At 35.1% G+C, this 144179-nt stretch overlaps 4 protein-coding genes and 1 pseudogene across 4 annotated transcripts; 2 read left to right on the top strand and 3 right to left on the bottom strand.

Annotated features, from left to right (window-relative positions):
• Positions 1-67066: 67066 nt before the first annotated feature.
• LOC122610218 (coniferyl alcohol acyltransferase-like) lies at positions 67067-87774 on the top strand. Its single transcript, XM_043783212.1, has 5 exons — positions 67067-67486; positions 78210-78764; positions 78977-79337; positions 86735-87308; positions 87600-87774. Exons 1-5 carry the CDS (start codon positions 67067-67069, stop codon positions 87772-87774), a joined length of 2085 nt encoding a protein of 694 aa, XP_043639147.1.
• Positions 87775-99216: 11442 nt separating this feature from the next.
• Positions 99217-106690, bottom strand: LOC122579777 (glutamate receptor 3.6-like). The gene is made up of 7 exons (XM_043752009.1): positions 106540-106690; positions 105836-106028; positions 103551-104881; positions 102990-103267; positions 102152-102183; positions 100666-101072; positions 99217-99727 (listed from the first exon to the last, which is right to left on the bottom strand). Exons 1-7 carry the CDS (start codon positions 106609-106611, stop codon positions 99278-99280), a joined length of 2763 nt encoding a protein of 920 aa, XP_043607944.1. The 5' UTR covers positions 106612-106690; the 3' UTR covers positions 99217-99277.
• Positions 106691-115221: 8531 nt separating this feature from the next.
• On the bottom strand, positions 115222-116166 carry LOC122610083 (uncharacterized mitochondrial protein AtMg00810-like; the record flags this gene model as incomplete). The annotated part of the gene is made up of 1 exon (XM_043783067.1): positions 115222-116166. A coding segment is annotated over one exon (945 nt), but the record flags the coding sequence as incomplete, so codon positions are not given.
• A 7077-nt stretch (positions 116167-123243) lies between these two features.
• LOC122610217 lies at positions 123244-127536 on the top strand (annotated as a pseudogene).
• A 1540-nt stretch (positions 127537-129076) lies between these two features.
• LOC122579002 (aarF domain-containing protein kinase 1) lies at positions 129077-140023 on the bottom strand. The gene is made up of 16 exons (XM_043751080.1): positions 139769-140023; positions 139577-139666; positions 137110-137250; positions 136966-137036; positions 136766-136859; positions 136084-136161; positions 135612-135678; positions 135145-135230; positions 135011-135061; positions 132624-132671; positions 132022-132142; positions 131753-131933; positions 130743-130880; positions 130537-130649; positions 129892-129951; positions 129077-129345 (listed from the first exon to the last, which is right to left on the bottom strand). The coding sequence occupies exons 1-16, from the start codon at positions 139922-139924 to the stop codon at positions 129221-129223; spliced, it is 1620 nt and encodes a 539-aa protein (XP_043607015.1). The 5' UTR covers positions 139925-140023; the 3' UTR covers positions 129077-129220.
• Between the last annotated feature and the right edge of the window lie 4156 nt (positions 140024-144179).

Raw genomic sequence — 144179 nt, 5'->3', positions numbered from 1 at the left:
TGAATTCGAAACCCTAAAAGCCAAAAACACACTTTCGACGGCTGCAAACACCAAGATATACCTCGAACAAGATTTTCGGTCGTAAACTCGTGAAAGAATCACGTCTAAACGACCCTAAATCAATGTTGTCTATCACCAACAAACTATAACCTTCCAGTATGAAACCAAGAGGCTCTGATACCACTTCTAAGTCCCCTTGACGCGGATAGTTAATAGTTTGATCCCGTTATCCAGAGGTGCGGAATCCCTCTCTATAATGTGGTGATTCACAACGAAAGCCCCTAGATCACCTGCTGCCTCGCAGGTCTTCTTCGGGCTAGCGGAACGACCAACCTATTAACCTTCACAAATATGCTTGATAATTCAACAAATGTTCAACCTTAATCCCTGTTAGGGTTTTGGTATATATAGGAAACTCGACATGGGCTTCAGCGAGTCGACCTCTCATTTCCTGCCCAGCTCGACATAATTACGAGGTCGTAATTGATGTCCTGCCTCGTATTTGACCCTGTAAATACGAGGTCGTATTTCCTATATGTCACCTCGTAATTCTCCCTGCAATTACGAGGTCGTAATCCCTCTCAATCAGATTAATTATACATTCAATACTTAAACTTAATCTAGTATTCTATGCATAATACAAAGTTCATTAATGACAATTACAATGACAAAGACATATTACATTTAAGCTCAAACAATCTAGACTGCTATTGACATAGACGTGCACTTACAAGACTCATTCGTCCTGTTTTAACCCTTCCAGTATCTACCACAACTACTGAATGCGCATTTTCAGCCATGAAGATTGTGAAGAATAGGTTGCGCAATAAAATGGATGATGACTATCTTCCTGATAGCTTAGTTCTTTACATTGAAAGTGATATTGTTAACACTGTTAGTTTAGGCACAATCTTAGATGATTTTAATGATTTGGGGGAGCATCGTGTGCAACTAAACTGAACTGCCAAGGACCTCACATTTTGGTATAATATTAAGTATTTTTGGCATTAGTTTGTGTTTGAAATTTTTTTGGCATACCCTTATTCGAAATACCTTATCATTTCGTCATGATGTGTGCTCATTTCGTACTTAATCGTGTCGACTATTAATAATATATGAGTTGTTTCATCTATGTGTATCTCAGATTCTATGTTCATATCTTTGTTATATATGTAATTGTTGGTTAAACCTCAAGACCGAATCAATGAGGATTCAGCATTCAACACTAATTAAGGGCGTGGAAATCTCGTATTTACAATCGTCCTTGAAACTTTCAAGCATCCAAAGCATCAGCAACCAACTCTGGCAAACCCTTAGGTTTATATGAAACAACTAAATCTTCAAGATATAAAAGTGGTTGGTTAAAGTATTACAAGTCACATCATATTGACTTTATTTATGTACTTTAACCAATGCTTTTAAGGAATAAATATTATATTCCTTAAATGCATGAAATCTTATTTGTATGGCAAAAAGAATTAAATACTAAATCTTTTTGCCTATAAATACCAAGTCATTTCACTCGTCCAAATCACTTTTGCAATTTGGTGTATTTGTAGCAATACGATTTTATCAATCGAATTCACATCAACAATGGTGTTTGGTTAGTGTGTGTGTTCTTGGTGTTTGTGTGTGTGTTGAGAGAGAATTGGGATCAAGAGTGTGTTATTCAGGTGTTAAGTGTGGAGTGTTGTTCAAAAGTTATGTGTTATTATGATTTCTAAGGAATTGAGGGCTATTTATAGTCTAAACAAACCAACTATGCTAATTATCACAATTAGCCCCTCAACCTTAGAAATCATCAACACATGACTTAATCAACAAGTAAGTCCATAACTTAAATTATAACGTATCACTACTTTTGGATTTCTAACATTCTCCCCCTTAGTGATATATTGTAAGGTCTGAAGTACGTGTTGTTTTGTCTTGTAGAGATGAATTTGATGAGCCCGGTGAAGAAGACAATTGGTGAGTTGAAACAAGCCTTCAAAGCTTTCTCATTTTCTTTGGAGAACTTGATTCAGTATTGGTCTTGGACTTCTTGATGTTAAATTATTTGTCGATTCTCAATGTTCTTTGTGAACAGGGAATGGTGAGTGTGTGTGTATTAATCTTCGAGGATTGTTGAATCACAGATCAAAGTTGTCTTTTGAAATGCAGAAGGTATGAATTTGTCTTGAATTCTTCAATCTTCGAATCTTGAAGTCTTTTCTTTGAAGTCTTGGAATGAATTTTCAGAGATATGTACTCTCCCCCTTGATGTGTGCAATGTAGCTTTTGGTAAAATGTTGATGTATGACTTTGAAGATCTTGTATAAATTGAATTGATGAAAACTCTTTTGAAGCTTTTCTTCTTTGTCACATCATCTTAAGCACTTTTGAGAGTAAACATTTGAATGAGAATTTGAAAAGTCTCTTATGAAGTAATCATGCTCCCCTTCAATTCATGAGTAATCACATTCTCTTCGATTTTTTGAAAAATCTCTTGTTAAATCTTGAATGTATATCCTTATCTTTCGAGATGAATAATCTTCAAGTTGAATTTGGAACCCTTGCAGTTTGGAATGAAATTGACAGACAACCTTTGAAGAAGAATGATGAGTTGATGTCACAAATGATAAAAGAACTCCAAATAAACTTGAAAACTTCCAATCAAGAAGCTGAATGATAGTATCTTGAAAAGCAATTGAAACAACCAAACACAAACTTTTCTCCTTGTCCTTATCAATCATTCTAATTTCTTCTCCTAATCAATAATCAATCATACTATTTTCTCCCCCTCATAAGGACAAAGTTGGGAACCAATGTCATTATGCAAACATTGATTGATTTGAATATTAAAAGAAATAATCATGACTAAAATCTAGACATTATGCACATGGAGAATTATCAACCATCAAAACATCAATCTAACCACATAAACCAACCCAATTGTTCCTATGGGTGACTAAAATGTAAGATTGAAGTTGTTGGGATAAACATTTTATTATGGTGTTGGTGTTTTCTGTGTTGGGGTTATGAGAAAAGAAACCGGATAAGAATGATCCGTTTGCATTCAAAAATCGAAAGGATTAATGAAATGACCGAAAGAAATGTATATCATTTATCGGATTTCCTATGTATCATTGAGAAATGCACAAAGCAAACCTCTAACATAGTTTGGTCTTTTGGCTTTTCAACCTCAAGATTGCTTTAAAGAATGTAAACCATGGTTAGTGTCACCTAAGCGTTCGATAACCATGTTCTACTATCCTTAAAGACTTTTTAGGAAAAAAATCCAAGGTCTCAATAGACTTCTTGTTAACTCAATAATTACAAAAATGCAATTATGAGACCTACATTCAAAGCTGGAAATGATGTTAGCAATGGTAGGATTTCCATTTGATCATCGTGAAATATCATTTAAGATATCACTACAAATGTTCCGGCTATATCACAAAGATAAGCATGTATATCACAAAGATATGACGCAAATGTTTCTTAAGGAATGAATAACGATCAAATTAATGATCAATTATGAGAGCTCTAGACACAAAGTGATCAAATGAAGTCGGGGACTGGAGCAGAGTGTCACCCTTTTTCAATATCAACGTCTTCCAAATGAAGAGTCAACATAAATGAGAAAATCTCTGTGAGAATTAAAACAAGCATTTGTTAAGAAACACTTGAGTGGTTAGGTAAAGATGTGCATCGCTTCATTGGGTCCATGAAGGCTTCTTCAATACCGAGATATCAACAAATGATATCCGATAGAAATGTGTTTTACCCGGCGATTTGAGAATTTTAGGAAAGGGTATTAATTCATTTAACCCTTTTCTCACAACATTATCACCATAACCTCTCACTTTTCGACTGTACTCCCTCCAACTTAGTTGCACAAAATCATCATCACTCAAAAATACCCTCACTATCTAATGAAAGAAGTGAATACTCCGGGGTTAGAACTCATCGGCGATGATGAAATTCATGGAGTATAATTTTGAGAAAAACCTAGTCGCTCATGTGCAAACTAAATACCGATCTTCCTTTGAAGTAAATGTTTTAAAAAATCATCAAATGTGAAAAAAATGTTTTAAAAACACATTTGAAGTTTTGAAAGAGTTTTTGAAATCACAAACTCCCCCTTAATCTATGCAAAGATAGAAAATAATTTTCATAGAAAAGGTGGAGCAAAAATGATTTGTGTGAAATCAAAACAGGTTTTATGAAAAGTGAACTCAATCAATTGTTCAAGATGAGATAACTCAGGAGTACACAAAGGCGTTCAATCCTTTGCTTCTCATATCAACAATTGAAAGTTTTTGAAACAGGTGTAACAAAATTGCAATCAACATCTTGTATTACACATATATATTCATATAAGACCACTTGGAAGTATACAAAGGCGTTCAATTCCACGTTATCCTATATCAATTTATATGTATAACAACATGATTTAATTTCAATTTTGAAACATAAATAATTTTTCTTTTTAAAACCGGGTTGCATACAGAGTATATGCAAGCTATTTATAAAATAAATAACACAAATAAGCACGGGTTATACACTGAGTGTGCATAAGCCACGAAGTAATAAATACATCATTTAAGCACGGGTTACATACAGAGTATATGTAAACATCTTTGAAGTAAAAAGAAAAAAAATTTAAGAAAATATTTTTGTTATTTTTCAAAATTTTATATTTTTGTATTTGATTTTTGGTTTTTCAATTTTTTATAATTTTTGAAAAATGAATCAAGAATTCCTTCCATGGTAAAGGTAATTAAGGATCAAGATTTAGCATACCAAGTTTAGAGATTAAGAAATTAAACCTCTTTTCGTCCAGTGGTTTTGTGAACAAATCAGCGAGTTGGTAGTCAGTTCCCACGAAGTAGAGTTCGATATCACCTTTCTCAACATGATCTTTGAGAAAATGATATCTCACATCAATGTGTTTTGAGCGTGAGTGGTTGACCGAGTTGACAGCAATTGCAATGGCACTTTGAGAATCACAATAGATAGGGACACGATCATATTTCAGACCATAGTCGGTAAGTTGAGTTTTCATCCATAACACTTGAGCACAACAACTAGCAGCAGCTACATATTCAGCCTGTGCTATTGACAGTGATACACAATTTTGCTTCTTGGATGACCAACTAACAATCTTATCCCCTAAGAATTGTAAAGTACCAGATGTGCTCTTGCGATCAAGCTTACAACCTGCATGATCTGCATCTGAATAGGCTGTTAAATTGAATCTAGTATCCCTTGGATACCAGGGACGAAGATTGGGTGTACCCTTCAGATAACGAAAAATTCGTTTCACAGCTTGGTAATGTAAATCAGTCGGAGCAGCTTGATACCTAGCACACATACATGTTGCAAACATTATATCTGGGCGAGATGCTGTAAGATACAACAACGAACCAATCATGCTTCTATACCTCTTTTGGTCAAATGGTTTCCCATTTTTATCAGCATTAATGTTTGTACGAGCAGCCATTGGGGTTGAAATTGAAGTACAAGTAGTCATTTCAAACTTTTTCAACATATCTTTTATGTACTTACCTTCTGATATAAAAATACTAGTTGGTAATTGTTTGATTTGTAGACCCAAAAAGTAATTCATTTCCCCAATCATGCTCATTTCAAAATGATTGACCATTAGAGATGAAAATTTTTGACAAAAAGATTGACTGGTTGACCCAAAAATAATGTCATCAACATAAATTTGGACAAGTAAAACATGTTTACCTTGCTTACTAATAAACAGGGTAGGGTCAATAGTACCTTTGGTAAAGCCTCCTTTGAGTAAGAAAGTAGATAAGGAATCATACCATGCTCGGGGTGCCTGCTTTAAACCATAGAGAGCTTTGTCTAACCTGTAGACATGGTTAGGTTTCTTAGGATCAACAAAACCTTCAGGTTGCTCCACGTAAACTTCTTCTTTGAGTTCTCCATTCAAGAATGCTGTCTTCACATCCATTTGAAACACTGTGAAGTTTCTGAATGCAGCATAAGCTAAGAATATACGAATGGCCTCCATTCTTGCAACAGGAGCGAAAGTTTCGTCGAAATCCACACCAGGTTGTTGGCAGTAACCCTTTGCAACCAATCTAGCTTTGTTCCTTACTACAATTCCATTTTCATCCTTCTTGTTCTTGAAAATCCACTTGGTGTGAATTGGTTCTTCTTTCCTTGGATTTGGAACCAATCTCCATACCTTCAGTCTCTCAAATTGAGCTAATTCATCTTGCATTGCTTTAACCCACTCTGGATCACAAAGAGCTTCAAAGACGGTTTTGGGTTCAATGTTACTCAGTGAAAGTGCAACAAGACACTTATTGACTGTAGTACGGGTAGAAACACCAGCTTGTGGATCTCCGATGATCTGTTCTGTAGGATGATCTTTGCGCATACGTGACCATTTGTTGTCATGAGGAAGAGGATCTTGTTGATGAATGTCAACATTATCATCATTAAATCCAGACTTCGGTTGAGCAATGGAATCATAGCTTGGAAGAACTCTTTCCTCAAAATTTGGATGATCAAAATCCAGTGGCACATACACATTTGGAGTATTTGATGGATTTGTTGTTTGGGTGATTTGAGAAGGTTGTTCTTGAACATTCTTTTGAGAATAAATATCTCTCGAAGGTGATTCTTCTTGCTCTGCAGAATTTGAAGATGATTCATGATTTTTGTCAGGAACTGATTCATTTGTTTGAATGGGGTCATTGTTCGGAATTGGTTCATTGATGACTTGAGGTTCCTTTTCTTGAATTGGTTTTGAGTTGTAGAATTCTTCGAAAAGAATATCTAGCTCTTCACTTGTTGGAGTTGGATATTTCTTGAATTTTGAGGTTAGGGTAGACGTCCTTGAGGAAGCACTTGAAGTACTTGGATCACTAATTGTTGGTAGCAAAATTTCTTGTTCAAATATCATGCCAGACATCTCGTCAAACCAAACATTCATGGTTTCTTGAATCGTGTTTGTTCGACGATTAAAGATGCGATATGCAATCGATGTCTTTGAGTAACCAACAAAGTAACCTTCGTCACCTTTCCTTTCAAACTTTCCAACATTTTCCCGATCATTCAAGGTATAACAGACACACCCAAAAATATGGAAGTAATTGATGTTGGGTTTGCGTTTGTTAATAACCTCATAAGGAGTCTTCTCATGACGTTGATTGATGATGGACCGATTTTGAGTATGACAGGCAGTGTCAACAGCTTCAGCCCACATGTTTGATGGTAACTTGGAATAAGCAAGCATTTTTCTTGCTGCTTCCACCAGCGTACGATTTCTCCTTTCAACAACACCATTTTGTTGCGGGGTTCGGACAGCAGAGAATTGGTGAGTAATGCCTTTTGATTTGCAAAATTCATTGAAGATGGAATTTTTGAACTCAGTACCGTTATCCGAACGGATGTAACGGACTGGAAGTTGAAGATTCACTTGAGTGGAAGTGATGAAATCGATCAAAATTTGAGTTGTTTCATCTTTTGAAGCAAGAAACTTGACCCAAGTGTATCTTGAGTAATCATCAATGATAACCAGAATATATCTCTTCCCGTTTCTGCTTTGTACTTTCATAGGCCCACAAAGATCCATGTGAAGCAAATGAAGAGGTGCCAAAGTATGTGGAATTTTCTTTGGTTTATGAGAAGTTCTTTTGATCTTCCCAACTGCACAAGAAGGACAGGCATGCTCACTCTCATACTTGTAGTCAGACAAGCCTTCAACAAGATGCTTGTTGACTAACGCATTGATGGTTTGATAATTCAAGTGAGAAAGCCTTCTATGCCATAACCAAGAATTTTTCGAAGTAGCTTTTGAAACAAGACAGATATTATCAGTTGGTTGGTTATCATCAAGATTAACTGTGAAAAGATTGTCTTCACGATCTCCGCATAGGATATCAATTCCATCTAGAGTTTGGACTTTGCACAGAGATTGTCGAAAAAGAGCTTGAAGATTGTTGTCACAGAACTGTCCAACACTCAACAAGTTATGACTCAGGCCTTCAACATAATGAACTTTCTTGATGACAATTCCGTTTCTTTCAATATCTCCATAACCTAGAATTGGAGCGAAATTGTTGTTTCCGAAACGAACAGTTCCCATGAATCTTTCAACAAAAATCTTGAGCAATGATTAATTGTGAGTCATGTGTTTTGAACACCCGGAATCGAGTATCCATACACAGATGGTTATTTCCTGCAATCAAAAATTTAACCGACTTTAGGTACCCACTTAAAGACGGGTCCTTTGTGGTTAGTTAATACAGGCAGGGGGTATAACTTAGGATATGCATACAAACATGGTTTCGAATCAACATACTTATTAACAAGCACATTCGGTTTAAGCAAATGAATATTAACACATGAATCAAAAGTAACATGTCTACCACCATTCAAACCATACAAATAAAAGCAAGAATTAACATTGTTTACACCATCACAAGGCATTGCCTTGGCATCATTAACATTTGTTTTCAAAGATGACTTAAAAGATAAATTGTTTGAAACATCAGAAACAAGCTTCTTCTTACTACCCGCTTTTCTCCTTTGCCTTTTCTTCTTTTTCTCAACTTTAGTGATCTAAGGTACTAATGACTTAGCTACCCATCTAGACTCACTAATCAAGCTCTTTCCACCTGTTGGATTGGCACTAAGAAGATTAGAACGAGAGTTTTGAAGCACTTTTATCTTTTTAGACTCTTTTGAAGGTGCAGAAACTTCTTGTTTCTTAGGTTTATCGTGAGAAAACCAGCCATATCTATCCCTATATCTAGTTGCACCATTTGTAGAATCCCTAGTTAGCAAAACAGAGCTAGACCTAGACACTTTAGAAATTGAACTAGAATGAGAGCTAGACGAAGAAACATTTGAATTGATTTCTAGAAGTTTCTCTTTGTTGTATTTGATTTTGGGAATGGTCTCAACTTGTTTGGTTTCAACATGCTTTTTCGGGGTAGGACACTTTGTTTTTGACTTATTGATTCTTGGTTTGGTGACAGTCTTTGGTTCAGTCTTGATGAGTTTGGAAGTAACCCGTTTCTTTGAATAATATGAAGTTGGAGCTTTGAAAAACGATTTTGGAGATTCCTCTTTTGATTCAACTTTGATTTTGTTAGATTCAATCTTTTTCTTAGTTTCAGAATCAAAAACATATTCTCCCTCCATGAATTTATCAAAATCAGATTTGGTGAATGATGAAACCGGAGAGAATTTTGAAAAATCAGGAGTTTTGTTTTCCAACTTCACACTATTGGTAGTCTCAAGAATAAAATCAACTTGAACTGACACGTCTTTGGTTTCACAAGAAAATTGAGTAGAAGTATTAACACCTATAGCACAAAGCTTAGGGTGAACAACTAACTTTTCAGGAAACTCACAAGTGAAAAACCTAAAGTAGTGCCATATCAAAACTAAACTATGCGCAAGTTCGTCATAGGATAAATCAGATTGCACATAATCATCAGCTATTACAGTAGCAGTATTTTGACATGAACACTTAAAAGAATCAATCAAGGTTTGGGTGGAGGAAACAGTAGATGAAACACAAGTAGTCTGAGTGGAATGGTCTACTAAAAGACTGAAATCAGTTTAGGTAGAAACATTCACACAAACCTTTTTGATATCAACAACAATTGATTCATTCTTTGAATTCGGACTTTGAGACTGTAGATTATTAATAAGTTTTTGTTGAGATTTCACCTTTTGTTGTAAACCTTCTAATTGTTCTTCCAAAAATGTGGATGGAACATACAATTTAGTTGGTTTAGGTGGTGAAACGACAGAATCTTGGTTTTGAAAATTAGATGCAATCTCTTCTAATTCAAAAATTGATGACTTTTTCATTTCGTAAAAAGTATTGATGGCATCATAATTAACCAAAAATTTATTGTTTTGAATTTTCTCAACTTCATCATTCTCAAATTCGTCATCCAATGGACGAATGAATTGTTGAACCATACCAAGTCTTAAAAACTTTTCATCATACAAGGGTTCGATCTTGTCTTTGGCTTTTTGCAATGGAGTGATATTCTCAAATCCCAACCCAAGAAGATTGACTTATTGAAATAGGCAGTGAAATCTAAAAGAGGGTTTTGTTTAACTTTGTACAACTTTTCTTGATAAAAAAGTATATTCTTTTTATGTTCCTCAATTTGTCTTTCAAGATTTTCAATCCCAATGCCTTTTAAAAAACAGTTATGATTTAAATTAGAAACTTTTCTTTCAAGTTCAATTGTTTTTGGTGTAGCTTCTTGAAGCTTCTTTTTCAGAATATCAACATCCATTTGTCTTGCATTTGCACGAAGCCATTCATTGGTCTTTTGAACTTCAAGATCTTGATTTGCTTTTTCAAGATCAAGAACGGTCTTTTCTAAATTATGACACTTTTCCAATAACTTAGAGTCAGGAGACACATTCATTTCACATTCCTTAACGAACATTTGTTCTTTATAGTTTTGAAATTCTTGTTTCATAGCATCATACTCAAAAAGTAGTTTAGAATTTTCTTCAAGAAGTTTTGTGTACTCCCTTTTTGAAAATGAAATGCTATTTTTCAATTTCTTGTTTTTGTTGGCTAAAGAAGTGTAATGATTCGTCAAGTTTGATAAGGCAATTCTACAAGACTCTTTATCCTTAATTGATGAAAAAGTAGAGTCGAGATTTACCTCATCATCGGGATATTCCTCTTCAGTGTTGTCAGCCTCCAACATTTTGTCTTTGCTCAACCTTGCCATGAAACATACATTGGTAGACAGATCTTCATCTTCATCATCAGTCAGTAAAAGCCACTTGTCATCTTCAGCAATCAAGGCTTGACCGGCTTCAACTTGCTTTGCCAGGAGCATCTTCTGCTTGTAGTATTCATAATTCTTCTTGCGAGGCAGCTTGCAATCCACAGCAAAATGACCAGGAATTCCACAGTTGTAACACTTTTTGTCAGATGTTTTTCCTTTCTCCACGATTTGTTTCTCAGTTTCTGCTTTCTTATCTCCTTTCTTGGAACCAGTTGTTTCACCTTGTTCAAAACTCTTGTGATGATATTGTTCCTTCTTTGGAAATGCACTTGTTGATGAAGTTCGAAGATTGTTGTTAGTTGGCCTCGCTTTGAAATACTTTTTCTTGAAATGCTTGGTAACAGCGGCAAGAGCTTGGTAGAATTCATCAGGAATACCATCTCTTGGAGCCAAGTAATCTTCTCCCTCCTCATCAGACGAAGAAACAACAGTCATTTGTCTTTTAAGAGCCTCAGAAACTTTTCTTTCAACGACCAATGCCAAAGGATCAGTAGATACAACTTCTGGCACTTTGTTGAATGAATTTTTGCTTAGAACTTTGCTCTCATTCAACTTGAAAGATTCATAAAGAGTATGAATGGTGAATTTGGTCAGATCTTGATGTTGCTTGATTTGAGTTCCATAATCTTCCCATTCGGGACCAAGTGCTTTGATAAATTTGATGTTCAGCTCAATCTCATCTTTCTTGACTTTGTTCTTTCTCAGTTCATTGATCACATTGCAGAATCTGTAGTAGACGGACTAAAGAGATTCATTTGGAGATTTCTGAAAATTGTCAAACTCAGTTAAGACATTTGTCAATCGAATTGTTGAGGTTACATCAGAACCTTCCATTTGTCTAGCAACTTCATCGCAAATCTCCTTTGCTGTGTCGTAAGAATCAACTGAGCCATAGATCTTATCAGGAAGTGCTTGGTATAAGCATGACCTAGCTCTGTTGTCAGCAGCAGTACGATCTCTTTGTTCGACATTCAAAAGATCAGGAGTCAAAATAGCACCAGTAGTAGGATGACGATGCTTAGTAAGTCCATTCATGATTGAATCCTTAAGCATGTGACCATTAGTCTGACGTTCCACATAATCCATGAACCTTTTCTTCTAAAGTCCATAATTACCACGATAAAGAACTGGTGGTCTTGTATCAGTACCCAGAGATAATGCTTCACGAGTAGTCATTTGAAATTGATTTGAATTGAGAATTGAATTGATTTTGAAGAAAGTATGAAACTATGAAACGATCTAATTTGGAATGAAATGAAACGATCTGAATTGAAATGAAAATGAAACGATGTAAAAGAAGTGTAAATGAAACGATCTAAATGTTCAGGAATGAAATGATCTCAATGTGCAGAAATGAAACGATCTAATTTGAAACGATCTAAATTGAATTAAGAATGAAACGATTTAATCTGAAACTATTTTCAGAAGAAGAAAGATTCTAAGAGTTCTGAAATGATTTGGGCAGAGTTTTGGTATCAAATGGAATGAAATGAATTGAGCAAAACCAATCACGAAGATCAGTTACCCAAGAGTAGTATGATTCCCAAACACAACTCTTCATGAATTATTCAAACCAGAGAATGTTCAAGTAAAACTTGAAACGATCTAAAAGTGATCGTTCTGGTTTTAAAGAAAACTAAAACAATCTAAAATAGATCGTTTTGGTTTCTTTTCAGAATTTCTCAACAACTTGTGTATTTTCAAGAAATTGAAATGACCAAAACCAATCCAAATGATCAGTTAGCCACAATCAATTCTTCACACTACAACCACACTTGTCAAAACGATCAAATTTGAATCGTTTTACAAGCCACAACACTGAAATGTATGTATCAAGGAAAGAAAATTGAAACGATCTAAATGTGATCGTTTTAGCTTTACACAGTCATCTTCAACCTCTGAACATGAACAACTCCATTGATGATTTTTAAAACTTCAATATCTTTTGATTTCTGAGAATTGGAACATGAAACCACTTGCAAACAGTTTGTTTTCACCTCAGCAACGATCCGATTAACACACTTTAGCTTATAACACAACAGAATCAAATCCCAAATTTTAGCGCCAAAAACTCAAAATCTGAGCTTTTGATCCAGATCGAATTAGAACACGAAACTTGAGAGGATTATGTTATTAACTATGAGGAATCGAACGGTGAACAAACATTTGTGATTTTATGTGATTTGAGAGGTTAATTTTTGGATTTTCAGTGAGAGAAAAAAAACAGAATTAAAGGTGATTGTTTGATGATTTGTGATTGAATTCAGTTATGGATCGAGATCAGAATGATGGTTTGCTCTGATACCACATGTAGCAACACGATTTTATCAATCGAATTCACATCAACAATGGTGTTTGGTTAGTGTGTGTGTTCTTGGTGCTTGTGTGTGTGTTGAGAGAGAATTGGGATCAAGAGTGTGTTATTCAGGTGTTAAGTGTGGAGTGTTGTTCAAAAGTTATGTGTTATTATGATTTCTAAGGAATTGAGGGCTATTTATAGTCTAAACAAACCAACTATGCTAATTATCACAATTAGCCCCTCAACCTTAGAAATCATCCACACATGACTTAATCAACAAGTAAGTCCATAACTTAAATTACAATGTATCACTACTTTTGGATTTCTAACAGTATTTGCCTAAATACTCTCGATCTTAACAGTTATACTTCACAACTTTAGGTATTTCGATCAAGGAGTTTATGTTGGAAATAATTATGATTGATATTGTAAAAATAATGAAATATGATAATAATAATGTGTACCTGACGATCCAGAGGACCTCGTAAGAGAAATAATGTTTGCCATTGATGTCGGGTTCCAAAAACAAGATGATGTTTAATGATGGGATTAAGAATATGGGAGAAAAAAATGCACACACAAGAATGAGATTAAGATTAGGGTTAAAAGTGTTGTACATGGCTCTCTATTTATATAGAGAGAATATTTACAACTTTAGCCCCTGGTGTTTAATATGTGCAATATAAGTCTCCGTAGTTCCAATCATCTAATGGGAAACACTATAATATGTCTTTAAGAGTAAATACGCCCATCGTATAGTTACTAGACATAGGGATTTCAGTTATCGTCAATTATCATATCACGAATGATAAACGATCAGTGACGGTCACATTTAACGTGGTTCCAACATTCTCCCACTTGACCAAACGATCATTTATCTATGAGTATTTTAGTTAGTCCGGCCGGGATAATACTCATTTTGTTCTAAACTAAAATCATAGTCAATAAGTACAGTCGTAGAGAAGAACATCAACTCAGGACCCCCACTAGTCAAACTATGACTCAAATTTAAAACTAATAAGCAATGATGAATTGACCAAGACAAATTTTGTTACATATTGTCGATACACTGTTATGAGCTCGAAGTGTAACTAATAGACAAACAAAACTTGAATAAGAAGGAAAATTTTTCATTAATAATAATGACCAATGAGTACAACATGCTATCATAATGAGTCTTTTAGTAAGCCTTATCTTCGACACGTGTCCTACGAAGATTTTAGGAGGATCCATTAGCATATTATGTGTACTTATGTACTCAATACAAAGAACATTTTCCTCAATCCGTTCATATATAACAGATACTTTGTATCGAGATATATCTAAGCGCCAGTTGAACTGTTACTGTTCAAGCAAGTTACGGTAGCTGAGTTAATCAAAGTGAAGCTTCAATAGTCTATAAATAAAGTTGATGATTTTCGAGTCCACTGACTAGGTTCGTTAACAACATCTTATGACATGAAATTATGAACGTTCAGACATCATGGTAGACGTTACAGTCAGTTTCTACTTATGACTCCGTCAAAAGATAGGTTTGTCAGCTAATCATAAATATATATATATATATATCAAGAAATAGATTTTTTTATTGGAATTAGAACATCCCACTACTTGAAAGATATATATATATATACCAAGAAATAGATTTCTTATTGGAATTAGAACACCCACTACTTCTAAGATGTCACCTCTTATTGTATAAGTAAATGTCTAGTCTTTGGTCCTTAGCAGATATCGTAGAACCTTTTAACTGTTATCCAATATGCTGATCCGGGATTATAAACTTAACTCCCAAGCATATCGGCAATATGAGAGATATCTGGATGAGTACATACCAGAGCGTATGTAATGCTCTTAACTACTTACGATTAAGGTATCATCCTCATTTGCTACTTATTAATCTCAATGTTCAGACTTCGGAAACAATCACATACTGTAAAATAGAAATTTGAGCTTGATTTGTGCAATAATGGAGTTAGTGTGTGAAAACGTGTTTGTGTGTGTATGGAGGTTGAGTGGAGATGGAGAGAGAATAATTAGAGTGAAATGGAATGATTAGGATAAATGTAGGAAAAAGGCTTACAATTTTGGGTATGGAGAGGAGTATTTATACACTTGACTAACTTTCACTAATACTCCTTCCATTATTAAAATAATTACATTTTAACACCATTTTAGATTTCTAACATTCTTCCCTTTGGTGTTGAAATGTAATTCATACACGACATCATCTATAAATATGAATTTGTTGATAAAGGTCTTCGAAGCTTTCTCATTGTCTTCAAGATCTTCCATCAAACTTGACTTTACGTCTTTAATCTTCACACTTACCTTAAAGATGTATCTTTAAGTCTTGAACTTCTCATAGTATAAGCATTGCGGAAACTTGATCTTGGCTCTTTAGATTTGAACATGAAAGCCTCTTCTTGACAGACTTAACTTTGTCACACTTCCCCTTAATTATTGAATCTCTCTCTTGAAGCATTTGGACAAACATCATTTTCATCACAAACTTCCCCTCAATCAAACAATCATATTTGCGTACCACCAACGCTTATGTATAGGGTGTACCCGCGGCGTACCCACCACGTTGGCGATAACTATCTTCAAAGAATAATTTGGGGATCACTTTAGTCAACAATTTATCTTTCTTCCCCTCAACTAATGTATTCTTTTTTTTCCCATCAAATTTCAAGAAACTTAAGGTATTTTCGACTTCATTGTTCTCTTTCTTCCCCTCATGATGAATGTGTTCTAACATGTTCATCATGTTTATTTGAAGTCGAAACTGGGGAATCAACCATTATGAAGATGTAGTCCAATAAACATCTTAAGCCCGAGTTATACACTGACATGTGTATAAACCAAATTCTCCAGATCACTTAACAACAACCTTTGGAACCCATTTTTGCTGAGGCCCAATGGTTTTTGTCTTCACATTCCAAATGTAAGTATCATCAATCCAGCGAATTGAGTCTGAAGTCCATGGAGGGTGAAAACTCAAAGTCGTTGAAAAGTTGAGTTTTCGTGGACGCAGTGGAGAGGATAAGACATTCACTTTTGGCATATGAATTGTTTTAGGTGCAAGATTGAAGAGTTGCCAAAATGAGTATTTGATTGTCTTTTTCTCAGTTGACTTTTGTTTGTAACCTGATTTCCATGTAAGCTTAGGCAACTGAGCTTTGGCTTGTAAGATGAAAGTTGTATTGTCTTCAAAAGATAGGAATGAGACTGAAGATACTAATCCATCAACTGTAGATGATGTTGAATACTTCTTACTCTTCTCCAATGAGTAATTGGTAAACTGAGACATCTTTCGGGCAGGGGTTGATGAAACATTGACATTGGAGCTCTTTAGGATGGACTCAGTGGAAACTTTCTTTGAAACATCAAGTTCAGTTAGAAGTATTGGACTTGCATCATGATAAACTGAGCCATCATCACTTTGAGTGTCACAAGATGTTGATTTTGTTTGCAATTCAATCTCAAGTTCAGAGATTATCTTTTGTAAAGATGTTTCATTTGATTGAGATTGCAAACATTTTTTTTCAAGAGTCTTGATTTTGTTGCAAACATCTTGTCTCTCCTTCTCAACTTTGTTCATCTCAGCAATAAACTTTCTCTCCATGCTTAAGAAAATGGAGGACTTATTTTGCAACTGAAGTTGAAGACTTGAAATCTTTTCTTGTAAAATAAGTTCTCTTGATTTGCTCTCCAAGATAGTATCATTCAGTTTCTTGTTGGAAGTTTCCAATTCCTTTGATAGACTTGAAATCTTGGACTGCAAAAGATCTTGTTCTTTTTTAACACTTTCCATGTTGGACAATTTTAGATCATTTGCATGTTTTAGCTCTTTGTTTTCTTCTTTGAGATGTTGAACTTCAAATTGGAAATTGTGGTGTTGTTCCAAAATATCAAGAAGATTTTTCAGGTTAGCTTCTTTTCTTTCATATTCAGCCACAATACAATTTGTAGAAACACATTGAGCACCACATGAGCAAGTTTTAGAAACATGATGATGAATCTCTTTCCAATTTGGTTCTAAGCCTGTTAAATCTTCTGACAAGGAATGAATAAAATCTTTTGTAATTTCGATTGACATTTTGTTGAGCAAAGGTGGGATGAAATGAAAGGTAATTGTGATTGAAATTGAAGTGAAAGAATTAAATTTGAAATTTGGAAATTTTGTACTTCAGGTTTCCCTCCAAATTTTTGCCGCCGAAATATGTTCACATGAAACTTGGAATTCCATGTAACCTTTGGATATCATGATCATAGGAAAAATTTGATAATTTCTAAAATTTTTCGCCAAAACCGCGTCGATAACGGATGAAAATTGGCCTAAAATTTTTTAATGCTATCAAATTTTAAATCTTCATGAATTATCCCTTTTTAAGACCCTTGGCAAAATTATTTTTTTTTATTTTTTATTTTTTATTTGGAATTGGAACGATCTTGTGAAGATCGTCATAGGAAATGTTTGAAAATGAAACGATCTTGGTGAGATCGTTTTGAAATATAAGCTCAGAGTGTCAGACGATCTTGGTGAGATCGTCCTAGAAAATGGTTGAAAATTTGGCTAAGTAAAATGTTTGAGAGTGAGACGATCTTGAGGAGACCGTATTGGAAGAAAAATGATACGATCTTGAGGAAGATCGTCTTGGAAATTTTTTGTGTGAAAAATTTTGAAGTATAGAAATTTTGGGCAGAGTTTCGTTTAGACTTGGAAGGAAAAATATTTTTGACCAAAACCAATCCGTTTGGATTAGTTAGCTAGAGTGTATGGTTCCCAACAAAAACACTAAACCACACAACCACAAACTCGATCACACAGATCCAAATAAAGTAAACAAGATCGTCCTGGGTGAGACGGTCTTGTCAAGATCGTCTTAGGGACAAGAAGTGAAACGATCTTACTAAGATCGTCCTAAGTGCAAAATGTAATACGACTATCTCAAGATCGTTCTAGGAGCTAAAACAAGATTGTCCTATCAAAATCTTCCTGAGATCTTCTTCTTCACCAGCCAAGCAGTTTTATACAAAAAACTTCATTAACGACTTCAAAAACTTCGATACTTTTGATGTACTAGGAGTTAGAACTTGAAATCACTTACAAAATGTTTGTTTTCACCTTAGTAACACACCGATTAACAAAATTCAACAAAAAACACAACAGATTCAAAACCCAAATTTTGAGCCAAAATCCAAAAATTCAAACTCGAGATTTAGATCGAATTGGAACTTGAAACTTGACAGGATTATGTTTTAAACTATCACGAATCTATTGGTGAACAAAAAACTATGATTTTATGTGATTTGATAGGTGAAAAATGAAGAAACAGGAGCGGTTATGGTTATGAACACGAATTCTCAAATTTGAACAAAATTAGCACAAATCTGTATGAAATTTGTTCTGGATCGTCAACAGATTGTTGTTTTGCTCTGATACCAAATGTAAATTAGAAATTTGAGCTTGATTTGTGCAATAATGGAGTTAGTGTGTGAAAAGGTGTTTATGTGTGTATGGAGGTTGAAGATGGAGATGGAGAGAGAATAATTGGAGTGAAATGGAATGATTAGGATAAATGTGGGAAAAAGGGTTACAATTTTGGGTATGGAGAGGAGTATTTATACAATTGACTAACTTTCACTAATACTCCTTCCATTATTAAAATAATTACATTTTAACACCATTTTAGATTTCTAACACATACGTCTCCTTTTACTAATAGATCTATAGTGTGTGTGTACTGCAAGTTATTGCGTTCTAAGATGTGTTCAATATAAGTGTTTTGAGAAAGAACTAGAACATCATTATGCCTATCCCGATGTATTTTGATGCCCGTGACATTAAAGGCATCACCGAGATCTTTTATGTCGACATTCTGTGAAAAGTAAACGCTTCGACTCATGCAACATAAATTCATTCACATGCAAAACTAGGAATGTAAATTTACTCCCACTGATCTTGAGATAGGTGCATTGATCCACATGAGTCTTTATGAAGTCTTGTCCTTTTATGACTTCATTAAATTTAAGGTACCAATTTAGTGATGCTTGCTTCAACCCGTATATGGACTTCTTCAACTTGCAGACCATGCGCTCTTTACCATTTGGAATGAATCCTTCAGGTTGCCACATGTATAAGTCTTATTGCAAGTTTCCATTCAGGAAAGTGATCTTGCCATGATGATCCTTAAGTAATCTTTATGAGACATGAAATAAGGTCTCTTGATAATCAATTCCTTCCTTTTTTTTGAGTAAAGCCCTTCGCAACTAGTCATTATGCTATATGGAATTAAGCTCTCAAATCATGGCTTCATTCCACTACTAAGTGGCCTGATCGCTATTAATGGCTTCTTAATAAGGAATAGGATCAATAAGCTTTCCAATGTCCTCAACTTCAGTTAAATAAGTTATGAAATCATCAAAAGTTATGGCCTTTATATGACCTAGATGATCTCCTGAGTTGATTACCAGGTTCAATAAGGAAGATGCTTTAGCATTAGTAATAAGATGCTTTATCATTAGTAATAAGATGCTTTATCATTAGTAGTATCTTGATTAGGAAGATTTTGATTAGGAGAAGGTGGATCAGTGATATTAGGAGCAGCGTTGAGTACAAGAGGAGTTATCAGAGGAGTAATAATAACCGATGAGTGGTTCCCCCCGCTTCAGTAAAACTAATAACCGTTAAAGAAACAAGTAATGGATGTAGGATCTAGTTTCTTTAAGTTAGGGTTATAGAGTTATGCTTTGGCAAAACAGCCTCATACGTTCATATATTTTAGACTCAGTTTCTTACCTGTCCAAGACTCTTAAGCACAGATTCTAATGGAACTCTTATTGAGTATATGAATGGCTATGTGTAAGGCCTCAGTCCAAAAGAAAGTAGGTAAGTTAGTGTTGATAAACATACTTTTCTCCATGTCCATTAAGGTTCTATTTCTCCTTTTAGCAAGCTTAACCAATATCAGTATGTCAACCATAATACTCACCTCATCTATCTGATCTCACAACGTTTATTTTATGATTAATTTGGTTTAAAACCAAAGATTTAAGATCAATAAAAGTCTCTAAAGGATCAGATCAGATATAGGTGCACATAACGTGAATAACCGTTAATGAACGTAATAAATGATGCATGTCTTAAGATGGATGCGGGATAGGGGCCATTGAATACATGTTTCAAAATCACTAAAGTCAAGATAATGTAATATTCCATCCTTATGAGTCGTATCATGCAAACTTGTGAGATATGGCCAAAATGTTTATGCCACATTATAGAGGAATTCTCTAATTATTTAGGTGATTTTGTCTTTGTTTTAGTTATGTCATCAATATTAGGAGACGACAAAGGTTGTGAGAAATTATGATCTAGTTCTAACTTATACAACAATCCATTCAAGAAATTACGACCAAGGAATTCATTTATGAGTAATGGCAATCTCGTCGTAACCATGAATTATTACATAACTTTCAAGGTCTTAGACTAGAGAAATAGATACAAGGTTCCGAGAAATTCTCGATACACATAAGGTATCCACTAGTCTAATATACTTTTAAGTATTTATATGTAAATCAGAAGTCTCCATGGTTTCGACATATAATAGATCAACCCTTCCGACTCTAAGTTTTCTTTGGTCATTTGATAGCTTCTGAATTGTATGGAATCCTTATGTTGAGTTAATCACATGAACTATAGAACTAGAATCACTCACACATGTATTAATAGATACATCAAGCAAAAAAGAATCAAATATTTCATAAAGTAATTTACCTTTCTTAGCTAGCAACACCTTGAATTTAGGGCAATCTGAGCACAATCAAAATTTGCAGTTAGGATTGCTCGTCAAGGACTTAAAGCTAGAGGCAATAGCACCATGATTAGCCCTTTTGAACTGTACTTAAAGTCTTATTATTGCTGTTATTATCTATCCTCTTAATGGAATTAGCAGTGGTAGTAAGGTGAACAATTTTAGGTTGGCCCAACTTAAGGCGACCATTTTCTTGAACACACATTGCTATTAGTTCACTTATCGACCATTTATCCTTCATTGCATTATATCTAAATTTGAAGGTGTCGGAATGAGCAAGCAATGAGGTCATCATAAAATGCATAAGAAAACTGTCAGAGACTTCCATTTTAGGACTCTTAAACTTATGAGTCATGTCAATCATTATGTGTTCACAAAAATACTGCTATTTCCCTTGTTCTTAAGCTACTTGTGCATGCTTTAGACTTTCCCTTGAAGTGATATCTCCTCGGATACTGAGATTTAAGGAGTTCTTAACCATTATAATTGACAAGCGATTCGCCCTATTCCACTTAAAAATTCGCTTTTTTAGCTCCACAAAAGTTAGCAGTAATAGCAGTGGGTTCATTATGGCGAATGACATAGTCAAGGTCTAGCATATCCAGAGTTAGAGGTAATTAATCTTTTCATGAAGCAAAGTTTGCACCGATAAATGACTCAATGCCTAAATTAGGTACTATAGTGGAGATAAGGAGGATATAAATTTATGATACAAGTGATAGAAGATTATTATAGTAATGCCTATAATAAGTAGGCTTAATAGTAATGTTCTTATAGTGACATGATTAGCTATCTAGGGCAGACTAAGTACTGTCTCTTAATAGTAATGGAACTAAAGTAATGCCTAAAATAAGTAGGCTTAATAGTAATGTTCCTTAGAATAATTTGACTATGACCATTATTACAGTAATAAAGCTAGTGATAGGTAAACTTATTGTAAACACCAAAACAATAAGCTAAAGTAAGGCTCTACTTAGATGTTACATCACCTTTGGGCAGAAATAACTAATATCTAAGTTTAACTGAGCATTAGGGTCATGCAACACAACGCTTATCTTTTGACCTTTTGGCACAAAATAAAGAATTGTGTATATTCTGCATGCAAATAGTCCTTTTATCACACAAAGCATATTAAATCACCTTTGGGCAGAATTAATATACTTAGTGTTCATTTGCAAAAGGAAACAGAGCGCAACATTAGAATCATATTTGACCTTTGGGCACAAATATTGATACCATGTACATTAGTGCGAAGCCCCTAAGTTATGGGGGTCTGGGGTACCGCCCTTGAAAGCGGGGTCCAAGAGGCAGTAGCCCGTAGCGACTAAATCAAATTTCATTGTTGAATTATTTATTTATTTATTTTAATTTCTCTTTATGTGTTATGGCAAAAAAGTCATAGAAAGAAGATATTTTTGAAATTTGAGTGACAAAATTTTGCCATAAAACTTTTAGGTGATATTGTATTCAACAATCAAGGAGAACTCAACAAGTAATGATCAATTTTGATAAGTTAAAGTCAAATTAGACAAGATTAGGTCTAACTTGACTTTGAAACATTAAGGTTGAACTCGATAAGATGTTAGGTCGAATTCGACATTAGTTTAGGTCGAACTCAGCTTCGAAAAAGAAATTAGGTTGAACTCGATAGATAAGTTGATCTCTAACATATTTAGGTCAAACTCAACCTTTAGATAAGAAGTATGGTTGAGATCGACATGTAATAAAGAAAAATGCCATGGTTTATTTGACATATATATATATAATATTCACATAAGTGGTCAAGTAATTTAGTTCAACATGTTTTACATAACGACATTAAATGTAATGAAGTAATGTCGAATTTAATAAAGACTAAATCAAATTCAACTTGAAATAATGTCAAATTCAATAAAGACTAAATCAAAAAACGACTTGAAATAAGGTCAAATTCAATAAAGACTAAATCAAAAAACGACTTGAAATAAAGTCGAATTCAATAAAGACTAAATCAAAAAACGACTTGAAATAAGGTCGAATTCAATAAAGACTAAATCAAAATCGACTTAAAATAACGTCGAATTCAATAAAGCCTAAATCAAAAACTAACTTATTTCATCGAATTCAATAAAGTCTAAATCAAAAAACTAACTTATTTCATCGAATTCAATAAAGTCTAAATCAAGATCAACTTAAAATAATGTTGAATTCAATAAAGACTAAATCAAAATTCAAACAATAAAATAATGTTGAATTCAATAAAGAGTAAATCAAAATCGACAACTAAAAATAAGATTAAGTTGTAAACCCGACGGATTAGAGGTCGACATAAAGAATTTGCATATGCCGACAAAGAGTTTTCATTGTTTTTGATTTAATAAGAAACTAATTTGTTCTTATTTTCAATTCACTTATGGTGGCAGCAAATGACAGCAAGCAACGAATTCATTCATTTGCTTTCAATTAAAATAAGGATTCAAAGTAAGAAAATAACTTTGTTTTATGCGGTCGACAAAACAATGTAGATGCAGATTCGTTGTGACAATCGCAACATAGATTTGATTATCGTTTATGTTTTAGGAACTATGTTTGTAATCATTTGAATAAGAACTTGTGTTGATATTTAATGATTACAGTTGAACTTCAATATTATATTTGTTTATGTTTTGTATTGTGTTTGTGTGTTATATATTGTTTTGCAGGTACAAGAACATAGAATCAAGGTTTATAAGTATCGTAGAACACTTAAACGATGAGTGGATGTTATGTACGAGCCAAACGAAGTAAAACAAATGACCAAAGGCACGTCCCTCGTGCGAACATCATCAGCACATGGGATTACCCTCGTGCTGACGTCAGCACGAGGTAGATTGGTTATTGTTATTTACGGGCCTAATTATCTAATTAAGGCCGAAGCCCACACGATCCAATACACAACTAGTATAAATACAAGAGCTAATCTACGGAATTAGGTTAATCTTAGTTAATCATTTGAATATATTCACGAATTTACGAATTCAAGTCACTTGTTCCTTCGTGTGATCTCCTACACGAACCACAAGTGTTATGCATCTCATTGGGTTGATTAATTACTCATTAATCAGCAAAAGGTAATAGCAATCTAGTTATCTCAAGAGGATTCCGCACTCTTGACATAACGAGTCACGTCTTATTACGATCCATGCAACAATAGGGTACTTTACAAGTGGTATCAGAGCCCTAACGTTGATTACCATAAGGTTTAAGATCGTTTGATTGGCTATTGATTGCAAATTCGTTCGAAATTCGTGTTAATTTGCATTTTCGTGCTCTTCTTCGTGTGACACTTCGTGCTTACGTCAGCACGAAGTAGGTTTTGCTTAGTGCTTACGTCATTGTCACTTCGTGGACTTCGTGTCACGTGTGACTTCGTTTTACTTCGTGCCACGTCAACACGAACTACCCTTCGTGACTTAGGTCATGACGCGTGTACTTTGTGCTTCACTTCGTGCGACGTGTACTTCGTGTAAGTCATACATCTTCGTGCCACGTGTACTTCATGTCACGTGTACTTCGTGTAAGTTATATAGCTTCATGCCACACGAACTAAGTGTTATTTCGTTTGATTTGATTTCAAAAGATTCGAAATGACTACTATTCCAGCTGCTGCAAATTCACCAAATGCCCTACTTATTAGCCAGATGATCATGCACGATCATGAGGTTGGTCGTGGAAACACACCTCCAAAGTTGTTCCGTATGGAAAACTATTGGATGTGGAAGAGACGTTTTGAAAACTACATTCGTCTCACTGACATGGACATGTGGCTTGTGATAACTCAAGGTTTTGATTGGCCTTCGTATGAGAAGAATGGAGTGATCGGTAGGTATACTTATGCTGATATGCCGATTGAAGAACGAAAAAGATACGCAATTGAGGGAAAGGCCTTGTCCACTCTTACTATGGCCTGACCTCAAGATAGTGTACACTTGTTCAAAAAATACACTACTTCAAATGACTTATGGGACGCTCTTGAAAGATATTGTGAGGGCGATGTAACCTTGAAGAAAAATCGTATCAAACTTCTGAAGCGCCAGTATGAAGCTTTCAATGGACTAAAAGGAGAATCTCTTGACGAGATTATTATTCGATTCAGTCATTTGACTACTGAGTTGTCATATTTTGAGGTTGTTTATCCTCAAATTGAGCTAGTCGATAAGTTTTTGGACTCGTTACCTAAGTCTTGGACTGATTATGTTCATCAACTTCAAGATGATCAAGAATACAGTACCTGGGACTTTGAAAAGGTAGTTTCCAAGCTGAAGAACAGAGACATGAAAAGTAGAATTAAAGATACTCACTCGGTTTTACTCATGATCCATCTTTGTATCATGCTAAGCTTGTTCATTTAGCAAGTTCTAGTTCGGGAAATAATGCATTTCTAAGTGGTTCTGAAGCGACACCAATAGTAGATGCTGAAGGTCTTGCTGGATATGTTGCTTATGACAATGCAAATATGAATGTCTAGAGCAATGTTCAATCTTTTCACTCTATGCCAATGAGTATGAGTTCCGCAGAAGGTAGAATGAATGTTTACTCAGCCTTTTGTAATGCTCATGAAGCATTTATCGGAGGAAAGATTACTGATCCTGCAGTGATTGATGAGGATTACAATCAGATAGATCCTGATGATTTGGAAGAAATGGATCTACAATGGCAGCTAACTATGCTCACTATTAAGGTCAGAAGATTCACTCAGAGAACCGGGAGACCTATAGGTAATGTTTCAATTGTGATGGATTTGGTCACTTTGCAAGAGAGTGTCAACGACCTAAGAGGATTGATAATACCGTTGCTGGTCGTCAAAATTACAATCAAGGCGGTATTACTCCAAGTAATCAGAAAACTCAAGCAATGATTACATATCCTGCTACTCCACAACAGCCAGTTTCGTCACCATTTTTGGAGTCAAAGGTCGTTGTTGTTCAGAATCCGGATGGTACTTATCAATGGGATACACAATCTGATGATACCTCGAATCATGCCTACATGGTAGAAGTCTATGATGAGGTAGCTGCTACAATAGATTATGATGTATACTCAAGTGAAGAAAGTGCATCTGAGGTAGTTAAGCAAAATGTACGAAATGTTGCTGAGATTGTGAGATCTGATTGTGAACTTATGACAACAGTGAAAGCATCTGAAGAAAAGGAAGAGTCATCGAGTCCTGCTGATGACATTTCTATGAAGAGCATTGAAGAACAAATGAAGAACTTCGTGATACCTGAAGGTATGACAACTGAAGATTTTGTTGCATACATGGCAGATTGCAAGGCTGCAGATCAAAAGGTATCTTGTTCTTTGTTTTCTATTGTTGATGTTTGTAAAATGGTGTCAGATTTGAAACTTGAGGTATTAAAATTGAAAGAAATATAACTAGTTTAACTACTGAAAATGTTATTGTTAAGAAGGAAAGTAACGTAACTAAAGATTCTGATTTACTTCTACAAAGAGATTTCCAACAAATAGAATTAGATTTTAATCCAGATGAAGTAGTATACTACACATTGAAAGACTGTGATACAGTTTTCTATGATAAAGAAGTATCTATAAATAGGATTGAACCTAAATCAAAAATTGATAAAGTTTGGTGTGTGGAAAATAAAGAAGAATGGTTAGCTGAACAAATTCCATATAAGGATAGACATTATGCTCCTTTTAAACCAGCAAGAACTATGGAAGAAGCAATACAGACGCTTGATACCATAAATGAAATGAAGGAGTATGGTATACCAATCCCTGAAATAGAATATGGTCAATCTAGAAAACAAGCAAATAAGTGTTATACTTGTCGTGAGAAAGGTCATATAGCTATTGAATGTCCAAATAGGAAGGTCAAGAATCCTAAGAATGACAGTCAAGTCAAGTCAAAGGATGTTGGTGATATTCCTAATACTAAAGGGAAGGGTAAATTAGTTGAACAAGTAGCTTCACCACAATTTATGAGTGCATATAAAAGAGATTATTATGAGGGTTATGCAAAAAGACATCCTGATAATAAAAATGCACAGAATTATGTTAAGTTACTAAAAGATGCATCACATGGTGAGTCAGTTGTAATAGATCAAGGGATTAATTTCAATAGATCTAAGACACCAAAACGACAGGGACCTTCATAGAATACTACTTCTAATAGTGTAAGTCCGAGTCGTTCACGTACACCTCAAAGGAGTTATTCACCTAGGAAGATGGCTCAGCAAAATCGGTCACCCCCTTCTAGAACTAATAGTTCGTCTAAATTCTGTGATCGATTAGGGAGTCAACCTAGATATGGTACACATTCACCAAGGAATTCTCCTTCTAAGACTCGTTTCACTTCACCTAAGAAACAGTCAATGACACAATCCTCATCCAAGGCTCCTTTATAGAGCGATGGATATTGGACCGAATTGATCATCAAAGATGAATTCGGAAAACCTAAACCTCAAAAGGTTTGGGTTCCCTTTAGAAACTAACCATCTTATTGTCTGATGTGCAAGGAGAACCAAGGAAGCCTATTAGTCTTTGGTATGTTGACAGTGGATGCTCTCGGCACATGACAGGGGACAAGAATGTGTTGTCCAATTATGAAGATGTAAATGGTTCGTATGTTAGTTTCACAGGTCCCAAGGGCGGAAACATCTCGGGCCAAGGTGATGTTGTCAATGGGAAGATTACGCTGGAGAAATTCAATTATGTGGAACAGTTAGCACATAATTTATTTAGTGTTTCTCAGATTTGTGACAAGGGATACAATGTCCATTTTACTAAGAAAGAAGCACTTATATTGAAACCGGGATATGTTATTCCTGATGACTGGATCTGCTAAAAGCTACTAGGAAGAGAGACATCTATAGCCTTGTGTTAGGTGTTGATGATCCTACAGAGTCTGTTTGCTTATTAACGAAAGCAAACGAATCTGAATCTTTGTTATGGCATAGAATAATGGGACATATTAATTTCCGAAAGATGAATGGCATTGTCAAACATGGTTTGGTTGAAGGCGTTCCCATGAAACGGTTTGGAATGGAAGACAAATGTGTACCTTGTCTGAAAGGTAAACAACAAAAGTCTACACATAAACCGAAACAAGAAAACTCTATTGCCAATCTTTTCGTGTTACTTCACATGGATTTATTTGGTCCAGTAAATTTAAGAAGTATTGGTGGGATGTACTATTGTTTGATGGTTAATGATGATTACTCGAGATTCTCATGGGTATTCTTTCTTAAATCGAAAGATGAAACTCCGTAGATTTTTATAAATCAGAATGGAGTTGCTGAAAGAAAGTATAGGACTTTAATAGAGACAACCAGAACTATGCTTGCAGATTCAGGGCTTCCTACTATGTTTTGGGGGGAGGCAGTGAATACAGCTTGTCTTATTTTAAATAGGGTTACTGTAGTTAAGCATCATAAAAAGACATGTTATGAGCTTCTACATAAAAAGAAACCGAATTTACAGAATGTTGAACCATTTGGTGTACCGTGTACTTTCTTGAAGTATCTACCTCAGTCAAAGTTTGATCCAAAGGTTGAAGAGAGATTTATCATGGGTTATAAACCGGGAACGGGTTTACAACAAATAGACCGGCAAAGTTGACTTAGGTACAAATGTCAAAATTGTCAGTCATAAGCCCGCTATTCATTCTGGAACTGGTAAAAACTTCGATTACGATAGTGTGTTTAGTTCACTACACGATCCTGATTCTTATTTAGATCCTGAGACAGTTGATGATGTGATTATTTTAAGAGATCAGATGGATAATACTCCTACATCTCCGCCTACTCGATATGTCGATACTACTCCAACCAAAGTTCAGTCTACTACTGTTGTTGATGAAAGTGGTGAGGACAAGAATAAGACACCAGATTCAGATAATAATGAACCCGAGAACACTATTCCACTTACTCCGTCAAAGGTTTCACTGCTTGATGATGATCTTATTTCTGAAGAATCAGAAGATGATTTTAGGTCTCTTGAGTTTAAGATTAAAACAAATTTAGGAGAAAGTCTGAATGTTGATTTGGTTCCTCAATATCGAGTTAATAAGGATCATCCAGTTGAAAATATTCTTGGTAATGCTACAGAACCTGTTCGAACTAGAAATCAGTTGAATAAGGATCTGACTAGTTTGTTTTGTGAAGTGAAAGACACTGGATTGATAACTGAGTGTTTATATTCTGGTTTCATTTCACAAGTAGAACCTAAGAATGTTAAGGCAGCACATCAAGATCCATGTTGGGTTGAAGCTATGCAAGAAGAATTAGCTCAATTTGAAAAACTCGGAGTTTGGGAGTTAGTAGATGTGCCTAGAGGTAAAGAACCGATTGGAACTCGTTGGGTATATAAATGCAAACGAGATGAAAAAGGGATCGTTACTACAAATAAAGCACATTTGGTTGTTCAGGGGTTTGCACAACGAGAAGGATATGACTATAACGAAACTTTTGCACCAGTTGCTAAGATTGAAGCTATAAGGTTATTTTTAGCCTATGCAAGTTTCAAAGGTATAAAGGTGTATCAGTTAGACGTTAAGAGTGCATTCTTATACGGTGAAGTTAAAGAAGAACTATATCTTCACCAACCACCGGGGTTTGAAGATCCGAACTATCCAAGAAGAGCATATCGACTGGATAAGGCTCTTTATGGATTGCATCAAGCACCCAGAGTGTGGTATGAAAAGTTGTCGACACATTTGTTGACAAATGGTTTTACAAGAGGATCGTTAGACAACACATTGTTTATCAAGTGGAAGAAGCCAGATTATCTAATTGTACAAGCTTACGTGGATGATATCATTTTTGGTTCATCTAATATAAAGATGTGCAAAGAGTTTGAAATGAGCATGAAAAATGAATTTGAAATGAGTGCTATGGGGAACTTCAATTTTTCCTTGGACTGCAAGTTGATCAAAGGAAAGATGGAATCTTTATTCTCTGGTCTAAGTATGTTGATGACATCTTGGAGAGGTTTCAAATGTTAGAGTCCAAGACATATGGTACTCCTATTCAGCAAAATCAAGGTTTAGGAGTTCTTGATGCGAAATATGAACTTGTGGATGCAACTTATTATTGTGCTATTATTGGCTCATTAATGTATCTGACTGCTTCGCATCCAGATATTATGTTTGCTGTTTGTCTTTGCGCTAGATTTCAAGCTAGTCCGAAAGAGTCACATTTGGTTGCAGCAAAACGTATTCTACGTTATCTTAAGGGAAACCAAGGACTTGGTTCTATGGTATCCTATAGGAGGAACGTTTGATTTTGTTGCATATACTGATTCGGATTTTGGCGGTTGTAACAATGACAGAAAGTCTACGACTGGAAGTTGTCAGTTGTTAGGAGGAAGATTAGTATCGTGGCAGTGCAAGAAGCAGACATGTGTTGCTCAGTCTTCATGTGAGGCAAAGTATATGGCTGCTGGTAGCTGTTGTTCCCAGGTATTGTGGATTCAGCAACAACTTCGTGACTACGGTATGGATTTTCTTGATACTCCTATTAGAATAGACAATAAGTTAGCTATAGACATTACAAATAATCCTGTCATGCATAAGGTCACCAAGCATATTGATATTAGACATCATTTCTTGCGTGATTGTGCCCAAAAGAAGTTAATTCATTTGGAAAAGGTTATAACTGATGATAATTTAGCCGATTTGTATACCAAAGCATTTGATAAGGCTCGATTTGAAAAGTTAATTCTTCTCAATGGGATGAAGAATGCCGATTCATATTAAATCTCTCAAAGAACTGATTTTGTAAGTTTGTGTCTGTAAATAGCTAGAGTCATAAAAATACAAAAAGAGTTCTTAGTGTCATAAAAATGTGAAAAATCAGAAAATGACAAAAACATGAAGAGATTTAAGTTAATGCTGTCAGATGATTAGAAGTGAGGATACTTAGCTTTTAAGTCTGCTTAATCGTAATATAACTGCTTAGTTCAGTGATTACAATTTGGGATATATTGGTAGACACAAAGTAGCAAGGTTTCCTTAATCTGAACTTAAATTATACAATGTTCTTGTGGGAAACATATTCAGATATATGGCTGAGAATGCTTGCTTTTCAGTAATGAATTGATCTAGTCCTTAAAATTTGTGAAAGATCTAGCATTACTATAGGATTTGTTCAATGTATAGGCAAAAACCTCTACAACTCATGAGCATTAAAGTTAAATGTGATATTGTTTATGCAAATGAAATGAATGTTAATTAAGGGGCTAATGTGGTATTTGAGATTCAGACAAGTATGTCCTAGGGGTGTCTTTGTATACCTAGCCTACCTAAGGCTTCCAACTTGAGATAGTTTGTCAGAAAGTTCGCTACATGGGTCTCATAGAAAATCATGGGTTCCTTATAAGTAATGAAATGCAAAAGCAAATAAGTTAAATCACAAAGTAATTAAATTTTGTTATCTAAAAAGTGTCTCATGATTTGTTGAAGGATGTTTTTGAATATATATTGAATATTTGTTATCTTGGTGCTTGTATCGATTATGGAAGTATATCTGAATGTGGGTCACATAAGTTCGCAAACTATTCAGTGGCATATTAGGCTACTCGGGTTACATGGTGACTGTCCTTGGCCAGGGTATGTCGAAAGTGTCATAACTCAAAGGAAACTGGAAGTACCGAGTGTTTAAGAGGACAAATATACCGGTAATCGTTATGTAAATGTTAATCTGATCTAATCTGCAGAAACTTAAGATTTCTTGTGAATAAATAAAGTAGTTTAGTTTTTATTTTTAATTTTATTCTTACTTTATTTTTATTTTTATTTTTGTACTAATAAGTGTCAGTTTGTGTGTCAAACTAGTTCTTATTGCACGAGAGATTTGATAAGCATCTAATGATTCTGTAGATAGTTATATGATTCTTAATGAATTATATGAGTCTTGTTGCTTATGGTAACTATGTTTAAAATATGGATTTTCTAATTAAGACATAAGTCGTTTACTTTAGAAAATGAAATGTATTTGAAAATCGAAAAGTCAAAATATTTTTTAATGTGTTTCAAGTAAATTTTTAAAATTTCAATTATTTTTGGTTGATAAGTATGCTTGACAAAGATTGGACTTGCCTTAAATCTTGTAATGATTGCTAGGTTAAGATTTTGGTTGTTTTGCATATTTATGATAGTTTATTGTTTTTGATGCATTGATGAAGTTTGTTAAGTGTGCAGGTTACAGATATCAAATTTCATTTGAATATCATGTTGAAACAAGTAGGATCGGTTATATCACGATTAATCTACATGCGGAATGCATCATTGCCTTTTTAGAATAGCCTAAGACTTAGTGTGATAGGTTATTTCTGTTTTATCAAGATCACAACCTAAGATGTAATGTGATAGGTTGTTGATATGATATTTTGATGTATTTGTAATGCATTATACATTAAATATGTTTTGATGTCAAGATTATAATGTAAGATTAATTTGATACATTATTTTGATGACAAGTTAGTACGAATGATTTACGAGTACATATTCGAGCAGATACAGGTTATTGGTAACCAGTATCTTCGGGTTTATGTTTATGGTAAAATTCAAGAAATTTGGCTATGTATGAAGCTCGTGTGACTTATTTTGAACTCGTCTGTGCTGACGTCAGCATGCCTCGCGCTGACGTCAACTTAAAGCCCACAAATGACTCCTTCGGCCCGGCACACGAGTTTCCTCATATAACTATGGGTTTTAATCTTGATTATTTACCTTAATCCGAAAGTTAAACCCTAAAATTAACCACACGAAGTAGCCACCTTGTGCGACTATTCATCCGTCCCCCTATTTCGATCGATTCATTCTCTTTTCGTGTTATTCTTCCAGATTATTGGTAAAATTACAATCTAGGATAGATTATTGATGTTTTAACTTCAAAAATCATCGGATTTAAGCTGTTATGATGCCCAATTTTCGATTTTCCTTCACGTGAACAGTAACTCGGACGAACCAAGAATTAGATCTTCAATTTTTGATAATTTGGACTAAAATTGGACTTAAAATTAGATTAATTGATGTTATTACACTTTAAATCTAACGAAAGTTCACATTAAAATTCTTAAAAATCAAGATTAGTTGAAGAATTTATGGCTCGGTCACTATTCACACGAAGCAGATGCAGGACACGAAGAACACTCACCTTCGTGTTCATCTTAATCGATTTTTAATTGTTTTTTGGGCATTTATTCGATGATATTCATGATTAACAAGTCCACGTTGATGATTAACATTGATTTTGATCAATTTGATTATCATATGGAGATGTTTTAGTTCGAAACTTCTGGGTTTCATATGGACTTCGTGCTAACGTCACACGAAGAGGTTCTACCTTGTGATGACGTCACCACGAAGCAGATGTGAAAAACCTAATTTTCTTATTTCTAACTTTTATTTTTCTTGTCGTTTTTTGTCTGTTTTTGTGCGGGTATGGCAGGACAAGGTAATAATGCTCGTGTGTTCGTCAAGGAGCACAATGCTGCACTCGATCTTAGTATTACTCAGACGGGGTGCACATCAGAGTTTCATGGTGTCCTACAGTTTCTTGCACGTTCTCGTGTTCGTTTTGCTATGACAGAGAACCCTCCGTTGGTGATAAGTCTCATTAGGGAGTTTTGGAACTCAACCCGTTCAGTGCAGATGGGTGATCATATATACATTCGCACTACTGTTGAAGGACGTTCATTCTCGTTCTCGGCTGGAGACTTACGGACGATATTACACTTAGGTGATGTCGAGATAGAGCAAGGTCCGACTGACTTTTCAGAGGAATTTTGTGACGGTGCTCTACGTCGTATGGGGTATACTGGTGCTATTACTCACCCATACTTCAGGAATCATCTTCGTGGCAAATGGAAGTTGCTAGCTTACTATTTGTTGAGGTCCATTAGTCACTGGAGTATAGGCTATGACCAGATGAATATCCAGAACACTTCTCAGATGGTTGCTTTGGTGCTGAACAAGCCGTACAACTTTTCTCAGTACATTTTTGATAACTTAGAGAAGCAGTTGAGGTCATTTGGTACAGACAAGAAATTCTTTCTGTTTCCAAGATTTGTAATGATAATCATTCGTCACTTTGCAGCTGAATTGCCATTTGACGGTCCTACGTTTAATTTAGGTCATCTTACTTATAAGGCATTTGTTGAAAGTATGAAGCACTTGTTGGGTAGAAATGTTCCGGTACATGTTGATAATCCACCTTTGTTCGGACATTTGATTAATCCTAACTATGTTGCACCTAGACAAGGTTGGGAAGATGAAGAACCCGTTGCTGCTGCTGCTGCTGGTGATGGTCAGGCTCAAGATAATCCTCAGAAAGAGCGAGCTGATCAGTTTGAGGGACTTAATGATGTTCCTTTATATGCTAGAGATCTGGAGCATGATCCAGATATGGATGCTCTTATGGAGGATATTGATGATCCTGCTAATCTTGTTCCACCAACTTCTCCACCAACTTCTGGAGTTTCTATTTCTACCTGTGCTCCAGTTGGTGATGATGTTGGTCCTTCTGAGCTACCAGCAACTGTTAATGCTGGTCATGACTCAGAAGATGATGAAGAAGAGGTTGAAAGATTGCCAAAGCGAAGAAGAAGACAAGGAAAAGGAGTTGATGCTATGGAGAGACTTCCAACTTCTCAGCGATCTCAAGCTGAAGTTGATAGAGATTTTGCTATGTATCAAGCTGCTATGGAGAGGTCTCATGCACCTAATGTTGGTGATACTCCATCAGTTGCTGCTTTAAGAGCTTCAGTTACTGATATTCCTATTTCTGTGTCTACTATTTCTGCTGATGTTGTTGTTGGAGAGAGAAGGTCGAGACCAAAGTTTATTATTCGAGAAATTGGTTCTCGTGCACATTTTGTCACTGAGGCTACAACTGTTACGATTCCTACTGCTCTGGAGTCTACAGTTCGTCAAGAGCCAGAGCTGACAGTTGCTGCTAGGCTTCGTCTACTCCTATTTAGGCTAAAGTTCCTGTTTTTACTGTCATGGGACGTCTGTTGGCTCCTTTGCAACGACCTCAGATGCCTCCCACAGGAACTTTTAGTGCTCATATGCCTTTATTTGAAGCTACGATACCACCCCATGCTTCTATATCTGATGTTGCTTCTACTTCACGTCCACCTGTACCTGTTCGAGTGCAGCTGAGTCATTTGTTTTCAGAGAAGAAGATATTAGAGATGAGGGTTACAGCTTTGGAGAATCAGCTTAAGCTCCAAGCTGCCAAGCATCAAGAAGAGATGGACTTAATGACAGCACTTGTTCATTCTCTTGGTTCTAGACTTGACCAATTCTTGGCTCAAGGGGGAGATAAGAATGGTTGTAAGGATGATGAGCTTGCTAAGAAGACAAGAGATGATGATCATGAAGATCAAGATCCAGCTCAAGGTCTAAACCAAGGACAACCAACAGATGGTGAACCAGAGAATAGAGGTCAAGATCAAGATGCTGCTGATGCTACTATGGATACAGAGACTGTAGATATTCAGGGGAGTCGCCAAGACAGACTGAGTCGGAGATTGATGGTACAGCTGGTGCTAATACTTCTAGGACTCAAGATAAAGGTAAAGCTGTGATGGCTGCTCTAGATGCAGATCTTGATGATCCAAATGATGATGATGAGGAAGATTCCAATTCAGGCAACTCCGATTCTAATTCTGATAGAATAGAAAGGGAGATTCGAGAAAAGCTAGTGAATGATCCTCATAATCATATAGAAAAAGAAAATCTTAGCAAAGGAAAATCTACTCAGGATAGTGAGTCAACTAAGACTGATTCTACTACCAATGCCTCTACAGAGTCAGATTTGCATCCTTTAATTGTGCATAGACTAGAAAAGAGATTGGGTTATGATCCACAGGCTCATATGAGAGCTAGAGCAGATATTATGGATTATGATGATTATTATGATCCAGAATCACTTAGGGATCAAATGAAAGAACGGTCAGGGTTAACTCATACATCTTCAGAGTCAGAGTCAGATTCGGATTCAGATTCGGATTATGAACCTTAGTGCTAATGATTTTTGTTTTTGTGATGATTATAAGATAAATATGAATGTAATTGTTACATTATATTTATGATATAATATTATTGTTGTAAGTTAAAATAGATAAAGATTATAAGATAAATATTAATGTAATTGTTGCATTATATTTATGATATATTATTATTTATTTTAATGTATTTATTGTATATGTAAATTGTTTGAATTGCAGATAAGCTTCAAAAGATAGGTGCATTGGACAATCTTGATGCTGAAGATGACTTAGAAAGTATCAATGGTGAAGTTATGGAAGAAGGAGAATTCATTACTTCAGAAGCTGATAAAAAAAGGTTGCTTGATATACCTTATGACTTTGATCGTGTCTTTAATGAAGATAAAGTCATTCAAGTTGAACCAATAGCTGAAGTAGAACATCTCAATCTTAATCCAATCAGAGACAGTCCAGATGAACCTAGGAATGCAGCAAATTTGAGGTTTACTGTATCTGCAATCATAATTGATGAAGGACATGACAATATTTTTGAGTTATACTGGAATATTGATGCTACACGAGAGATTCATCTTAGAATATTCAATATACCTCCGGTGCAGCAAGATCCTGAGTTCATTATTGATAGAAGGGTTCCAGTGATTGTAACTTGTAAGGTGCCCTATTGTTGCGTGGATCGTAATAAGACGTGATTCGTTATGTCAAGAGTGTGGAATCCTCTTGAGATAACTAGATTGCTATTGCCTTTCGTTGATTAATGAGCAATTAACCAACCCAAGGAGATGCACAAGGCTTGTGGTTCGTGTAGGAGATCACACGAAGGAACAATTAACCTTAGCTCGTAAATTCGTGAATAACTATCAAGGATTCGTAAATTATTAACCTAATTTCGTAGATTAGGTCTTGTATTTATACTAGTTACGTATTGGATCGTGTAGGCTTAGGCCTTAATTACGTATTAGGCCTGAAACAATTAACAACCGATCTGCCTCGTGCTGACGTCAGCACGTGCTGACGTCAGCACGAGGTTGTTCCTACATGCTGATGACGTCAGCACGAGGGACGACCCATTGTTTTTTGTTTGACTTCGTTTGACTCGTACATAACATCCAATCACCGTTTAAGTGTTCTTATAAACCTTGATTCTATGTTCTTGTACCTGCAAAACAATATATAACAAACAAACACAATACAAAACATAACCGGATATATTATTGAAGTTCAAACGTAATCATTAAATATCAACACAAGTTCTTATTTAAATGATTACAAATAAGTTCCTAAAAATGTAAACAATAATCAAATCTATGTTGCGATTGTCACAACGAATCTGCATCTACAGACTCCCCCTTGACGATTGCAGCTAGATCTCTTTAAAGTCTTTGAAAACTTGACCTTCAAATCTTATCCATTAAACAAAAGTCTTGTGCTATTCGCATGAATTCTCTCTTGTAGACAATGAGCGAGAATGTTGCAATAGCGTCTTTCCTCAACTCTCCAAAAATCCACAGCTGAGCAAGGTGTATCCAAAAGTCTTCTTTGATCACCTCTTGACAAATTGACAACCTGCATTGGATCATACATGCGTAACAGCATCTGTTTCTTTGAATCATCAATAAACATCTGTGCTTCGCCTGACTTGATATCTATCTGCCAAAATGTCATCTCTGTCAGCATGTCTTGATCCCATCTGATAGCGGGAACCTTCTTAACACATTTAATTCTTCTCTGGACAAACCGAAATGTGCCATCTGGATTCTTAATCTTCTTCAAAGGTGTTGGCTTTATCAACCTTTCTTCTGGCTTCAGACCTCTATCACTGAAATACTTAATTCTTTTATCTCTGAATCTATTCCAGTAGAAATCTGCAAGTCCATTGCTCTGAAGATTAACGAACCAGTGTCTTCCCAAATCTATCATGTCAGAATCACTGAGAGAGTGGAAATGTCTTCGACTTATTGACATATACTGGCAACCCTCCTTTCTCTTGATAATAAACAATTTGATTCTGTGATCATAGAACCAACTTTGAATCACTGAGAAGTATTTGGGTGCATCCTTGTCCGAGACATATTCCCAAAACATTGATGGTTTATACGTATCACGTATCATCAAACCAGTATGTCCTCTATAACCTGGAATTAGTCTATCTATAATAAACTCATGATCTTGCTGCACCTGAGGTATATTAAATCTTCCAAGGTCAACCTCTCGTGTAGCATCTATATTCCAGTATAGATCAAAAATATTATTATGTCCTTCATCGACTATGTTTGCATATACAGCAAATCTTAACCTTGCAGCATTCTTAGGTTCATCTGGACTCTCTCTGATTGGATTGAGATTGAGATGTTCTACTTCAGCTATTGGTTCAACTTGAATGACTTCATCTTCATTAAAGACACGATAAAAGTCATAAGGTGTCTCAAGCAACCTTTGTCTATCAGCTTCCAAAGTAATGAACTTTCCTTCTTCCAAATCTTCATCATCGATACTTTCTAAATCTTCTTCAGCATCAAGATCGTCCAATGCACCTATCCTTTGAAGCTTATCTACAATTCAAACGATTTACACATACAAAGATAAAGAACATAAATCACAAGTCAAGACATAATAAAATGGTATAAATACATTAAAAGAAATTAAAATAAATAATACTATATCATAAATATAATGTAATAACTACATTAATATTTATCTTATAATCTTTATCTATTTTAACTTATAGCAATAATATTATATCATAAATATAATGTAACACATACATTCATATTTATCTTATAATCATTATTTTTCATTACTCGAGTATTTTAAAATTACACTTTCAATATGTTAAGCCGAACAGAATAATTCTTTGATAACTATTCTCAGCTGAATAACACTTTGATTAACACTCTAAACTGTTATTATAACTCAAGTAATCTAATGTATACACATCAATTAAAAATACAAAATCAATAGCACTAAGGTTCATAATCCGAATCTGAATCCGAATCTGACTCTGAAGATGTATGAGTTAACCCTGACTGTCCTTTCATTTGATCCCTAAGTGATCCTGGATCATAATAATCATCATAATCCATAATCTCAGCTCTAGCTCTCATATGAGCTTGTGGATCATATCCCAATCTCTTTTCTAGTCTATGCACAATTAAAGGGTGCAAATCTGACTCTGTGGAGGCATTGGTAGTAGAATCAGTCTTAGTTGACTCACTATCCTGAGTAGATTTTCCTTTGCTATTTTCTTTTTCTTTATTACTATGAGGATCATTCACTGTCTCCCTTTCTATTCTATCAGAATTAGAATTGGAGTTACCTGAATTGGAATCTTCCCCATCATCATTATTTGGATCATCAGGATCTGCATCTGGAGTGGTCATCACAACTTTGCCTTTATCTTGAGTCCCAGAAGTACTAGCACCAGCTGTACCAGCAATCACTGACTCTCTTTGTCTTGATGACTCACCCTGAACATCAACAGTCTCTGTATCCATATTAGCATCATCAGCATCTTAACCTTGACCCTGATTCTCTGGCTCACCTGGTTGTGTTTGATCTTAACCTTGAGCTGGATCTTAATCTTCATGATCATCATCTCTAGTCTTCTTTGCAAACTCATCATCTCTACAACCATCTTTATCTCCCTCTTGAGCCAAGAATTGGTCAAGTCTAGATCCAAGAGAATGAACAAGAGCTGTCATAACGTCCATCTTTTCCTAATGCTTAGCAGCTTGGAGCTTTAGCTGACTCTCCAAAGCTGTAACCCTCATCTCCAACATCTTCTTTTCTGAAAATAAATGACTCAGCTGCACTTGAACAGGTACAGGTGGACGTGAAGTAGAAGCAACGTCAGATGTAGAGACCTGAGGGGGCATCGCAGCTTCAAACAAAGGCATACGAGCACTAGAAGTTCCTGTGGGTGGCATCTGTGGTCTTTGTAGAGGAGCCAACAGACGTCCCATAATTGTAGAAACAGAAACTGTCGCCTGAATGGGTGCAGACAAAGGCCTAGGAGCAACAAGTGTTGGAAATGTAGACTTCGAAACAACAGGAATCGTAACAGTTGTAGCTTCAGTGACAACTTGTGCGCGAGAACCAATTCCCAGTATAATAAACTTTGGTCTCGACCTTCTCTCCCCAATAGTAACACAAGCAGAAGGAGCAGACACAGAAGCAGGAATCTCAGAATCAGGAGCTCTTAAAGCAACCAATGGAGTATCACCAACAACAGGTGCATGAGACCTCTCCATGGCTTCAGAATAAGCAGCAAACTCTCTATCAACTTCAGCTTGAGATCGCGCATGTCTTCTTCTTCTCTTTGGCAATCTTTCTTCCTCTTCTTCATCTTCTGAGTCCTCAACAACATTAACCGGGACTTCAGAAGGACCAGCAGCAACATCAACTGGAGCAGAGGTAGAAGTAGAAACTCCAGTAGATGTAGAAACAAGATTTGCGGGATCATCAACATCCTGCATAAAAGCGTCCATATCTGGATCATCCTCCAGATCTCTAGCATAAAGAGGAACATCATTGAGCCCCTCAAATTGATCAGCTCGCTCTTCTTGAGGATCTTCCTGAGCCTGATCATCATCAGCAGCAGCAACAGGCGCTTCATCTTCCCAACCTTGTCGAGGAGCAAAATAGCCAGGATTTATGAGATGTCCAAACAATGGTGGATTGGCAACATTATCAGGAACACCATGACCTGCAAAGCGCTTCATACTCTCAACAAACACCTTATGAGTCAGACGACCCAAATTGAAAGTAGGACCATCAAACGGTAAATCTGCTATTCTGCGCTGAATGATAATCATAACAAATCTTGGAAATAAGAAAAATTTCTTATCATTCCCAAATGCTCTCAACTGCTTTACAAAATTGTCATATATGTACTGAGAAAAGATGTAGGGCTTGTTCAGCACAAGAGCAACCACCTGAGAAGTAGTAAAAATGTTCAACTGATCATGACCTGCACTCCGATGACTAAGAGACCTCAATAAGTAGTAGGCAAGCAATCTCCATTTGCCTAGAAGACGATTCTTGCGATAAGGATGAGTAATATCACCAACATATCCCATACGCCTGAGAGCACCATCACAAAAGCTTTCTTCAAACTCAATAGGACCTTGCTCCATATCATCAGTTCCTAAGTCCAAAATGGTTCTTAAGTCTCGAGCAGTAAACTGAATGTTACGTCCAACGGAGGATTCTCGGTCAAAGCAAAATGAATAAGAGAGCGTGCCAAGTACTGAAGGACACCATGAAACTCTGGTGTGCATCCTGACTGCGTAATGCTGAGGTCAATAGCAGCATTATGTTCCTTGATGAACACGCGAGCACTTTGTCCAGCCATACCTGCATAAAATTAAACAAAAACGACAAGAAAACGAAAAGTTAGAATAAACGAAAAAACAGAAATAGGGTTTTGGCTTCTGCTTCGTGATGACGTCATCACGAGGAAGATCTCCTTCATCGTGACATCAGCACGAACCTAGCATGAACCCAGAACACGAAGAACATAAACATCTCCATATGATGTTAAAATCGATCAAAACATCATCGTGGACTTGTTTATGGTTCGCATATGCCCAGAAAAAACTAAGAAATTGAAACAAATTCAATTTAGATGAACACGAAGTGGATGTTCTTCGTGTTCGTCATCTGCTTCGTGTGAATAGTAAACGAGCCATAGATTCTTCAATTAATCTTGATTTTAAACATGTTAATGTAAACTTTTAATAGATTTAATGTGTATAAACATTGGTTAATCTAATTTTATGTCCAATTTCAGTCCAAATCATAAAAAATCAAAGATTCAATCCTTAGTTCGTTCGTGGTACTGTTCACGCGAAGAACAAGTCAATCATTGGGCATTATAACGACTTGTAATCGTCAAATTTTAATAGTCAAAACATCAATAATCTATCCTAGATCATGAATTTTACCAACAAATCTGAATGATAAACACGAAAAGAGAGTGAAATCGATCGAAAAGTAGACGAATGAATAGTGGCGCGAGGTAGGCGAAGTTTGTGTGGTTATTTAGGGTTAATTTTCGATTAATGGTAATTAATGAATAGTAATAACCCATATATATATATATATTCGAATCCACATGGGCCGGGCCGAACACGGAGTTCGTGGGCTTCGTGATGACTTCAGCGCGAGGCATGCTGACGTCAGCACGAGGTGATTTCGAATTTTCAGATTTTAAACCACATAAGCTTCATTCCTTAGCCAAATTTGACGAATTTTCCAGAAATGTAAACAAGGAAAAATTGCAGAAACATAAACCTGTAGATATTCGTTACTAAAAACCTGTATCTACTCGAATACGCTATCGTAAACCATCCGTACTAACTTGTCATCACAATAATGTATCAAATAAATCTTACATTATTATCTTGACATAAAATCGATCATTTCTTCATTGATGTTTAACTCAAACAAATACAAACTTACATCAAAACACATTTAATGTATAATGTATGACAAAATATCATATCAACAACCTATCACATTACATCTTAGGTTGTGATCTTGATAATAAAACTATAACCTATCACACTAAGTCTTAGGTTATTAAAGCAGATCATCCTTGAATCACTTGTAATCTCTGTAGAAGCAATTTCTGAACACCTGTTGTTGTCCGTTGCAATACAATTCAAAGGGCTGACAAACAAGCGAAAACAATTCTGCCTTCAATAATAAAAATTTTGCTATCATATATTATGAGTTTATCATCTGTAACCTGCACACTTAACAAACTTCATTAATGCATCAAAATCAACAAAGTATCATCAATATGCAAAACAACCAAAAGCTTACCCTATAGATAAAATAAAATCTAAGGCACATCAAATCTTTGTCAAGCATATTTATCTACCAAAAACAATTGAAATTTCAAAAATTTAATTGAAACACATTCAAAAATATTTTGACTTTTCAATCTCCAAAACATTTCATTTTCTAACCTTAAACAACTGATGTCTATATTAGAAAATCCAACTTGTAAACATTTATACCGTAAGCAACAAGACTTATATATTCACTAAGAATTATAACTTTTAATGCTTATCAAATCTCTCGTGGAATAAGAACTAGTTTGACACACAAACTGACACTTAATACAAAAATATAAATAAAGACGAAACAAAAATAAAAATAAAAATACAAATACAAATAAAAATAAAATACTAAACTACTTTATTTATTTACAAGAAATCTTAAGTTTCTGCAGATTAGATCAAATTAGCATTTACATAAGTCTGCAAATGAGAAATAATTCTCTTATTATTAGTTATGAACAGTGATTCAACCACGATTACCGGTATATTTGTCCTCTTAAACACTCGGTACTTTGATGGGTGTATGTTTTTTATTTATTTCCTAGTCTTTAAAATTTATGTTGTACAAGTAACTATCTAAACTAACACACACTTTAACAAGCAGCGAACCCGGTCAGTTGAGTATAGCCTAGTGGTAAATTACAGGATCGTTTGCAGGGACGCGTTGCGTTACCTAATCTAGTAGTACGTGTAATTCTAGTTTGTTTGGGGGTTTGTCACTAACTCCTAATAAACTAATTTTTAGCAATTAAATAAGAAAATATAACCAAATGCTTTGCAGCAAAAGGCTACTCTGAAAATAGTTGTGACAGGACGAATATCAGTAATTAAATTAAAATACTTGTTTGGCATCTCCGATCTCATGGTACGACCAAATACTATCCTACTGGTTTGTTAGCCTGTTGGAAACTTAATCATGGTTCAGATTCTCGTTAGATTCACTTTACCTAAGTAGTAGTGTTGTCGCTAGACTCACACTACCCTTTAAAACAAATTCTCGCTAGATTCATTGTTTTAAGTATTATGACCTAAAGTTTGTGTTACTAATTCATCTTTTAATTACCCAGCTCTTAAGCCATGACCAGATATAATTCCCTCCGGTGACCACAGTGCTCGTTTCCAAGTCAAAGGATCGCATCTGGTATTGTTAAACTTCATGTTCAATTCACCCTAGTTACTATGGTTCTGGATCCCTCGGTTACAAGTGAATCACTTTTTACATCTAGTTATAGACCGACTAGTTGTTTTCTATCCTAGCATATTAGTCCTAGTACATGATCATAGACAATCATCAGAATTAAACTAATATGTTCAGATATAAAACCATTAGCAACATGAATTACTAATAAACATGGATCTACAATAAACAGTAAAGCACACTCCAACAGAATCTAAACAAACACAGTAAAACAATAAGCGTCTACATTATCACATTGATCCAAACAAGTATTCAGCCTACTAGCCTAGCATTATTAAAGGAAATAACAAAGTCTGAGAATATAAAAGACATAGTTCAAAGACAAAGAGTAAATAGAGATGAAAGATCTAGACCAAGAGTGAAGATCGGATAGTGTTTAGATGCTCCAAAACCTTCTTGGAATCTACAATTTCAATCTAAGGTTATTCCTGGGCGGCTAGGGCTGCTGAATCGGCTCTCTCTTAGGGTTTTGAGGGTTAGTTCAACTGAAATAGGTGTTTAAGTCGGTTACTGATCTGGGCCGACCAGCGGCGCTGGTGGGCCTGCCAGCGGCGCTGGCTAATGGGCTAGTGGTGCTGGTGATACTTCGAGCGGCCGCTGGTGAAGCTTCGAGCGGCGCATGTGGTCTGGAGAGCGTTCCCTGGTGAGCACCAGCGGCGCTGGGTATGTGTCCAGCGGCGCTGGTGGCTGCTGTCTTGCACTTGAGTCTTCGTTTGGCTCCCGAACCACTTCCTTGTGTTTTGTAACTTCATAGGCTTCCTTCTTGAGTCAGTTGATGTCATTTACCCTCTCTCGCATCTTCCGGGAACCTGACAAACATATCATTCATTAAGTATCGATAGTTCCGGAATATTAACTCATTTAAGCATAGAAATGAAGCCTTTCTTTAGGGGTTTTTATCACAAAATGGACGCTCATCATATACCCCCACACTTAAGCTTTTGCTTGTCCTCAAGCAAAATTGTCCCTGAAAAATAAATCAATTGATGAGTGAACATTTTAAGTGTAAAAGTTATATACTATATCGAATTCATTCAAAGGATAGTCATGCAAAATGATTTGAGAAAGCTTTAGACAAAATCAGTAAGCTATAGCTAGAGGCTAGATAATCAGTCAATGAAAACTAAAAGCTAACTTTTTATTTGTGTTAATACCTCTAAAACAGTTCTATACTTCCACATGTCTCACAGCTCAATCTTACTACCTTTTGCAGACTAGTTAAGCACTTAATTCAAGTTTGTTTAGCAATCAGAACTACTAGCTACTAGCAAGGCGTTTATATTTCAAATGTGTGTGTACTCGTGAGTCACTACTTAGATATACTCCTACACTACAGTCATGTTTGCTAGATAGATACAAAAGCAGTCATACAATATTATCATCTTTAATAGTTGAGACAGCGGTGACAGGTCGGTGATTCCTCACTCGCAAAGCGACATAACTCAACTAAAAGTTCTACATCAAGACAGCGGTGACAGGTCGGTGGTTCCCCACGCACAGAGCGACATAACTTGATGCATTTTTATTGATTTTACTCGTTAATAGTTTTTTGAACTTTTATTTAATCTACTGATTGCCTTTTCTTTTGGATTTACTACATTATTCATGCAATAGACATTATCAGAGATCCCAGATGACTCATAATCCTACTCCGCATGCAACTAGTTCACATTAAATAGTATGAGATTTAAGGTAAACCATACATCTAAATGAGTTCCTACACAAGCACGTAAATTAAGTCCAATTTATACACCTATGCTAATGACTAGAAAACTCTAAATTGCTAGGTATATTAAAGTCCAGTTAAATGTGCTATGGCAAACATAATCGCATACAATTTCAGTCTAAGCTCTAATTCAGTTGGAAGCATGAAAAGCCACAAATCTGTGGTTAAGCTAACAATTCTGACTAACCGTTCATCTTACCAAGCTAATGTTGCTTAATTATCGTCATCTTTTGTCTACTTACAAACCTTATAATCTCAAAATAGTTTTCAAACACTTAAAACTTGAAATTTGCATGAAATAATTAGTAGAAAACTCGTTTAAAATCAAACAATTCGACCAAGGGTTTTTCCTATTCCATCCCCCACACTTAAATTATACAACGCCCTCGTTGTACTAGTCATAGAATACAAAGGGTAATAGGAAAAACACGTAAAATTTAAAGTAAAAGGATTAACGAAACTTCCCGGGTCTAAAATTTCATGATAATTTGTTGAAGATGGCATTTGTATGGAGAGAGTTGAACATGATGAGCTTCTTGATAACTTCAATCGTCTCCATTTGATGGCGATCCATGGTTGCTTCTCCATCTTCTTTTCTTTTTGGTATTTTCTGATTTTTTAATTTTTTTTTTTTTGGATTTTTGGGTTTTTCTGATTTTTTTGTATTTTTGGTGATCTGGTGCGCAAAACGGAGTTGTAAACGACGCTGATTTGCGGAAAATGGTTCTGGTGGTGGTGCCAGCGGCGCTGGTGAAGTGGGTAGCGGCGCTGGATCTACACAGGTGCAGGTCCAGCGGCGCTGGTGGTGTGGCCAGCGGCGCTGGTCTGCCCAGATGCAGTCCCAGCGGTGCTAGTTGTCTGACTAGCGGCGCTCGTGGCTCCTGTACCTGTTCCGCAATCTGATTTCTTCAGCGATTTGATGCACGAACTGCCCCACACTTAGCTTTTGGCCAAGTGCATGGTTTCCTTCAGACTACAAAGCAAAATACTTCTGCACACTTCGATCAATTTATCAAAAATGGAAAATACGAGCTAAAACAAAATGAAAAATAGAAACATAAAACACGATTGCAATAAGTTACTTGTTCCTTCGATCCTTGAAAGCTTGCATCTGTGATACTTTCAACATTTTCATATCATATCACAAATGATAAAGTTTAAAACAATCACTTAGTTGCAATTAGTCACAATTCCTAAAAATGAAAAATAAAAGTAAAAAATTACTGCTTGGGTTGCCTCCCAAGAAGCACTAAGTTTACTAGTCTTCAGCCGGACTCGGTTTTGGAACTAGGTTGAGGAGTACGGGTTAGGCCTAGGGCCGGCACCCGTTGGTGTTTGTTCGAAGTGACTTATAACTTCTTTGACGTTGACTCCTTTCTTCTCCTCCAAGCTTTCTGAGTTCCTCCTTGCTTCCGTAGCTTCATTCATCTCCACATCGATCTGCTTTTGAGCTCCAGGGTCGATTTGATTTAACAAGGGCTTAGGATCGCAAAATTCGAGATTGCAGTTGGTGCCAGCGGCGCTGGTAGGGTTTGAGCGGCGCTGGTGGTCGCCTGGTGGGTGTCCAGCGGCGCTGGTTGCTTCGCTTCAGCTTCCGACTTTGCTTTCTTGTATAATTTGGCTTCTTCCCTTAACTTAGCCCTCTGATCAATGTGGTATTGCCTTAGCTGTTCCAAATACTCTTCTTTCCGTATCTTGTTTTCCTTTTTGTCTCTTTCCATCTTTTCTTCAACTTTGCCGTATACTTCATTATCCAGGAATCCATATGCCATAAATTCTCCGATTTCCGTGAGCTCTTTCCCCAGTATTCTTTCTAGCAAGTTAGCACTTTCCCTCCTTAATCCATTGCTAAATTTCTTGATTAACGTAGCACGATCAATCGCATAAATTAAGCAATGCGCTTTTATTACTTTAATTCTTCTCCATGCCGACTTTATTGATTCTCTCTTACCTTGCCTAAACTTTTCTAACATCGCTTGTAATTTAAGTTGGTGTTATAGTCTCACACAGTAGGGAATTTCTTCTCCTCTTCTAACTGCTTCCGCTAGGATTTGTACTTCTTTTGAGTCTTGGGTTCCTTCCTCCTCTTCATCCTCTGACTCTTCAAATTCCGCTTCATAAAACCTCTCATCTAAGATCTTTATCCTAAATTCAGCTGGCTGAGTGTGGAAACATGCATACGCGGCCTCATCTAGGGCACGTCGAGCATAATCTTCCATTCCATAATAGAAAAAGTCTGTAATTTCTAGGTCATGGCAATGCGTCTTTGTTTTTATCTTTCCTGCTATGAACTTCATATGTTCCCATGACTCATCTACCTCCTCATATTCATCCTGCTTGAACTCCTGCATTTCTAAAACTGGATCCTTAATTCCAAAGTGGAATTGAAACTCTCTGTTCATTTGAACATATCTCGGGTATTTCCCTTCATCCTCTATCTTCATGCATGTTGCTTCATGCTTTTGCTCCTCTCTCGTCTCTTTTACCTCCTCTTCCTTATGATAGCTTCCTTTCTTTGATGGTCTTTCTCCCAAGATGCTTTCTGGGCTTCCATTGAATATTCCTTCGGATTTTAGATTAGCTATGAAGTCATATCTTTCACTGTATTCTATTTCCTCTCGAAGTCTCTTTCTCTCAAGAAACTCCAAAGCATTCTTCGTGTTATTCAGGAACATAGTTCTTGCCACCTCCTCGCCTAACCTAGCTTTCTCTTTTTCTCCAAGACCATAATAGAACCAAACAATATAGTCGGATGGTTTCAAATTCTCATCCCCGAGCAATTTTACAGTTTCATTCATTCTTGCCCATGCATCTTCCCATTTCTCAAACCACAACTGTTGAAAGTTTTCCAAGTTTCGCCTCAATATACCTTCTCGACTATTATCTTGACGTCCAAAAGCTGTAGATGCCTTGAACAGAAAACCAGAACTTTGATCAGAGTTCTCCAGCGGCGCTGGTGTACCTCCAGCGGCGCTGGGATGAGTCTCTAGCGGCGCTGGTTCACTTCCAGCGGCGCTGGCTTCCATTTCGAAGAGCTTCTCGTTTCCAAATTGCGTTTTGCTGCTTTCCTTTGGTTCCAAACGTGCATCCACTGCCCCAGTCCAATGCATTATTCCTGTCCTAATTGAATTGGCTAAACGAAAACTAAAGAAAAACAAACGAGAATGAAGAAGAACAAAGAAACATGAAAACTGTTAGTAACTTCTAAATCAGGATGAAATCTTAACTAACTTAGATGCAAACAATCTATTCTTACTCTTAGAAAAAATAAAAAGAAAATATTTTTGGATTTTTAAATTTTAAAAGAAAAATTAAAATGCAACTAATTAAGCTAAACCTATTTTTGACCTAATTTGACCTAATTTTGACCTAATTTTTATTTAACCTAATTTGACCTAAAATGAAATGCTAAAAAGTAACTACTTCGTGCTGAAACACAAAATAGGGTCAAACTACACTACTAAACTAAGAATGCGTCGCGTCCCCGGCAGCGGCACCAAAAAGACCTGATGGGTGTATGTTTTTTTATTTATTTTCTAGTCTTTAAAATTTATGTTGTACAAGTAACTATCTAAACTAACACACACTTTAACCAGCAGCGAACCCGGTCAGTTGAGTATAGCCTAGTGGTAAATTACAGGATCGTTCGCAGGGACGAGTTGCGTTACCTAATCTAGTAGTACGTGTAATTTTAGTTTGTTTGGGGGTTTGTCACTAACTCCTAATAAACTAATTTTTAGCAATTAAATAAGAAAATATAACCAAATGCTTTGCAGCAAAAGGCTACTCTGAAAATAGTTGTGAAAGGACGAATATCAGTAATTAAATTAAAATACATGTTTGGCATCTCCGATCTCATGGTACGTATCCTACTGGTTTGTTAGCCTGTTGGAAACTTAATCACGGTTCAGATTCTCGTTAGATTCACTTTACCTAAGTAGTAGTGTTGTTGCTAGACTCACACTACCCTTTAAAACAAATTCTCGCTAGATTCATTGTTTTAAGTATTATGACCTAAAGTTTGTGTTACTAATTCATCTTTTAATTACCCGGCTCTTAAGCCATGACCAGATATAATTCCCTCCGGTGACCACAGTGCTCGTTTCCAAGTCAAAGGATCGCGTCTGGTATTGTTAAGCTTCATGTTCAATTCACCCTAGTTACTATGGTTCTGGATCCCTCGGTTACAAGTGAATCACTTTTTACTTCTAGTTATAGACCGACTAGTTGTTTTCTATCCTAGCATATTAGTCCTAGTACATGATCATAGACAATCATCAGAATTAAACTAATATGTTCAGATATAAAACCATTAGCAACATGAATTACTAATAAACATGGATCTATGATAAATAGTAAAGCACACTCCAACAGAATCTAAACAAACACAGTAAAACAATAAGAGTCTACATTATCACATTGATCCAAACAAGTATTCAGCCTACTAGCCTAGCATTATTAAAGGAAATAACAAAGTCTGAGAATATAAAAGACATAGTTCAAAGACAAAGAGTAAATAAAGATGAAAGATCTAGACCAAGAGTGAAGATCAGAAGGTGTTTAGATGCACCAAAACCTTCTTGGAATCTGCAACTTCGATCTAGGGTTATTCCTGGGCGGCTAGGGCTGCTGAATCGGCTCTCTCTTAGGGTTTTGAGGGTTAGTTCGACTTAAATAGGTGTTTAAGTCGGTTACTGATCTGGGCCGACCAGCGCGCTGGTGGGCCTGCCAGCGGCGCTGGCTAATGAGCTAGCGGCGCTGGTGATACTTCAAGCGGCCGCTGGTGAAGCTTCGAGCGGCGCTTGTGGTCTGGAGAGCGTTCGCTGGTGAGCACCAGTGGAGTTGGGTATGTGTCCAGCGGCGCTGGTGGCTGTTGTCTTGCACTTGAGTCTTCGTTTGGCTCCCAAACCACTTCCTTGTGTCTTGTAACTTAATAGGCTTCCTTCTTGAGTCAGTTGATGTCATTTACCATCTCTCGCATCTTCCGGGAACCTGCACAAACATATCATTCATTAAGTATCGATAGTTCCGGAATATTAACTCATTTAAGCTTAGAAATGAAGCCTTTCTTTAGGGGTTTTTATCACAAAATGGACGTTCATCATACTTCCAGTTTCCTTTGAGTTATGACACTTTCGACATACCCTGGCCAAGGACAGTCACCATGTAACCCGAGTAGCCTAATATGCCATTGAATAGTTTGCGAACTTATGTGACCCACATTCAGATATACTTTCATAATCGATACAAGCACTAAGATAACAAATATTCAATGTATATTCAAAAACAATCTTAACAAATCATGAGACACTTTATAGATAACTGAAATTAATTACTTTGTGATTTAACTTATTTGCTTTTGCATTTCATTATTTATAAGGAACCCGTGATTTTCTATGAGACCCATGTAGCAAACTTTCTGACAACCTATCCCAAGTTGGAAGCTTTAGGTAGGCTAGGTATACGAAGACACCCCGAGGACATACTTGTCCGAATCTCAAAGACCACATTAGCCACTTAATTTTCATTCATTTCATTTGCATAACAATATCACATTTTCTTTTATGCTCATGATTGGAAGAGGTTTTTGCCTATACATTGAACAAATCTTATAGTGATGCTAAATCTTTCACAAAATTTAAGGACCAGATCAATTCATTACTGAAAAGCAAGCATTCTCAGCCATATATCTGAATATGTTTCCCACAAGAACATTGTATAATTTAAGTTCAGATTAAGGAAACCTTGCTACTTTGTGTCTACCAATATATCCCAAATTGTAATCACTGAACTAAGCAGTTATATTACGATTAAGCAGACTTAAAAGCTAAGTATCCTCACTTCTAATCATCTTACAGCATTAACTTAAATCTCTTCATATTTTTGTCATTTTCAGATTTTTCACATTTTTATGAGTTTTTATGACACTAAGAACTCTTTTTGTATTTTTATGACTCTAGCTATTTACAGACACAAACTTACAAAATTAGTTCTTTGATAGATTTAATATGAATCAGCATTTTTCATCCCATTGAGAAGAATTAGCTTCTCAAATCGAGTCTTATCAAATGCTTTGGTATACAGATCAGCTAAATTATCATCGGTTATAACCTTTTCTAAATGAATTACTTTCTTTTGGGCACAATCACATAAGAAATGATGCCTAATATCAATATGCTTGGTGACCTTATGCATGACAGGGTTATTTGTAATGTCTATTGCTGACTTATTGTCTATTCTAATAGGAGTATCTAGAAAATCCATACCGTAGTCACGAAGTTGTTGCTGAATCCATAATACCTAGGAACAACAGCTACCAGCAGCCATATACTTTGCCTCACATGAAGACTGAGCAACACATGTCTACTTCTTGCATTGCCACGATACTAATCTCCCTCCTAACAACTGACAACCTCCAATCGTAGACTTTCTGTCATTGTTACAACCGCCAAAATCCGAATCAGTATATGCGACAAAATCAAACGTTCCTCCCATTGGATACCATAGACCAAGCCCTTAGTTTCCCTTAAGATAACGTAGAATACGTTTTGCTGCAGTCAAATGTGACTCTTTCGGATTAGCTTGAAATCTAGCGCAAAGACAAATAGCGAACATAATATCTGGACATGAAGCAGTCAGATAATAGCACTCTTCTTTCGGATCAAACACTCCTAAACCATGATTTTGACTCTAGCATTTGAAACCTCTCCAAGATGTCATCGACATACTTAGACTGTTGAATAAAGAATCCATCTTTCCTTTGATCTACTTGTAGTCCGAGGAAAAATTTTAATTCCCCCATAGCACTCATTTCAAAGACATTTTTCATGCTTATTTCAAACTCTTTGCACATCTTTATATTAGATGAACCAAAAATGATATTATCCACGTAAGCTTGTACAATTAGATAATCTGGCTTCTTCCACTTGATAAACAATGTGCTGTCTATCGATCCTCTTGTAAAACCAATTGTCAACAAATGCGTTGACAACTTTTCATACCACACTCTGGGTGCTTGATGCAATCCATAAAGAGCCTTATCCAACCGATATGCTCTTCTTGGATAATTTGGATCTTCAAACCCCGGTGGTTGGTAAACATACACTTCTTCTTTGACTTCACCGTACAAGAAGGCACTCTTAATGTCTAACTGATACACCTTTATACCTTTGAAACTTGCAAAAGCTAAAAATAACCTTATAGCTTCAATCCTAGCAACTGGTGCAAAAGTTTTGTTATAGTCATATCCTTCTCGTTGTGCAAACCCCTGAACAACCAAACGTGCTTTATTTCTCGTAACGATCCCTTTGTCATCTCATTTGCATTTATATACCCAACGAGTTCCAATCGGTTCTTTACCTCTAGGCACATCTACTAACTCCCAAACTCCAAGTTTTTCAAATTGAGCTAATTCTTCTTGCATAGCTTCAACCCAATATGCATCTTGAAGTGCTGCCTTAACATTCTTAGGTTCTACTTGTGAAATGAAGCCAGAATATAAACACTCAGTTATCAATCCAGTGTCTTTCACTTCACAGAACAAACTAGTTAGATCCTTATTCAATTGATTTCTAGTTCGAACAGGTTCTGTAGCATTTCCAAGAATATTTTCAACTGGGTGATCCTTATTAATTCGATATTGAGGAACCGAATCAACATTCAAACTGTCTCCTAAATTTGTTCTAATCTGAAACTCAGGAGAGTTATCTTCCGATTCTTCAGAAATAGGATCATCATCAGGCAATGTAACCTTCGATGGAGTAGGTGGTGTAGTGTTTGCGGGTTCATTATTGTCTGAATCTGGTGTCTTATCCTTGTCCTTACCACTTTGATCAACATCGGTAGTAGACTGAATGTCGATTGGAGCAGTATCAACATTCCGAGTAGGCGGAGATATAGGAGTATTATCCATGTGATCTCTTAAAATAATCACATCGTCAATTGTCTCAGGATCTGAATAAGAATCAGGACCATGTAGTGAACTAAACACACTATCATAATCGAAGTTTTTGCCACTTCCAGAATGTATAGCGGGCTTATGACTGACAATCTTGACATTTGTTCCCAAATCAACTTTGCCGGTCTGTTTGTTGTAAACCCGTCGAATTGATGTTCCCGGTTTATAACCCATGAGAAATCCCTCTTCAACCTTTGAATCAAACTTTGACTGAGGTAGATACTTCAAGAAAGTACACGGTACACCAAATGGTTCAACATTCTGTAAATTCGGTTTCTTCTTATGTAGAAGCTCATAACAAGTCTTATTATGACGCTTAACTACTGTCACCCTATTTAAAATATGACAAGCTGTATTCATCGCTTCCACCCAAAACATAGTAGGAAGCCCTGAATCTGCAAACATAGTTATGGCTGTCTCGATTAGAGTCCTATTCTTCCTTTCAGCAACTCCATTCTGTTGTGGTTCATACGGAGAACTATATTGATGTTGAATTCCCTTTGACAAACAAAAGACATCCATCACATTATTCTTAAATTCAGTTCCGTTGTCACTCCTGATTCTCTTAACACGAACTCCATAAATGTTTTCAGTTTCGACAAAGAAATTTATCAAAATCTGCGGAGTTTCATCTTTCGATTTAAGAAATAATACCCATGAGAATCTTGAGTAATCATCAGTAACCACCAAACAGTAATACATCCCACCGATACTTCTTACATTTACCGGACCAAATAAATCCATGTTAAGTAATTCGAAAGGATTGGCAATAGAATTTACTTGTTTCGGTTTATGTGCAGACTTTTGCTTTTTACCTTTCAGACAAGGTACACATATGTCTTCCATTCCAAACCGTTTCATGGGAACGCCATCAACCAAACCATGTTTGACAATGTCATTCATCTTTCGGAAATTGATATGTCCCATTCTTCTATGCCATAATAATGATTCAGATTCGTTTGCTTTTGATAACAAGCAAACAGACTCCTCTAAATTATCAACACCTAACACAAGGCCATAGATGTCTCTCTTCCTAGGAGCTTTCAGCAGGATCCAGTCTTCAGGAATAACATATCCTGGCTTCAATATAAGTGCTTCTTTCTCATTAAAATGGACAGTGTTACCCTTGTCACAAATCTGAGAAACACTTAATAAATTATGTGATAACTGTTCCACATAATTGACTTTCTCCAGCGTGATCTTCCCATTGACAACATCACCTTGGCCCGAGATGTTGCCGCGTTGGGACCTGCGAAACTAACGTACGAACCATTTACATCTTCATAGTTGGACAAAACGTTCTTGTCCCCTGTCATGTGCCGAGAGCATCCACTGTCAACATACCAAAGACTAATAGGCTTCCTTGGTTCTCCCTGCACATTAGATGATAAGATGGTTAGTTTCTGAAGGGAACCCAAACCTTTTGAGGTTTAGGTTTGCCGAATTCATCTCTGGTGATTAATTCGGTCCAATATCCATCGCTCTTTAATGGAGCCTTGGATGAAGATGGTGTCATAGATTGTTTCTTAGGTGAGGTGAAAAGAGTCTTAGGAGGAGAATTCCTTGGTGAGTGAGTACCAAATCTAGGTTGACTCCCTAATCGATCATAGAATTTAGATGAACTATTAATTCTAACAGGAGGGGATCGATTTTGTTGAGTCATCTTCCTAGGTGAATTACTCCTTTGAGGTGTGCGAGAATGACTCGGACTTACACTACTAAAAGTAGTATTCTATGAAGGTCCCTGTCATTTTGGAGTCTTAGCCCTATTGACACTTTTCCTTTGATCTGTAACAATAGACTCTCCATATGACACATTTCTAACAATAGCCCTATTAACATAATTCTGTGCATTTTTATTATTAGGATGTCTTTTTGCATACTCCTCATAATAATCCTTTTTATATGTACTCATAAACTTTAGTGAAGCTACTTGTTCAATTAGTTTACCCTTCCCTTTAGTATTAGGAATATCATTAACATCCCTTGACTTGACTTGACTGTCATTCTTAGGATTCTTGACCTTCCTATTTGGACATTCAATAGCTATATGGCCTTTCTCACGACAAGTATAGCATTTCTTTACTTGTTGTTTTCTAGATTGACCATTCTCTATTTCAGGGATTGGTATACCATACTCCTTCATTTCATTTATGGTATCAAGCGTCTGTATTGCTTGTTCCATATTTGTTATTGGTTTAAAAGGAGCATAATGTCTATCCTTATATGGAATTTGTTTGGCTAACCATTCTTCTTTATTTTCTACACACCAAACTTTATCAATTATTGTTTTAGGTTCAATCCTATTTATAGATACTTCTTTATCATAAAAAATTGTATCACAGTCTTTCAAAGTATAGTATACTACTTCATCTGGATTAAAAACTAATTTAGTTTGTTGGTGATCTTGTAGAAGTAAATCGGAATCTTTAGACTCATTACCTTCCTTTTTATGGATAACATTTTCATCAATTAAACTAGTTGAATTCTCTTTTAGTTTCAATATTTCTTGTTTTAAATCTGACACCATTCTACATACATCAATTATAGAGGATAAAGAACATGATACCTTCTGATCTGCAGCCTTGCAATCTGCCATGTATGCACCGAAGTCTTCAGTTGTCATACCTTCAGGTATCTCAAAGTTCTTCATCTGTTCTTCAATGCTCTGCATAGAAATGTCATCAACAGAATTTGATGACTCTTTCTTTTCTTCAGATGCTTTTATTGCAGTCATTTGTTCACTCTCAGATCTTACTGTCTCACCAACATTACACATATTCTTTTGTACTGTCTCAGATGCACTTTCTTCATTTGAGTACACAGCATAATCAATCGTTGCGGCTACCTCATCATATAATTCTACCATATAGGCATGATTTGAGGTATCATCGGATTGTGTATCCCATTGATAAGTACCATCTGGATTTTGAACAACAACAGCCTTTGAATCTGAAAATGGTGACTAAACAGGTTGCTGTGGAGTAACAGGATATGTAATCATTGCTTGCGTCTTATGATTATTTGGTGTAACACCTCCTTGATTATAATTTTGACGACCAACAACAGTATTATCAATCCTCTTAGGCCTTTGACACTCTCTTGCAAAATGACCAAATCCATCGTAATTATAAAATTTCACCTTGGATTTGTCAAAACCTTTAGTGCCATTACCTATAGGTCTACCAGTTCTCTGAGTGAATCTTCTGACCTTAATAGTAAGCATAGCAAGCTGCCATTGTAGATCCATTTCTTCCAAATCATCAGGATCTATTTGATTGTAATCCTCATCAATTACTGCAGGATCAGTAACCTTTCCCCCAATAAATGCTTCATGAGCATTACAAAAGGCTGAGTAAATACTCATTCTTCCCTCTGCAGAACTCATACTCATTGGCATAGAATGGAAAGATTGTGCATTGCTCTTAACATTTGAATTTGTATTGTCATAAGCAACATATCCGGCAATACCATCAGCATCTACTATTGGTGTAGCTTCTGCACCACTTAGAAATGCATTATTTCCTGAGCTGGAACTTGCTAAATGAACAGACTTAGCATGATATAAGGATGGATCTTGTGTAAATTCTGAGTGAGTGTCCTTAATCCTTCTCTTCATATCTCTGTTCTTTAGCTTGGAGACTACCTTCTCAAAATCCCATGTACTGTATTCCTGATCATCTTGAAGTTGATGAACATAATCAGTCAAAGTTTTAGGTAGTGAATCCAGAAACTAATCAACTAGCTCAGTTTGAGGATAAACAACTTCAAAGTATGACAATTCAGTGGTTAGATGACTAAATCGAATAATAATCTCATCAAGAGATTCCCCTTTCAGTCCATTAAAGGCTTCATATTGACGCTTGAGAAGCTTGATACGGTTTTTCTTCAAAGTTACACCACCCTCACAATACCTTTCGAGAGCATCCCATAAATCCTTTGAAGTAGTGTACTTTTTAAACAGATGTACACTATCTTGAGGCAATGCCATAGTTAGAGTTGACAAAGCCTTCCCTTCAACAGCGTATCTTTTACGTTCTTCAATAGGCATATAAGCATAAGTATACCTACTGATTACTCCGTTCTTCTCATATGAAGGCCAATCAAAACCTTGAGTTATTACTAGCCACATTTCCATGTCAGTGAGACGAATGTAGTCTTCAAAACGTCTCTTCCACATCCTATAATTCTCCATACAGAAAAGCTTTGGAGGTGTATTACCCCGACCAACCTCATGATCATGCATGATCATTTGGCTGATAAGTAAGGCATTAGGTGAGTTTGCGACAGCTGGTAAAGTAGTCATTTCGAATCTTTTGTTAACAACTTAAACGAAATAACACTAAGTTCGTGTGAGACGAAGTACACGTGGCACGAAGAACACGAGGTCACGCAAGAAGCACGTGACACGAAGGACACGAGGTCACGCGAGAAGCATGTAACACGAAGAACACGAAGTCACACGAGAAGCATGTAACACGAAGACACACGAGGTCACGCACCTGAGCACGAAGATCAGTTCGTGCAGACGTGGCGCGAAGCTGACACGAAGTCAAGTTAGTGCTGACATAGGCACTAAGCAAGGATCACCTCGTGCTGACGTAAGCACGAGGTCGCGCGAAGTTAGACACGAACACAAAGAAAAACACGAATTTCGAACGAATTTGCAATCAATAGCAAATCAAACGATCTTAAACCTTCTGGTAATCAACCTTAGGGCTCTGATACCACTTGTAAGGTGCCCTATTGTTGCGTGGATCGTAATAAGATGTGATTCATTATGTCAAGAGTGCGGAATCCTCTTGAGATAACTAGATTGCTATTGCCTTTCGTTGATTAATGAGCAATTAACCAACCCAAGGAGATGCACAAGGCTTGTGGTTCATGTAGGAGATCACACGAAGGAACAATTAACCTTAGCTCGTAAATTCGTGAATAACTATCAAGGATTCGTAAATTATTAACCTAATTTCGTAGATTAGGTCTTGTATTTATACTAGTTACGTATTGGATCGTGTGGGCTTAGGCCTTAATTACGTATTAGGCCTGAAACAATTAACAACCGATCTGCCTCGTGCTGACGTCAGCACGAGGTTGTTCCTACATGCTGATGACGTCAGCACGAGGGACGACCCATTGTTTTTTGTTTCACTTCGTTTCACTCGTACATAACATCCAATCACCGTTTAAGTGTTCTTATAAACCTTGATTCTATGTTCTTGTACCTGCAAAACAATATATAACACACAAACACAATACAAAACATAAACAGATATAATATTGAAGTTCAAACGTAATTATTAAATATCAGCACAAGTTCTTATTTAAATGATTACAAACAAGTTCCTAAAAACGTAAACAATAATCAAATCTATGTTGCGATTGTCACAACGAATCTGCATCTACATAACTCGTGCTGGTTTTCATGTGGGTGGAAATTTAAAACCATCAATGTATTTGGAATTTATCTCAGACAAGGATGCACCCAAGTACTTCTCAGTGATACAAAGTTGGTTCTATGATCACAGAATCAAATTGTTTATTATCAAGAGCAAGGAGGGATTTGGGAAGACGATGGTTCGTTAATCTTCAGAGCAATGGACTTGCAGATTTCTACTGGAATAGATTCAGAGATGAAAGAATTAGAAATTTCAGTGATAGAGGTCTGAAGCCAGAAGAGAGGTTGATTAAGCCAACACCTTTGAAGAAGATTAAGAATCAAGATGGCACATTTCGTTTTAAACAGCGAAGGATTAAATGTGTTAAAAAGGTTCCCGCTATCAGATGGGATTAAGATATGCTGACACCGATGAAGTTTTGGCAAATAGATATCAAGTTAGGCGAAGCACAGATGTTTGTTGATGATTCACAGGAACAAATGTTGCTACGCATGTATGATCCAATGCAGGTTGTCAACTTGTCAAGAGGTGATCAGAGAAGACTTTTGGATACACCTTGTTCAGCAGTGGAATTTTGGAGAGTTGAAGAAAGGCGCTATCGCAACATTCTCGCACAATGCTTACAAGAGAGAATTCATGCGAATAGTACAAGGCTTTTGTTTAATGGATTGCTTTGAAGTTCAAAGACTTTAAAGAAATCTAGTTGCAATCGTCAAGAGGGAGTCTGTAGATGCAGATTCGTTGTGACAATCGCAACATATATTTGATTATCGTTTATGTTTTAGGAACTATATTTGTAATCATTTGAATAAGAACTTGTGTTGATATTTAATTATTACAGTTGAACTTCAAAATTATATCTGTTTATGTTTTGTATTGTGTTTGTGTGTTATATATTGTTTTGCAGGTACAAGAACATAGAATCAAGGTTTATAAGTATCGTAGAACACTTAAACGATGATTGGATGTTATGTATGAGCCAAACGAAGTAAAACAAAGGACCAAAGGCATGTCCCTCGTGTTGACGTCATCAGCACATGGAATTACCCTCGTGCTGACGTCAGCACGAGGTAGATTGGTTATTGTTACTTATAGGCCTAATTATCTAATTAAGGTCGAAGCCCACACGATCCAATACACAACTAGTATAAATACAAGACCTAATCTACAGAATTAGGTTAATCTTAGTTAATCATTTGAAGATATTCACGAATTTACGAATTCAAGTCACTTGTTCCTTCGTGTGATCTCCTACATGAACCACAAGTGTTGTTCATCTCCTTAGGTTGATTAATTACTCATTAATCATCAAAAGGCAATAGCAATCTAGTTATCTCAAGAGGATTCCGCACTCTTGACATAACGAATCACGTCTTATTATGATCCACGCAACAATAGGGTACCTTACAAACAACAAAACAATAAAACATATTGTTTCGCTTCCATTCGGATTTTTAGTTTCAAGATCATATTTTAAATTTTTAAAACAATACAAATCATTAGATCGGTTAAGAACCATTGGCTCATGTTGAAACAATAGGACCGTTCAAATCGTGACCAATTCGACTATGAAAGTGCGGAATCCATTCATAATTGACTTTCAGGTTTCTGTATAATTAATGGACATATAAACACGAATTACATGAAGAATAAGAGATAAGAACAGATGTAAAACTCGTGAATATCATTAATCATATGGATATTACACCAAATCAGTATACATCTGACTGCACGAAGTATAGATCTCTACCTCGTGCGCTATGAACGAAATCTGTTGCAACTAAGATTGTTAAAACACAATTGTAACCTAATTCTAGTATATATAAGCTGTAGAAACGGGCTGGGCTTCAATCTCGTTCGTGGGCCTTGAACTCCTTCAAACGAACTACTAGCCTTGTGCTGACGTCATCACAACCTTGAAGATATCTTTTCTTCTTCATAATCAGCCCATAAAATTGTATTGCAGCGGACAATAATCTATGCACGAAACGTGCATCTACAGACTCCCTCTTTTCCGTTGCAATCAATTCTAGATATACTTCGATAATCAATAGCTACCGAAAAACCTGAATCCACTGGCTCCCCCTTAGCTGATGACATCGAGTCTTCTTGTTGAAACTCGATCTTCTAACATCGCATCCTGATCTTCAAACTGCAAAGTCCCTGTCCCTCTATGACAACCAACTAACCCAACACATCTCATTGTAGTTCTCCCCCTCAATAGTTAACCACCTCCGAATTAAGCATTGTCACCTTCCACCTAGGATTGTCGCTCTCCTTGCCTAATCGGCATATAATAAAGAAGTTTAATTTCCAACAATCAGCATCAAATCAACCAGCTATCACAAAGATAAGAAACTCTACAACCTGCATCACAAAATGTAATACCATAGACCCTATCTCAACTATAGCAGCATCAAAACTCCGTTTTGTATCTCCACAACTCTACTAATCACCTGAAGTCTTTCTTATCGGATCTCCCCTTCAGTTATATAAACCGCCAATCACATAAAGACCTTAATCTCGCAATGAAACTTATATATCGCCTGATTATTATCCTTACATCATGGAATATAAATAGGTTCAATCTTCAAATACTCAAACAACAAATAACCAGCTTCATCATTTCAATACTTCAACAAAGTTTTAACTATGTCTCATATCTTCATTGCTCCAATACTTCGACAAAAGCTTCCATAACTGCTATATAGAAGATCATTTGTTAAACAGTGTCAATCAAAACTGAAAACACTATGATCTTCATTACTCGAGTATTTTAAAAATGACACTATTAATTTGTTAAGCCGAACAGAATAACTAATCTGAGCTGAGTAACACTTTGAGTAACACCCTTGTTGTTAGTATAACTTGAGTAATTGCAGAATTATTCTGAGAAATTCGAAAGAATCGTTATATTCCCCCTTATTTCTGCGTAAATTCTACAACCTGCAGAGTTTTGCTGAGAAAACCGAAGAAATCTCATCGAAGAACAACCTTGAAATTTTAGGTTACGGTATCTCTCATTCTTGAGGTTCTTCAAAATGCATAGTATAAAGCTCTTCGCCAAACAGGGTATACCTGTTTTCCCTCCAAATTTTCATGGGAAAACCTATTTACGTGAAACATTGGTATTCACGTAAATTTTTATTAATAAGGTTGGGGGAAAATTTTGATAATTGACGAAAATTTTCATCCAAAACGTGCCGAAAACGCACAAAAACGGACCGAAAATATTTCAACCGCTACCAAACTTCAAATCTCCATGAATCATGCCATTTTAAGACCATGCCATTTTTTATTTTTATTTTTTGGTTTTTCTACTACCTTGTTTTGTGTGCTTCTTTGAATATGGATGCACACAACTTGGAACCTCTTTACTCGATCTATTTGTTGTTATCTTCAAACAAGGAAGTAGACATCTTTGTGTTAATGCAAGCACGTGGGACAAACCTCTACGTGATGGCATAAGCGCGAACTTGCTTCAGATCGATATATCATCTTCAACATGACGTCAGCGCGAAGTAAGGAATACTAAGGCATGATGTAAGCACGAACTTGATATGAGTTATGTGATTATCTTCATGTGATGTCAGCACGAGGGAAAGTCCTCTTCGTGATGACGTATACACGAACTTAATCATCAAAATGTGATTATCTTCGTGATGACGTCAGCACGAGGAAAAGTCCTCTTCGTGATGACGTATACACGAACTTAATCATTAATTCATGATAATCTTGTCCATGAATTTGTGTTAATGTCACTGTGAACTTAATCCACTTTGTGTTGACGTAAGCACGAAGCAAACGAAATATCATGCAAATAATAGCCACTTCGTGCTGACGTAAGCACGAGGCTAAATCCTCTTCGTGCTGACGTAAGCACGAAGCTGCACGAACTTCTTCATCTGCACGAACTGAACACGAATTTGCAGAAAAAACTCAATTTCCGATCACGATTGAAGACTAAAAACGTCTCCCCTGCTCTGATACCATGTTGAAACACGAGGACCGTTTAAATCGTGACCAATTCGACTATGAAAGTGCGGAATCCATTCATAATCGACTTTGAGGTTTCTGTATAATTAATGGACATATAAACACGAATTACATGAAGAATAAGAGATAAGAACAGATGTAAAACTCGTGAATATCATTAATCATATGGATATTACACCAAATCAGTATAAATCTGACCGGCACGAAGTATAGATCTCTACCTCGTGCGCTATGAACAAAATCTGTTGCAACTAAGATCATTAAAACACAATTGTAACCTAATTATAGTATATATAAGCTGTAGAAACGGGCTGGGCTTCAATCTCGTTCGTGGGCCTTGAACTCCTTCACACGAACTACTAGCCTCGTGCTGACGTCATCACGAAGTGATGATGACGTCATCACAACCTTGAAGATATCTTTTCTTCTTCATAATCAGCCCATAGAATTGTATTGCAGCGGACAATAATCTATGCACGAAACGTGCATCTACAATTAATTCAGATCCTCTAATTTGTTACAATCTTGTATTAAGCTTAACCACTTCTAGTTTTCTATCAACCAACTCTTTCTCCTTTTTAGAAAAGTCTTCTGTTAGTTGAGCATACTGTTCAATTTCTACCTTTTCCATTAGAACCGACTCTCTTAGTTTTTCTTTTAGAGCAAGAATATCCTTATCTGATGCACGAATTTTATCTTGATAAAGACTTTCTTGTTTAACAAGACCGGAATTTTTTGCAAATAAAGAGTCATTCTCTTTCTTAAAGGTAGAATTCTGACTAGTTAAGTTAAACTCAGTTTTATTCAGAATGAACACCTCAAGTTTCAAATCAGATACCATTTTACACACATCAACAATTGAAAATAATGAACATGATACCTTTTGATTTGCAGCCTTGCAATCTGCCATGTATGCAACGAAATCTTCAGTTGTCATACCTTCAGGTATCACAAAATTCTTCATTTGATCTTCAATGCTCTTCTTAGAAAGGTCATCAACTGGCTTAAATGACTCCACCTTTTCTTCAGATGTTCTAACAGCAGTCACATATTCACTCTCAAATCTCACAGTCTCAGCAACTTTTTGAACATTTTGCTTCGCTATCTCAGATGCATTCTCTTCACTTGAGTACACAGCATAATCAATTGTCGTAGCTACCTCATCATATACTTCAACCATGTAAGCATGATTTGAGGTATCTTCTGATTGTGTATCCCATTGATAAGTTCATCCGGATTTTGTACAACAACTGCCTTTGATTCCATAAATTGAAGAGTGCTTGCTTGTTGTGGAAAAGCAGGTAACGTTATCGTAGCTTGAGTTTTTTGACTGTTTGAAGGACTAATACTGCCTTGATTGTAGTTCTGTCTACCAACAACGGTATTATCATTTCTCTTAGGTCGTTGACACTCTCTAGCAAAATGACCAAATCCATCGCAATTATAACATTTCACCTTGGATTTGTTAAAACCTTTAGTGCCATTTCCTACGAATCTCCCCGTTCTCTGAGTGAACCTTCTAACCTTAATAGTTAACATCGCTAGCTGCCATTGTAGATCAATTTCTTCTAAGTCATCAGGATCTATCTGATTGTAGTCCTCATCAATTAATGCAGGATCAGTTACTTTTCCTCCAATAAATGCTTCATGAGTTGTACAGAACGCTGAGTAAACACTCAATCTACCTTCTGCAGAACTCATACTCATCGGCATAGAATGAAAAGATTGAGTGTTGCTCTTGATATTTGTATTCACATTGTCATAAGCAACATAACCTGCAAGTCCATCTACATCTACTATTGGTGAAGCTTCAGCACCACTTAAAAATGCATTATTTCCTGTGACACGAAGACACATGAGGTCACGTGAAGAGCACGTTACAAGAAGTACGTTACGAAGTCACACGAGTATCACGTGACACGAAGACATACATGAAGTCTGGATGACGTAGGTTCTGAACGAAGACTACTTCGTGCTGACGTAAGCACAAAGTCAAGCGAAGAAGATCACGAAACTGAAGAATAACACGAATTTCGAGTTGATTTCGCAATCAATAGCAAATCAAACGATCTTACACCTTCTGGTAATCAACCTTAGGGCTCTGATACCACTTGTAAGGTCCTATGGTTGCGTGGATCGTAATAAGACGTGATTCGTTATGTTAAGAGTGCGGAATTCTCTTGAGATAACTAGATTGCTATTGCCTTTTGTCAATTAACAAGTAGTTAATCAACCTAAGGTGGTGCACGAACTAATGATTCGTGTATGATGTCACACGAACGAAAATTCGACCTAATTTGTAATTTGTATAATGTTGATCTCTAGTTTTCATAAATTAGTCTTGTATTTATACTAGTAGGGTTTAGGTTCGTGTGTTCTTGGGCTTCACACGAAGTGAATCGAGCTCGATCCATCAAAACCCTCATGTGGTCGTGCTGACGTCAGCACGAGGATCACTCAACGTACTTATGACGTCAGCACAAGGAACACATCTTGGATTGCTTATTTCGCTTGTACATAACGTCCAACCATCGTTTAAGTATTCTAAGACACTTATAACCTTGGCTCTATGTTCTTGTACCTGCAAAACAATTTATAACACACAAACACAATACAAAACACAAACAGATATAATATTGAAGTTCATACGTAATCATTAAATACCAACAAAAGTTCTTATTATGATTACAAACATAGTTCCTAAAACATAAACGATAATCAAATCTATGTTGCTATTGTCACACAAATCTGCATCTACAATATTCGATGGTTGGCATATTAAGTGTCTGGATAGAATAAATCTCCTCGCTTTGATATCAGTGCTTCAGTGACACTTTCAACTCAACATTGTGATCATTATCTTGAAAGTCAAAGGGGCATTATAATATCATTTGACCTCATAACCATGAACGTCATTTATCTCTAAGATTCAAGACAAACCTAGTCTTTTATTTCACATTCCATTATTCAATCATTACTGAAAACTTTCTCACAGTCTATTAATATTCAAATCATCAAAATACATGAAACTTATATCACATTCATATCCGGATTTCTTTATAAGTTTCAAATATAATATTTTCTATTCTCGAGAACTTTTCACACGTGTTTCAAGCATTCTAAATCATGAGACATGCTTTATTCATTTTATAACCCTCATGAAATCTCAATATCAAATGAGCACTATTCTTATTCTTTTAGACGCGAATCAAAATTTCTCACATTAACTTTTAAAGTCTTTTACTTTCAGCTTTGACAGTAAATATTTTTGTTTCTATCATATGGTAGTGGATGAAAGTTATATGGATGAAAAATATATATTTACAACTCAATCTAATCATATATTTTATGTCAACTATTATATAATACAAACAAAAATATTTATAGTTAAAATTGAACGAAAAAACTTTAAAATTCAAACTATTACACTTAAAATAGAACGGTATATGTTTCGAGACTTATATAAAATTTTAATACTATAAAAGAAAGTATTTGATTGGTATTCACTTTCCTTATTTCTTTGTTACGTAAGGCATATATGGGATGTAGAAATCCTTATTACTTATGGGACATGAATTAATTAATAAATACTAATTTAGATGAATTGGTTTATTTATATTCATATTGTATTGAGGCGCAAGGTTCGAGTCACCTTATGGTTTTATTTATTTTTAATAATAGAGATGCTATCAATTTAACATGCATAGGTGATTTTTAATTTATTGTTAATGTAAATAATAACAAAATTAAGATAAGATTTAAGATTTAATATTTTTAATTATAAAAAACTGAGAATTATAATTGGTTGTTTTTAAGTATTGTTTAAGATAAAATTAAGATGAAACTTGGCAAGACTAATTAATTAAATGAAAACGATATACTGTAATAACATATATCAACTTGAAACTTTGTAACAACCTACGCCAATCCATTCCTATATGGCTATATATACATATAGTTACCACTCGTTCCTATATACACACATCTTAAATCCTCGGCATCGATCTATCTCTCACTGACTTTCTCGAAAATGGGCATTAATGGGGGTGACACTTTTTCGGTGAAGGTGATCGAAAATGCAGTGGTGCATGCAGCAGAACCATGGAAGGACCACTGGGTACCATTCACAAATTTTGATCTGGTTGTGCCACCTTTTGATAACAGTTCTATCTTTTTCTTCAAGAAACCCTCCCATGGGAGTTTCACAACCATAATAGACTCCCTCAAAAATTCTCTATCTCAAGTTCTTTCGATCTTCCCACCCCTCGCTGGCAAGATAGAGTGGAACGGAGATATCGGAGAGAATCAAATTCATTGCAACAATCAAGGTGTCGACTTTGTTGTAGCTGTTGCTGACGTGCAACTCAAGCAACTCAACTTTTACAGTCTAGATGAATGTGTTGAGGGGAAACTAACGTCCAGGAACAATCGTGGGATAATTAACGTCCAGGTATATATATATAGATATATATATATACTTTAATTAATATTCATGCGTTGTTCCGATTGATCATATATGAAATATGATCTCCAAAAAGGATTAAAACATCCTTAGATAGTTACTTAGATCGACATGTAACACAATATTTAAGAAACACGTTTATCTGTGAACTAGTTTTTTCCCTTGCTTTTCACGAACTAACATATACGAGTATAACAAATATGGTTTTTTTTTTTTTTTTTTTCATGTTTAAGTTTATCCCTGTCATGTGGACGTTATAATTTTATTTTCTTAAGAAGTATGAGACCTTTCAAATGGTCAAATGCAAGTACACATATGTTCATAAGTTGGTGTATCGGTCATTTTAAATCATAATTTTAACATATTCTTTACGAAAAAACGATTGGCCTAGCTAGCTGCGACTTGGGGCACTACTCACAAAGGTTGAGGGTCAAGTTGTTCGAAAACTTAATATCTAATAGACTAATACCTATGGGCACTCCTATATTTACACTACAACAAATCACTTAATTTTACACATATATTTTTACGCACTTGGTGAAACGTGCGTAAATTTTTTTATTTTTTCTTTACATCTATAATAATTAAATCTATTAGATAAGATTAAGGGTAATTGGATGAGAAACCTCTAATCTCATGTACCATTTAGTACCTACTAATCTCCGGTCAGGTTAGTATCTATGTGAATGTCAACCGGCCACTTAATAATCCCTAAATTACCTCAAGTTTGTCTTTTGTAAGACTTGAACCAGGTTCCTTTTGAAAATGGTGACTGCTGGTCACTGGGCTATTACCAAGTGGTGCTATTGGTGCTATTAAATAAGATTACATTTTAATTTATTTATTAAATCTATTACATTTTTAATATATAATCTTAAGATTTATGAGACCCTTCAAATGTTAAATGCTAGTTTATATGCTCGTAACTTGGTGTATCGATCAGTTTAAACGATAATTTAACCAGTTCAACCGATAAAAGTCATATATTCAATAAAAGAAAAACAGTGGTTTGACTTGGCTGCGTTTTGGGGGCATTACCACACCCAAAGGTAAAGGTCAAGTTGTTCGAAAACTTAATATCTACTCGTAATACTTATGGGCAGTTCTATATTTGTACATTTTAATTTATTAAACTTGTTAATTGGGAACTGAGTTATGAAAGATTCCTTAAAAATAAAAAAGTGAGTTTCTTAATTAATGAAATGTATCCACGTTATTTGATACTATGATCATATAAAATAATTAAATTTTATATATTAAACTTGTTAATGGAGAGCTGAGTTTTGAAATATTTATTATAAAATAAAAAGTGAGTTGCTTGACTAAAGAAACGAATATGGTACCTAGCGCAATGCGGCGATGGTGGTGGAGAATGCGGTTTAGTGGTGTCGGTGATGGTACTATTGGGGATAGTGGCGGTGTCAAGTGATGTAGGTTGATGTAATTGTGTTAGTAGAATTTTTTAGTGAAAAAGAGCTTAAACTGTTAATAATTAAAATAAAGATTTAGAGTGTAAATTATAATTCATTAAGGACAAAATATAAAAAGTTAAGGATAACTCTAATAAGTCAAGGAATAATTATCTAAAATAAAAAAACTAATTTATGATAAAGGTGTATGATGTATTCACGTTATTTAATACTGTCATACGGAGTATGTAATATGGACACATTTACCTAATTAAAGCAATATGTTAATTTTAATATATTATATCTTTCCGTTAATAGTTTCATATTTACTTAAATAATCAATATCTAATTGTAATTAACCTAATTTATTAACTATCTCTAAATATAATACAAGAGAAACCTTTAATTATAAAATGGAGAAATTAAGCTTAACTTATAATTAAAGTCATTGAGTTATATATATTTTTAAAAAGATTATGGTTCTAATTCCAATTTAATAAGTCATAAACCATGGAACCTAATTCCTACCATTTATTTATAATTATATAAAGTAATTATTTTTATGATATAAATATGAAAAATAAATACTAAATTTTAGATTGTTAATTTTTTTTAAAAAAAATTTTACTTTTATTTTTTATGACATTTCTTTTTATTTTATGTTGTACGTTGTTACAAAATTACGACTATATAGGATTTTTATCAATCGACGTAATAAATATAAAACAAATGTAAGTGTGTGGGAATTAATTAAGTATATATTTAATACTACATCGTTGGTATATTATGTTATTTAAATAAAAATTTAATATTTACTAGCACGTTACCCGCGTAATGCGGCGGTGATCGTGACAATGCCGTTGTAGTGGGGGGTCGAGTGTTGGTGGTGGAGACGGCGTCGAGTGGTGTGGATAATTGATGTAAATGGTTAAATGAAAATATATTAAAGAATAAAGGATTGGTAGTGTAAATTAATCATTAATATTATGGGGTAGTGTATGTTGAAATATTTTAAGGGGTGCTAAGTGAAAATATTACATATTTTCAACACTTCCATAAATAAAATGAGTTATTTCTTTTATAATACAGTATAGAAGTATATATGGTCTTTAAAATAATTAGAAACGTAAACAATTTCAAAAATGACAGTATTTTCAACATCTTTTATCTATGTTTATTAAAATACAATATTATATAGATTACCATGTCATTAAATATTATCTATAATTTATATATGAAAACTTTCAACAGCTAATTTTTACATTTAATTTAATACCATAAATTTATATTATTTTATGAAAATAAAAATTGACATACATATATTTTATTAATAACTTATGATACAAAATATTTTTTAAAATAGAGAGAACATCATATTTCCCCTTGCTAAACATCATAATAACATATTTACCCACTTAAGTTCCTTAATATCATGTATACCCAATCTAAACCTTAAAACTCTCATATTTACCCACTTAAACAACTTAACATCATAATGTCATATATATACCCATTCTAAACCTTAAAACTATAATTAGCAATTTAGGTAGTAAAGTAATGAATATAATTAGGAATCGTCACACTATAGCCGCCAATTTTTTTTGTCATTGCTACTGAGAATTGTTTCGTTTTTTTTAAGACCAAATACAACTAATTAAAGACAATGATATAATGTTGGATCAAGTGTGAATAATGTGTAATAATCTAATGATGTTGTTTTTAATGATGAAAAAGATGATGGATATATATATTAACCAAAAAAAGATCATAAGAAATAACTTATTTAAAGAGTGCCTCATTTATAACATCAAAAAAAAAATAACTATTTTGATTCCGTAAATTTGTTGTTCACAACTCTTTTACAATCAAATAATTATAATTCAATCGATAGATTAATGGAAAAAAAAAGAATCCATTTCTTTGTCGAACAAAATGGATATAATAGTTTTTAAGTTAAATAAGTTATAGTTTCTAGGGGGAAAAAAGTTACAAAGTTCTAATAATTAATTTATTTTGAAAATATGATAGTTTTAAGGTTTAGAATGGGTATATATGATGTTAAGTTGTTTAAGTGGGTAAATATGAGAGTTTTAAGGTTTAGATTGGGTATATGTGATATTAAGGAACTTAAGTGGGTAAATATGTTATTATGATGTTTAGCAAGGAGAAATATGATGTTCTCCCTTTAAAATAACAGTATCATAAAATCTCAACATATCTTATTCATAACTAGTAAAGTATAAATAACGAAAACTTAATCTTAATCTTAATATATATACTAAAAGGCAACTGACTTAACCTCAATTAACCAATCACAACTTTCAATTTCTTCAAATTGATTAAATAAACACATGTCTAAATTAATTTACACTTTTTGGTTTTTCATCATCAATTTAAACTTTCAAACCTTTTATTAAAAAATTAATACTTTATTGCATAATGTTTATCTAAATAGTAAAATATAGCACATTTGAATTAATAATTGTAATCAAACTATAATTAGGATAATCATTTTTATTATTAGTAATTGTAATCAAACTAAAATTAGGATAATAATTATTGTAATCAGTAGGATACAGATATTTCTTCTATAAACTGAACCCTACAAATAGATTCACAACGTACAAAATCATTAAAAACACCACGAACTAGCTGTTAATATTATTGTTCTTTAACAATCATGGCTAACGAAATAAAATTACTTTTTAGCAAAAACATTAATGAGAACTCGGTCTATTATATAATCAAAGTTAAAATATTGCTTCTCTGGAAGACTTTGAATAAAAGAAACTCTGCTACACCTCCAGGCTCTAGCATTAATATGATTCAACATTCAATATTAAGATTTGAATATTTTAATTCCTTTTTATGTATACTTTTACATTTAACATATAAGTATTTTTTTTGTTGAATATACTAATTCTTATATAGATAATGTTGTAAAACCCATGTATTTGACATGTATCTAATGTCTAGTATGTTTAACATACGAGAAATAATCTTATTTATTTATTATTAGCACGATACCCCTGCGATGCGGCAGCGGTCATGACGGCGACGGTGTGATGGTTGGACGACTATTGGTGGTGGAACGACGTTGCGTTTTGTGTATAATTGATGTAAAAGGTTAATGGACATGTTTTAAGTGATAAAAGGATTGATAGTGTAATTTAATCATTAATGTTAAAGGCATTGTGTATGTGAAAACAGTTTAAGGGGTATTATTTTCAACATTACCAAATATAAAAAAAGCAATTCTTTTTATAATATAGTATAGATAATTAAAATTAAATCATGTTGCTTGGCATTGGATCGTCCCTCTTTAAAAGTTATAAGATATGAAGTAGTATGAATCACAATGCATGAGGAACGGTCCAAGTGGAAACGTATACACCTTTTCCTTTTGAAATGTGGAAACCTAAAACAAAACTTGTAATCTTTGATAAACCTCAACTCCTCAAGGACCCATCCGTGTAACTACTACAAAATTTCGGACTGATTTATAGACTATAGCAACGAAAATTGACTATTTAAATCATAGACCAACAGAAATAACTGTTCTTTGTATCTTATGCGTTGCCATAAAATATGTTTTTTACACGACAAAAATGTAGATACGAACAATGTATAGTAGTATCAAAATAATATAAACACTTTTGTTTCAGATCTTAGGATCTAAAATAAAATAATATAACAAAACATGTAATAATAATAATAATAATAATAATAATAATAATAATAATAATAATAATAATAATAATAATAATAATAATACACATGAATACATATTACAGAACAATGACTATATCAATGCAAATAGTCAAATACTAACACTTTAATGATGGTGATCGATGTAATATAGTGTCTTCCTTCACATTTCACTTAATTAAATGTGAGAAAATAATCAAATCAAATATTTAATTGTAAAACCATAAATTTGTGAAGGTTGTTTGATATTTACATAAAACCCAAAAACTGATTTAAAAAATAAAACAAAAACTTTGATGGCGATAGAAGTTAAAACTATAAACTTTTGGATTTGAAAGTAAATAAAAGAAAGCACATTAAAAAAGAGTTGTACTATAGGAGAGAAAGTAAAAAATAATAAGTATATCCGTCTAGGGGTAAAAACTATACGAGAGAAAGTAAAAAATAAGTTGTACTTTTAAGCAATAAAAATTGTATTTTTCAAGATGGCCGGATTTTTAATTTACCACCGACGTATTGTGCGGGTACCGTATAATATATATTAGCAATATATATATTAGCACGGTACCCGCACAATACGTCGGTGATAATCATGTCGGAGGTCTGGTGTGTCGATGACAAGTGGTGATGGAACGACTATTGGTGGTGGTGGTGCAAGTGTCGAGTGGTATACGTTGACGCAAATATAATTGATGTAAAGTTAATTATTTAAAAGGGTAATGATGATAATTTAGAAGATAAGGGACTAATGGTGTAAATTATTCATTACGGGTACAATTGGCACTTTGCATCTTTCTTTTCTTAATTTTCAATAAGAGTGTATAATTTTTATATAATACTATAAAAATAGGAGAGTGGTCGAATAAGAAGGTGCGTTAAGGAGAGAAAGAATAAAAGGTTTTTCTAACCAACCAGAAGTTGACATGTGTTTTTTCTTAAAAAAAACAGTGACAAATCTATAAATAATTTGACTTCAAACCCAAGTTGACAGAACACAACCCTAAGCTGACCCAAACCCAGGCTGACCCAATCCAACCATAAGCTGACCCAAACCCAAACCCAAACTAAACCAAACCCAAGTTGGCTATGATTTCAAGCTGGGTAAGCTGATCCAACCCAACCTTAAGCTGATCCAAACCTTTGACATATGAAATGCAGATAATATTACTGGATGTAACATACGAATAGTGACTCGTCCTTGTCAAAACTTTGACATATGAAATTAATAAATATTAATTCAAAGACACTTTAAAAAAGAAAAAAAAACAATAAAAGTTTTCTTCATTATAGTTTTATACCTGAAGAGGATCAGATGTGGTAAACTCCAAATTCTAGTAACGATAAAGATTAAAAGTTTTCAATATAATTATTTAGAACCCGAATGGAAAAAATTATGCAAGAAACTAAAAAAATTCACGTTGTAAACCCCGGAACGAAATGCGATTTTACAAAATCCGAATAGTATTACAAAGTGTGACATGGACACAACGAGTTACTATTCACAACCAAATGTCTTAATCTATACTACTTATTAAAGAAAATACCCCCATTTTGAAAGTTACATGGAGCGAAATGTCTAAAATGCCCTTCCATGTAATATTTTAATCTACTACCCTTAAAATATATAATACTTTCACTTAGCACTCAGATATTTTCAATTACACTACCCCTTAACATTAATGATTACGTTACACTATCAATCCTTTATCTTTTAAAATATCTCCATTAACCCTTTATATCAGTAATCTATACCAATCGACACCTCATCTGTCACCAACACCTGCCACCACGATATAGTATATATAATATATAATATATACGTAGGTGATGTATTGATTTAAAAGAATTATATATATATATGGCTACCACTACAAAGAAAAAAAAATAAACAATGTTTTAATCTAGACCATTGAAAATAAACAATAAGTTAATCTCTACCATTAAAACTAAAAGTCAACTTTGATGGTTAATTATGGCAATAATGCATTAATCCATAATTAAAAAACCAATTATTAGCTATAAATAAATAAATATAATATAGATAATAAAGGTGCATCAAGTTGACGTTCAAAAAAAATTGCATCTCCATGATAGATTTATGTTATCCAAAAGAAAAAAAAAGTTTGTATAGGATCTAACTAAAACATATTGAAAATTTGATTCTAATTAAAACCTAATATATAAAAAAGGAGAAAGTGATGTACCTTTTTGATTAAGATATATAATAAATCTTGAATGGGTTTATATTTATTTGGATTTAATATTCAAGTATCCAAAAGAAAAAAAAGAGTTTGTATAAGATCCAATTAAAACATATTGAAAATTTGATTCTAATTAAAACCTAATATATAAAAAAGGAGAAAGTGATGTACCTTTTTGATTAAGATATATAATAAATCTTGAATGAGTTTATATTGATTTGGATTTAATATTCAAGTAATCCTCTGTCATAAATCGTGCTTTGTTCTGTGATTGTCTCATGTTCAGTGATTCCTATTGTGTTTAGGATAAGGATGTTGTATATCGTTATCTGCTATTATGTTTGTGATATGTATTTAGAGTTCAAATTGTGTTTATATTAAATATTAAACTAAATATGAATATTTAATATTTATAAAAATCTAATTTAATATTTGTTACTAAGTCATTAGGTTTTGAAATAATTTTTTATAGACAATATTTAATATGTTGAATTTTTTTTAACTAATTAAATGATTATAAATTTAAAAAAAAATCTCAAGTTGACGGTTAAAAATTTATAAATAAAGTATTTAGGGTTAAAAATGTAAATTATTGATGAAAAACAAAAAAGTGTACATTATGAGACTTTTTCTACAAAATAATATAAATATTAATATAATAATATACTAGCTAATCAACCCGGGTTTAACCCGGACATTTTAAATAATATTTTAAATAAAAATAAAATGTAAAGAAAAATATATGTAATTTTTGTTATTTAATACATTATAACTTGGTTTGAAGATATTAAACTGACTAATATAATATTTATATATAAATACTTATTGCATTAATAAAACATAATAGAACATTTCCAATCAAAATTAGAAATTTAAAATAAGTGTTTAATGGGTTATTTATAAGATTTTATTTAAAAAACTAGAATAGTATCCGTGCAATGCGTAAAATGATAAATAACGAAAAAATGTAAATTTAGATTTAAAAATGATGCTCATAAGTTTTTACTTGGGAAAACGAATGAGAGTGATGATGGTTAACTTTATCAACCGTCAATTTAAAATTTTAATGCACGAGTAAATAACTTTATATAAAATAGTAACTAAGACAAGTATAAGTATAATTATAAAATAATTAATTGGGATTAACGAGTTCGGTTAACGAATTGATAAAATCCAACACGAACCCGACCTCATATCAATATCGAGTTTGAAATCTCAATTTAAATCTGTCAATCCGTAAACCCAAACCCAACCCAACCGCCAACCTAAAAAAAATAGGTTCACAGGTTAAATGAATAGGTTAATTGATTTCAAGTCATATGAGTTGATGAATTGGTAGATTAGCGGGTTGGCTTCAGGTCATATGGGTTAGTGCGTTGACCCGGTCAATGACCGGGTATTGATCTAGTTAATATTGTGGTGAGAGGAGAGATCGAACCCATAAATCAAGAATTGAGGTGGCGCGTCATCTACAAGTTAGTTATCAGCTCATTTGTTTTCCTATCGTCAAAGAAAAATCGTAATATAGGTTGACTAAAAGTTAACGTAGAGCCTCTTAGGGCATGTTTGTTTTTTTAACCATTAAGTAACTGAATTGATTAAATGATTAAATGAATAAAATGAATTAAGTCAATACAGTTGTTTTTTTTTATTAAGTCATAAAAACAAACACTTTTAATGACTTAATAAATTAAATTCAGTACTTTTACTTAAGTCATGACTATTCTATTAAAACATAACAAACACTACCTTATTTTCATATAGGCTTTGCCCAATTCCATGTCTTCAACTAAAAGATCCACTTCAATTTTCCTTTTAAGTTACATTTTAAATGGTTTTCATTTTTATTGAAATTATCTATATCTATAGTATTATGTAACGGAGGAATCCATTTTTTCAATTAAGGAATTGAAACATCTAAATTACCCTTTTCTTTATTCATTTATTTAAATATATTTAACAAATATACCTATAATATTCTTAATTAAATAACTTATAACATAAATCTCTCAATCTTTAAAATAACTATACTATCTCCTTTAACATCAATTACTTTTACATTCACCGCCATTGCTGTCCCCACCCGTTACCGCCGTTGCCGCCACTGCCATCACCGTCCGCGCCACTACCACTGTCGCTACCACGTTGCGCAGGCATATGACTCATATAATTAAAAGAGGATATGAAAAAACTTATATATCATTCTCATTTAAATGACACGTAGGATTATTGCTTATTTATCAAATTGTTATATAAATAGTTTTTATTTATATGTAAATTAAATGTCATTTATATATATACATTCAACTCATTTAATCTTACATGACAATAGTAGTGGGCAAATCAAATTTTTTTATGTTTAATGTGAATTTATATCTTTCTTATATAAAAGGGTGAGAATATAACTTTTGTCTAGATTCCTATCAGCTTTATATATAAATTTCCTTTTAATATATCAAATGAAATCCTTATTATTATTATTATTATTATTGTTATTATTATTATAGCTTGAAATTAAAATGATACAGCTTGAAATTAGTTTTCCTTTATAGCTCATTTAATTTTTAATCATAGCTAGATTTTTTTTTGAACTTTTTTTAAAAATATTCGATCCATGATTTTGTTATAATATAAAACACTTAGCTAAAATAAAAAATTATAGGCAATATTCACTAAGAATTCTATAATTAACTTGGACTAGACTTTTTCGGAGGTACGTGTATATGAGTAAATTTCTTTTTCTCTCAATTTTCAACTGAGTTTTCATTTTATTAACCTAAAGTATCTAATGATATAATATTTGTTCTAATCCTAAAGTATCTAATGATATAATATTTGTTCTAATGTTTAGTTCATGAAGACTATATTTTTCCCTTTCAACCTACTCTTATATAGTCGGTTTTACATGCGTATACTAATTGTGTGACTTCATTAGTAACTAAAATTATTTTTCAATGTCTCCTATCGTTACTATGTTATGGAATAAATTTTCTTTGTAAAATATTTTGCATCGAAGTCTTATTGAATTGCTTAATGTATAGTTATCCTTTGTAAAACATGTTTATATAACATTAGGTTGTGTCGTTTAACAATTTAATGATAGTTATCAATTTTCAAAAGTGATTTTTTATTATATTATATTTATTATATATTCAATCATAAATTTATTATTTGCTTTCTAATTCTGACAAATTTTTACATTATCATAAACTACGAATAATATTGTAGCTATAAATTATTTTTCATTTATATTTTTAATTAGTCCGGTACAGCGTATGAGTTTAATCTAATGACATAATAAGCCGATAACCGTTGGTGTCGTATTTGTCTTGTCATGAATTTTATTTTAAGAGGATTTCACATTACATATCAGAGTATATTAATTAAACGCAGGTTACAAAGCTAAGTTGCGGTGGGATAGTAATCAGTTTCTTAAATAATCATCGTATAGTTGACGGGTACTCTGCAAATATGTTCATGTCAGCATGGGCGGACATGACTCGACATAAAACCACATTTATACGCCCTTCGTTTGAGAGGTCTTACCTGAAACCAAGGTCGCCAACTACTTATTCGCCGTTAATTGAGGATATGTTTACCATGTTTCAACCACCGCCCAACCCAACCGAGGACATAAGTGATGATGATGACTATATACTCGTGAATCGCTTGTACTACATTAAAGGTGAGCAACTTATAAAGTTACAAATGTTGGCAAGCGAAAATGGGTGTAAGAGGTCAAAGGTAGTTTCATTCACTTCTTTCTTGTGGAAGCAAGTTGCAATGAGCATGGAAGACTCTGGGAAACATAGTGAAGTATGTAACATAGAAGTTCCCGTTGATGGAAGGAAAAGGTTGAGTGACAAATGTGATGATGAGAAAGGAAAACAAATGAACTCATACTTTGGAAATCTTATATCTTTACCGTTTGGATCAAAAATACCTCAGGTAATCAATCAATCATATGTACATATATGTCAACATTCAATTAAATATAAAAAGTTCGTATTGCATTTCGTAGGAAAATCCTATGACAAACCTAACTTTATTTATTCTTCATTTTGAAATTTCAAATTCACAAAACTTTTATTAAATTAAAGGACAAATATAATGATGATTACTCGTATTTTGCATCTGATAAACTCTATTTGATACATTAGGAGTTAAAGGGGATGTCATTGAGCAATGTAGCGTCAGAGGTTCACAAGTTCTTGGAGCCTGCTACTACGAAAGAGCATTTCTTGGATATAATAGATTTTGTAGAAGAATATCGGCCAAGACCACTAATGTCAAAGGCATTTGTGGGCGATGGGATGGCATTTGCAGTGTCAGCAGGACAAAGGTTTGAGACAATGAACGAGATAGATTTTGGGTTTGGTAAAGTGACATTCGGAACATGCCACCTCCCGTCTAATAGGATTGATAGTTTTGTGATGGCAATGTGTAGTCCAAAAAACAACGAGGATTGGGTTGTCTTTATGCGTATGCCAAAAAAGCACTTGAACTACATTGAGATACAAGGTAGTCATATATTTAAGCCCTTGAATGCCGAGTACCTCAGTATCTAAACATTTCAATGTTTGCAAAGAAGGTGTGAAAAACAATAATAATGTCGTTGCTCTTAATTTCTTATGCTGTACCATATATGTTTGGGTGGTTTTTCATCAATAAAATTTTATATATCAGATAATTTCCTTCTTAATTGAACCTTTCAAAAATCGTGAGAACTTTTAATATATCAAATGTTTCACTACTGTTAGCATGCAAGAAGTTGTGGAAAACAAGAATATGTTCTCAAAATTCTATGTTGTACTTTGTTTTGGTGGTTTTTCATCAATCAACTTTTATATATAGGGTTATCTTCTTCACACAACCTTTTTTTATAAAAAAAAACCAAATAAAATTATGTATTAAATTAATTATATGTAAACTAGATTAAACCCGCATGTTGTGCGAAACTGACTGAGAATGTATACTAAAATTAACTGATAATTACATTATTATTCATAGTTTATGATAGTATAAAAAATAATCAATTTACAACTGATGCAAATAATAAACTTATAATTTATAAATATATATAACACTTGATGAATGTTATATAAATCGATTGTTTTTTAGACGTGTTTTCATTGGTATAACTTTCATCAAGTTTTATGTAACAAAATTTATAAATAAAGACTTCAAAAATTCAAACTAAGACACTTTTAATAGGACAGAAGGAGTATCAAATATGTTAAACCATGACTAATGAAACGTAAATATTTATAAATCATAGAATTCTTTTTCTATGATCTATATATATTAAATATACTATTATAAACAATCCCACTAAAACAATGATAATTATCGTTGAATTAATAAAAAGACACGGTTTAAAGCATATATAAACACCTTTGCCCTCATATACTATCAAAATGCGGAATCTTAGTTATATAGAGATAAGTTACAAATAGAATTAAAATATCAAAAATATATGTTTGAAATTGATAAAGTAAATATCTAATTTAACATTGATAATATAATTGGTTGATAAAATATTAGATGTAATTATCAATATAATCTAGTTTTATGGAGTATTATATTAAAGTAAATTATATTCCACGTATAAAGATAATTAAATACAATGGAAAATAGAAAGAGATAAGTTACAAAGATCGACAATATATTATCAATGTATTTTAATTAGTTTTAATATTCAATGAATATCTACCATAATTTGCAAAATATAAACAAATATTATGTAACACCCCACCGTTGGCGGAAACATGAGGTGTCATGATAAGTACAACACGACATGAGATTACATAGATACTGCTAAATGAAATAGTATATAATAAATATATTCTCAAAAACATGAGTTCAAAGTCATAACAGTGCTAAAATAGCTTATTACAACAAGTCCATAAAGAAATAATCCAAGGCATGTAGCCTTAAAGTCTGAAAATAAATAAAGGAACACTAATCTCTAAAGTCCAAGCCTAGCATAACAGTCTTTATCCCTGATTAGCCCGAGTACCTGAAAAGTATACTAAAACTTGTAAACGCAAAGGTTGGTGAGTTCATAGGTTTTATGTCAAAAAGTCTAGTCAAAGAAATAAGTCTTTTATCGATTCTTTAAGTCTAAACAGGTAATACTTCAATATATAACGAGTAGAGTTATGCCATAATATGTCCAAAAGTCTCAAGTTTCAATGTCTCAAAGTTCGGCCTTACGGTAACTGCCTTAGTCCAAAGTCTCAAGTCTCCAATACACACACAAAAAAAGCAGGTCATATAAGCGCGTCATAAAGTGTAACACCCGTCATTTAAAAATCTGGATTTCAAAAAAACTTTGCCAAACGGCGTTTAAAAAGTAGCGGAAAAGGATCACTTTAAAACTGCTCCATCCGTAACCGGATGGCACCTTTATAAAATGGTGTTACTAACGTACATCATCAAGACAATATAAATGAAATCCAAGTTATGACACCAACATAAATGTCATCATTATTACATGTTCATAAATTGTAAATGAAAGTAGCCAAAATGTAAGGCTAAAGGAAGTCTAAGCATTCAACAATCTATGCTAGTCTTCTTTATTACTTTTACCTATCTCACCGAGCTAATCCTTTCCTAGCTCAAGCTTGCTTATCCTGAAGGCACAACATTTTCGAAAGAACAAGTGTTAGCTAATAAATTAGCTAAGTAAGATAACATGATTTGAAAACATTTGCCATTTTAGGATATATTAACAAAACGTGTCATGAGAGTTAATATCACATACAACACAATAAACATAACACAATAGGATCATTATATTCCTAATGTGCCTAACTTTTCTTTCTTATATTTCTTTCTTTACTTTATATTTTTGCCTAGACATAGGCTAAGTGACTTACGCCACTTACATAGGGATGTGGGGTTTGTGTGCAGGCGGTCGTAGACCATACATGGAGCCCTCACACCCGACATGATGGGTAAACCTTTCGGTGGTCCATCGGCGTCGTTAAGGAATTGACAGAGTCATTTCCAACTAAATAAACCGTTTATGCCTTTACGCAATGGTGGTTAGTTACTCCACCCGGAATACTCAAACGTAACTATGCCACGGGAGGTATCAAGATTCCCAAACCATGTGACCACGTACGCCCTAGCTCCGAGGAACTAGCACGGGTTAAGCTTAACACAACATCTTGAATATGCTCGACACTTTTAATTATATTAGCTTAGGCTACACTTTCACCTAAACTAATCACATACATCATCTTTTACTTTAGGGCCCTTATTCGTGCACGTGTCATGACAATCTTATTCATATGTCTAGTGACTAGGTGTTCAAGCCATGCAAACATTCATAAAAACATTTCATCATTTCATAACATATGCATATTATCATAACTTTGAAACATAGATAACTTATCACTCATCATCAATGGTAAACTTATATATTCCATAAAACTTCCCATATAATCTCATAATCATACAAGTATGCAATTATATTCATTTGAGGGTTTTAACTTATAAAAACTATATTTTGTTGTACCCTCAGGTGACGAAAATGTTATCTTACCTCAATAAGAATGCAATAACAAAGTGTCACACCAATTAAGACTCAACAGTGAATGCTCAAACCTTTAGAACCTACGATGTACAAAAGAGTCCAATTAATTGCTAATTTACTCACTATCATTGTCTTTTAATGAGGACTCAACATCATGCTTTTATTAGTAAATACGTTTAGTGTTATATATTCAATAACTTTTAGTTCAATAATGACAATTTCAATCTCGAACCACAAGATTTAAAAATGACAATTTCAATCTTGAATCATAAAGATCAAAAATTACAATTTCAATCTCACAAGATTCAAAACACAATTTCAATCTTGCAAGGACCAAATATGTCAAATCATAACCGTAGGGATAAAAACTGTCAATTTCAAAACTGTAGGGATCAAAACTGTCACTTTTCAAACTCTAGGGATCAAAACTGCCAAATGATGAAACTTTAGGGACCTTTTATGTCAATTCAGAAACTTCGAGGACTGAAAACAACAAGTTTGAAACTAAAGGGACTAAAAAAATACAAAACTAAAACTACAAGGACTAAAACGTAAATTCTGCTAGTTGCTGACATCATCAAGATGACGTCAGCGTGACATCACAAAGATATGACTTAGTCTCGACGGGCTGCACTCCAAATCGAGAGCTGTTTTTTTTTTTTTTTTTTTTTTTTCTAAACAATTGCTTAATGTATATGAAACTTCAAAGCACGATATCTACTTCGTTATCTAACAGATTTAATTGATTCTTTTTGCATAATCTTCGGTTTTCATTAAAGAATATAACTCCAGAAAATAATTCATTTTAATTTCTTTTTTAGATAATAAACAACAAAAACGTTACAACATCTTTATAAATCTTTAAAACAAGATTCCCGGTTCGTTATTCAACCAAATCAAGTGATTCTTTTTGCAAAACTCATAATTTTCAATAGAGAATCTAATTCCAGAAGAAAATCTCATTTTAAAAGTTTCTTTCTTTAGATCTAATGAAAAAAAGACGTTAAACACGTTTACAAATCGATTTGAAATCCATATGTATGAATCAAAATATTTTCAAATAACTACATAACATTGAAATACATCAAAAGAGAACGATTTTACTGTACTTAACCCTTCTTGTAAAACCGTCATCATTGAGATCCCAAAATAACCTCAAAAACGTTAATTTTCGGTATGAAAATCTCTAGACACAAGCAAGGATCATTATAATGAACACATAATGAACAAGAATATGTTATCTAATGATTTCCAGGAAGTAACTCATGAAATTTGAGAGAAAAAGATGGAGAAAAGTGAGAGAATGGTAAAACTTAGTGAAAATAGGTTATTAGATGATAATGATTATTTAAAAGGAGGTTATAATACTTGGTTTAACCTAATGGACCAGATTTTATCTTTAAATTTCGTGCATAAGGATTGGGCTTGGCTAAAGTCCACTACAACAAGTCCAAAAAGTCATTTTAGCATAAAACTAAGGTCTGAAGCTAATATGTATACTAACGGACGACTAATTAACGTCTTAAGCACATAATGGTGAACCGACACACCATACATAACTCAATAACTTATTCACATATAGGCACATTAATCATTGTTTATCATCAAATTAATCGCCTAACAATTAACGAAACTAACGGCGTTAAAGATCAACTAACGATAAACCGATAGAAGTTGTCGACTGACTAACGACAAAGTCAAGGTCAAAGATCGAAAAGTTTAGGATGTTACATAAAGCAATGCAGGAAGAACTCAATCGGTTTGAAAGACTTGAAGTGTGGAGATTGTGTAACAACCGTCACCTGAGCGTTCGTCTGACTGTACTTTTCCGTTCGAATAAGGTTAGTAACCGTCAAACATAAGTCTAAAGACGTGAGTTTTTATGGATTAAAGTATGATTAAGACATGTCATTTTATTGTATACTAGCGTTTTAGACTTTTTAAGACTTGGTGCGAATGTTTGATAAAGGCTAGCTGTTTAATAAAATTGCCTAAATAAAGACTTAAAATACTTTCGTGAGTCAAATATGGTCATGTGACTAGTCGTTGTGTTCTTAATTCAAAAATATATCATAAAATATGGTCAAATCATTTTTATGACATTCGGTGTTTGTCCGGTTGTCAGGCGTTCCGTTAGTCTGACGGACCTCCCCTCCCTTGACTTTCCCTATAAATAGAAAGCCAAGCCTTTTGCCCTCTTTTCCTTGTTTTGGTCGTTCACATAGCTACACACACACTCAAGGTTTTCTTTCCAGAATTGTAGCAAAATTTTCTATTGATTTTCGATTCTAAACGCTTGTAAATCAATCAAGGCTTCAATCTTCGATCAAGAAACAAGTGAATATTATCTTGTTCTTCATCAAAAACTTGTGTAAGTTCTGTTATTAATCTCTTTAATTCATTTTTATATGTATATATATGTTTACCTTTTCGGTTCTTATCAAAAGCTAAGTGAATCATGTCGTTTGATTGTGGATTGTGCATCTTTCGGTTACATTTGCGTGTAAGAAACAAATTGAACCATTATTAAGGCTTTGATTTGACATATTATGCATTCATGTAATCAGTTTTGTGCAACTACGTATTGAAGATATCTTTTACTTGGCTAAACGACTCAAAAACTAGTCGATTTTGTATCCTAGATCAAGATTTGTTCAATTGTCAATCACATGACGTATGAAATCGGTCGAACATCACCCTTTTTGTACTGATTTGTGTAACTTTTGTGCATCCAAGACCCATGGGTATGATTGGCTAGCCATAATTGTCGTCGTTTTAACAAAATCACATCGAAATCGTTCGTTTTTGCTCAAAATGCGTCCAAATCCGACCCCGAACAGGTTTAGCTCGACCTCTGATGGTCTAGGTCGACCTCCATAGGTTTTTGTCGCTTAAATGGCTCGTAAGGTTCCTAGTTTGACCCGAAATGACTTGTTTTAACTCTTGGACCTTTAAGACTTGGGATAAAATCATTTTGACCTCTATCCAGGTCAAACTACTCCTGTCATGGTCGAGTTCAACCACTTCCCTACTCATATAGTCGATTTCATTAGCCTTTCGTGTCCATACGCGCTTATTCGATTCTTAAACTTGACTAGTTTTCTCAAAAGGTGTAGTTTTGGTCCAATTGGCTAACATATGAATAAAAGATTTTAAAATAACATATTTGGGCTTTAGTTGGTCGAGTTCAACCATTAGGTTGAGCTCAACCTCTACTCATTTCAGTTTCGTAAGCTTTTCGGTTAAAATCTCCGGTTTCGTCTAGTTTTGATTAAAATTCGAGTAAAACTTATTTTGGGCTACAATGATTTCAAATAAGGCTTTATTGATAAAATAATTTATTTTCAACTTAAGAAAGGACATTGGTGTCAAATCTAGACTCTTGTTCGGTTTATTCGAATTTTGTCAAACGTCGTTTTAGAAGTTAAATAAAGACATGTGCACTTAAAGACATTTCTAATAGGCTAAGACTTAAGACCAAAGACTTTCATTGTGACTTGTCATGTATTATTGGTAGGTGTTGATTGTCGTGGACTTTGATTGTGCTTGTCATGCTCGTCCGTTATACTTTCATAACACTTTTCAGGTGAGTTTCGTAGCCCCTCTTTTTATAAGTTTTGGGGTGGAAACTATGCTTATGTTTCAAACAGTTTTATCGATTTCTGTTCATGTTCAATACGGAGCCTGTGCGTATAGAGTTACTTGTGCCATTCGGCGTGCTTGATTTTGTTTATATGTGTGCGATTTATGTGTTTATTGTTGTGATTTATGGTTTGGACGTGCTTATTGTATGAATTTGAGACTTGGACATGAGACTTGAGACTTGGACTAAGGCAGGTACCGTAAGGCCAGACTTCGAGACATTGAGACTTTGAGACATTGAGTCTTCAAGACATTGAGTCTTTAAGACATCGAGACTTTGAGACATGAGACATGAGACTTGAGACTTTGGACATATTATGGCGTAACTCTGCTCATTATGTATTGAACTAATACTTGTTTAGACTTTAAAGAATCGACAAAAGACTTATTTCTTTGACTAGACTTTTTGACTAAAACCTACGAACTCACCAACCTTTGTGTTGACTAGTTTTAGTATACTTCTCAGGTACTCGGGCTATTCAGAGATAAGGACTTTCATGCTAGGACTGGACTTTGGAGACTAGAGCTCCTTACTTTTGTCAGACTTTAAGGCTGCATGCCTTGGTTTATTCCTTTTATGGATGTACTTGTAATAACCTTTCCTAGCATTGTCATGACTTTGAACTCATGTTTTGGGAATATATTCATTATATTCTATTTCATATAGCAGTATCTATGTAATTTCATGTCGTGTTGTACTTTTCATGACACCTCATGTTTCCGCCAACGGTAGGGTGTTACAGATTGGTTCCGAATCCGTACAAGAATAAAGAACCAATTAAGACCAAGTGGATTTTCAAGAATAAGAAGGATGAAAATGGAGTTGTTGTGAGAAACAAAGCACATTTGGTTGCTAAGGGATTTTGTCAACAAGATGGCATAGATTATAATGAGACGTTTGCACCTGTTGCACGAATTGAAGCTATACGCATGTTTCTTGCTTATGTTGCGTACAAGAACTTTACTGTATACCAGATGGATGTCAAAACAGCATTTTTGAACGGAGTTCTCAAAGAAGAGGTCTATGTTGATCAACAAGAAGGCTTTGTGAATTCTAAACATCCGGACTATGTCTACAGGTTAGATAAGGCTTTGTATGGTTTGAAACAAGCTCCTCGTGCCTGGCATGACGTTGTTACTGCTTTTCTTTTGAAATCTGGGTTCAACAAAGGTTCGATTGACACTACTTTGTTCATAAAAAGACAAGGTAGTGACATTATTTTATTCCAGATTTATGTAGATGACATAATTTTTGGTTCGACTAACTCTAAGTACTGCAAGAATTTTTCTGCTTTGATGATTAGCAAGTTTGAAATGAGTATGATGGGTGAATTAAACTTTTTCCTTGGTTTACAAGTTAAACAGTTGTCAAATGGTACATTTATTTGTCAAAATAAATATATTCTTGACATGTTGAAAAAGTTTGATATGTTGAATTGTCAACCAATTGGAACACCCATGGAAACTCGAACAAAAATTCATGCTGATTTGAATGGTAAACCTTTTGATCAAAAGAAATATCACAGTATGATAGGGTCACTCATGTAATTGACTACTAGTCGCCCAGATATTATGTTTGCTACATGTATGTGTGCAAGGTACCAGACCAATCCCAAAGAAAGTCATTTTCAGGCCGTCAAGCGGATTTTCCGTTACCTTAAAGGCACATTGAACCTTGGTCTATGGTATCCCAAGGATACCGGATTTCAGTTAGTTGCATATTTGGATGCTGACCATGCAGGTTGTAAGTTGGATAGAAAGTGTACTTCATGAAGTGTACAGTTTTTAGGGGATAGGCTGGTGAGTTGGTCTTCAAAAAGCAGAATTGTGTATCTACATCTACTGCAGAAGTTGAATATGTTGTTGCAGCTAGTTGTTGTTCACAAGTTCTTTCGATGAAGACACAATTGACTCATTATGGATTTAAATTTGAGAGAATCCCCATTTACCGTGACTCAGAAAGTGCTATTGCAATATCCTGCAATCCGGTTCAGCATACAAAGACCAAGCACATAGATGTTCGGTACCATTTTATTAAAGATCATGTTCAGACCTTTTCACTAAACCAATGGATGAACAAAGGTTTAATTTTCTGAAAACCAAACTTCGAATGCTTGATTTACAAACTTAAATGCTTTCATGCCATGTATTCTATGTTCATTTTCTGTTTCAAACATTGATGTGTTTTACTTGTTATTACATGCAATGTTTGAGGGGGAGAAAAATGGTAGAATGCATGATTTTAAGGGAAGTTTGTAAATTTACTTTTCTCATATATGCTTAATTCGAGGGGGAGTAGGCAATTACATGTAAATATTTGTGTATTTGATATTACTTGTCATGTTTGTTTAAATTTTTCTTTTATTTGTGTGTTTGTTTAAAATTGAAAATACCAACTACAAAATTGGAAAATATAAAAATACAATTTTTTTTTTATTTTCTATGTTTCCGTTCTTTTACTAATTTTTTTTTTGTTGTTTTTTTTTGTATTAACCAATTGTGTGTTTAAATACCCAAAATGATGTGAAGCCCAAAAATGTGTGTTAGCCCAATAAAAAGATTGGATCCAGGCTGGCATGCGGGTCATATCAAGACCCGTGACCCGAATTTGTATTTTAAAAGGAAATCTCAAAATGGGCGGGGCTCATTTATTTCTTTTCAAATTCAAAACATTTTTGTTTGTCTCATTATCTCTCAAAACCGATTATCTTATCTTTCATTCACTCAATACATATCATCATCTGGGTAATAAACAAAGAAGAGGATGTGTTTGTGATCTTCTCTGGGTTTATTTCAGTGTTTTTCATCGATCAAATCATTCTTTTAAAGGTAATATTCTCGTTTTTATGTTTGAATGCAAACTGTTTGATTAAATGTCTTTATGAACCGATCATGTTTGATATGATTTCTGCGATGATTTGGTGTATAGTTTGATGTGTTTAAATGCATGATTATGGTGTTTATTTGATGGTTATTTGATCTTGATACTTTAATATGTTCGTCTGGGGTTTCTGGGTTTGATCATCAAAGGGATGGGTATTTTGTTCTAAGTATTTGAACATCTTGTTCAAAGTGCCGAGGTTTTTGCTCGGCAAACAATACAAGTGTCAATGATCATCTTCATATTTTCTGGGCTTACTTATTGATATTTCTCTTTTAATAAAGCATGCCGAGGTGTTTGCTCGGCAAACAATTGTTTTCACAAAACTCATTCAAGTGTTTTCAACTATATGTAGAGCTTTGAGCTCGGCATACTTCAGTTTTTCATGAAAATCATTGTTTTTGTTGAAAATTTTGGCGAAGTCTTAAAAGTTATTATTTGCAGAGCTATTTGCTCGGCAAATAATACATTTTGGAGAAAATTTTTTTTCTTCTAAGGCATACTTTAACTATTTGGAGAGCTCTGAGCTCAGCAAATAGTACAAGTTTGTAAAAATTTGTGTCTAAAGTCCTCTTCAACTATTTGCAGAGCTCTGAGCTCGGCAAATAGCACAAGTTGATAAATTTTTTCTTCAAAAGACTTTCTTTATCCATGTGCAGAGCACTAAGCTCAGCAAACCATACACTTTGATGAAAAATCATTTTCAAAAGCTTTCTTTAACCATTTGCAGAGCATTGAGCTCGGCATTCAATACTTTTCATGATAAAGTTTCTAAGTCATGATTTTCAATTTATACTATTTGCAGAGGTTTTTGCTCGGCAAATAGTTAAAGTTTCTCTAAATTGACTTAAAACTATTGTATTTTCCTTGAAATGATCCTTTATCAATTGGCAACATTCTTGTTGTTTTAATCAAAGGATTTTTCATATATTAGAAAATGAAGTCTAATCAATTTGTTATATACGCCGAGGTTTTTGCTCGACATATAATAGACTTCACTTACATTCTCCCTAGAATGCATTTCTTTTGTCTGCCGAGGTTTTTGCTCGGCAAATCATACAAGTTGCCCAAAATCTTTTCCAAAACCATTTTTCACACTTGTAATGTTACAAGGCAGATTTTTTTTACTTATGCTATCTGCCGAGCAGTGAGCTCGGCAAATACATAAACTTGTAAACTTTTTATTTTTCTTGTTTTAAATTTCTTGTCTTTGTCAACTTTATTATGTCTAAATAAATGTGAATGTGTTCTTGTGAGTCCCTTACACAAGATGTTAGTCGAATATAACAAGATAATGCAAGTATATCAAGTAAGCCGACTGGCAAGTGATTTTGATCTAGATAAAGACTAGTTCAGAATTACGATCTAGGTATGGATATGAACACGAAGTAAATACGAGAAACAAGTGCTTGAAACTATATAAATAATATGTTTAATCAAGTATTAGGCAAAGAGTCACGATGTATTTTTCAATGTATTTTATTCATTGATATAAACAAAATACAAAGGTTGTTGCAGAACAAAGATAATCACACTTGTGAAAATATCTAAACAACCTTGAAATACAAATGATCTATCAACTAGGAAATACTCGTAAGAATTACTTAAGAGTATATCTCACAAGTTGCAATGCCAAAGTTCCAAGCCATTTGCAAAATGAGAAGCCTTGTATTTATAGGCAAAGTCCATGATGATGTGGATTAGGCCGTACAATACTTTGTTGGGATACATTTAAGGAAATCAATAAGATTCCTTAAATCGTATATTTTAAGGTTAAGTGTGAAAGTCATTTGATGTGACATTTCACACTTTATTCTCAACCATTTGACTTAACCAAAAAGCTTTCCAGAGACAATGTTATTGTATAAAGAATGGTAAAGTAAAAAAGACTTTCTCGTAATCAGTGCAAAGTGGTGTAAGTACTTTACACTGAGCAGCTTCAGATCTTCAATCAGATAGAATCTCCTTAGAGCTCTGCTTCTTAGTGGATTTTCTTCTTCAGTCTTCAACTTCAGAATGAATGTCTTTAGTTGGGCTGATCTTGATCTGAAGTGAAGCTTCAGAGAACTAATTCTGAGAGAGTCCTCAGAATTTATGTACAAGTATTTTCTCTGAACTTCAAATATTTCTGAACAAATTTCAGTTGGTCGATTTCTGACCTAACAAATTCCCCCTATTTGTTCCGAAATATTACATGCTTTTTTATACTTCTTGTTAGGTCCAGTTTTGGGTTAAACTGGCCAGTCTCCAGCTACATCTAGAGACAAGAAGATTTGTCCAGAAATATTTTAAAGTCCAGTTGCAGCATACAGTTAATGCAACTGATGACTTCCCCCAGTTGAGATCTGATCATAACTGAAGACATTCCAGTTGAAGTCGAAGACAACAAGTGGAAGAAAGAGAATGACAATGGTAGCGAAGCCCAGTTGGCATTCTACTCAGATGAAAACTGGATAGAATTAGTTTAAAGCCTTTACAATGCTTTACACTGTTTACGAGAAAGAACTTTTTGCCTTATGTAGCTTTATACAGACAATATCATTTGTCTATAATTAAAGTACATAAATGCATAAAGCAGGTTGGATAAAGTAACATTTTGACTTACCTTATCAAGCATTTCAAAGGAACTCATCTAGCTTCCTTAAATGCTGTCAACAATATCTATACGAAAAAGTTGGAATCCCAATGCCAACTTTGTCTATAAATAGAGGCCTTTGCACAACGAGAATATAACTTTGCATATTCAGACTTTTGCAATATTCTTGGTGTACTTGTGCAATATTCTCTCAATCGTAAAATGGAACACTTTACAACTTTAAGTGTTTCGATGGTGAAAGAGAATTTTCAAGTATAGATCAATTGTATTTCATAGGTTGTTAGGATATTTACATTTTGTATTATCTTGGTTCCGCAACAACCTTGTATTTTATTTAACATCAATATATAAAATACATTTGAAAATTATAACTTGTTCTCACCATATTTACTTTATTGTATTCACTTATTGCATTGCCATTTACTTATTGTCACCTTTAAGTAATCTAACCAAGAACTTGGTATACATTCACTGCAACTAGTCGTTTCCAATTCAGTGTTTATATTGCAAAGAATTCTCACCATTGACATAGAGGTGTCTTTAGTTAGTACCATCTATTGAGTTGGGACTTATAAGTGGTATCAGAGCAGAAGGCTAACATAATTGCCTAGATCTACTAGGATGTCTACTACTGAAGGTGAGAATGATTCTGGTCATGATGAAAACATTAATGTTAACAATACTGTACCTAATCAAAATGTTAATCAAACTGTTAATACCAATCCTCCTCCTCAACCTCCTCCTAATGCCCCCAACTACGTCCATGTCCATTACTCAAATACTCCTGTTCCCAAATTTGATGGGAATGGTGAAACGTTTGGGACATGGAAGGCCAGAATGCTGCTGCATTTTGGTGGGATAGAGAGGTACATGTTAAAAATCCTTAAGGATGGACCATATATACCCACATATCTCGGGGTAAGTCCTCTTCTTGATCCAACTAACAGAAGAGGCTCTAGAGAAAAACCAGAAGACCACTGGTCAGATGAAGATCGTAGACTGGTAGACTTGGATACCAGACTAAAAAACATGATCCTTGCTGCTGTCCCTGAAGACTTAATTCCAACACTTGTTTTATTTCCCAGTGCCAAGGCAATGTGGGATGAAATGGTCATTCAGTTTGGAGGAGGTAATGACACCATTGTCACCAGGAAAGTTTCCTTAAACAAGAAGTATGAATCCTTCTTTTCTCTTCCCAATGAGAGTTTGACTGGTACCTATACCAGATTTACTAGCCTCATTAATCAGTTAAGAGGTTTGGGTATTGAGAAAGATAAGGACATCCTTCTTAAGAAATTCTGTGATATTCTTCTATCTAAATGGGAAAATATGATTTTTGTCTTAAGACAAGGTAAAACCCTGCACAATCACAGGATAACAATGCTGCAAGACTTGTGGCTGAACAGGATGCCATGAACCATGCATGCCCAGAGTTCCAAGGTTACTAGTTACACTGGACAACCTTGTGCTGCCTTAATATCTGCTGAGAATGTCCAGTTACATTCTATGAAGGAGATGTTAAGCAATTTGCTGAACTCTGGTTTGACCACTGAGATCAGTGTTGGTTGTGATGAAACTGACGATGATGATCTGGTAGCCATGATTGCCAAGATCTCTTATAGGTTTAAGCATAAATCTAATCGATTTAATGGTTCCAACAATGCTTCTAGCTCCAACTCTCTGGACAAGGCCAATCTTACATGCTATAAGTGTGGTAAGAAAGGTCAATTTATGAAGGAATGCAGATCTAGTCAAATGAACAATCAAGCTGGTCCCTTTGTCCCAATTTATAATGTGTCTGATGATAAATATAAAGCTAAATATAAGAAGCTTAAGGCACAAATTGTCCTCTTGTCTCTTGAAAAATAAAAAGAAAAGAACAAATGCATGATGGCAAGCACTGAAGGAAAGTGGGAACTCTCTGATGATTCATCTGATGATGAGGAAAAGATTAGGGATATGTGTTTTATGGCACTGGAAGATCAACAACAACATCTGGTGAAAGATGATGTCATTGTAGTGAGATGGGTGGACATCATTTTGAAAAATGTATGTGATTATAACAACCAAGATGACCAAGAACTAAAACTGGACATTGCTGAATCACTCAATGGTGATTTATTGTTTGTTGAAACTGTTAGAACTGACTGTGAAAAATATCTGGAAACAGTTCTAATTGGATTAAATAATTTGAACCCCTAGTTGAATGATTTGTAAAGCATCCAGTTGGCTCTTAAGGAGTCAGTTTTGAAAAATGAGGTTCTTGAACTTGAAAACCAAAAATTAAAATCTGATCTGGAAAAGGAACAAATGGTTATCAAGTCATGGGTAAAAGCATCTGGAAAGAATTATGATGCATTTTCAAGAACTATTGATGCCCAGAAAAATGCATGGACATCTGGAGATGTGCAAATGGCTGCACTCATACCAGATCTTCATGCATTACCTTAAAATCTTATAGTTGAAACACCATATGACCAACCTAAGACAATCAAAACTGAATCTGATGAGACCACAACTGTTGAAGTCAAAACTGGAGCCAAACAGGCTAAAGCTCCAGTTAACAAGGCTACTGGTGAAAAGCCTTTTCCTTAAAAGTCAAAGGAGCCCAAGAATCCTAAGACCAAGAATCAAACTAAACCTAAGTCCAAGGTTCATGTGTCTGTTGAAAATGACATTTTGTTGAAACTAGACAATCAACTCCAACTTTTTTCTACGCAGGTTCAAGGTTGCACTGCCAGAATCAAAAATCTGGAAGGAGCCTCTTCTTCTTCAGCAGAGAAACAAAGTGTCAAAACCCCTTCCAAATCAAAACAGAAACAAAAGGTTCCCACTAGAACCAAATTTGAAAATAAAAAGGGGAATAAATACCATGTACCAATTGTCTTTACTCCTGGATCTGGAGATGTTGAACATACTCCAGATTCAGCCTCCAGTTCCACCCCTCAACAATCAACTGTGGCTTCTCAGATGAAGTCCAGTGAACCCATGCATCGTCACTACCCATGGCTATTAATGTTTCTGCTCCAGCCGATTGGTATGTGAACTTTCTTTTTCAATTGCCTATTTTATGGGATTATTATTTGTTTAGCAATAAATGTTTGTTGTAAGACTTTCGATAGGCTAAAGAAAGTTGAAATGGACGATCTTGCAAATTGCAATTGTTCATAGTGTGGATTGATCCTTAATTGTGTTCTATGCATTACGAGGTAGTAATTAAACATGGTTGTACGGACATTCTGCACTATGTAGTCAAATTCGGTGGTATATCAGTTGTATTTTGGTTTTCGGTACTCCACTGGTATACCAGTCCAGATTTCTGTCCAAAATTTTGGTATAGAGATTTTCGGTGAAATTTACCGAAATCTCACCGAAATTGGATTTCAGTCCAAATTTCGATTGTATTTCCGTGGTATACCAGTCTTTCAGGTTTTATGTATTTTTTACTTTTGTCCAAACTTAAAATACAACATAAGAAACATTAATTTTTGCATGTATTAACACTAATCTATCCAGTATTAACACTTTAAGTTTGACTTTTGATATTTTGATTAAGTATTCAATTAATATAACTGCTATTGTGTATAATTGTGATTTTTTTTGGTATATATATAATTATATATAATATTTTACATGATATTAAAATTACCGAAATACCACCGAAATTCCATCGAAATTACCGATATTTCGTATACCAGTCCTTGACCGAAACACCAAAATTTTGGTCCTTAACTACTTAGATTCTGCATAAATGTTGAAAAGGTTACCTTAAGGTCAGTTAGATAACATACACCGTCAAAGCAATAGATTATGAGGTTTCAACATTTCGGTGTCATATAGATTGTTAAGGGCAGTTTTATTGTTTGCAATTTTTTCGTGTTAGCTTTTGACTAGAATTGTTATAATACACTTAGGTGACCTACTGACCTGAAAATGTTTGGCTTCAGTTATATGAGTCTATATGTAAGGTGAAGATTTTGAAAGTATAGAAGTTTTAGTTTTATATGCTACTACCTGACTATGGCAATGACTTCCGCACCATCATATTCAAATAAGTAGGTTACTTATATGTGGGCAGGCCTGACGTTTGCAAGTGCTTTTGGAACATATTGACAAGAGGTTATTTTCACGTTAGAATTGTACTAATTAGTTCATTTGCTTGACATACTAGGCACTACCCATTTGGTTGATTGTCTACTTTGGACTACTTTTTAGAATGTCGTTTAGATGTAGGCTCTTAACAATAAAACTACCCTTTTTGAACTAAACCCCTTCCACCCACATGAACACACTGTTGGCTTAAGTTATCTTCATATAAGCTACTTTAAATGTATAACACATAGTGATTTTTAATCTTTTACTACTTTTTTGAGTTACCGCAATATACTTCGCTTGCCAATTATATTTAATAAAAGGTAAACTTCTTGCTCACTAAAAAAATTTACTGATATAATTTTTTAAATGTGATTCTAATGACGATCACCTGTTTCTTATCTTATTTGCTCATGTTTTGCAGAAGTGCAAAAAATGGTAGGATATTGGCAAAAAAAGATACATCAGTCGTTGATGGATTAAAAAGGATATGTTTGAGCTAAAGTATGCTAAGGTTTTGGTGGAATCTGCTTTGCAATCAAGCGTATTCACAAGAAATACAAGCAACCAAGAAGCAAGTCGAGAATTGTAAACAAACTGCAGAATAGGATGTGTATTTTTCGTCTTCTTTTATTATCCGGCTGATGCGATTAATTGTAACCCTTTACATGGAATTTTTGTCGAAAAATGTAGAGGTTATACCTACTTAAATTAGTCAAGAGTATCCCGTTGTAAATTCAACATTAGACTCTTATTCCTTTGCTTGTGATTAATTAGCAGAGGTTCATTTTCTTGAATCAAGTCTAACAGTTTTATCTTCTATCAATTTCTTGGGCAAATGTTGAACATTCAATTTATTAATGAATTGCCTTCCTTGGAATTTTTTAGATTGACAAACTTATAAAAACAAGTTGTGACCAAGCTGCTTCTCAATTTTAAGCTAATCGGTGCAGCCTGCTTCATTCTTCTACAAGTAATTGAAGTCAAAGCCGCTCAAATTGTCTAGTAGATTTTTGAAAGTAATTTTGAGTACCATTATTTTCTTTAAAGCTTGTATAACATATTAACTTCAATATATCACATGTTTCTTTATGGCCACAATTGAACTACAAATTATGTTCTAATATGACTCTAGTGAATAAGGGTCCTATTAAACTAACTTTTATGACTTAAATACTAAATGTCCTATTAAATTATGTTATGATATGACTCCAACAATCAAGGGTCCTATTACATTGACATTTTACGACTGAAATGTATGTGTTTTATTAGGTAATGTTATAATAGGACCCTCGATAATCAAGTGTCCTATCATATTAGTGATATTACCAAATAATAAGACATCAACTACTAAACGTCCTATAATGTACTTTATTAGGACCCACATTTTAAGTGTCATATTAACTTATATGATAATAGAACCCTAAACTTTCATCCGTCTTATTACATAGTTTTTTAGGACATCTGTTTAAATATGTATATACCCAAACACTCATACGTCCTATTAAATAGTTTGTTAGGACACTATTTTAAAAGCGTCCTACAGGAAGGGTCCTAGAAGCCCCATTTTGTTGTAGTGATGTCAAACAACGAAAACCAAAATCAACTTAACGATCTTTGGAATGTCTTTACTGAAAACCCGATCCCGGCTATATCATCAATTAACTAAGGCCAAACAAGCCACACATCAAACTCCTCCAACCCACCCCCAATGGGTCCTCCACCATCTTGCCTCGTTAAACCATTTTTAACACCGTATTACAATCAAATTAATTACAATCCAATTATGGGTCGTAATTGGAACGAGACTCAACGTATCACGTTAGCCCAAGCACAAATACAAGCTCAAATGGCGTATGATTTGCACCACCAACAACAACAAAGACCAAGAACCCCACTACCGCCATTAATTATCAATAAATATGTTCCCAAGGCGGATATTGTCGCCTCCACCGATGATGAATATGAAGTTGTAGAGGTGGGTCTTGGGAAAAGGCGCACCACAAAAACAAAAGAGAAAAGGAATTGGGAGAATAAGGATACGTTGTAGTTGGCACAGTGTTGGGTGCATTGGTCGCAGGATCCGGTTGTGGGTAATAATCAGACGGATGGCATGTTTTGAGCTAAATTGGTGGAGATGTTCAACAAAGAAACAAAATACCCAAAGCATACCAAGAGCCAAATACATGGCAAATGAAACAAGATTAAAAAGGGTGTTAAAGAATTTGGTACGGCGTTGAAGAAGGTTAGCGAGCACGGTCGACAAAGTGGGATGAATGAGAAACATGTGGTTGAAGCGACAGTGAAATTGTACAAGAGACAAAAAGGGGAGAAATATTGACATTACCAGAGTTGCTATGACCGTTTTGAAAACATGTCCTACTTTTGGAATGATAATGCCGCGACAAGTAGTCAACTGGCTCCGACAGTAGATTTTGACTGCCGATTATGTTCCAGTAGGCGCGACCCCAACCCCCACTCCTATCCCAAACCCAACCCCATTTGATGCCTTGTTTGGGGAAGACCCCGTTAGGCGACCATGGGGTCGTAACGTTAGCCGTAGATTGTCTAGTTCGTCTGATGCAACATCGGGCTGATCATCGGGTTCGGAAAACAGCTCAATAGATTAGTACTTATGTTCAAATGCAACAAGATGCTTTGCGACGGGCCAAGATTAGAGATGTCATGAAGTTTTTGGCGAAACCGATTCCGACAGGTTTGTCGAGAAAGGACTTGGAAGCACATATGAGATATCGGCAATACTTGTAAGAGGAATTCGATAACAGGTTTTATGCTCCGACGCCTCCTAGCCAGGAGGCGGAGGACAACAAGGAGGACCAGACAGCCGGAGACGAGTAGTTTTATTTTTAATCGTAGTGTTTTATTTTTAATTGTATTAAATGTACTTTTTTTATTTTAGCTAATGTTGAATTGTAATGTTTTCAGCTTAGTTGTAATGTTTTATTATAAACAAGTATGGTACCCGCGCAATGCGGCGGTGGTGGGGAAGACAATCTGGTGGTGGCGTTGATAGGGTTTTACTTTGCTAGAGACGAAATGTTTTATTATATCACGTGAGAGGGTGCTTAGCATGGAAGATTATTTAAGGGCATTTTTGTCTTATCAGGTTTTTAATTAAGTTAAGAGAGGAATCCAGTTTGCTTTATAAGGTATTATAGATAAAATTAAGTTTAGTTTAATGTTTTGATAAATATAAAATAAAATAAATAGAAGTTATGAAAGAGGTGTTATTATTAATGAGAGTAAAAGTGGTGGATGAGGAGAGATAAAAGCTATGACAATATGGAAAAAGCCCATATTGGGATAAGCCTAAAGATACCATTGCTAATGAACCTAAAAGAAAACCCCATTACAAAAACTTATAAATCCAAGAGATCAAAATTGCATCTAAAAGTATAAACCAGCCCCCAATTAGTAAGCATCGTGACTTCGTGAGGGTGATAAGTAAAATGATCACATGAGATTTTGGTCATTTTAATTAATATACATTCTATTCATAACTGTTAGTTATCCTCATATAAAATGCCTTCAAACACGTTATGGCTCAATAATGTTCTAATGATCTGTGAATTTTGTATTAAGAAGCTCTATATACTCTTTATGTGTATCTATATATTTACCTTCACAAACACACACCTATAATTATAACTGCAATGTCGCTCCATGTTGCGACCAATCTGGGATGTCTAAAGATGTTCCCTCTGAGTGCTTCTAAATCCATTCACCCACGTATCATCTCGGTTAGACAAACACGAACCTGCCTCTTTAAGTCTTTTCTTGGAACGGGCTTTAACAGACACGTCTTTTTCATCAACAAATGAAATGAAAGTTCGGAGGTGTCCTGATCTAAGACTACGTCCAGATGGCTCAGAAGTATCTGGCTTGTGTTTAGTATACTGGTATATGATCAGTACCAAGTATATAAAAAGCGCAACCAAACAAGCTAGCCCACATATGAAGAATAAGCCTTTGAAGCTCTTTAGCTCGAGTCGGTCAACTGCAAACTTTGCTCCTTCTGAACTACAAGCACTTGTTATTAGCCATTTGTCATGGATTCTTTGTAACTCTCCATTTTCTGATAGTTTCAAAATCGCTGTTGAGATATCTACAGCAAGAGGAGAGTCACGCGGAAAGGCCTAAAAGAAATTGAGAACCAAAAAAGAAGAGTCAATGCCACTTAGTTCCATAACATAAATCAAATAACAAATTCATTAGGATTTGAAACTTGAAGTTGTTCATACTAAATGTTAGGTTTTCTAATGAATGTTATCACGAAAAGTATGCAGAAAGTCAAGAACTTCATATCCGATTGAAGCTTATAAATGATGATATTTGACTTTGTAAGTCAAAGTATAGCATAAAAGATACTGTATCAAGAACCCAAAAATGTCAACTGGCTTTATATTGAGTATGAACATTAGATACGAAATGGTATTGGTTAAAAGAGATATTATCTGAAATTTTGTTTTTTTTATTAAAAGGTGTGAATTAGTCGCGTATGTAGGGAGATCTAACACATATTGTTTTAACCTGGTCTGCACTAAAGACCCCCATGAACTAGTAGATCCCCTTAATTAAACCACTCGAAGAGGAAAACTCCTTTGCGGACTTGACTCAAGACCTTGGGTTTCAGGTAAACCCCCTCCTTGACCCACCCTAAGGCACACTAGTGGGGCCAACCATCTAAGCTGAGTTGAACTTTAGTGTTATAGAATAGGTTTGTGAAGAATCAAAAACTAGGTATCAAGTTTAACACCTATACAAGATCTTGTTTGAATCTTAAAGTCATAACGCTGCAAAAAGATACTAAGAACCTATAGCAGTCAACTTCCCTAATTTGAATATGGAGTTATGGACATTAAAAACCAACAGCTATACCTTAAACTGAATTTGATAAAACTAGTAACTACAGAGTAATTTTTTATAAGGTTGAGCTACAAAAGGAAATACTAGTGAAAAACAGGAACTTCATACCATATCTGAGGCTTAGAAGCTATCTCATTTAAGTATATAAAGTCAAGTATAGCATAGAGATAGAAAACCTATTATGGAAGATGATGTTATTTGAACTTACAAATCCCCATCCATTTTTAGTGAATTCTTGGCCAACTATGCTGAATTGGCAGCGGGTCGATAGGAAGAGTTCGATGTATGGACGTTCATCGACAATTGCAGCAACACCTCCATTGTTTGGACCATCTTTTAAGGCTTTTTCATAGTCTTCTGGTAAGTTAAGAGGTATAAGCCTCGATTCGGAAATGCCAAGTTCTTCGACCAGATAATTTTTGACAAACGAACTTTCTTGGTACCCAATGGGAGCTTTGCTTGATATTAGACTATTGATCCCTTCAATGGGAGAAGAAAGTTTCTGTACTGTCAGAATTGAAGTGAGACTTGCAGTATAACTGGAGCTGATTATCAGAACCACAAATAACCATAGAAGTAATATGATTCGACCAAGACTGCTCATCATGTTTTGTCCTGAATTAACCATAGTTAAACAAGATGTACAGTGTAAAGGATAATAGAAAGCTTAGAACCAAGTGTAGTTTCCATGGCTCGATGTTAATATGGGTGTGGCCGTGTGGGTAAAACGGGTAAACTTTTATGCCTGATCAGAAAGGGCTCCAACACATATTTTGCTCTCTTTGCAATAGATTAATATATCATTTATAAACTAATATGAAATAAATTATACATAAATGAATATCACAATAATGAGTCAAGTTTTAGAAATAAGATATTTAAGATAACATAACTTGAGTATACATCGGGTACTTTTTGACCACTTTTACAGTATGGGTGATGATCCATGCACTCCCTTTTATTACCCATACACCATCAAATGTGCTTTATGGTGTGGTATAGCAGAAAAGTGCGAAGCATGTTTGGTGTTGTACGGTTAAAAAAAAGATGGTGTACGGATCACCTCCTCTTTAAGTATACTTCGATATAGTTCTAAGTGTAGACTGGCCTGGTCCCAGGGTGGACTCATCATTGAAAGATAAGATAAATTGACTATTCACATAAATCGTAAAGTTGACCCCTTCCAACTTCCAAGTTTAGTGCTTAAATTGCTTTCTGGAAATGAAGATTCAAAATGCACCCTCTCCAGGGAATTTTTTTTTTTTTACCCTTTGAAAGTTAATTGAGGGTCCATTTACCTTGAAAACATAGCGTTTCAAAGGATTCTATAAAAAAGGCTACACTGTAGTATATTATGAACAACATTAATCCACTTCTGTAGTCCCTCTAAGTTGCGTTTGCATGATTTGATAATTTTATTATATGTTGACTTAATGTTATGAACTTTCAGAGGGCACAAACATTAGAAAGTTTGGGAGTTTAACCAGTTAATTCAAAAGGCAAAATCCATTGCAAACATTAGAAAGTTAGGGGGTTCGATACATTTTCATGCACTTAATACTTAAAAATGCTTGTAAATAATCCATCATGGGACTGGAAATCACCCAGTTTGTAAATGTGCATTGGTATCATGGTTTGTTTGAATGGTCGAAAGCATACAAGTAATTTTGATAGTTTCATGTAGAGCAACTTACTGTGAGAGAAAAATAAGGTTGACAAACTAAACCTGCCAAAAACACAAGAAAAAAATTGTTAGTGCCAACATATGACTGTATTAAAGTTAAGGAACAAGTAATGGGGCCAAGAGTTGCCTAAAGTGCATATTAAGCTTTAATGCATAAAACCTCTTGAATCATTTAATTCCAACAAAGTATTATTGAAATAAAGTTAAAACAACAGTATTTAACAAACTATTTGTATATTATGAAGTTATTAAACAAAAAATGTTTTCAGTTAAGATAACACAACTCCCTTCAACACATACAAAGTTCAACCTTACCCATTTTGACCTGGTAGTCTGGTACCCAACCTTACCCATTTTGCCATCTTTAGTACCATGTATGATATTAAGTTGGCCAAAATGTATACTAGCACATTCAACTTGGTTGATTAGCTTTTCTAATACTCTGAATTATACCTTCATTAACTCGACTTGGTCACATTGCAGTCACTAATATCTTTCACATAACATTATAAAAAGAAACTCATGTTTTCTATTATCAGTCATACATATGAATATTCTGTCAATAGGATGAGAAACCTTTACTGCAATCTGCTATAAAAAGGAATCAACTTATAACCTACACTTTTCTGTTGTAGTTGATCTGGATGCAATTGAAAAATCATTGATAAATTTCTTGGAAAGTGACATGAGAGGCAATGGACCAAGTCAATCTAAGGTATTAAAGTGATTACACCGTGTGATTCACACGTACAGGTTTAGGTAGTATATACCATACCACTAGGTTAAAAAACCCAATCAACCAAGTTGCGGTGTACTTTTGCATATCAAATTTTGTAGCACACAATTACCATATGGTTGTTACGATCTGTTGTTTAGGAGGACCACGAAATTCGTCATTTATGCGATGTTCCAGAATCCAAATAACTGCTCCCACAACTAGAAAAAAGATCCCAGCGACACACCACAATTTAGTAGTAAATGGCCTGAGAAAAGCCCAGGTTCCTGAGTTTAGCTTCCTCACTGGTGCAACCACAACTAGCCCAGACTCCGTAAATGGCTGAGTAAAATCTGCCATTCGTGTCCGGTTTGTGATAATGGCAATGTCACCAACCGCAGCATCATAGACCTACAGTAATTAATTTGAAGACCAAGAAATTTTATAATTTCAACAGAAAATATAAACCTAAGTGATGGTTTCATAAACCAATACTATCTGTAATAAACAATCTAAAAGTCGAAACAAAAGGGTAAAAGTTAATGTTTTAGATTTCACCAAGTTGAGAATTTAGGACAAAAACAGCTCTAATCGACCCAGTCATATGTAAATGGAACAAAATTGTGACATTTAGAAAAGATAACTTTTTTTTTTTTTTTTGTTGAAATGCTAAGTCTAAGATAGCAACACTTACACCAGCATTTATTGAGCTTACAAGGTCGGTATTACTTGGGTTCTTATGACCATCTCCATATGAATAGAATTTATAAGGAACAGCATATGGTAGCAAGTTGACTGCAGAAGTAAATACATCAATGCAGTATCCTTTATATGTATCAGTCCCTTTAACTTCTCCCACAAACTCCTCAAAGCTTACTCGATTTGGAACCCCAATTTTAAGTTGGTTTCCGTTTTGTGGGAACACCCATCCACGAGGCTTCTTAATCGTTTCACCAGGCCAAACTACACTATACAAAAGCTCTGGAGAAGCAGAGCGGCTATGAAGGCTCGTGTTGACGGTTTCTGGAGGTGAAGTTGACAAACCGGAAGCGTTTGACCAAAACCCAACTCTCCTAAACCCAGTACCTATCACATTAATAACTTCAAATGCTGGAAAAACGATATCTCTAGCAGAAGTAAACTCAATTGGTCCTGTTGTGCCATTCATTTTGACTTGTAAAATGTTATCAAGCAACAATTTCCCCTCATTAAAGATGCTCAAAGAATCAAGATTCAAGAGACTTCCTCGTGAATCTTTCAACATGACATCTTTTGAGAATGAAATATTTCCACCATTATTAAAGAAATTGTCAAGAGCACGAGCAAGCAGCCAAACAGTGTCGTATGCGTACAGAGAGTAAGTTGACAGGCCAATCGTCGTAAGGTTTTTCCACTCGGTTAAAAACTTCCTTTTAAGTTCTGAATCTTTTACATACGATCTTAATGTTATAACTCCTTGCATACTGGAAATAGACTTGGTGGGGAGTGGAGAGCTTATGTCTATAACAGTAGAAAGCCAATTTGTGGTGATCCAAACGTACCCGCTATCCATCATACCAAGATACTGACCGACTTCAAGTATATCTAATCCCCAATTAGCATAAGTATGAACAACCAAAACTCTTGATTCTACGAAAGCAACTTGAAGTAAAATGTCTCTTATGTCTGCACGTGTGGCTTCGGGTTTAATAGGTGCTTTGTGGGAGACTTTACACCTTTTAGCAGCTAATTGATCTGCTAATGCAGTTATACCATTTCTTCCGTGATCATCATCTATGTAAATGGCTACCACTTGTCTCCATTCATAGTACTCGACTATTTCAGCTATTGCAGCCATTTGGAAAAGATCACTGTGAGTTGATCGGACAAAGAACGGGTATTGAAGCGATGATAATGTGGGGTCTGTCGCTGTGAATGATATTAGCGGGACTTTGAGCTCGTTCACGACATGGGAGATCATATGAGCTAAGACCGATGTTTGTGGACCTATCAGCGCCACACTATTGGTCTCCATGAACTGTATTGCTGTTTTGCAACAAACAAGGCAAATTCTGATAAGCAATAAATAACATGAAGACATGAAGTGTTGTATTATGGACATGTAAATACAAAGATGAGCATGCTAATGTAATGGACGACATGGTTAGTGACTTACTTCCAAACAATACAACTCTCTCACTATGTATATCTCTACTTAAATCGAAATATATATAACTACAACAGGATTGAAGAAATTTAGAAGCAATGCTTGGCGTTGATCTTATAGGCAAATCTAATTTCTCTATCATATACGAAAAGGCAGATGCAATTCAACCCATTTGGTTTGAATAGAATCATTCACCCTATGTTTTATTTCTGGTAAATTAATCTTACTACAAAAATTAGCTTAAAAAGAAACGGGTCAAATGGGTCGGGCCAAGTGTATTTTTAATGCATAAACACTAGTAACTCATTATGCATAAACCATACTAACTCATTATTTCCTTTTCTTTAATCCTTGGATACCTCTCAACATATGCTATTTTAGGTGACAAATTTCAGAATTTGATGCCTAACTTTGAAACTTAGATATGCCATTCTTAACAGTGTCCTATGCAAAGAACATAACTCAAATATATTGGTTTTTTCTCTAAAGCGTCTGTCAATCTATCCGTTTCCACAGCTTACATAGCATAAATAAGGTATAATTACACATAATGAGGGGCAGAACCAGCTTGGGGGCAGCGTAGGCAATTATCACGCCAAATTCTTAATGTGTAATGTATTTTTGACTAGTAAATATTGATATTTCGGCCCATATGACAACCTTAAAATGTTGACATCATATAAAATCATTGATTTTCCCCCTCTACATATAGAAAACAGTTCGGTCAGTATTTGATCTGAATCAATGAAAAAAAGAAAGAAAAGAAACACTAATCAAGAAAAAGACATGTTGGCCATTCGAAACGAAAATAAAATTAAGAAAAAAATACATACCCTCCAAAACACCAAGGAAGCCACTATAATTGGAGTCATGAATGGTTAGTTTGAGGTTGGTGCCATTAAGAATAGTTGGATCATCATTCACATGCTGTACTGCAGCCTCTAAAGCAATTTTTGCAACTTTTCCTATGATGGAATCCAAAGTTAATATGGAGCCAATATTTACGACATCCGGTCTAGCAAGAATCTGAAACAGCATAGATAGGCGCCAGACATTTAGGAAACAAAACTGGTTTGTATCAAGTAGAATGGGTATTCTTAAAAGTGGTCACATGCCCGCCCAGTGGCGGAACTTGAACACTGATTATGGAGGGGCGGAACTCAATGAGACATAAAATTTAGCTTTGTGAAGGGGCTAATATGTATTATAAAAATTAATTTTGAAGGATATATAAGAAAAATTAGTATTAAAAATAAGCTTTTATGGAGGGGCTGGAACCCCTTTTTCCCCTTAAAAGTTCCATCCTTGTGCCCGCCGATGCGGCAGTGTGGTCGTGGTTCCAGCGACCGGTGGTGGTTATTAATCTAAAAAAATGGTCACTATCCGTGTAGTTATTAATATAAAAGTAATTAATGTAAAAGGAGGTAGTATGTTATTTTAATGGTTGGTATATGTTTTAATAATTTTATATTAAAACATAACGTGATTGGGTATTCTTGTTGTAATGTTAGAAATAGTAGAAGAAGATTTAACATACCTGAGTACGTGCTCCATGAAAGATAAGCATAACCACTAAAAACACACAAACTGTATTCATAATATTGGCCATTTCATCTTAAACAACAACTATAGTTCCCATGTATGAGCTCTATAAATGAAAACATCGATCAAAGTAAAAGCTATATACTCATATGTTATATGTATCAAGCAGGCAAAATTCTATTAGTATAAAAGGACGTGAAAAAACAGAGGAGGTGTGATAGGGATGATAACCAAAAGTCAAATATTATATGCTACACCAAATATGAAATGAAATGAAGAAGAAGAGTGTATACCAGTACAAACTACAAAGCACATGTTAATTATAAAATGTTTATATAGAAGAGTGATGACCAGAATGTTTAGTGCTAGAATTTGTTTGTCGGGAGTGAGTGGAGGTAGGCTACAATTCAACACCTAATGACAAGTCAACGTGTTTAAAAAAGTGCGAGTGGGAGGGGCACTTGGATTTATAATTGGATATATTATGTCGATTTAGATACGGTTAAACATTAAATAAGGCGATATTAGTTTTTTATTTGATAATTTTAATAATTGTATATTTTTGTAATGGGTCCCTATTTTGACTATTGTTAGCAAAGTTGGTCCCTTTTTGACGGATCCGTTATGAAGGGTCGTTAAGTACGCACATGATGTTCACATGCAGGGTCATTTACATAATATGCCACCCCACCATCCTATTTAATAATGCCCAGATGATGATCATCCCAATTAAAACCCAGATCATATTCTCCAACCCATTTCACATAATCAAACATTCACAATCAAAATTAATGGGGAGATCCATGGGGTGATTTGTGATAAAGGTTATCGGTGATGGGGTGATCAATGAAGGCGGTGATGTACGGTACGAGCTCTGTACGTCTTTAGTCGTGTGAGTGTTGTTTTTAGTCGCGCGGACTCGAGCCTCGAAAATGGTGGTGATAAGAGTTGGAGGTAGTGGTGGTGGCGGAGGTGAGAAGATTATACTGTTTTGTACAATCAAGTAATCATTTGTACAATGTACAATCTATAAAATGTTAGTTACAAATATTGCTTTCCTTAACAAATATAGTACAATTTTCTTTTTCTTTTTTTTTTTTAAATACCGTATTTCCGCTCCCTACAATACTCATTATAATTGTCTTTTAATGAATATACTCAATATCATGCTTTATTAGCAAACACCATTCAATAACTTCAATATATTAGTTTTATTATAAAACAACGCTAAAGAAGGTTGAATAATGGCAATTTCAATCTTGAATCATAAGATTAAAAAAAATGACAATTTCAATCTTGAACCACGCGGATAAAAAATGACAATTTCAATCTGAACCATAAGATTCAAAAATGACAATATCAATCTTTTAGATTGTAAGGACCAAATTTGTTAATTCAGAACTTCAGGGATCAAAATCATCAATTTCCAAACTATAGGGTTCAAACGCATCACTTTTGAAACTACTTGAATCAAAATCATCACTTTCAAAACTATAGGGATCAAAAACCCCTTTTTCTGAAACATCAGGGACCATAACTATCATATCAGAAACTTTAAGGACTGAAAATGACGAGTTTGTAACTACAGGGGCTAACAATGTAACCTTGATGACATCAGCATTATGCAAGCAATATGTGTCAGCATGACATCAGCACAGATGGACATGGTCGTCGACGGGCTTGAGCTGCTCTTCTTGTTTTCGATCTTTCTTATTTTTTCCATCAAAATGCTAAATGTATATGAAAATTCAAAACAAGATTTCTACTTCGCTATTTAACGGGTTCTAACGATTCTTTTGTAAAATCTTGTTTTTCTCAAAGAATATAAATCCTGAATATATCTAATTTTAATACTCTGTTAGTTATCAAACGACCGAAACCTTACAATACGTATATAAATTTTCAAAATGAGATTTCCGATTCATTATTGAACCAAATCAAGCAATTCATTTTGCAAAACTCATGATTTTAAGTAGGAATCTAATTTCAGAAGAAAATCTAATTTTAAATGTTTCTTTCTTCAGATCTAACGAAAAAGATGTTAAACACATTACCATTACAAATCATATTGAAATCCATATGTGTGAATCAAGATCCTTTCAAATAAGTACATAACATTAAATTACATAAAAAAAAGAATGATTTAACTGTATTCAACCTTCTTGTATATCCGTCATCATTGAGATTCCGTAATATCCCCGAAAAACGTTAATTTTCGGTATGGAAATCTTTAAACACAAGCTAGGATCACTGTAACAAGAATACGTTATCTACTGATTTTCAAGAAGTCACTCACGAAACTTCGGAGAAAAAGATGGAAAAATGAGAGAAAACTTAAAGATAGTTTATTGATTAGTAAAAGTTATCATATGATATGAATATTGGTGCTATTAAACCTTTCATACACTAATAGACCAGAATTAATCTTTAAAATCCGTTCATAAGGGTTGGGCCTAGCTTAAGCCTATTCAAACAAGTCTAAAAAGTCATTTTAGACTAAAAACTAAGGGCCGAAGTTAATACATATATATTTTTTTTAACGGAAGACTATTTTACATATTAGACTCATAATGGTAAACCGACACACCATATTAGCATCACATAACTGAATAACATCTTCAAATATGGGCACATTAATCTGATGGTCCACGAATGCACAACTTATGTTTTAATTAACTCGACAAGAAAGTAAGCAAGCAAGTAAATAACAAGAACAATGTTAAGTTCAACTGTAATACATCAATGCAAGGATAGTCATATGTATAATTGATTAAACGATGAATACATGATTGATCTTATACATTTGACTTACAAGAATACAAAAGAACAAAGATAATTACTAAGTCTAGACACACTAAAAACTTAAGCAATTACAAGTGACACACACTTTCAAGGTGACTAACACACTTGATACAATGTGGCTGTGTTGCTTTATATAGGAGAAGACTTGGGGCAACACAGCCTGCTTTGATTGTGACTTGATAGTGGTTGTCGACATCCAATTGGCTCATGGTACTTGAATCATGTGCCCTTGTCTTCTATACCAAATCGGGTAAGAGAGAGAGAGAACCCTTGCTTTGGTCCCAACATGTATCTTTACCATTCAAGGCATATTACAGTTAGTTAACCACTATGTGACCTTTTTGTCTTCATTTGATTTGAATTCTTCCCGCCATTACCATGTTGGAGTATTCGACTTGCTGAAGACGTCTCTTCATCTGCTGATGACTTGCTAAAGACGTGCTGACGACATGTGTCAGCGAGCAAGTCTTCTTCAGCGAATCCCAGACTTAACAATCTCCCCCTATTAGCTGAGGAGACTTGCTGGATGAGAATTACTTAAGAAAACATAGAGATAGTGGAAGAGAAAGGATCTTTATTTCATACAAAAGTAATGTTACATCATTTATAATTTACATATGAAAAGTACTCGAGGACGCCATACCAGCTTCAATCTCAAATGCTTCTTCTTGCTTTGCTATCCTCAGCACTGGATCACTCAACTTGTGGGGCTTCATCAGCTCTTCTTCTATTCTGCTGACTACTGGTCTGGCACAAGCCATTTTTGCAAATCTCTTCCTTAATCCAACCAGAAACCCAGTAGAAGCCCTTTCCATCTCTTCAAGGCGAAAGAATAGTTGATCATTTGCAAAGTTGTTGAAGAAGATGCCAGCAGGTTGCTCCAATACCCTTCCTTCTTCAAAATAAGCCCTAGGGGGAAGCCTTAGGTTCAAGCCAGCATCGATGGGAATTGGAGGGAGGTCAGCAGACAGAGGTCTGCTAGAATGCTTTCTTTTTGGTATCCTTCTGCCTGCTGTCTGAGAAACAGCTGCTGGAGTGCCAAATATAGTTCTTAGAAGGGGAAGATCTTCCTTGAATTTAGTTTCATACTCCAGAACCCTTTCAAAAAATTTCTTAAGCATGTCTTGAAGGTGATCATAGCTAGCAGTCTTCTTATCTTTGATCAACATATAAACTTCGAACCATTCAGACACCCCAAGATTCTTCAGCTTCACATTCATTAGTTTTACTGGAGTGGGAAAACCTTCCCTCCTGAACTTAAGATTTGTCTGTGTTCCCATAGCAGCTTTTCTAACCTCCACAGCAACAATCGTTTCAGGCCTTTTCCTTTCTTCCATGATCCCCAACCACCTGGCTTTTTCCCTTTCAAACTTTTCCTTCTTTTCCTTAATTTGCTGTTCAACATCAGCTTGTTTTTGCCTGTATAGCGCCTCAGGCCCACCAGTGAGTAGTAGCATTCTCTGCTCACCATCCATCTCATCTCTTTCAGCAAGGGCCATCCTGGCAATGAGCTCCAAGTTTTTCTTTTCATTTTCTTTATTCACCTTTCTTCTATCAAGCTCCTCCAGTGCCTCTTGTTGAGTTTTTCCCTCAGCAGTTAGAACAAGAATGTCAATTACTTGGAATTGATTGCCTGCTGGGGAGATGATGGAGAGATTGTCAGCATTGAGATAATATTCTGGTCTCCTACTGGTTGGAACCCTTGTTGCTTCAGCCCCCATTCTTTCTAACATTTGTTGTCTGGCAGCTTCCTGACCTGCTGCAATAGTATGAGGGCTGAGCACTTCTTCAGCAACTGTATCATCTTGGGGAGCATCAAACATCATTAATTGTAGCTCCCCCTCAGTATTTGTCTCCCCCTCAGCACCAGCAGGGGGATCAACATCATTTTCTATGTCTTGTACAGCCACTATTGCCCTTTCATCATTGGTAGTTTCGGTGGCTGTACAAGTATTGTCATCTTCATCGATGATCTTGTCAGCAGCTTCTTCAATGAAATCATTTGCAGCCTTCTTAACTGCTTTAGAGACAAGTTCATAGAGAGCAGCATCAAGTTTCTCCCCCTTGGAGGTAGTATCATTGATAACTACCTCCACTACTGCTGCTGGTGCATCTTTCTTGTTCAGAAGTTGGGTCAGCAAGTTCTTTATTTCAGCAACCTCTGTTTCCAACTTTTGCTGGCACTTACGATCTTCCTCAGTGAATGAAGCTTGAGGAGAAGGAAGACTGGCCACACGAGCATCCAAGGCACTGATGGCCTTGGTGTTGTCTTCAACTTGGGAAACAAGTGGAGAGACCAAGTCAGCTAGCTTTTTAACTTCAACAGCTGCTGAGGTGCTGCTTGTGGACGCCTTCACAACCATAACTTTGGTGGCATTCCCTGATTTGCACAGCGATCGAGTTGTCCCCAGAATAATCTGCTGATCTTTTTTGATAGAGGAGAGAGAAGTGCACAGTTTTTCTTGATCAGCAGCTAGGGAGATAGATTTTTCTTTGATGCTTTCGATGCTGGCACTGTTTTCTTGTTGCCTGACATACCAGCTCTTTAGTGTACGTACCAAGGCGTCATCTTCATGATCTTTTATTTCAATAGCTAGATGAGCAGCCTTGGATATGTCATTCAGCGTTTCTTCAATCCTAGCAAGCCTTTCAGAAGAATGAGTATTGTAAGCAAGGCCCAGTTCTTTGGCAGTCAATGGAATATTGGCAGACTTGCTAGCAGGTTGACTTTCAAACATGCTGGGAAAGGAAGAGGGCATGCTGAAGGAAGGCATCCTTAGTGCAGGCATACTGTCAAGTGCCATCACTGCTGGTGTTGCCCCACCAGCAGGTGCATCAACCATAACCTCCGTGCTTGTCTCCACAGCTGCCTCTGTTTGAGCTTCAATAGGGGCTGCTGCATTGTCATCAGCAGCAGCCAGTTCAGGAGAGACAACTGTTGCATTATCATTAGCATCAACAGCAGTGTCCTCGTTAGCATCCTCCTCCAAGTCACTAGCAAGTTGTTCATCAGCATGGGTGGAGGAGTCCAGCTGGAATTCATCAATGGTGAACTCTTCTAGTTCAAACTCACTTTCCTCATCATCAAACATCTCATCATCCGCCACATCAAATCCAGCACCCTCTACTTCAAACCCTTCACCCTCATCCATATAGTCATTTGTGCCTTCAGGGTTTTCACCAGCAATTGTTTCTTCATTATCCGTACCAACAGCACCACCACCTATAACAACATTCTCACCTTCAACAACTTCAGCACCACCTTCACCTTCAACCAATCTTGCTTCAGTAGAGAAATTTAAGGGGTTAGGGGAACCGGGAGCCTTAGAGTCAGTGTGTTGTTGCACCAACTCATCATCGGCCGTAGAATTTGCTGACTCTAGCAATACCTGTGATCTGGCTGCTGTCAGCGACTCAGAAGGTTGAGAAGAGGGAGGAATTATAGTAGTGGTTGACTCAACTCTAGTGGGCTGGGTTGACCCAATATATACACCAACCTCGCCTACAGAAGTTTGAGGTAGCTGATCACTGTTTCCCATATTCTCGTCAGCAGTCTGTTGGGAGACTGCTGATGGGTTGGCTGGGTTTCTAATGTCCTTGGGCCGTGAGGACTTCTTAACCTTAGTGGTTGAGCCCTTTGATACTCGCTGCTGCTGTGTTGGGACAGCAGTAGGAGGTGAGATGGAAAGTTTTTACAATTTCTTTTTGGTTTTCTTGGGAGCTTTGGAGGCTGCTGGGGGGATTACCAGCACACCAGCTCTAGCAGGGTTAGGGGCATACTGCTCAGGATAGACAGTGAGTAGTACCTGATACATTGCAGGAGTGAGCTCAGCATATCTAGCTTCAAATAGTTCAGGATCGCATGTTGGAGTCTTATAGACAGTGTTGGCGATCCTTGAAGAGTTGATGTAGTTAGCTCCAGCGATGATATATTCATCTCCCAACTCACTTTTGAAGATAAGTGAGAGAAATCGAGCAAAAGGCACTGAACTCGATCTGTTTTTAATGGTGACTTTGCCTTTAAGATCTTCAAAAATAACTGCAGCAAAGTCCAAGAAACGACCATGTGCCAGAGCATAGATAATCTGCATCCGGCCAGCAGTGGCTTGATCGAATGAGCCACTGTTCCCACCGAGACATTGTATGACGTGGGTGAACAGCAACCTCCATATCTCCGGCAGAAACTTCTTTTGAGGATTGCTGTGCACAGCTTGCACTGGCTCCATATTTGTACCATATCCAATGGAGGCTAGCCAATCCTTCCACACTTGGTTTGGAACCACTCCAACGAATGGACGCTCTTCAGATTGCTGAGGGAGGCGAAGAGCCCTCCTCAGTGAGTTAACAGTGATGTCAATGTTGTACTTTCTCTTCGATACCGTGCCAGTAATGGTATCATTCACCTTATCATATGTGCACGTCCACCAATACTCTCTTAAAAGATGAAGAGGCATCTCACCAGGGTCTCTGTATAGAGCCCTTCTGACGTCACACCCCATGATGAAATCCATCATGGAGTAGTACCCTTCTACATTCTTGGGTACTCCTTGAGATCCAAGATAGTTAGTTGCTTTGACTGTCAGCTTTGAAGCTTGAAAAGAAACAAGAGGAGAAGATGAAATCCCTTCAGGATCATATACTTTGGAAGTAAGATATGCAGGAATACTTTCAGAAACAATGTTTTCAGCATGAGGAGATTGTGCAGATGAAGAAGCCATTTGAGATATTATAAGAGAGGATTTGAGAGGAATGATTAGATGATATGAGGAGCTTAGAGAGAATGAAAGATTAGAGGAAAGTGAAGAGAATTTGAAAGAACGTGAAAGGTTTGGTGAGTTTAGAAAGATATGAGTTTAGAGAGAAAGAAACGTGAAAGGTTGGATATATACATGATTGGAAATATATATGGTATGGGAGTGGGCCCTACGTCTGCAAAAGTGAACCGTCACTTTTTCTCTCACATACGTAGTATGAAGATATTTGATGAGTTAATTAAAAAAATAAAACTAGAAATAATGCTTATGTTGTACCAATGGTAGTGCAAATAAACGTTTTTATTTATTAATCAAAAATACGTATGTGAGTAACGTAAATAAGTAGTTTGATGAGATATGTACCAATACGCCGAATACACTCGAGTGTATACGGCTGTACAGTGTACAAGTAGCCCATTTGGGAGGAAATCGAGGTAACTGTTTAAGACATATATAATATAATATTAATGAAACATGTAGTGGAATACACTCAGATGGCTTGAGGTATCCACTGAAGAGTTGTATTATTTTGAAAAAATAAGTTGCCAAGTTTTAATCAGCACCACACAAACAAGAAGGGTGGATGCTGATGAGTATTAAAAATTTTTTGGCAAATTGTCAGCCATCAACGGATTTTAGAAGTCTTTACCAGCAGCCGTTTGCTGCTGGACTAGATAGGGACTTTCAGTACCCTATTACTTTTGTTATGCTTTTTCCCAAAGCATCAGGGATCAACGGATTTTAGATGTCTTTACCAGCAGCCGTTTGCTGCTGGACTAGATAGGGACTTTCAGCACCCTATTGCTTTTGTTATGCTTTTTCCCAAAGCATCAGAGATCAACGGATTTTAGATGTCTTTACCAGCAGCCGTTTGCTGTTGGACTAGATGAAAACATTTGGCTTTCCATTGCCTTTATTTTGCTTTTTCCCAAAGCAACAGGGATCAGCGAGTAAAAGGAAGAGCTCGCTGATGACTTTGACTTGAGAAGTCGCTGCTCATCTTCATAAGAGGAATATGGGCAGCAAAACATGAGTGATCATGTTCAACTTGTAAAATCACCATTTAACATTCCCAACCTGCTGACGAGATCCTTGAATCTCTTTTCATCTAAAGGTTTAGTGAATATGTCAGCAAGTTGGTCATCAGTGGGAATGAAGTAAATTTCAACATCCCCCTTCATGACATGATCACAGATGAAGTGATACCTAATGTCAATATGTTTAGTTTTGGAATGCTGAACAGGATTATGTGTGATGGCAATAGCACTAGTGTTATCACACATGATGGGAATCTTGGAAAAATTTAGGTCATAGTCAGCAAGTTGGTTTTTCATCCAAAGGACTTGTGCACAACAACTTACTGCAGACACATACTCTGCTTCAGCAGTGGAGATGGAAACTGTATGTTGTTTCTTACTAGACCAACTAGTCAGCCTTCCCCCCAACAGTTGACATCCACCACTGGTACTTTTTCTATCTAACATGCACCCAGCATAGTCAGAGTCAGAGTATGCAACTAAGTCAAAGGAAGACTCCTTGGGATACCAGAGACCTAAAGAGGAAGTCCCTTTGAGATATTTAAAGATTCGCTTGACAGCGAGAAGGTGAGACTCCCTGGGTGATGCTTGATATCTTGCACAAAGGCAAGTAGCAAACATAATGTCAGGACGACTCGCTGTGAGATACATTAGTGAGCCAATCATTCCACGATAGAGAGTGGGGTTTACATGCTGACCATCAGGGTCAGCATGGAGATTGTTTGGAGGAGACATGGGAGTAGACTTTGTGGTGATATTAGACATGTCAAATTTGGCCAGCATGTCCCGTATATACTTTTCTTGGTTTATAAAGATGCCATCAGTAAGCTGGCGAATTTGTAAACCAAGGAAGAAGGTTAGCTCACCCATCATACTCATTTCAAAATGAGAAGACATTAGTGAGCTAAATTTATCACAAAGTTTCTTACTGGAGGATCCAAATATGATGTCATCGACATATATTTGTACATAGAGAACATGAGCACCCTTTCTATAGATAAAGAGGGTGCTGTCTATAGATCGTCGCTGAAACTCATGAGAAAGAAGAAATTCAGAGAGAGTGTCATACCAAGCTCTGGGAGCTTGTTTAAGTCCATATAATGCTTTATAAAGATGATAGACGTGGTTTGGCTTGGTCAGATCTTCAAAACCAGGTGGCTGCTCCACATAAACTTCTTCTTCGAGTTTTCCATTTAGGAAAGCACTCTTGACATCCATTTGATATACAGTGAAGTTTCGATAAGCAGCATGTGCCAGGAATAAGCGTATTGCTTCAAGTCTAGCCACTGGAGCAAAGGTTTCGTCATAGTCGACACCTTCTTCTTGAAGGTACCCTTGAGCTACTAACCTAGCCTTGTTGCGAATAACAACACCATCTTCATCTATCTTATTTCTATAAACCCATTTAGTTCCAATGGGTTCTTTGCCAGGAGGAAGAGGAACTAAGAACCAGACATGTTGTCTTTGAAATTGAGTTAGTTCTTCTTGCATGGCAGCAACCCACGATGGGTCAACCATTGCCTCTCCAATATTCTTAGGAGTGATCATTGACAGGAAGTTAACATATAGACATGTGTTTCTAGTTGCTGATCTAGTCACAATGCCCTGCTGAGGATCACCAATAATTTGGTGAGCAGGATGACTTGAAGTCCATTTAAGTGATGGGACACTTGATGAACCTAGAGTGGCAGCGGAAGATATTTGCATGGGATCAGCAGGAGAAGAATAAGAGGAAAAATCAATGGTAATGGAAGGATCAAGAGGAGTTTGATCAGTGGAGCCATTTGACTGATTTAAGTTTCCAATGATGGGGTCATCAGCAGACACCATATCTTCAATGTTAGCTGAAGCATCATGAAACTCTTCATCAGCAGTGTCATCAACTAGCACATCATCAGCCAGTGATCTAGGTTTGGCTGATGCTGCATGGATTGACCTTAAGATAGGCTCAACTGGCTCAATCATATAGATATGAGCAGCAACTTGCTCCAGCTCAGGGTCTGCTGAACTATTCTCAGTGAGTTGCTGATCAAGAGGAGCTGAGCAAGAGGCATCAGCAATTTAGTCAGCATCCTTCATAGAAGGATTAATGAAATCATTGAAGATCTCTTCAGTAGAAGATGGTTGGATGTCTTTAAGAGCAGATGAGCTTTCATCAAAAGTGACATGAATGGATTCATCCACTTTTTGAAGACGAGTATTGAATACTCTAAAAGCTTTGCTAATAGAAGAGTATCCAACAAAGTAACCATCCTCAGCTTTAGGATCAAATTTCCCTAAATGATCCTTATTATTAAGAATAAAGACAGGACAACCAAATACGTGAAAGTATTTGATTTGAGGTTTCTTTCCTCTTAAAACTTCATATGCAGTTTTGTCATGTCTTTTGACAATGAGACATCTATTTTGAGTGTGACAAGCAGTGTTGACTGCTTCAGCCCAAAACCTACTGGGAAGAGAGGACTCACTAAGCATAGTACATGCTGCCTCTATAAGAGTTCTATTTCTCCTTTCAGCAACGCCATTTTGCTCAGGAGTTCTAGTGGAAGAGAAGTTTTGTGCAATCCCTTGATCAGCACAAAAGGTTTCAAGAGTATGGTTTCTAAACTCAGTGCCATGATCACTTCTGAGTTCTTTGACCCTTATGCTGTTGAGATTTTCCATTTTCTTAATGAATTTAATGATTTCATCAGCAGCATCACTCTTAGAATTAAGAAAAATTGTCCAAGTATATCATGAATATTCATCCACAATCACTAAAGTGTATCTGCTACCCTTTAGACTTTGGACATTCACTAGTCCAAAAAGGTCCATGTGAAGAAGGTGAAAGCAACCCTTAACAGAGTTGGCTTGTTTAGTTTTGAAAGTAGCTCTATGGCATTTGCCTTTTTCACAAGCACCACAAAGCCTATCCTTTTCAAAAGACAGAGGAGGAAGGCCACGAACAAGATTCTTTTTGGCCAGTGAGTTTATGGTTTTGAAATTTACATGCGACATACGCTTGTGCCATAACCAATTCAACTCGGATGCTGACTTAGCAAAGAAACAAGTCTCACTATCAGTCTTGATAGGAGTGAAGTCTACAAGATACACATCTCTTTTTCTTGGTGCAACCAAGACGACTTCCTTGTTGATGTTCACTACAGTGCCTTGATGTTTATCAAGGATTACCTTGTAGTCAGCATCACATAGTTGACTTATGCTGATGAGATTATGCTTTAATCCATTTACATAAGCAACTTTTGAGAATTTTATGAGGCCATTAGAAAGAAGACCATACTCTTCAGTCTGTCCAGTGGAGTTATCGCCAAACACCACTGTAGGACCAGGTGCCTCAGTATAATCATCCAGCAGGGACTTAGAGCCTGTCATGTGTTTTGAACAACCGTTGTCCAAATACCACACTCCTTTACTTAGCGAGCCCTGCATGAATGAAAAAGAGGATTTAAGATTCACTATGTTCAGTGGAGGATATTGGCTCTACAGAGAGAGCCTCCTCAAGAGTAAAGTGATCTCCTACAGAGACGAGGATAGAATTATCTTTATTTGTGGGCATAATGCTAGTTTCATTGCTGTGAAGATATGCAAAGCTGCTCACTACATCAGGAGCGCTGTACTCAACCAGCATTGAGGGTTGCCCCCAAGCATTTGAAACAACCCTTTGAGAATGGGGAATTTCAAAGCGCTGAACAGCAATGTATTCAGCAATGCTTGCATTTGTGGCAGAGGAGGTGTCACTCATAACTGGTTCAGTGGAGAGGTTCTCACTGATCCTATTAGAGGAGGAAGATGTTTCAGCAGCTGAAGAGATGTTTGATTGACATACAACTGCTGGAGCATCTTTTGGATTGTATAAGACACATTCAGAGGCAACATATCCTCTGCTGCTACAAAGATATTATTTTTTGTCAGTGGAGTTTCCTTGATTTTGAATAAGAAAGTCCCTCAGCTGAGAGGAAAGATCATTTACTCGCTGAGTGAGTTCATTTATTTGTGGAGTGAAGGAAGAGGAAACCTTGTTCTTTTGCTTAGATTTGGACTTATTCCTTTGTCTAAGTTTAGGAGGGGGCAATTGAGGAACAGGACCAAGTATGGATTCACCATGATTATTTTGAGGAAACTGATGTCCTCTAATCATGGTCCATGCTTGTTTTCCAGCAGGATAGGAAGTAGAGGAACCCTGCTGAGACTGTTTCTCACGATTAGGATTTGTGGATCTGACTTGACGTTTTGGAGTGACTGACCTCATTTGCCTATGAGGTAGATACTCCCTGTTGGATACTGAGAGACTGTGCTGAGAGGGCACAGGATAGGAAGTAGAGGAACCCTGCTGAGACTGTTTCTCACGATTAGGAGTTGTGGATCTGACTTGACGTTTTGAGTGACTGACCTCATTTGCCTATGAGGTAGATACTCCCTGTTGGATATTGAGAGACTGTGCTGAGAGGGCACTGGTCCTCTCTGTGGAGTAATAGACCTCATTTGCTGATGTAGCAAATGTCCTCGCTGAGGAGTTATATGCCTTACCTGCTGATGAGGCAAGTGTCCTCGCTGAGGAGTGTCAGATCTATTTTGAGAAGGCTGTCTTCCTCTTTTAGGAGTAACATGCCTTAGATTTGATTTTAAGGGCATAGCTTGAGATACTGCATTAGTTTGAGCATCAGCATGTACTGCCTTTATAGGAAGTACTTGCTGATGTCTTACATCAGTGAACCTAACTCTTCTATTCATTTGAAGATAAGATATTAAGTTTGTATAGGTAGGTTCAAGTTGAGATGAGGATTGAGCACTAGAGAGTTGCTGACCGACATGATTGTCCCGCTGAGGGGTACCATAGTCATAAGGAGCAGCAATAGTGCTTCTTTTAAAAGGCTCAGCACCTTTTGTGGATAGAGGCTGAGGAGCAATGGGTACATACCCATCACTCGAGATATCCCCTTTAAAAGTTCTTGGTGGAGAATTTTGAATTCTCCCTTCATGTGGCATCATGCCAACAATAGGGAGATGAGAAAACATGTCAAAAGTACTGGAGGAGGTACAGGTACTTTTAGCATTTAAAGAGGAAACAATGGTAGATGTTGTAGCTTTTGAGTCCATCTCATCATGATAGTCATTTTGTCCCTTGACAAAATACCACTTTTTCATTTCATCTTGAGAGATGGAAGATGAACAGGGTGGATGAATGGAGATTACAGGTTTTACATCATCATTAAAGGAGTCAGCAACATCAAAATTGCCACCAATTACTGCTTGTACTTGGGCAGGGACTTGTTCGCTCAAGCATTGATGATGAAATTCAGAAGCCTTTGACCAGGAGGTTACAATCTTCTTTAGATTAGAAACTTCAGCCTTGAGAGATTCATTCTCAAGTTGAAGTTTTTGAGTCATCAACTCGTGAGATTGAAGTTCAACATGAACATTTTTCAATTTCACAAGTTTTTCAGATTTTTCACTTAACTCTACTCCAGCAGAGTTAAGTTTAGATTGAAGTTCAGCACGTAGACTTTCTACGAACTGAAGATCACAAGACAAGGACTCAATAATTTTGGTCTTGTCTTGATTAGAAGAAGAGAGAAGAGAGTGTACCTTTTTAACAGTGACGTTCACCCACTGACTAGAGGAGACTTGATCCTTGGTCAGAGCATCACTGTCAGCAAGTGCCATAAGGCACATGGCATCAACATAATCGTCGTCGTCAGAATCATCTGAGTCAGCCCAATCATGTTCTTCAGCAATCAGACCTTTTGCTGGAACTGTGACATCTGTTTCAGCCACCTTAGCCTTTAGCTGATAATATTTGTTCCTATATTCATCAGCAGATTTGGAAGGATTAGTTTTGGAAGCAGCAGGATTGGGTAAGGAGACTCTACATTCTTTTTGGTAGTGGCCTTTTCTGCCACACCTCCAGCACTCTTCTTGTGATTTGTCAACAGGAGGTTTGAGGGGAGTAACCGTTTTATGATTATTCCACTTTCTGGAGTATCTTCTACCAGCAACCAGGGCAAAGCCCATGAAGTCATTAACACATATCTTGTTTTTCTTCATCATCCAGCTCATTGATGAGAGTCTGAATTGATGCTGGGAGATTAGAGGTACTGGCACCATCATAGAGATCGATGGGCTCAGTAGAAACAAGAGCAATGGGGTCAGAAATAGGATGAGGAGACATGCTGACAGAGGAAGGAGAAGAAGTAGAGCCAACATGTCTTTTGGCATCAGCAGAGGCTCGAATATTTTGAGCCAATGCTCTTTCTTCAAATTGAAGAGTGCCAAAAAGTTCTTCAAGATCAAAATCTTAGATTTTTTTCGTAGTACGAAGAGTTTGTCTTAAGTTCTGCCACTTAAGAGGAAGAGAGTCGATGAATTTATGACATACCTCAAAGTTATCATGGGTAATGCCAACATTTGTCATATCATTGAGCAACCCTTTAAAGCGAGTATAGGTGCTATCAAGACTTTCATCAGGAAGGGAGAAGAAGTTTTCATAAGCTCTTTTTAAATCAATTTTCTTGATTTTAATAAGGTCAACAGAACCTTCATAGGTGCTGACTAGTCTATCCTATACTTCCTTTGAAGAGGGATACTTGATAACTAGTTTCATGATTTCAGTGGGAAGAGTAACTATAATCATGTTTTTCAGTCTAGCATCAAGATTTACCAGCTTTCTTTCTTCATCTGTCCATTGAACTTCTGGTTTAACCAGGTCAGTGACAATCTCAGGAGCTTCAGGTGTAGCTCCTGGAGTCCTTTGGACATACATTGGTACGTATGGACCCTCAGTTAATATGGTCATTAAGTAGGGTTCCACACCAGAGATGTGTAGAAGCATCCTCTCCTTCCAAGACCCAAAATCTTTGGGCTCGAACTTAGGAGGTGTCGACACGTAACCAAAGTCACGTGTGTTCACAAGGCTGGGAACAGAAGACATGTTCTTGTAAAAAAATTTCAAGAGGAATTAAAGAACAGAAATTTTAAATGTAAACAAAAGAAGGCAAACAGATCTTGTTCCAATGATTTAGGAACGGTGGCTCTGATACCACTTGATGGTCCACAAATGCACAACTTATGTTTTAATTAACTCGACAAGAAAGTAAGCAAGCAAGTAAATAACAAGAACAATGTTAAGTTCAATTGTAATACATCAATGCAAGGATAGTCATATGTATCATTGATTAAACGATGAATACATGGTTGATCTTATACACTTGACTTACAAGAATACAAAAGAACAAAGATAATTGCTAAGTCTAGACACACTAAAAACTTAAGCAATTACAAGTGACACACACTTTCAAGGTGACTAACACACTTGATATAATGTGGTTGTGTTGCTTTATATAGGAGAAGACTTGGGACAACACAGCCTGCTTTGATTGTGACTTGATAGTGGTTGTCGACATCCAATTGGCTCATGGTACTTGAATCATGTGCCCTTGTCTTCTATACCAAATCGAGTAAGAGAGAGAGAGAGAACCTTTGCTTTGGTCCCAACATGTATCTTTACCATTCAAGGCATATTACAGTTAGTTAACCATCATGTGACCTTTTTGTCTTCATTTGATTTGAATTCTTCCCGCCATTACCATGTTGGAGTATTCGACTTGCTGAAGACGTCTCTTCATCTGCTGATGACTTGCTAAAGACTTGCTGACGACATGTGTCAACGAGCAAGTCTTCTTCAGCGAATCTCATACTTAACATAATCATCATTTAACAAAAAATTAATCACCTAGCAATTAAAAAAATTAACGGCGTCAAAGATCAACTAACGGTCAAATGATAGATATTGGTGATTGACCAACGACAATGCCAAGGTCAAAGGTATAAAAGTTCGGGATGTTACATTGCACGTGCTAGTTATTAAATTCGTGTACAATATAAATTTTTAGTATTAGTTAGTTATATCCCGAAACATTTAACTCTTACTAAAATGACAAAATTGTATCATTTCGGTCTAACAAAATTATTTGGCACCTATCGAAGAAGTCATCAGTACAATTTCCTTTTTAGTTTAAAAATACCCACCACGCATCTTTTCATTTCTAAGTCTCTCCCAACACAAACTCATCTTCACTAACCCTAAACATAACCACACGAATACATGAAATGGGAAGAGCAACAATAACAACTGCCATAATCTTTGTGTTCTTATTCTGCTTCTTGACGACATTAACCGCCAATAACTTAAAAAACTTCCGAAGATCCTTCCATACATTCAACAAAACCTTAGAACCGCTAGTCAATACCGAACTTGCGTTCCAAAAATACGCAGGAATCAACCTAAACGCATTACAAATAACCCCTGATTCCATATACAATAACGGAGTATTTGACTTTAGGTACCAATCTGGTCGAGTCATGTTCAAAAAACCATTCAAACTTTGGGATGGCTCATCAACTAATAATAACTCAACCGTGGCTTCATTTAACACATCTTTTCTTGTTAACATGTATCCTCAACCGGGTAACGGTACACCCGGTGAAGGACTAGCTTTCTTGATAGCACCCACGATAGACGTCCCACCGGATAGCTTTGGTAGGTTTCTTGGACTAACGAATGAGGAAACAGATGGTCAAAAGAGTAACGGGATCTTAGCTGTTGAGCTAGATACTGTGAAACAATCATTTGATATTGATAATAATCATATTGGACTTGATATTCATTCCATTCAGTCTGTTTTCTCTCAACCATTGTCACGAGTTAATATAACTCTGGCTCCTGGTCCGGATCCTGGATTTCATAATGTTTGGATTCAGTATGATGGTGTGAAGAAAGTTATTCGTGTTTATATTGCGGATCAAGCTGATAGAGAGTCGCCTACTCCACCTATGCCTAGAACCCCTATTATCGAATATGGACTTGATCTTAGGGGAATTGTTGATAAGAATTCGTATTTCGGATTTTCAGCTTCCACTGGAGAATTTGTTGAGCTTAACTGTGTTGCAAGATGGAATATTTCGGTATGTCACATTCATTAACTTTGTCATTAACGACATCAGTATGTATCATCTGCATCTATATGAATATCTATATCTATCTATTTCTATATCCTACATTTCTACATTATAAAATTAAACATATGTTTCATTAATTAATTATTCTTTCTATTAAGCAGTTAATAATTCTAAAATGTCCGTCTTTCTATTCATAATTTTAAACATATCTACTTGAAATACTTGTAAAATAAAATTAATTTACAGAATCTTCACTATCTTTTTTATATCAATAACATACACTACCGTGTTAAAGAAAATGTAACACGTCTAAATATTTGCATGCAACATTGACACAAAACTTTGCAGTAAGTTTCACATAATTAATTAATGGCTACGAAATTTAACTTGTACGTTTCACAGGTGGATTACTTCCCGGAGTCGAAAAGTCATACAATGACGATATTGCTTAGTGTTGGGATTCCGGTGGCGTTGGGTTTGATTGCCCTAGCTGCGTATATCGGTCATTATTTTTACAAGAAGAAATTGTTGAATAGCTTGCAATCACATATTTTGAGCCAGTTGAGGACGTTGCCAGGAATGCCGAAGGAATACGAATTCCGGGAGCTAAAGAAAGCGACGAATAACTTCGACGAAAAGAGGAAGTTGGGGCAAGGGGGTTACGGGGTGGTTTATAAGGGCGACGTGGTGAACGAAGATAACAAAGAAACCGTGGAAGTCGCCGTGAAATGGTTTTCTAGGGAAAGTCTAAAGGGTGAAGATGATTTCTTGGCTGAATTAACTATTATTAATCGTTTAAGACATAAGCATCTCGTTCGATTATTAGGTAAGTTTTTTTTTTTTAATCAGTTCTTGCTAATTTTCTATATTGTTATGGACAGTTTCTCCAATTATTTGTCACGTACACAATTAATAGTCGTCCCTATAAATCAATAATAATAAATTGACATACATGAACACTTTTTCATAAATATTTACACATTAATTAGTAACTAGTTTACATTTTCATGTACTAGCTACAATATATATAGTTCTAATTAACATAAATCTATGGAAGAAAATTAGCATTTAACTGACATAATAACTAAAGTTATTAATTTTTACCACAAGTCCATAACTAGAATTATACATCATAAACAATTCAATAAACCTTTCTTTCCTAAAATATAACTTATCAAATTCACGTAGACATATGATCACCTATTAAATAAGATCTTACGATATGTAATGGGGTATTATGTAAGGCTGATGGTAACGGTGATGATAATGGGGATTGGAATAATATGTATGACATAATCAATTGATAGTTTTAAACTTACGACTTTCTTATATCTACGTACGGGCGGCCGCAGCCTCAACTGCCATGACAAAATCAACTATGTTAGTATTTCTTTTTATTAATTAAGTATGCACATATACAAAAATTAATGTACGTATGTGTTAACTATTGTTGTATTAATAGTAGTAATTATAAACACACATCTTAGTTTACACTTACATATATTGTCGATAAGCTAGTAAAAAGATCAAAATAGTTGAGTTGTATGTGTTGCAGACCCAGCTCAAGCTATTTAGTGGTCTTAAACAACATCAATTTTGAAAGCTTAATCTATTAGCATACAAAGTAAAAAAAAAAATTAAAAGGGTACATGCTACTCTGAAGGATCTCTCTTTTTTGATGTCCGCTTATTTCCTTTTCTCAAGAGTTAGGACGTATTTCTTATGATTTGGTATAATGTTAGCATAACTATTATAAACCATAAGTCCACTATACAAAAGTTGGGGACCTTGTGGTCTTGGGGGCCCAAAACAGTTAGTTGACCCATTTACACATTGAAGCTAGCTGTGATGTCTAGAGGTGCAAATACCAGTTAACCGGTTTCGGTTAGTTTTTTTTTTACTAACCGGTTATGATTATAGGTTAACTTTCGAATCGGTTCGGTTAACCGGTTCTTTTGTGCAATTCTAGTGATGTCTTGCCATCGACATTGTATGTAAGTAATATGTAAGTTGCATCAGTATATATATGTAATATCGACGATCGTGGCGGTGACCGTGGTGACCATATTGTGGTATTAATGTAAAAGTAATTAATGTAAAAGGTGGTAGTGTAATTTTTTAAAAGATTGTTGTAAATTAATTTATTAAGAATAGTATAGTCGTATAGATGTTTCAAATGTAAATATTTAAGATAGTATATAAATGAAGTGAAAAAATAAAAATTTGACAAGTGAATTTTACCACAGACGCGTATGATGTGTGTTAATCGTACAACGAAAGGGTCCCACACTAAGCGGATCTTAAATAGCCTTTTTCACCATACCACCTCCTTCATTGAAAAATACTGTCGAGGAGAACCTACCAAGGCTCGAACTCGAGACATTGGAGTAAACTCCTCCAGGGCCCCATATTACAGGTTTAGTGAAACATTTCTGGCCACCGGGGTTTAACCTGGTTTAGAAATAACAAATGATTTATAATAAAGTAGTATAAATATATAGATTAAGGTATACGGAGTAATAAACTAGTAACATCATATTTTTATTGGTCACTACCGGACGCTTTTCCACAGTGACATCATGTTTTTTTAATTATTGAATTGGGCAGGTTGGTGTCACAAAAATGGGAAGCTTCTACTAGTCTACGAGTACATGCGAAAAGGCAGCCTTGACATGCACTTATTCACATTGACTGGTGACCCATTGAGCTGGACCTTGCGGGGCAAGATCTTAATCGGTGTCGCATCTGCTCTCCACTACCTTCACTACGAATATGACCAAAAAGTTGTTCACCGTGACATCAAGGCTAGCAATATCATGCTGGATTCTAATTTCAATGCCCGTTTGGGTGATTTTGGGCTTGCACGTGCCCTTGATAACGAAAAAACATCCTATGCTGAGGCTGCAGGCGTTCTTGGAACCGTTGGTTACATTGCCCCCGAATGCTTCCTCACTGGAAAAGCAACTCAATATTCTGATATCTACGCGTTTGGTGCACTACTTATTGAGGTCGTTACTGGCCAACGACCAGGAACAAAAGTCAACGGGTTCCAATTCATGGTTGACTATGTATGGTCGTTGTATCGGGAAGGGCATATCTTGGATATTGTTGATCAGAGAATTGCAAACGACTATGACCCCGAAGAAGCCCAACGGCTCTTGTTATTAGGACTAGCTTGCTCTCACCCTATAGCAAGTGAAAGGCCCGAAACTCATACTATTGTGCAAATATTAAATGGGTCAATTTCAGTACCACCAGTTCCTCCCTTTAAGCCAGCTTTTGTTTGGCCTGCAATGATGTCTACCGATGACATGTCGCTAGCTACCTCAATATCCACAACCCCATTGACCATGCCTCGATAGGAGACTATTCGGAGTCCCCTGAGAAAATTACACGGGCTACAGGGACCTGTCCATGGTTTTAATTCTTATGCTACAACTGTAATTAACCTTGGGGGTGATTCTTCATATACTGTTTTTTTAAAAATATTTGATATTATAGTTTATAAACAATACATTTGCCTGTATTATATTTTTCAGTTATATCTTGTGGTATCCAAAACAGAAGTTAATAAGTTATATATGTTACTCAGGTGTCTGGTATCGGGACATATAACGTTTTTTGTTTGCGGTCATATGTAAAATGTAGAACGTGTTCAATAATAAGATCCTCATGCTCAGTACACTAGCTCACAAACAGCTTGTGCTTTTGAGATTGATCGAATCTTCCGAACAAAGACTCACCCGAATAATTATGTGTATTGGCTGGTCAATAATTAAGCAAAATTTATCAATATTTAACAAACTAATTGTTTATATTATGAAATTAACCAAAAAATGTTTTGAGTCAAGATAACCCAACTCCCTTTTAACAAAACAAATGTTGTAGATTCATCACCATCTAAGAAAAACAGGAAGTTGTGTATCTTGGATCGGGTAATAATACAAATTAATATCGAACAAACAAACATGTATACGTATTCACTAAAAGCATAACGATTAGCTGTATTGAAAACCTAAGCCGAACTATAAGCGTTAAATGCATTTATACTTAGGAGCCGAGCTATAACAAATAAACTATTTCATGTATGGAATACCAATGAACCAAACTAACAAATGATATGAATTGTGATCTATTGAAAATATGAAAAAAAGTTGAAAACTAAAGAATAAATCCCTTGGATCCACCAAAATCAATGATCAAGATTAAAATAGCCACCGCCACCGTTCTTTCCCGCCACCACCAACACTATTCTTCCCTACTCTCGACACGACGCCACCACGGTCATTTAAACCGTCATCTTTATCCAATGATTGTATGGAACTGGCTCAGCCCCAAAGGTATTCATAGAGAGGAGATGGAGGGGTGCTAGGTTATAGGGTGGTTAGTGATCTCCGGTACCTGACTACCTGAGCCACACTTAGCGGTGTGGGTACTGCCGTTAGCCACGTGTGGCCTCGGAGATGATGGTGATCGGAGATGGAGGTGGTGGCAGCAACGGAGAGGAGAGGATAGAATGAGAGAAAGATATGTCACATCAATCTTAGTCAATGAATGAAACGATCAAATTCTTAAGATGTGTTTCTTGCTTTTCAACTTAATGATGGTTTTCAAATGAACATTTATCTGTAAGTTAAATGCAAAAAGCCAAAATTGATAATTAAAGAACACAACCAAATAACGAATATCAAGTTGCCTAAAACCAAATAATGATTTTAACTAATCAAATACCGAACTGAACTAAGCAATGACTAAAAGACAACACAAATTTACAAAACAAGATCGATTACTCACCCGATTCACTATTTAGCCTCGATTTTGAGCAATATCAAATACGAACTTTGAATATGTACCACATTACCACTTAGTTTGATTTTAATATTACTGGACTAAGATCAAACTAGTTGGAATTAAGTTGTTAGTTCAAGTGAAAGTTTGTACAATAGAGGTCATGAATTAAAAAAAAGAGAGTGAATGCGAGAAATTGTTGTAGAGAGAGATGATAACGATTTTTTCAATCATGTGAAAGTTGTATTTGGTTACAGGGGGAAAATGTTATCTATAGTCTAAAGTCTAAACACAACATGAAGGAAACTACATATCAAGTCCCTAAACTTAATTACAATCACTAAAGTAAATGTGCTAACATGTATCCATGGTTCACAAGTCGGCTAATTAACAGCATAATATGCTTTGACCATGCAGCGAGAGTGTGCCGTGCGTCCCTCAGCCAAGACAACAATTGCAATAATCCTGAAAAGGCATTCGGTTCAGTACTTCAGTTAACAGATCAAACCAGATCCATGCCAGGGTCACCACAATTAGTCCATTTCTTTTTCTTTGGTCTTTAAGTTATGAGTAACTAATATATACCCAATGTGGGTCACTTGGTAGAGACTCTTGCTTCTTGGAGTAAGAATTAAGGTTCAATTTATGGCATGAAGTAGTTTAACATTATTTGGGGTAGTTTTAAGAATAAAAACGTATATGCTGTTAGGAAAAAAAAAAAAAAGTAATACAAATATATGATGATTACAAAAAATGTACCTAACAAAACAAGAGGTAGTTCTAAATAAAAATATGTATGATTACAAAAACGGTATATCTAACATAATAAATTAATTGTATTTAGTAGAGTATTTAAGGATATAAGCATTTGAACATACTTTGGGCAAATTTTTAACCACCCAGTAAAAATAAAAAACCAAATCTACATACTCAGACAATGGCTAATATTGCGGCCTCATAGTAAAAAACATGAAAGCTGGCTATAAATGACAAGCAAATGAGGTGACTTACCAAGTAAGAGCCTAAACTGAAGAAGATTAATTCTGTTGCTTACAGACTTCAACATACAATCTGTCATGATGGGAGATACAAACGTCAACAAAACCCATGATAATAAAATGATACAAACCAGATCGAATAAGAATAAAAATAACAAAATATACAGGATAAATGGTTTATCTTTTGTGTGTGATAGCTCAATTAGCAAACCATCACAAACAAAAGATATAGACTAGATAATAAAGATATCTATTTACTTGTCTAATAATAATAATGAATGATAGAATGATATTATTCATTAATTATAATATCCTAATATATCATAAAACTAACCATAAAGTGATATCAAAATACGTATAATGTGCAACAGCTTGTCCAATTCTATAAAGAGTTAAAGCAACTTGCAATAATAGCAACCGGCTTTACTTGATTCAAATGTGTCACTAACCTAAGATATTGTAACTAGTATCATCCAACTCTGGAAAGTCATAACAAAACCTACTTAAGAATACTCATTAGTCATTACAACTTCATAGCATACATAATATGTTTCGGCGGAATTTGAAAACTACAATAAGGCAACAAAATTTTGAGGTCCAATCAACTACCGTAATAGAAATGAAGTAATATGCATTGCTATTTGCCCATCAAACTTACCAGCATCAGAACTTCGCTTTGAAGATAGACCATCTAATGCATAGTTGGCATAAATTAGTAGGCGCACACGTGAAGGGAAACCCAACTTGCTAGTTAAAGACCTGATAAGTGCACTGATGCATAAAAATAGATAAATCAGTTAAGAAGCAATTGGTGGACATGGAGAGGCAGTAACAGACTAGCAGGGTTAAGTTTGTAGGAAGTACTCTGTACGCAATACTGTAAGAAACTCAGAAGGTAAAGATTCCATAAATTCTGATATATTCCCAACTGTTAGCAGCTTCACTTCCTCTTTTAGATTTGTTTTCTCTTCAACAGACATTCCGTCCCCAAGACCAGCTTTACTGTCCCTCATAAAAAGTGATGTCAATTCATGAGAATTGAGAAACATAATTTTTGCAGAACCCTAAACAGGGTAATGGCCATACTGTTTTCGGGTTAAAGCTACCCCTTCCTACACAGCTCATAACAGCTCAGTTTGGGTTTACCCACAAACATTGTTTCCCTTCTTTTATTTCATTATGTAAAAAACTAACAAATTAACTATGATCACCGTAATCATTCAATAACACAATTTCGATCATCCTCTTGGTATAAATCCTACTATAAAGAACAAATCACAGGTATAAACTTGCTATATTTATCGATGCTTGCAAAGAGATAATAAGAATACAACTGTTATTCGCTTCATTTCTGAAGTACAATACATGCATATATATATATATATATATACATACTTTCCTAAAAGGTGTCCATAGCAGTCATACTGGTTTGTTAAATGGGTGCCAAGACAGTTACATAACTGTCTGCCATATTACATTTACATAGGCAACCTTTTATTTACCGATAATAAATACTAGGCACCAACCTACTTTTCAGGCTTGACATACTTAACTCAAAAGTTTAGGTTAACTATCAACATACTCAACCCATAACATCCAAAAAGAAGCAACACAGTCCCATTTCTACCACACCACTTCCTACCCTCTATTGGCAATGGTTTTAGGAGGTGGTATACATGATAAACAGTATAATTTGTTTCTATTCAATTAAAGCTAAAAAAAATTCATCCCATTTGATTGAAATCGTATTTGACCCATTCCCTTTTTATTTAAAACAGTATTTATTTGCAAAGTTTAGGATTGAAAACAGCCGCAAATCAACTCCTTTTTAAGTAAATAGATCATAATTGCCACATCTAAGGAACACGAATCACCTGTTAATTGTTCTTCCCGTGAATATGAGGGGAAGATATTTAGCGTATTTCCCAATACCAAAGTATTGGCCTACTTGTTCGATTTTATGTGAATCCAAAAGAATCAATGCTTTCCAAAGTTGGCAGTAGTTGACTCTGAATTCTTCATCTAAACTTTTGTAAATCCCATGATCCAAAAGAACTGCATAATGGAACTTCCAATACACATCAGGATACATGTAACTCTAAAAAATCAAACACCAACATATTTAAAAGCTATTGCAACATACCTAAAATAAATCCTTCTTTTTCATCCGGGGAAACTAATATATTACCAGGATGTGGATCTCCATGTACAAAACCATGGACAAATACCATTTCAGCAAATGCTTCTGTCAATACTTTTGCAACCTAATATAAAAATAGAAGACAGTAGAGAATCAAAATCTATATCTACATTAACAAGATTAATTGTTAACAAGAGGTGCTGGTAAAATGTATTTATAACCTTAGAACTTAGATAGGGTATTAAATGGTACGGTTTTCAGCTCTCATTCTATTAAACCAAGCTGATTTGAGCTTTTATTCATCAAATGGAACGCAACTTATAGTATTTTCATTATCTGTTTGAATTCAGTTTCTATTTAGATTAACCAAATCTAGAGATTTTATAATGTAGCTTTTACAAAAAGCTAGAGAGTTAAAAACATATAGTTTCAAAAAAAAAAAAAATTTTAAAAAGATCCCCTTAACGTTAGGTAAATAATCTGACATTTTGCACCAAAGAATATATAGATTCTTATAACTATGCATCAATTAGTGCTTCCAAATGGCAAAAAATGGGACTAGTAGAAAGAATGGTGTTGCTATATCAAACTAAAAGAAAAACAACCTTTCTTGAATCAATTCCCATTTCCCGAATAAATTCCAAATCATCTATCTGAAAATCAAGAAACCACATATATATTGAAATAAGTACACATATCAACTATGAATCTATAACACAGGCACACCCCGGTTTTAACCAACTCCAGTGAAGATAAAGGTTGGTTGTCTTTCGACAAGTAGATAAAACTCAGATGAATCACGGCAACAACTCTTTGAAGTCTATAGTCCTATTTTGCTATAAAAATAAATGAGGAATTCCTATAGTCATCAATATCATCACCCATAAGCTATATAGTTAATTACTAGAATAGCGGCATAGCGGTCAAGGTCTGATATATGATATATCGATATATCGGTTATAGCGGTGATATAACGGTGGTAAAGCAGTAATTAATATATCATGCAATATCTATATATATATAATACTTAATACTTAACATATTTAATAAAAATATCACAAGTCTTTAAAAATATCAATATTGAAGGGTTGTTCTTGCCAAACATGAAAAAATAGAAGTCCTAAGGGGTGTTATGTAGTTGACTATCTCGATTTTCTGTGATGCTTCTGATCCTATCTTCATCTTCTACCTCTAGATCTTCTTCTTCTACCTCTACGTCTAGCGAAATCTTCTTTCCCAAGTCAATTATGCTATTTTAAACCTTTTTTGTCTTAAAATCCGTTACTATGAACAACACCTTAAATAGCGGGATATCACCGCTATTTAGAAATCAAAATATCGGAGTAATAGCGGTAAATAGCGTCGATAATAGCAGAACCGCTATAGCCCCGCTATAATGCCACAAAGCTCATATCAGTAACCAGAAAAGTTGCTACTGGATATAAAATAGCTGATCGATAATTGAAACAGAATATGATTGGGAATAGTTGAATTTAGACGAAAACTACACGTATCACAACAAATGGAGAGGTATAAGAGATAAACAAATGTATCAAGCGCTGCGGACCCGTGACTTATAGGACCAACATACACAGATTTACATTCTAACCATTCAAAAATGATATACATGACATTTCACAGTATAGGTTATCAAGAAAAAGGCCAAAAATTCCAAATTTCAATACACACCTGTATTTTCAACACCTTTTTAGGTGGCTACTTGATATATTTACTAGTACAATAGATCAAAACTCCATTTATCAACCCCAATCTACGAATTTTTGAACACGAGTGACTTAAAATGAGACTTCTATGCTGCATAAGCTATACAATATTACTAATTGGTCAGATTCCATAATAGTTAAATTCCCTATGTTCATATGAAGATATTCGAACGGTGCATAATAGCCATATCCAATTTTATTTAAGTTGATGTCATTCTCATTATTACTTTTTAGTTTATTATACCCAAATGATTACTTAGTTTTTAGCTTAAATTGATTTAGATCAAGTTGAATTACACAAAGGACACGATCATGCATTTGCTTGTTGTCTTTCACATAAATTTTACTATAGTAAGAAAACTTCATAGCTTTTCTCATTGTTCTCTAATTATGGAGTAAACATATCTAATAATTTAGTTTTATTGATTGACCTGTAAATTCCCAAGTTCAGTTATAAAAATGTTTAGTCTATTTGTTATTTCATTATTTACAAGACCAGATTATTTGTTTTTTACTGTGGAAAATCTCAATAAATACGATCATACCTCATATCGTATATTGTCGTTGGCTCTTCGGACTATAAAATAGACTAATCAACCCCCACTGCCAAACAACTTGTAAAAAGCAACATAAAGCATCATTCTCGGCTTCTCAAATAGTCACATGACAGCTTTATACTGGTTTCTTAACCGGGGAAAAAATAATCAATAATGTGGAAATAGTAAAGAAGCTTACGCTTGATGATCCTTTGTATCAATATAAATATTTTGCAAAATAAGCTTGTCCCATATCAAGAGAAACCTGTTTATAGGTTTACATATTATTTAGTTATGATTACATTGGGGAATACCTTAACAGTAATAGATACAATTAGATATCAAGCATCTTAAATCCAACAGAACCAAGGATCTATATTGTACAGAATACAACATGTATAAATTCAACCATCTAATATATGAGGGAGTTCATTAGTTCAATTATTTCCAATAATTAATCAGTTCAAAGTAGAACCAGAACCCTAGAGATAGTTTTCGGAGGTTTACAAGACGACTTTGCACGGTAGTGTAACCTTGCGTTTGGTTAAATCAATTGACTGACTTTAACATTTTCTTGCAGGAAATATGACAACTTATCTGGAAAACTTGATGCAAATTACTTTCTAAATCTTCATGCATAAGGACAGACAGATCACTCATGAATAAAAAAAGCATATAAAACCCTGATATTTGGCAAAAGGTATAGGGAATTCCAATGAATGAGATACTAACCTTCCGTCCCTTGCAATACTGCATAGTCAAAACCTGGCTAGTGGTAAGTTCCTGGGTGTATAAATGTGAAGTTCAGTCCACATCACTCAAAAGTTCATGGCATAATTATAGACCCATAGAATGAAGATACAAACCTGAAAAACCTTAGGGACTATGACTCTACTATTATTTTTGAAGTTTGTTGCAGTTCTGAATGAATTTTTTGCCTCCTCAGTAAAATCTGTGCACCAAGTTCGTTTAGTACATGCTGATACGAACCCATGAATTATTAATTTATAAGAACATGAATTATTAGTTAGCATTTGCAACTTCAGGGTAATATTCTTTTCAAACAGTCAAAATGTCAAATACCACTGAACTTATAACTATTGCAACTAATTACTATAGCAATGCTTGATCCCATGACTAGAAAGTACTAAGAGCTACAAATGCCATAAGAGCTACAAATGCCAGCACTGTTGTGTCTTTACACCCCATACTCGAGTACTCGCGAGTGAAAATTTTACAACAAAATACACGTACCTAAGGTAAAACTGAAACTAATGCTCAAAAGTATGGTATATAAATATAATAACCAGTTTTTAAGGTTGGTTTAGCTCACCAAGTTCTAAAGCAATCAGCTCTGAAAATTCAGATACCATCCACTTAAATCTGTATTCTGGAAAAAGCTGCAGAAAGAAAAACAAACGAATGTTTATAGCAGACCGGATATAGCAGAAGATAACTCCAAGGTTATGTTTAAGATGAGACGAGTTTCAGGTCCAATGGAGGATATCCAATTCAGTGGAGCTTGTGATCATGATTATCATCATTATTTTGGCTGGATATGTAGTGGTGGCAATAACTTATTTGTAACAAATTGGGCATGATCAGCACCATTAAGATCTATTGAGGTACCATGAGTAATTTACGTGATATCCTTATATTGTTTATAAAATGAGTTGACATGAAAGTGATCTAGTCCATATATATGATGAACAACACCAGCAAACCAAGTCACAACTTAAATATCGGCTATGTTAGAAAGAGAGTAAAATTATACAACCAAAATAACAGCATGGTTCCATGCATACCCATGTGACCCATTTGGCTGCTAGAGACATCGTTGCAATGTCCATTCTCATCCGATCTTTTAAACCAGGATATTGGACCTGCATTTAGAGCATTTAATGTTCAACTCACACTTTACGGTTCACCAATCTATTGTAAAGAACAAGCCATGCAATAGAAAGATGTGATTCAGACAAGAAAATACAACAAAAAAGTAAACATTGCCAATTAGATACCTAAATCTCAGATCAAAAATCATGACACAGAGAAATTATAATATTAAACATTTAACCACAAAATATGATTTCTAGTGGTGCCAAAAAGTTGAATTGAAGGGAAGACTGAATGAAAACTAACGAGCTCAATTTATACAATATACTCTTCCTTTTACTATTTAAAATCCTATGTGATTAAAAAAAAGTTTTTCCTTTTAACAAAACAGTTACATATAATATGATTGTTTACGGATTTACTTGTAAATATGATACAAAACCAACTAGGCTTTGGATTTGTGTAATAGGGTTGCAACCTTGCAAATATGGTTACTTGCGAAAAACATTCTCTTATGAAATGTAGAATTACTATGTCATTTGTGTCTGTCTAAATATACATACTGAAAACCAGTTCACATATCAAGAAACACAAATAGGTGTAAAGACAAAGTAAAAGAGAGAAAGTCAAGATGAAAAATAATCTTTGACCGACCTTAAGCACTACTTCCTGATGGTCCTTGAGTAACGCACGGTGCACTTGTGCTATGGATGCAGCAGCAATAGGTTTTTCATCAATAGACAAAAAACTGATACACCACATAGAATATCAACTATTGAGTTTTGGCATATATTCCAGGCAAAAGTTCACCAAAAAACTGATATAGATTAACCCATCTATTAGTAACAACTTACATCTCTTCCAAATCTGATCCAAGATTGTTAACAAGTACTTCTTTTATTGCTTGAAATGAGCAAGGAACTGCCTAAAGTATTAACAAACATCTATTAAGCAGAGACCAAACAAAGAGACTTGTGACCAGTTAAGAAAATACAGACCTGATCCTGCAATGATGCAAGAGTAGATGAGTACTCATTGGGGACTTGCCTCATGGATGCTACAAACTGACCAGCTTTAATATAGAATCCTTGGTTCATCTCACATAGTTTCAATATCCTCTTGGCTGAGCGTAGATGAACCTTAATCAATGAAAAACATGAATGACATATTAGAGTGCGACGTATAAAAACAACACTGCTCTTCCGTCCCAATTTCATTGGCCACTTCTTAAAAAAGTTAGATATAACTTGTTAACTTTCCTCTGAGACCCCCTAACTAAATTTATAATTACAAAACTCAAAGGGATATTTCATTATTGGTCAAGGGTAAAACCATTATTTTCATAACAAGCAACATGCGATAATTACACGTTTCTTAAACTACGTATATTTGTCAAGTGGACAATCAAAGTAGTTAGAAGGGTGACGATGTTATTATGTGTTTTTTCAGAAGCAGATAACACGAGCTTAAGGTTTTGAATTGAGTGAATGACATATAGATAAGGTTAGAATTTAGTAAAGCTTAAGGCCGAAGGGATGGATCACTATACAAGTCTTATTAATATGACAATCTGAAATCTGGATAACTGCCATCCTTTTGAGTTACAATTATTAAGTAACAACGGGATTCAACCTATTTACCCAAATTAGATTCTACAAAACAGTTTATGTTGCTAGAAATTACTGATGATAAGGCATCTCAATAAACAGGTTGAAAAAGATACTACAACTTTATTGTAGGGATTGTATAACTCTAATTAACGGCATAATAACAAAAATATTAAAATATGACGATGAAAAGTGAATAGATTTTCAGACATAAAATCACTTGCCCTTTTTTAAATAGTACCAACCAAGCCAAAGACAAACAAAAAAGAGACTTATTATGAACAACAGTGTATCAACACAAGATGGAGTAAAAGAAACAGGAGAGCACATAAAGACCTTCATTATTCAGCTGTATGATTATGTTTCCGGTTAAGGAATAGTATACTTGTTACTGAATACACGTAGTAAAAAGGAGATCAAATTTAGATACTGGCTAAGCGTCTAGATATCTACGAGGGAAAGAATTGGATATGGTAAGCAGCATGAACATATATAAGTTTAAAAGGCAGGGCAGACATATAAACAATGATAACTACTAGTTATTTATGGTCTTAAAGAGCAGATGAAGTTGATTGTTTTCCTAATTTATTGTGGATACAAGTGGTCAAGTGATTTATGGAATAGCATGAATAATGTTATAGAACTACCAATTGATCATAGGTCAACTGGCACCATCACCATGTGACTGCATAGGCCCACAGATGAATGCTATAAGCACACCTTTAAGCACATTTCTTAAAAATAAAACAGCGACATCATTAGCACTAGCATTGTTCATCGAAACTGTTAAAACATTCTCGATTTTCCAATCTATAAAAGACTGCTCTATTTATTTTCCAATGTCAACCCCTTTATGACTATCAAGTTGTTTAAAACTCTGACACTTTTTTCCTTAACTTCCATTCATTGTCTATAATTGGACTGTTGAGTAGAAGTCCAACCATCAATGGTCAAACATATTCTACCAATGTTTCTTTTAATAAAGTCACGAACCTTTTCCTTCTCCTCAAGAAACAAGTCATAAGCAGCTATGGTCATAGTACTTCTACAAAGAATTTCAAGCCAAACGGCTGGAAAACGCTATTATAATGTCTAAACCCTTTATTTTCCACAAAACTGAAAGGAAGCTCATCTACAACTATCATACATCTAGTTAGTACTACTTGTCGACATAGTTGTTAGACTCGTACGAGTCGAGTCAGAATATGGATAAAAAGTGACAACTCGGTTGGTGTATCGGACTGGCCCAAAGGCAAGTGGAGAAACTATATTTTGTGATCCATGTGTGGAAATGGTGAGTCATCGGACATCAATTTTTTGTGGTGTGCGCTCTGGGTATCAGGACGGTACATGGGACCAGAGTATTCCCACCCATTTACCCCCTTTTTTTTGTTATGAAACTCCGTCAGCTAGGCTGACGGTCCGTGATTGAGGCAAGTTGAGCCAAAAAGAGGTTAGGTATAAAAAAAAATAAAAAATAAAAATAAAAATAAATAAAATAAAAAAAAAATCCATTGCAGTCAGTCATAAATCGGATTGAAGTACTTATAGGGTCCTATGAACATACGAGTACATATTTTTTTTAGAACCGCATTCTAATCTAGTCCTACTCCTAAATTACACGCTTGCCTGGGATGAAACCCAGGACTCTCGAAAAATCCCTATTACCCAGGTGGAACCCCCAAGGTCAAAGACGTTACCAATGGGCCACCAACCCCATTGGCAACATATGAGTACATATAATTTCGAAAATTATATATTTATAGAAATTTCAATTGGATGAATTACCACTAATCCTATTGTTAGTCACTCCCACAGGTGTGATTGAACAATGACATTATGAAGATAATATTTGCACCTGAGATAATATTTGTGTATACTGAAGGGAATCTTCAGCCGGAGATAAGCCGTATAACGAGTACTTGTAATCAGCAACATTTGCAATAATCTGTAAACAAACAAAAAAAAAAAAAGATGATGATGATGATGATGATGATATAAAAATAAAAATAAAAATTAGAAAATAGATAAGAAAAAGAAAGAAAGGAACAGTATAGAAAGAGCGAGAGGAGCGCAGGAGGAATGAAGGAGAGTTGTTGTTGTCGGTTTGAGGAAGAAGAGAGAAGGTGGATGGGGCACCGGTCGTCGTCGTCACAACTGCGGCGGATGATATCATCATCGTCATCACAAGTTTCCACCGCCTCATCCCCCCGCCTTCTCCGTTTACTTGCTTACCTGGAGGAGGAGGAGGAGTGGGTATTAGCGTGGCATAAAAATCTTTTGTCTGGGCATATGGTATGGAGGAGTAGAGGGTCAATGTTTTTCAACCGGTCAGACGGACTCTGGTTTGACAGGAATTTTTATCAAAAAACCGGTTCGGTAGGACAGGTGCAATAAAGTGAACCGGATCAAAGTGGGTTGAACCGGATGATCAAAACTAAAAGAAGATCATTTTGAACCCGTGTCAGATCGGTCAAAATGGTCAAATAGGTGAAGACATGTGTGTACAAAAAAAATTAATAGTTGGTGAAACACAAACCTAAAGGGCGGCGATGATAGTGGTTTTGTTTGAGAAGAATAAAGCGATGATAACGAAGAACGACGGTGATGTTAAAGAACAACGATGGATCTAAAAGGTAGCGTGGGTGAAGGTGGAGTTGAAGGATGGCTGATGAAGATGTAGACCCGAAAAATGTTATAAGCATTGTTTTCTTATAGCTAGTGTGTATGTTTTCTTTTACATTGAAATGAAATGAAGACCAAAAATGTGATCGAAAAAATTGATGTGTCATGTAGTTTGGTTAAGGATACGATGTACTCAGACAATTAGGACTCCGATCTACAGATGGAACACTATATGCGCACCGCCCCCGCTAGGCGATACGACCATCATTCCTCTCTCAAGCGTATGGGATGCCCATATTTGCTTTGATATTTTTAATTTTCTAGACTTTTTATATTTATTCGGTTTGTTTTATCAAGTTGTTTATTAGTTTTGTTTATTTGCTTGAGTTTTCTTTTCTCTGTTGTTCGTTGCAGCATCAGTATAGAAGAAGAAATGAGATATGATATTTATATATATAAATCAATTTTATTTTATCATTCTTATCTATTATTATAGTCACATATTAGTTTAAATCTTTCATACTTTATTCTTGAAAATATAAAGTATATATCAACTTTAATCTGTATGAGTTATATTGTTATTTTTAATTTAAAATACTTACTTTAATTTAATCTTTATTTAAAAAAAATGAAACAAAAAATCAATTGTCAGCATGTGACGATAGTAATAGAAACGGACACTCTCACTTTATTAATAGGCTGTCCAAGACTACCCAACATGTGATATGGCGTCACATGCTCCAAGTCGTCCCATGTTTGGTAGTTTCCACTCCTCTTAGCCTCGTGTGGTTGTAGAATGTATAAAGGTGTTTGTGCCGGACTTTTTTTTTCACATATCCCTATCTGATAAGAAGATATAAAATTGATAAAATGAGAAGTGAAAACATATACAATAAAATGAGTTGTTATAGTATATCTGTTATCTACTATAATATTTGTATAACAAGCAAAACCGGGATTTTATATTATATTATATATATATATTTTTTGAGATTGGTAGTGTTCGGTCTAGTTTTAAAACATTATTGAAGGTTGAGATCGGTTTAGTGTCTAATGTAGTTTTCAAAACATTGTTGATTTGTTGAGGATTGAGAATTGGAAAAGATTCCTTTCCAAAGATTGGTGTTTTATTATTTATTAGTAAAATTATATTTGACTCCATTTTTTTACTTTAGGTTTGGAAAAAAAAAAACTTTCATCTTATAATATTAAAGAATAAAGTATTAAACAAATTGATAGACTAGTGGTTTCAAAAGATATGTCATATATATATATATATTATTTTAATATGTTTTGAGTTTAATTTTGTCATATAATATAGAATTTTGTCTAACTAAATAGATTCATAACTTCGGTAAAAATAACAAAATAAAAATACGCATATGTAATGATATACATTTCATCAAACACTATATATATATATATATCAAAAAAGAATTCAACTATGAACATAATTATGATTAAAATACAAATGTTAAATCAAAATTATATAAATAAATAAAAAGGCAATTATGTTTGTATTATATAAGCAAATCATATTTTAAAAAAATAAAAATTTCTCATATTGAGAGAACTCCCCATAAAAAAATTACTTTTAAGATAAAAGGTTGATGTGTTTACTTTACCCTTCATATATATATAATATACTTAGGGGGAGGGAATATAAGTCTGTTAGGTATCTAAGTTGGGTGAAAAATCCTTCACATATTAAATTTTAAACCATAAAAAACATGGGGCCCCCAACATTTATTAAAAATATTAAAAAATTAGTATGTGTGAGGTTTTTCACCTAAGTTGAGTGCATAACAATACCATACTCACTTTTCTCATATACTTATTAATTTATTAATTATAGTTTTGTTATTCATTTAATCAAGTTTTATTTAATTATTAATGTAACTCCTTATAAGTTATATGTTTTGTAAAAGTTCTGATGGTATTTTTAGGCCATCACTTTTAATTATATGTATTAGATAGTGTTACATGTCTAATAATGATTATTTTTATCTATTTTTTATTTTTTCTTTCTAATAATTATTATTAGAAAGTAATTTAAAAAAAAGTGTATTCAATCGAACGATGTTACGTGAGTTACGGAATTGGTAATAGGTTTCTTGCATTATATCTCATCTCTCACTTACAACTAATTATCTTGTGTCACCTCGTTTCCCTTTTTCGTAATCATTCCCTTGTATTGTTGACATTATCATAACACGATGGATCCCATGTCTTAATACAATTAAATAATTTTATAAACTCAACGATCATCTTTAGGGGCGGCACTTTATAGAGGTAAGGGGGGTCAATGACATCTCTAATGAAAGAGTATGAAATTTTAAGAACTTCGATACAATTTTTATAATTTATCGATATACGGTTTTTGAGATAAAAGATTTTGAATGAATTAGATGAATAAAATGATTTGAGGAGAGAAAAAAAAATGAGTGTGCGAGATTTGAGGAGAGAGAAGAAAGTGAGTGCTTGAGAGTTAAGGGTATTATATGTATATTAGTTAAGGATGTTTATATAGTGAATAAAAAAGAAGGGTATTATAGGTATTTCAACTCATGAATTGGAATTTTCAAAAAGGACAAAATGCTTTATAAGATAGTATAGATAAACGGATGCATAGCTTGGGACACGTGTCTAAACGAAAGAGTAATTAGGATTGCTTAGTAATCACCTTAGAAAGGACTTCAAAGTCACTACACGAGTATACACATTATATTATATTATATATATAGAGGAAAGTTATTTTTAGTACAAGGGTTTGAAAAAGTAAGGTATTTCCTCTTCTTCTTCCTTCTTCCTTCCATATCCGAACACCACCATGATCATCTCCGACCACCACCATGATCCTCCGGCGACGGCGACCATCTCCGGCGAGAGTTACACATGTGTAAGTAATTATACATGTGTAAGTACAACTTTTTTTTTAGCATTTTAGGGTTTAAAATTTCTAAGTTTTTTCCTTCGCGAGACAACCACCACCAGCCACCATCATCTCTGACTACCCAGCGACGGCGCCGGCAGCAAGGGCGGAGCCCGTACCGTAGCACACCGCCACCATCTCTTGGATCGCCGCCCATCAAATCCATACGATTCCCATTTGCGTCCCTTGACGGTTAAGTTTAGAACGGATGAGGGCTTCCGGCCCGTTTCGTATCCACCCGAAAACGAACCTGATTCTCGCCGGAAAGTTAACTAACACATGTGTAAGTTGTAGTTACACATGTGTAACTCTCGCCGGAGATGGTCGCCGTCGCCGGAGGATCATGGTGGTGGTCGGAGATGATCGTGGTGGTGGTCGGAAATGGAAGGAAGAAGGAAGAAGTGTGTAAGTTAAGTTACACATGTGTAACATGTACTATAAATAACCCACCCCTTATATATATCTATTATATTTATATAATTATTAAAACAGTAGAAAACCGAACGATTCTAAAGCCTCTAAACAATCAAACCTATTTTAAAAATATGCCACGTAGGATTTATCCTATGTGGCATCTCCATATTTTTCCCACAATTTATATTTTTTAAAATGATCTATTATGGAAATCAATTGCAATTTATAAGTTTTTACATGAAAATATTATTGTGACTTAATTTTTCATATTTTTTCACACAATTTATATTTATATTTAAATATTATTTAATTTATGTATTAAATAAAAATTAATAATTTCATTCAAACAAAAAAACAATGGATGGTTTAAAGATTTTTCAAAGCCAAGTGTTATATTAACTAATTATCATTATTTAAGTGTTTAACAATACATTGATCCGTCAAAATAAAAAAAATCACGGTTTTTTTTGTGTGCATCTATCTTGCATGC

This window comes from Erigeron canadensis, chromosome 8, assembly GCF_010389155.1.
Source record: "Erigeron canadensis isolate Cc75 chromosome 8, C_canadensis_v1, whole genome shotgun sequence".
NCBI lineage: Eukaryota > Viridiplantae > Streptophyta > Magnoliopsida > Asterales > Asteraceae > Erigeron > Erigeron canadensis.
Note: the sequence above shows the minus strand (reverse complement) of the source record. Positions and strands in the feature narration are given on the sequence as shown.

Coding starts and splice junctions, on each gene's coding strand:
- LOC122610218 (XM_043783212.1), top strand. CDS start 67,067: ATGGGCATTAATGGGGGTGACACTTTTTCGGTGAAGGTGATCGAAAAT. Junction 79,338..86,734: donor GAACTACATTGAGATACAAG/GTAGTCATATAT, acceptor CGCCAACGGTAG/GGTGTTACAGATTGGTTCCG. Junction 87,309..87,599: donor TCTGCTTTGATGATTAGCAA/GTTTGAAATGAG, acceptor TATGTGTGCAAG/GTACCAGACCAATCCCAAAG.
- LOC122579777 (XM_043752009.1), bottom strand. CDS start 106,611: ATGGCCAATATTATGAATACAGTTTGTGTGTTTTTAGTGGTTATGCTT. Junction 106,029..106,539: donor TTCATGGAGCACGTACTCAG/GTATGTTAAATC, acceptor ATGCTGTTTCAG/ATTCTTGCTAGACCGGATGT. Junction 99,728..100,665: donor CTAAAAATGGATGGGGATTT/GTAAGTTCAAAT, acceptor AATTTCTTTTAG/GCCTTTCCGCGTGACTCTCC.
- LOC122579002 (XM_043751080.1), bottom strand. CDS start 139,924: ATGAGGCGGTGGAAACTTGTGATGACGATGATGATATCATCCGCCGCA. Junction 130,881..131,752: donor ACGGGAAGAACAATTAACAG/GTGATTCGTGTT, acceptor TATGAGGGACAG/TAAAGCTGGTCTTGGGGACG. Junction 129,952..130,536: donor AAAGCGAAGTTCTGATGCTG/GTAAGTTTGATG, acceptor CCATCATGACAG/ATTGTATGTTGAAGTCTGTA.